Genomic DNA, 111,573 nt, shown 5'->3' on the forward strand with positions numbered 1-111,573 from the left:
GCAATTCCAGGTTGGGTGCAGGCGATACAGTCGAATAGCTATAACCAAGGATCCAGGGATGCAGGACTCCCAGGGTCTCTGTCCAGCTTCACCAGCTCACTACCAAGCCCCTTCTTCCGCCTGTGCCCCAGAGAAGACTGACTCGGACCTGTCTCCTGGGGGAGATATCAATCCTGCTATCAATTCTGGGACAAGGAGGGTGGAGAGGCCCGGCCAGATCTGCCCCAAGTTTCAAACCACCACCCAGTCCTACTGCCAGAAGTCAGTAGCAGAGGGCGGAGAAGACCCAGCCAAAACCACCTGGCAGAGGGACCCTTGGCACAGGATTTTTCAAGGCTCCCACAGTGGGGAAACGGACAGCAGAGAGGACATCGAGACAACCAGACTGGAGGACAGCGGTGAGGGCGACAGCAACCGCATGCCCTCCAGTGAAAGCAGCAGTGGAGGAGCTGAGTTTTAAACCCCGTATTTGGGGACAGGACAAGGAGACGTGGGGGTTGAGGGAGACACTGCCTTGCCGGAGCGCCGTTCCATGGGTGCGGATATTGCAACCAGTGCGCAGGTTCCCATGGTGGGTTAAGAGACAATGATCAGGGACTAGAAGGTGTGTACATATAGAACCTATATACATATAGACACATATTTTTACCAAAAAAAAATCAAAACACTGCCCGGCTTTTGCTGTTTGCCCCCTTGCTTTAACCACTAGGCCCTGGTCCCCCTCCTTGCACTGCGCAGAGCCCAGGAGCCCTGGTCCTTCCCCACAAGCTAGAGGGCAGGAAATGTTGTGTTAAGAGTAAGGGTGAAAAAAGATTCCTACCATAGCCAGAAGGGGTGGGGAGCACTGGGGCCCGGGACTAGACAAATGCACCTGCCTCGTGATTACAGGCCCCAGGGTGGAGAAGAAAAACCACAGGCCACTGATGGGGAAACTGAGGCATACTCTGGTCCTTCAGGGTCTCAGCTGGGGTGTGTGGTCTTTAGCGGGGGGTGTCATGGTGGGGATGTGTCAGGGGCTCACTGACAATCTGTGTGTGCGTGTGGTGTGTACATGTGTGTGGGGGGGGATCAGGAGCAGGATCAGGAGTCCTGGTTTAGCCTCCTCCGGCCTCAACCCCCTGGCGCCCATTCCGGGCTATGAAGACGAATGCGCTAACCACTGAGCCGCCTGCTCCCTGTGCCACATGCCTTTTCAAGCAGTCACACACAGAGGTGAGGTGCCCTGGTGTCACCCCCACGTCCTCACAGCCCTGTAAGTGTCCCTTCCCGCCTGGCTGCCATGTGCACTGGGGTAGTGTCCCGGGGGGCCTGGCTGTCAGGTGCTGCACGGGCGCAGTGAGACGTCAGGGTCCCCTCCCCCCAGATAATTTCTGTCCCTGCCCCAACCCCCCCCAGATTATCAGTTCCTGCCCCAGATATACACCAACCCAGACCATATGTGTCCCTGTCACACACACACACACACACACACACACAGAGCAGCGCACACCAGGTCCGTCTCTCACACACAACACACAGCCATCAGATCATTTCTGTCCTTGCTCCAGACACACACACACACAGAGCAGCGCACATCAGGTCCGTCACACACACACACACACACACACACACACAGAGCAGCGCACATCAGGTCCGTCTCTCACACACACACACACACACACACAGCAACGCACATCAGGTCCGTCACACACACACACACACACGCGCGCGCGCGGAGCCAACAGGTCGCTGCCGCCGCTGCCCAAGCCGCGCAGGCGCACAGCGCGGGTGGCTGCGGCGGAGGCGCGCTGTGGGGCGCGGGGCGACGCGGCGGGCCGGGCCTTCGATAGCTCAGCTGGTAGAGCGGAGGACTGTAGCGGGCACGGAGACATCCTTAGGTCGCTGGTTCGATTCCGGCTCGAAGGACGCCCTTGTTTTTTTTTCCCACTTCCCCCCGATTCTGCGGGGGTGGGACACACGCAGCGTTACTGACCCCCCCACACACATATACACACCGCAGGCACGCACGCACGCACAGATTGTCAGTTAGCCCCCGACACACCCCCGCTAAAGACCACCCCCCCACACACACCCCAGCTGTGACCCACTTGCACACACACACACACCCACATGCACACACCATCGGTGACCCACACACGTACACTCCCCCGGCGGTGACCCACGCACGTAGCCAGTGGACCCCCCCCCGCGCACACACCGGCAGTGACCCGCACACACCCACGCGTACTAGCAGTCATACACACATGCACACACCCAGCAGTGGCAAACACAGACCAGGAGTGACCCCCCCCCACACACACACACACTCCCCCTCCATGACCCCCACACACAGCTAGGAGTCACCCCCTATGCGCACACACACGTTAGTGACCATCCCCACGCACACCCCAGCTGTGACCCACACACACACACACACACACACACACACACAGCCAGTGATCCCCTCCCTGCCACCCCCCCCCCCGGCAGTGACCCCCCCCAGAAGTGACCACACCAGGGCTGCTACCTCTCTGTGTGTGTTTTGCTGTGTATACCAGTGCGTGTTCCTGCGTGTGTCCATGTGTGAGGGCGTATGTGAGGGTTGTCACCTGTGTGTGGGTGAGGGTCAATTTGTGTGATTGTCTCTCTGCACGCGCATTTGTGCGATTGTCTCTGCACACGCATTTGCTCTGCGTGTGTGCGTTCGGCAGGGTGTAACATGTACTGCCCCGTGTGTTAGTTTGTATGGTGCCATCTCTTTCTGTAGGTCTGCACGTGTGTTGCTGTCTCCTGTTTCTCTGTGTGTGTGTGTGTGTGTGTGTGTGTGCATGGTTTTGTGTATGACTATGCCTATGTCAAGGTGTGCACCACTATCTGCATTGCTCTGTGTGCACATGTCTGCATAGTGCCATCTGTGCACATGAATGTACAAGTACCTTGCTGTCTCTTTGTCAGTGTGTGTGTTGTGTAGGTGGGGGGGTGCCCTTTTGTGTGATGCCATCTCTGTCAGTTTACACTGTTTTGCCATTTCTCTGTGTATTGTTGTGTGGTGTTTCTGCCTGTGTGGGTGTCTACTTGCTTAATGCTAACTGCACGTGTTAGGACATGAGTATGTTGCTGCCTTTGGCTGAGTGTCAGTGTGCATGTGTGTGTTGTTGTCTGTAAGCCTATGTGTGCATCACTGTGATCTCATCTTTGGTGGTTTGCCTGTGAGTTGCTGTGTTTGTGTGTGACTGGGTTGCTGCTTCTGCGTGTGTTTGTGCGGTTTCCCACTGCTGTCTCTGTGTTGTGTGTTCTTGTATAGGGTATTGTGTGCATTGGTGACTGAGCGTGTTGCTATCTGTAGGTGCGTGTGTGTCAGTTTGTGACATGCCATCTCTCAGTTTACACATGGGTTGCCATCTCTCTGTGTATCACTGCACATCCCTGTTTCTGTGTGTACATACATGGATGTCTCTGTGTGTGCTACTGCTTCTGTGGGTCACTCTGTGGTGCTCTCTTTGTGCGGATCAGTGTGCAGGTGTTGTCTGTATGTGTCAGTGTTCACATGAACGCTCTTTCATACCTTCACACACATAAATAGAGGCAGTGGCACACCCTGTCATGGCTGCTCTGACACATACAGGGACACAGATCCACGCACACACAAGCTAGGTGACAGTGTGTCACCCTGAGATGGGGCTCATAGACCCCAGAAATTCAGCAATACACACCCGCACTATAACACACTCACATGCAGACATGGGCATACAAACACACAAGGAGGCTCATCAAAACACAGGAATGAACAGACACATGCCCACAAACAGCACACAGTGGAGGGGTATTGGGGTAAGGACATAACAGAGACACAGCAATACACCCATATCTGAGAAAGAGAAAAGCCACACACAACCCAGGGACACACACACACACACAAAATGAGAAACACACATGTGCTTACACAGAAATGCACAGACATGCACACATGCAGAAAACAAGAGACAGAGACACACATACATGTACAGGCTTGCACACGTGCATGAAACGAGACACAGAGACACACATACACAAATAATTTACACGTCTGAGGCACAGAAACACACACGCACAAGGCAGGGGCACAAAGACACAGACAAAATCAGCAACATGCATACACACACTGCAGAAGACACAGGTGGACATGCATACACACTCATACAGAAGCAACACACATGCACACATGCAAGATACTGTCAAAGAGATACAGTAAGAAAAAACAACTGATATACACATGGAAAAGACGGGCAAAATAACTCATGGGCTACACAAGTAATAAAGGCACACATGACAGACACACACAAAGGACACAGAGACGCAAACAGTGCCACAAGCACATACACAACACATACACACAAGAATGAGGCACACACAGACCATGCGCATATGTGAAACCAACATTCCCACACACACACCCACACGCGCACCCTTTTCAGACTCCTTTACATCCTATATTGCAGTATAAAAGAGCTCAGCCCTTCCCTGTTGCCCATGACCTCTACAGACCATCCCCTGGCATCCTCCACCTTCTCACATGAAGGCTCCCCTTCGCCTAGCACTGCAGGAAGATATTTATAGCCCCAAATTACAGGTAGAGAAACTGAGGCACCAGCGATGCAGGAAGTGCTGCACTCACAACTCAGCTCCAGAGATAGCGTTCAAAGTCATCTGGCCCCGACTCCCAGTCTTGTGCCTGGATCACCAGGGAACTCCAGGAAGTAATGCCATGTGGGGCGGGCCATACCCTTACCCCCGGCTGGCATGGCACAAAGATCCAGTGGATCCCCAACCTAGCTTGTGCCCCCAACCAGTGGGCACTATTTGTGGGGAAAGGGGCCCTCTGCTATTTCTCAGCCCTTCCTCCCCACCTCCCTGCCATGTCCCCAGCATGGAGCCTCAGCCATGGAGGTAGGAAGGGCGACGTGTTGCTGGCACTGATTGATGGGTTAGTCCTGAAGGGAACAATGTGGCAGAGCCTGGTACAGGATGTCCCAGCCTCACATTGCTATTTCCCCTCCAGGGCATACCTTGGATTCCTGCTCCATTTCGGTGGTGCTGCACCAGGGAAACAAACAGAGCCACTTCCAGATGGGTGTGTTGCTTTCCTGCCAGTTCTGGGGACCCCTTGCCAAGTTTTCCCCACCCCCCACCCTACCTCCTGCAACCCACAGCCTGTTTGCATTGCTTAACTGCTATCTCCCATATCACGAAAGCCAGGGACAGATCAGAACAGGCAGATGTACTTCCACAGTTCCCCAGTTTGGTATTGGGATACAGGAAACGTATTCCCAGTCAGATCCTACAGGCTGGACTCATTAAACATCTAGTGCTCTTGGAATTGTTCTTAGAGGTTGTAAGCGGGGGCAGTGTAGCGGGGTGGGGGGGCAACATTTTTGGCAGGCGTGCCACAAAGCAGCCTGCTTTCCACAAGCACCCTTCATATCCCCTTCTCCTGCCTGCTCTTTGGCTCTGCCTTATGCTTCCTTCTCTATGCTCCCTGCTGGATTTGCGGCTTTACCTTCTGCTCCCTTCCCCATCTGACACCATCCCCTCCCTGATCTACTACATACCACACACACAGACTGCCCGTGCCATTGTTGGCACCCCTACTGTAGGTTGGCCACCCCTGTCAAGCCCCCTGCCCCTAAATCATCCCCAGCCAACGCCTGCCCAACTTTTTAAGAAACTCCAGTGGAAGAGATCCCACAACTCCCCTAGGCAGCCCGTTCCACTGCCTCACCGCTCTGACATTACTGGCCCTCCAAAGTTGGTCAAAGCATCCTTGCAACAGGTGATATTTTTGGTGGGAAAATGCACCTGATTCATCAACATTTTAAAACCATAATCCCTTTATTACCAGTTTTCTGCACAGAACAACAGGGCAACCCTGACTCCCTGGCTTGATGGGGTCTCAGACAGGATATGGACAAAGCCAAAAGTGCTAATGGAGTTCCTTATTTTGGTCTCAGTGCCCAATAATGCACGCAGTAGTGAGAGATCCTCAAGGTATGTAAATCATTCCAAGTTTCTGCAATGAAGCAATGGGCATGAAGCCATTTGGCTCCTTTACTGTGGCATTTCAGAAGATGCTTGTTTTGCTCCGGGGCCCTTCCCCAGAGGCACTGTCTTACATAAGGAAAGGAAACCTGTCAGATCCTGGTGGAACCGGACTGACCGAGCCTTGTGCCTGCCTCGTGTTGTGTCGCTGAGCTGGCTGTAAAACAAGCCTTTTTTTAGCTTCACTTTCAATAGGACAACATGCCTCACACCCTAGCCACACGTACAGGACACAGGCAGGGGAGATACTAAGATGAAGGTTTCGGCCCAGGTGGTTTTGCTTAACCAGCGGGGAGATCCCCTTCTCCTCAGCTTTGAGTGATTCGGTGTAGTTAGAGGGTCAAGCCCTGTCCCTTGCAGTACTGGCAGGCTGTACCTGCAAGAGCACAGACCTCCAGTGCCAGGATCTGGGCTACACAATTTATGGTGGTGGGGGATTGCTCTCGGGCTCTCCCTCTAGCCTGCTCCTTTGGCCTTTTGGCTAGGGGGAAGCGAGACTAGGGGGATCTGAACTCCATGGCCTCCAGGTCTGGGGCTTCACCCAGGATTTGGGAGTATCTGAAGCCCCAGGCTGATGAGTCTGGGAAGGAGGATACTCGCTGGTGGTAGTTTCATACAGGCTTGAATGACGGAGCAGAGCTCAGTTAACAGCATTCAGAACTGATTTGGCCCAATACATGAAATTTTAAAAAAAACAGGCTAAAAAAAATGCTGCTTAATAATGCCAGCTCCTCAGCTTCAACTGGACCTTTCAATCTGAGGACTTCTATCATTTGATGAGGAAGAAGGGAGGAGCTATTGTGATGGGTAAGTTAAGGGTCAGGTATGGGAATGGAAACCAGGAGTCCTGGCTCTCAGAAATCCCTGCTCTAATCCACCAGACCCCATTCCCCTCCTAGAGCTGGGGACATAACCCAGGAGTCCTGGATGCTACCTCCCACCACAGCTCCACTCAAGCCCACAGGGCCCTATTCCCTTCCCAGAGCTGCAAATACAGCTGGATTCAGAAAGGAAGCAGCCAAGCAGGAGATCCAGCCTGAGGAAACCTCTTTTCCCCACAGGGCAGTTACGGGCTGTTGGCAGCAGCCATGCCAGAGGGATATTTAACATCCCAATTAATTCATGACCTAGCAGTGACAGCAAGAAGAATGCAGCGGAGATTCAAGGCCTCCGTGTCTAGTGAGCTGGTGACGCAGGGCTGGGAATCAGGACATCTCGGGCATTTATACACATACTTTTTCATCCTGCACCATGCTGGAGATCAACCATTTTGAAGCAGACTTGATTAAGCGAGTCTGCTCCACACATGACCTAGCACACACCCCACTGTGCCCCATGCCGTTGTATAAGCGGCGAAATGTGCATTAGCGCGCAGAAAATGGCAGCAGTGCGCTTTTGAACTACGGCAGGCACAGTTCTTTGGGTGAATCCGCTATCTTAAGTTGATCTAATAAAAGATATTGGATTCACCCAAAGACCCTTGTCTGCCTATGTCCTTAGACCAACATGGCTACAACCTACACCCCTTTTGAACTAAAGCACCTTCTATGCGTGTTAGTTCAAAAGTGTGCCGCTGCCGTTTTTTCAGCACTGATGCGCATTTTGCTGCTTATACAACTGCAAGCAATGCAGGGCACTGCAGTGCTTGCATATGTAAAAATGCCTCTTGGGTCTGTACTCAGCTCTGGAAAGGAAGCAGGGTCTAGTGGTTCTGTCAGGACCGTGCCGCACTGACGTTGAGCCTCTCGTGACACAGACCACATCAGTGCCAACATGATGGATCCAGCATATTCAAGTGACAATCAGAGGCCCCCTGTGTCCTAGAGGGATTCCCACATAGAGGGCAGTCTCCCAACATAGCCACTTGCTCTCCTGCAATATGCACATCCCTGGCCGCCCTCAGTCCAGACTTCATGGCCGTATCAATCCAGCCATGGGGCAGAGCTGTGTGCTCCCCAGCAAAGTGGACTCGCCCCTCCCTCTGCCACAGGGCCTGGGCATGTTCTCCCAGCTGAAACGGGTGGAAGAGGGTGAAGGCCCCCATGGAGTATGGGTCCAGCCCCCACTTCTTGACCACCCAGTGGGGGCACAGGCGTCTCAGCTCCTCCACTGGCCGCTGGTGGATGGCAGCCAGGTCCCCCAACACCAGCTCCACAGCTTTCTTTGGGCTAAGAGAGTCAAAGAACTGGGCGTCATCCCCATAGGTCTGTGAGCCCAGAGTCACACCCAGCCCACGGGAGAAGTTGTGGCTGGGGTACGTGGTAATCCGAGAGAGGAGGTCACTGATGGAGGTCCCACCGCAGATCCCCTCCTCCTCCCAGAACTTCTTGGTGCAGGCCAGGCCCACCTTCGTGGCCCCAGTGGAGCGTAGAGAGCGCAGGGCCAAGGTCTTGGCTGGGGACAGGGGAGGGTGGAAGCTGATGAGCCGGGTGGTTTCTGCCGTGGCAGTGACAATGGCATAGTCAGCTGTCAGACTCATGGGAGGGGTGGCGGTGTCCCCGGGGTGGTAGAGTACTTGGACAACATCCTCTTCCCTCTGGATCTGGAGTACAGTGGAGTTCAGGAGCACGACGCCCCCCAGGGCTTGTTGGAAAGCACTGGGCAGCGCATCAAAGCCCCCAGAAATCTCATCAAACCTGGAACGAGCAGGAGAGCACAGGGTAACCCAGTGGTTAGAGAGCCAGTCTGGAGCTGGGGAGACAGATGAAGTTGCCTGCCTGGCCCCCAACCTCCTATCTTCTGCCTACCTCCCACCCACCGGGGCTACAGAGCAAGGTTGTGATTAGGGTTAAGGTACAACTTCATTTCCATGCTCTGCCACAGACTTTCTGTGTGACCCTGGGCAAGTCACTTAGTGCATGTCTACACAGCTCCCCAGGGCCACTTGGAGCATCTACACTGAAAAAAACTTGATCTTAACCCCTGGCTCTGTCCCTGGAAGATGTCTTAGCCCCCAGCTGTTCTCAGAACCAAGGGTAAGCTTCTATTTTGCCCACTGAGCCCCACTCTTATGTCAGGCTGAAGGCACAAACACAGGAAGTCTGATATCGCCTGATTTCTGGTCTTTTGAAATCTTATTTTCTGTGTCCATTGACCATAATCAGAGCTAAGCACAGAAGGAGAGCAAATAATAATCAGAATGCTTCCAGGCTTCAGCCTGCTTGCTACATGTCTCTCCTGTGCTTGGTGCATGCCTGTGGTGGCCCCCAAAACTCGGGTTAGTCAAAGACAACTTACCTTAGCCTCTGAAAACCAGATCCTACTTTGGCTATTAGTGCTGAAGTGTGACCCCACTCCACCCTGCTTGGGCCCTGGAAGATCCATTCATGCAGCTATTTTGGTATGGGGCTATCACCATAAAACCAAGCCACAAAAATGCCAGGGGGAGGATGAAGACCCATCCACATTTTGTACTAACAGTTCTTCAAGGGCTCAAGCAGGGTGGAACAGATTTGCACTCGGGCACCTAATAAGTGGATCAGGATGTGGTCCTCTGTGCCCCAGTCTTCCCATCTGTACGCTACCATTGTTATGCAACTCAGCATGACTACGGAAGCGCTCAGATACTGAGAAAAGCTTGTGACTGCTGGAGGGAGATTTTTTTCCCATGAGTCAGCCTGTCTCATATAAATGTCAGCATTCCTGTCCCCAGCAGCTCACCAGAGTGTCCTTTTAACTGATGACAGCCTTGTCTGCAGAGGCAGGCCAGCCTTTGAGTGTCCAGGCCACAACTAAGATCTGGGCTTACTTCCCAACTGAGTCCTGGTGTGACTGGGCAAGTCACTGAGATTGCTCAGGCGCCCCTGAAAACCCTCCAGCTTCCACTGATGTTGCCGGTTCAGCCCCTCTGGTCCTCTATTCTCTCCCCTCTAATGTGGGGATAATAATCTACCCTTTCCCCACGTGTTGTGTTGATCAGCTGGGGACTGGTCTCGGGAATACATTGGAAAATGAAGTTCTTTTCTCACCTCCTTTCCCGTGTGAACAGAAAAACCTCACGGAGGAATTCTGTGAAGCCGCGGGAAAATCCAGCACCAAGATTCATCAGGTCTCCGATCATCTGTACAGCTGCCCGGCTGAGGTTGCCCTTTTGGATCAGATAGGCCTGCCAAAGAGGGGGAACCTATTCATTTCCTGCAGGATTTGCTTAGCCCAATCTCTTGCCCTCAACTCTGGAAGAGATCTTAAATTAGCGCACCTGAAATTAGCAGTGGAAATAATCCTTTCCCACATTACCTCTAAGCCTGGTTTCTAACACCTAGAAGTTGGCTCGACCCTAGGGTAGAAGGTTTAACCCCCTTTCTAGAATTTCGACGATGAATTATAATAACTCTGGATACTCCTTTTATGATCTATATAAATGTTCCAGTTGCTTTGTGACTCCTGCTACCTTCCACATCACAAACACTTCCTGTGACATTGAGGAAATGAGCTGGGAAAACTAAATTGGCTTTTTATGAATCAATTAGTCTCTGCCCCACCTTCTTCCTGTGGCATTGAGTTTCACAGGTAAACCTCACAGGATGTAAAAAAAATTAAAAAATAACATGCCTTGTTCAGATTTGCCACCTTTAAATTTCACTAGATGCCCTCTGTTCTGAGACAGGCGGCACCAGGTACCAATCCATCTTCTTTGCCTCAACCATAAATTATAGTCTATTATAGACTTTTATCACAACCCCTCTTATTCATCTGCTCTCTCAAGTGAATGATCCCAATCTTTTTCAATCTTCCTTTGAAAAAATGTTTCCAAATCCTCATCTATCTGCATCACTTTTCTCTAGATCTTGCAATAACCTGTATGTTGGTATCACCAAGAGCTGACATCAGGCCCCCGTTGTGCTGAGCGCCGCACAGACATACAGAGAGAGGCAGCTCATTCCCCATCCCTCATCTCCCGCCCCAAGTAAAGGCCCATTGATGTATACGCTCTGAAGACCCCTGGGGAAAAAGCTAGCTACCTCAAGAGAAAAGGAGTCATACTTCTCCAGAACGTGGCTACAGTTGGACTTCTCCAGCACCTGCTCCACCTGGGGAGAGAAAATGGAGACAACTTTTTGAAGAGCAGCTCCAGGAATGATCTGGCGTAGAACAAGCCCCCCTTTCTTTCCTTTTCAGGGGGCACTGGTTTCACCCCAGCCCCAGATTAGGGCCACACTGTCAGGGGGATGGGGAAGGGAGATGGGGCTTTTCTTCTCCAGGAGACATCAGTTCTCATCTAGGCGCAAATGCCTAGGGCACTGGCTGGCTCAGAGTGTGAGGCCTGGGACACATGGCTTTTCTCTTCTGGTGACACCGGCTATGACCTAACCCCAGAGGCAGGAGCTGGCTAAAGTGAATGGGACACAAGGCCTTTCATCTGGTTGGGCTCTGCTCCCAGTCTGGCCTGAGGCTGAACTATTAGGGGTAGGAGGAGACAATCAGGAGGGTGGTTTATCATTATATCAACTCCCTGACCTCTCACCAGCCCCTTCCTACCTTGCTCACTCCCACACACAGCTGATAATATCTCAAGGCTTACATGTTTCAAGGCCTGATAGTAGAGCTCTACAGCTGATTTCCCTCGCTCAGAGGGCCTCACAGCGTAGCCCAGGACGTCTGGGTTCTTCTCCACCTCGCTGGCCCTAGCTCGGACATTGTTTACCAGGTACCAGGCTTTGCCATTCCCATCAGGATATGGGTTTAATTTCAGGCCAAATTGTTTGATGTATTCCCGGACAATCCTGAGTGGGGAAGAAGGAGAAAAGGAGGTAGAACAGATGAAAGAAAGGGAGGGACGGATGAAAAAGAAGGGAAGAGGATGAAGGAGGGAAGAAAAGTGGTCAGACCCCATTCCACCTATTATGTTTCTAAGCAGACTTAGACACCTAAGTGTGATCTTACTCTATCCCCGAAAATCCATTAATGCATCCAACGTGCCATTGTCTTAGCCATACAACTAAGTCACAAAGAGGCAATGAGGAAGAGGAGGAGGAAGAGGACCCATCTACCTTTTGTATTACCAGTTTCAGGGCCTCAGAAAGTGTTGTCAGATAAGAATGCAATTTAGGTGATGGCACCTACTCAGGTGCCTAGGAAGGTAGAACAGGATCTAGCCCAAAGATTTCTAGGTATAACAAACTGGCCAAAAAATAGATGCCGGCTGCACCCGCCTCCTCCAGCAGTTACTATAGGATAACAATCCTCCATTGCTACCACCTGACGGAGTCCTTCCTTCTGCTCAAACAGCAGAGGTCTGTGCTGTTGTTGTAATATTCCCAATTTTGCATGAGCAGAAAGCCATATTACCCACTTCTTCTTGGAAGAGCCTGTTACCTCCCTGGACCAGAACCAGGCTCAGACAAAAAAGGACTGCTTCCAACTCAGGTCTCTCTTCAGTTTCGAAAGGTAGCAGGGAAGGTCCCACTGGGACACGCACACTTCCCTCCCCTGATATTAATCCACTTCTCTGATATACGGCAGAGTCGTGTATGTGTGTGAGAGTGGCTGAACTGAGTAAAACAGGAGGTAAGCCAGGTGTAATCATTTGCCTTGCCTGTGAATGCAACTTGAAAAATGGTCCGGGTCTTTCTTTACCATATCCCCCAAAATCTCAGCCACTGTCCCCACCGCTCTGCCTTGACCCCCTGCATTTATAAATCAGGAATCAAACACCAGCTCAAGGAACAAAGCTCCAGACACTTTGCAGAGCTGATGGGTGCACTATAGCCCAGCTGAGGCTGGGCATCAATGGACACATGATTTTGTCTAGGAGATCTCTGCCTTCTGCAGTGAACAGAGCCACCTGCTGCTACATGTGTGCAGGCAGGGCTTACATCCACGGGAGCAGGACCTGCTTGGAGGACAAAGGCAAACACTGGAATTCGTGGAAGCCAACCTGTTGGTAGATGCGCCACAAATTAGTCCTGCACCCTCCCTACATGCCACTGTGATCCCTCTCCCTTACCTGATCTGCTCTGCTTTTTGCTCCCTGCCCTATCTGCCAGCATGCTGCTTGTCCCCTCCCCAATCTGCCCTGTGCCACATACAGAGGCCACCTGTGCCACTTGTGGCATTCGTTCCACAGGTTTGCCACCCCGGCCTAAGTCATGGCCCAGGGTTATGACTCCTACCTGTGGCTGTAGGGCAAGCGTCGGGGCCCCAGGTTCACATACCAGCCACCTGCTGGATCCCGGTATGTCTCGATCCGGCCTCCCACGCGGCGGTTGGCTTCCAGGATCATCACCTAAGGAGGGCAGCCCAAGCATTACCCTCCATGTGGTGGGAGAGGCACTGGCCCCTCCACCTATGAAGTTTCTTGACGGGTATGAGGATGGGAGGCTATTCCTAATTTCTTTCCACTATCTCCTTCCTTTCATCTTAGGTTTTAGAGCTCAAAACAGATGTTGGATGAGAAGCTGCTAAAGACCAGGGCTTGGATTTTCAAAGGAAAGGTCCCATCTCCTGCTCCTTGTCCCCCCAAGCCCGGGGCCAGACCACAGCTGGTGCCACCTAGATAAGAAAAGCTCCACCTCCCCTTCCCTACCACCCAGCCAGCCACAGTCCTGAGACAGATCAATGCCAAAACCCACAAAAGAAAATGGCCACATACTCCATCCCTGCCCTCCCGAGCCAGCTGCCTCTGCTGCCAATCCCCAGTGCCCCCAGCCTGGCATCTTCCCTTCCCCTCCAAAGCTGAGGGACATCACCTGGTGCCCTGCATCCTGCAGCACCTTCCCAGCAGTCAGCCCGGATATGCCTGCCCCGACAATCACGATCTTCTGTGGCTTAGCTGCCTTGCCTAAGCCCTTCTGGGCGATCTCCAGGAGTTCTTCATATTCTGGGTCCTGAAAGCAGCTCTCCAGGGGGGTGGGTGTGCTCTGGATGGCCGTGAAGGCCGTGACAAACAGGAGCACTAGAGACAGAGAGAGAGAAAGAGAGACACGCACACATACACACATCAGCAGCATCTGCCTGGGGACCTTTCTACTTTCAGATGCCCCAGAGGGAAGGGGGTCACCATCTCTCTAGGGAAATGTTGCGAAACTTGCCCATTGCTCAGCCAATGCATGAGACATTCAGTGAGAAAGTAAAGCACTGTTTTAGCAAGCTGGCCTCGTGACTAAGGCATTGGGCTGGAACCCAGGAGATCTGAATCCAGTACTAGGCTCTGCCACAAGTTCCTTGTGTGACCTGGGGCAAGCTGCTGCATCTCTCAGTGCTCATTTCTCCAGGTTTACAACGTTGTTAACAATCCTCCATTTGTCTGTTTAAGTCAGTGGTTCTCAACCAGAGCTCCATGGCACCCTGGGGTGCCATGAGATCCTTTAAAGGGTGCTGCTGGGTGCAATGTAATAAGCCTGAACACCTACATGTCATTCACAAGCTAAGATCAAAGATGTCAAATAGGAATCCATTACGTCAAAAATATTCTGCCCTGTTGTGGTCTTTCTGAGCTCTTTGCAACAGAAGAATTGCTCTATTATTCTTCTGTAGTCAAGAAATGAGTGAAAAAGTTGGTATTTTCCTTGGGTGCCTTGAGTGTCATGAGAGATGTTTGAGTTTGATGAGGGGTGCCTTGAATTTAAAAGTGTTGAGAACCAGTGATTTAAGCGGGTTGGAGATTTGCCCTGGTCTCAGTTCAAGCAGGGATTGTTTCTCACTGGGCACATCTGCATGAGCAATGAATGTGATTGAATAAACTCCGGCAAGGTTCACACCGGAGTTTATTGCTCCCAGGTGCAGTGTTTCCATGTGTGCCCTAGACTGCAACACATTGACCTGGTTCAGAGCAGCGCTGGCTGGCAAGGGGGCCGCGTGGCAGGGGGTCAGCCTGCCAGCCCGGAGCTGCTCCAACTTGGTTCGTTGTGTTGCGGAGGGGCTGGCTGGGGCACTAGGGTGCTACAGCATGGGGCTAGCAGGCAGGGAGCCCCTGCACTGAAGCACCCTCATGCCCCAGCCAGCCCCCGGTCTCTATCTAAACATGCGCTGTGGTGGAGTAAATAACTCCGCTGTAGGATAGTAGTTGTGCCAGGCAGTACTAGCCTATGGCAGAGTTAATTAGCTTCTCCAGTCTATTAGTGCCACACGTAGAAATGGTGATGCTTTACTGCAGAGCTAATTAGGCAACTCTACAGTAAAATGCACATGTAGATGCCCCCACTTAGTGCCTGTCTCTTCCTGTGTGTTTGTGGGGCACCTGACACAATATGGCACTGAGATGCTCTATCCCTTGTATTTCTTTGGTGCCTCTCGTGCAAATGGATTGTCCTCTCCAAGAGCTCCAGGGTGTCCAGCACCTATAAATCCATAAGTAGTCCAACCAGTAATGATCATCGCAACTCTCTTACAGATCTCCAAGACATCTGGTGAAGCTGAAACGTAAAGAGGAGATGTGACCAACCCAACGCCACACAACAGGGTGGATCTGGGAACACAACCAAGGTGTCCTGACTTCCAGCCCTGTCCTGGCTACCAGGTTTGGCCAGCTACTCATCTGAGGCTGATACTGCTTAAAATCCTGGGCACTGTCCACAAGCAAAGCTTTTGCTTTGGGGAACCAGCTCCATGGGGAACGGGGCCCCTTTCTCCCTGTCCAATTCTTTACTCACCAAACATGGCCACAAGTTCAGTGGGGTCACCTCTTGCTCCAAACTGTGTCACAACTCTCTGCAGGCAGAAATCATGCTGAAATCTAATGGTTTCTCTCTTCACTGCTGGCTTCCCTTTCCTGACTTTGTGCACTCCCACAGCACCATGTGACCGTGCGGAGCTGAAGAGAGCTGAAAATCGAAGCAAAACCATGGGAGAGGTTAAAGATTAAAATGTAAGTTAATGCATCTGGGAAAGGGGCATCTCTGAGGGCAACAGGACCTGTGCTCAGATTGGTTACCCTGGAGGGTGAAGAAGAGCTAGGAGTTACATTAAGGGGGTCTGTGATTGCCCCCCAATGCAAGCATGGGGAGTCACTTTCCCTCTCTGTGTTTCCCTTCTTTCCCTGTGTTGTTCAGGTTGCAAGCTTGCTACACCTCTCTGTGCAGCTTTTGACATGATGGGGCCCTGGCCCTGGCCCTGGCCCTGATCCCAACCCTTTGTGTGGTGCTGAAATGGTTGCAACATTTCCTGGTTTGACTTTCTTGTTAACTTTATTGGCAACAGAGGGCTTCTGGGGAGGCTGGAAAATATATTAAGAACAGAGATGGTGGATTCCACCAGCGCAGCACTTGAAGACATATGCTATCCTGAAGAATGGGGTTGATTTAAAACAAATCAATTTAACTCATCATTTAAATTGATTGAAATCAAATAAATGTTTAAATTAAATCAATTTAAATCGTGATTGAAATCACTGGTCTGGAAGCCTTGATTTAATCATTGTTTCTTTACCAAAAGTGCATTCTTGTTGTTTGGCATCCTCTAGTCATTTAACTTCTTGAAACTGTACTTTTAGAGAGAGGTGAGGGCTTGACTGTGTATACAAACGTGCAGAGAGACGTTTAAGAGGGCTAATCAGGTCTGTTATCTCTCAATCTCCATATACTGTTGATAACATGTTCTCTCTGGAGACATAAACCCACAGTTTGAGAACTGAAACTAAGCATCACAGAGATGCTTAATGGGATCTTCTAGACCAGGAGTTCCCAGTCTGTGCTACGCGGACCACCAGTGGCACACAGACAACCTGCCAGTGGTATGTGTTAACAGATCAATAATTACTTTATATGACAAACATTTGCTGGTGATACTTAAGGCTGTATCATTTTAAACTGGTGGTGCGCAATCTGTCAGAGTTTGGGAACCACTGTTCTAGACTGAGCACTGAGTCCCATTGGGTAGAGTGGTTTTCTTTTATCTTTACTAACCTATAGAAGAGCATCATAAGGTTGGGCCCTTAATACCGTCTGTTGTGACCTGTTTATAAAACATTTCTAAAAAGTTTATATGACTGTATTGTCTCAAATAGTATATAATTAGAAGTTGTAGTCCCTATTCCATGATGATATCTTTGAGCTTTAACATATCTTGAATGAAAATGATGTTTATATAGGTTTATTTTTTTTAAAAAGCATCTTAACAAAAGAATCAAAAATACGATTCAATCAAAAAAATCGGATTTAAATAAAAAAATATGGCTTTTTAATTTTAAAAAAGTCATTCATTTTTATCCACCCTGTTACCCTTTATCATTAACATTTACATTGTTATGGCAGCAGTTCAGAAATGCCCCAGCTGGGATCAGGGCCTGTTGGGCCAGGCACTACATAGACACACAAAAGCGTACATCTGTAAAAGATGGCTTTATTAGCCCCTGTTTTAAATGGCAGAGCAATGACTTGCTCACCTGGAGAGTCACTGACAGAGCTGTGAGCTGTGCCTGCATCTCTTGAGTCTCAATCATAAAGAGGCAGGGCTATGAAATACATTTGTGGATATACATTACCACCCCGAGCTCGCCTTTCCCTTGGTTCTGTAAGGACCCTGATCACTGGTGAAACAGGGCTCAGGCTCTGGGTTAATCATCAACATCCTTGATGGACTGGCCCAGGCTAACATCCTAAGGGATAGCCAGCACGGGTTTGTTGCGGGTAGGTCTTGTTTGACCAACCTTATTTCCTTCTATGACCAGGTGACCTATCACCTGGATGGGGGAGAAGAGATTGATGTCATATATCTTGACTTCAAAAAAGCTTTTGATCTGGTATCCCATGATCACCTCTTGGCCAAACTGCCCAGTTGTGGCCTTGGCTCCACCACGATCCGCTGGCTGGGAAACTGGCTCCGTGGTCGGACCCAGAGGGTTGTGATTGATGGCAGTCACTCATCGTGGTGCCCTGTGACCAATGGGGTCCCTCAAGGCTCTGTCCTGAGACCCATACTGTTCAACATCTTCATTAATGATGTGGACATTGGAGTCAGGAGTGGACTGGCCAAGTTCACCAATGACACCAAACTTTGGGGCAAAGCATCCATGCCAGAAGATAGGCGGGTGATCCAGGCTGACCTGGACAAGCTCAGCAAATGGGCAGACGAGAACCTCATGGTGTTTAACACCAAAAAATGCAAGGTTCTCCACCTTGGGAGGAAAAACCTGCAGCATCCTTATAGGCTCGGCAGTGCTACGTTGGATAGCACTACAGAAGAAAGAGACTTGGGGGTCATCATTGACCACAAGATGAACATAAGCCTGCAATGCGATGCTGCAGCTAATAAAGCGACCAAAACGCTGGCTTGCATCCATAGATGCTTCTCGAGCAAATCCCGGGACGTCATTCTCCCCTTGTACTCGGCCTTGGTGAGGCCGCAGCTGGAGTACTGCGTCCAGTTTTGGGGTCCACAATTCAAAAAGGATGTGGAGAAGCTTGAGAGAGTCCAGAGGAGAGCCATGCGCATGATCAGAGGTCAGGAAAACAGATCTTACGATGACAGGCTGAGAGCCACGGGACTCTTTAGCCTAGAAAAGCGCAGGCACAGGGGTGATCTGATGGCCACCTATAAGTTTATCAGGGGTGACCACCAGGATCTGGGGGACGTCTGTTCACCAGAGCGCCCCAAGGGATGACGAGGTCGAACGGTCACAAACTCCTGCAAGACCGTTTCAGGCTGGACATAAGGAAGAATTTCTTTCCTGTCCGAGCCCCCAAGGTCTGGAACAGCCTGCCAGCGGAGGTGGTTCAAGCACCTACATTGAACACCTTCAAGAGTAAATTGGATGCTTACCTTGCTGGGATCCTTTGACCCCAGCTGACTTCCTGCCCTTTGGGCAGGGGGCTGGACTCGATGATCTCCCGAGGTCCCTTCCAGCCCTGATGTCTAAGAAATCTATGAAACTGGTGCAATATCTGTAGCATCTGAAATACCAGGCAAGGTCACTGCACCAAATGCAACATCCCCCCTGTTCCCAGGGCGACCGGCCATCCTTTTAATGGGGAACAAAATCAGATCAGCTCCCACGTCACTGTGGTACCTCTTGTGAACAATGCCCAATCTTACATCACCCCAGCGCAGAACAGGCAAGGGCATGCCAGGCTCCATCTCTGGTGCCACCAGGTTTTTCATGGGCCAACCCATAACTGATCATGTAAGATACTTGGGGAATTCACAACTGTCACCACGGCAATGGGATGGAGACACAGCTCATCTTTCTCGGCAGAGGCAAGACAAGGAGCACTCTCTCTTACCTGGACGTAGTACAGGGTATCTGACACACAGGCAGCGGAGGGCAGCCACAGTCACACGTGCACAAGCCACAAGCTTCTGAATGAGTCCCTGGGGGCCCTGAGCATCATTGCAGAATGGCCAGAATATTTCAGCTGTGACAATCTCAGGAGAAGATTGTTATTCCTTCTGGGATAACAAACCAGCGAACAATGGCCTGGCACAAGCTGAGTAGGAAGCGGGATTCACTTCATTGAAACCCAAACCCTTAGCAACTACGGCCCCCAGCATGCAATGCTCCATTCTGGCTTCCAGCCAGCTGTTCAGAAACTTCAGATCCCAGCATGCTCCTTTCCCCAGCTCATGCCCCCTTTTTCCCTTCATTGTCAGGTCAGGGCTGGCATCTGCGTAGGAATGACTGGAGACATGGAGTACAGATGGGACCCGGATCTCATAGTAGCTTGTTCTGCAAGACTGGAAATGCCTTCTCCCCGCCCTTCTGTTTTCATGAATGAAAATGTTTGGGTTTTTTTTTAACAAAGGCTTAAAACACAGCAGAGTGCCTGGGGTGCTGTGACACACGGGACAACGGTAACTTCCAGCTGTCAATGTGCCCCTAGTGCAATTTCGCCAGCTGTGGGTTTTTTCCACCCTGGCTCCTAAGCTAACACCTGGGGCAGCTGCCCTGGTTACCCTTCCCTAGTTGCTCTACTGGGCTTTTATAGCTACAAAATACTTAATTCAAGGTTTTTTTTGGCGGGGAGGGACTGAAAATGACTGCCAAACTGGCTGCATTTGCTGCTTCCGGGGTCTTCCTTGGTGAGCGTGGAAGATAAAGTTAGAAGACAAGCTGAGTGGGTATTTGCTTCAAATAGGCCAGGGATGAGGGATCATCATGCCAGGGAGAAGTGGAGGACAGGCACCCTGGGGAAAGCCAGTAGGAATTCATCTGTTTCTTGCTGGGAATGGTTATTCTGTGGAGATGGCATTTATTTTCCTAAAAGAGTGAAGCCACTGCAAGTAGCACTGAGACAACAAGCAAAGCAGAGGCAGCACAGATACAAGATCAAGGCAGAAGGCATTGCCTTAACAAGGGTATTTCTTCCCAGCCCGAGAACAGTGATGACTCCAGCTGGCATTGGTGGCAGAGATGGGCCTGCCTGAAACTTGAACTCCTCAGACCTTGGGTAAACGTGTGAGCAGGGAATGACAGAAAGAAGACTGGTTTTGGTTAACGGTCTCGTTAAGAGCTTACAGCCAGGAGAGGAGGACTAGGGTGCAGGTTATTGCCAAGATACCCTAAAGACCAAGCATCTCCATCTAGCTTTCCCAAGTTTACCCTAAGCTCCTCATTCCCTCATCCTCCCTCTCCAAAGCTCTGTTGGTTTTAAGTCCTTTCAACCATTTTTCACAAGTGGAGAGATACTGTGGTTCAGGAACACCCACACAATGCCAGTTTAGTATTGTGGATAGAGGCTTGAGCTGGCAGGGGCTTTGGTTTCTCTAGGATGAACCCCTTCATAAATTGATACCAATCTCCAACAGTAAGCACATCTGCATGAGATGCTTACTGCACAGTAGCCTAATAATACTGCGCACTAGCATGCTAGGCAAAACTAGTGCTAATGCACTATTGTGCAGTGTTATTAGGCTACTGTGCAGTAAATGTCATTTAAACCCCATGTGCCAGTGCTACAGCACAGTAGAGCAAGTTACTGGGCAGTGATTTAGTATTCATTTGGTATTTAGTCCTAACTGAGTACTGATTTAGTATTAATGCACTATAGTTACTATGCATTAAGTTTAGTACTTGAATAACCATCCCAGTACTAAACTTAACGCACAGTAACTATGACACATTTATGAACATGTAGACGTGCCCAGTGTGTGACATGAAGGTTGCCTCTTTCATGAGGGCTGCAGTCCTGGCCAGTCCAGTGGACATCACCAAGCTGGGTCTGATGACTTCTCTCCCAGGTTTGCCATAAGTGATGGTGCTTTTCCTTTGACTCTAAACCTGCTGAGAGATCTGACTGGGGGGCAACAGGGAGAAGCCCCAAAAGGGAGCACAGGCAGCTACAGAGCAGGAAACAAAGTACACACAAGCAGAAAGCCCAGCATCCAGCCAAGATACTTGTTCTCAGACTCAAAGGAGGACATGGAGGTGGGCTCCTGGACTTAGAGAGTTCTCAGGGGCATTTCCCAGTGACACTGGCTCTTATGTTATGCACACAGCAGCTTTCTGCAGTCTAGGGGCTAGAAAGATGAACCCTTTAGCGGGCCCTAGGCAAACAAACTCTTGGGTTATAAATTTAACACTGTATATTTATATTACTTTTTCCCACTCAATAATTATCATATGTAAAATAAGCACAACTGGGCTCCTTCTTCACTTAGGGCCCTAGGCATGTGCCTAGTTTGCCTGTGCATTAATTGGGCCCTGCCAGGGGCAGAGAAAGCTTCTAGGCAAGCTCCACCTGGATCACAGCTTGGTTTAATTTGGGGGGGGGAGGGAGGGGACTTCATCAGCTGTTGCCACTAGAGGGCTCTGGGTCTCCCTCAAAGAACAGAAGTTGCACTTCCTTTTGCTCTGTATTTCCTCTGCTCGGCCTGCTCGGGGGTTGAGTTTCCTGGGTGAGACGGATGCAGCTGCAATTCCAGAAGCCGGAGCTGCTCCCCCGCTTGTGCCAGGGAGCCCTTCGTTCGAGCCCCTCAGTGCCCAGCCAGGGGGGCTTTCTCTGCTGGCTGGATCCAGCATGCTGAGCTCTGCACGCGCCAGCTCCTGACTCAGACACCCCAGGGGATGGAGAGAGAAAGTGCTGGGGACCAGCAGGGCAGGGGCTGTCTGCACACGGGGCCCTCTGCACCCAACGCTGCTCTGCAGGGGGCTGCGAGACCCAGGGCGGCTCTCCTCATTGACCTGCACAGGATTTATCCCAGGATTGCTGGAGCCTGCTGACTGCAGGGAGGTGAATGGCCCGGGATCTGGACAGCGACCGCAGGGGTAAGGGGTGGGGAAGGGGACACGGAAGCAGAAAGAGGCCGAAAGGGGGTAGTCAGTGGGGAGAGATTCCCAGCTCTCTTCCCTGCAGCTCCCCTGGAGGAACGGGCTGAGTCCTGGAGACACGGTGAAGGGCAGAGGGGGAGAAGTCAGGCCTGGCCCCTGTGGTCCCTGTGTAAGACCTGCCATGGGGATCCCCCAGGAAGGCTCCTTGGACTCTCCCTTTTCTAGCATTTATCTCAAAGATGCAGAAACTTGGAGAATTTATCATTGTTGCAATGGGTTTTGCCTCGGGGCTGGCTGGAGTATGTCCCTAACTTTGTGCTATTAAATTGCATGGCAGGGGAAGAGCTGGACACAGGACCTGCGAGGCAGGCTCAAGGCAGGGTCCACTCAGCTCCACCCCTGACCAGAGGCAGGAATGAGATTACACGCCATTGCCCATGAGGAGCTGGTCTCTCCTCGATCCAGTCAGCAGGCAGCAAAAAGTTTCAGCGCCTTCCCAAAGACTCCCTGATTTCCTTAACCCTTCTGCTTAGAGTGGATTCAAGCCACACAACACTGTAATGAGGCCAACACCTGTGCTTGGTAAGCTAACAGACCCAGCTTCTAGTGCTCCAAGGATGCAAAAAAACTCCTATCCATGCTTACAACCACCATGGGGCAACAGTGATCTGCCTGGTGCTAGCAAAGTTCAAAGCACCTTGTAGTTGCTGTAGGGGAGGGGGAGAAGGCAAAGCCCCACCTGGTACTGGCGTAGGTTGGACATCTCTTGAGTGGAGCTGCAGCTGGTTGAACATTTTCCCCCAACAGAACAGGTTTTACCCCAGTGGAAAAAGCTTTCTGCAGGGATGCATCCAATTCAGCAAATGTTCACAGTGAGGGAAATCAATCCAGTTGGGCCCTCTGCTTTTCTCACTTTGATAGGACTTGAGTTTGGAATGGAGCCTGGTTTATATTGCAGAAACTTCATGTGCCATTACAAAACAAGACGTTACAATGGAATTGTTTTCAGATGATTCAAATCCAAGTCATTTTTCATTCCAAACCTGTTGTTCTGTAGGAAGGGTTGAAGCCATTGCCAGGCAGAAGGTGAAGAAGTCCTGATGTCGCAGGCTCTCCCATGAAACAGGGCTTCTGGTTCCCGTACAGTCGAGGGCCTTATCCTGAGAGCTCCTGGGACTGAAGCAGAGGCAGGTGCGGTGGCAGGTGCTGGTGGCTTTCCATGAATTGTTTGCGCCTGTCACTCGGGAGCAGTAGGGATCCAGCAGGCCCTTCCCAGGGACGCCATGCAGGAGAACTATGAGACACTGATCTCTCTGGGTAAGGATTCACTGTCCTGCCATTTTGGAGTGGAGGGGGGTGGTCTGGAGAGGCTGGACTGGATGGTGAGCTGCTGAGATTTTGGGGGGATGTGGAGGACAGCATGGGAAACCATCCTCTAGCATCCTGAGGTGGAGAGAGAAACACATACACACGCACACACACAGTATTGCACACCTCACACACGCACACACCCTCTAAAGGAGAGAGACACAGCCAAAGTGCTGACCTCTCCAAAGAGTCCTGCAGGGGCCTGTTGGGGCAGATCATATCCCGTTTCCCTCCCGGGGGACTTCACATGCCCCTCTTTGAGGTTCAGCTCCTAAAGACCTCACCCCAGATGGTCCTCCAGGCTCACGTCTACCCTGTGTCTTCAGCACCTTTTCCTTACCATGCTCCTCACTGCCTCACGGTGGCCAACCTCCACCTCACTGGTTTCCAACCAAATGACTCCATCTTCCTTCACAAACTCTTTTTTACCTGTAGCCCTAACAAAGCAGGGGCCTTGATTTGTTGGCAGCTGGTTGTCTAGTTAACTTGGCCATCCCTGAGTGAGGTGTATAGACCCGTCATGGACTGGAATGGTTGTCTGCGCTGTGCTTCCTGCGGGCCATGTCTAGCAGGTCCTTACCTCTGCCTAGGAGCTATCCAAATCAAAACTCTTGCTATTTTTGGGGGTCTTCTCATCAAACCATTTTGGCATGTGCTTTTGGAGCGAGGGCAGCCCAAGAGATTTGGGTGCTAGCCTGGGATGTGAGTGACCTCTTCAGCAGACTCTCTCGGGGAGCTTGGGCAAAACCCTTCATCTTTACACAGCTTAGTTTCCCCATCAGGATGATGGCAGCTTAGTATGGATTTAACACAACACTATTTAGACACATTCAAGATGGTAAGGTGCTCAGGGAACTCATCATAAGCAAATCTGAAACTAATAGGAGAAGTTCCCGGGGGTCGCGTGGGGCCTGGAACTCGCTCGGCCTTGCTGGGCTGGCTGCTTCTTCCCCGCGCTGCCTTCCCAAAGGGAGCCACAGCTGGGCTGGTGGTTGCCCCAGAGAGAAGAAAATCCCAGCCCAGGGTGCATCTAATTGCTGATTCTTCCATTTCTTGTTAGCAGAAGAGATGGCCATCAGCCTGCCACGGATCACAGCGCTGGCTGAGTCCCACCGCAGGGGGCTGGTTTCAGGTAAGTCCTTGGAAATCAGAGATGTTAGGAGGTTTTCCAACAGGCTGCCCATGAGTCAGGGTCGAGGAAGGCACCTTGCCAACTGAAGACACCTCTTGTCGTCAGCTGCCAGCCAAGGTTGGAGACACAGCTCCGGAACAGAGGCACTCCGTGGCTCGGGCAGTTGTAGGTCAGTGTGAGTTTGTACTTAGTCTTGTTTCTTGAGTGGCTTCCCGGGTGAGTAATGGGGGCCTGGGCTGCGTTTCGGCTAGCGCTGCTCTGGTGATCAGATCGTGGGCAGTTCTGGGAGAGGGAACCAGGGCTGCGCAGTCATACCCACCTTCAGCTGCGCTGTGCTCTCTCTGCCGTATCAGCACAGCTGTTGCTGCAGCTGCTGCCTTGGCGCAGGTCTGGGACCCTGGGGTGAATGCTGCTGCTCGTACCCCCACCCCCTGCCTGCTGCACCCCCATGGCTCTGCCCCAGCTCCCCTCACCTGGCCTCAGAGGGATAGAGCTGAGCCAGCAAAAGTCAATACAATCGGGGCTGCCGTATTACGTTCCACTCGGGGAACTGGTTCAATTTATACGAACTTCCTGGTGTTTTCCAAGGTAGCCTTAAATTTCAGAGCTTTGTCTTGGCATCCCTGAGGACTCCCTGAAATGGGACTTTTATCCAGGCGACATCTCTGATCAGGACCTATTCACAAACACCATGTCTTGACTCTGACTAGCCACAATTGATTTCAGGGCTGCTTTTGGAGCCCTCTGGAACGCCCAAGAACGTGCCCTAGATGCATCTTCCTGCAAGCCTAGCATGGGCACTATTCTGCAAAAAAAATAAATTAAAAATCCTGCTAAGCACAGGGAAGGTCTGAAGCTGAGATTTCCAAACACTCCAGCACGTCCTGCACTAAGCTACACCACGCAAAAACCCGTGAGTGTGCATCTGCAGGGATGACAATCCCAAAAGTGAGTTGAGGGAAGGGGGCTCAGCTCATGCTCTTTTGGCCATGCTGTTGCCACTACTGTGGCCCCTTTACTGCAGACACAGGGCAAGCCTCATGGTTCCCATCCCAAGCAGGTCCTCCCCTCACTAACAGTTCCTCTTGTCACTCATCTGCCGCACTCCACCTCTGGGGAGACCCCTGGGGTGGGAGGCCTTGCAGGTCAGGTGTGGCGTCTCACAGATGGGACACCTGAGAGTTTCCTGATGCAACATCTCCCCTGGCTGGTCCTCTGTGCCTTCTACAAAATCACTTGGATAAGCCCCAGCTAGTCTCAGCTGTCTTTCTGACCTTCTTGGGCTTTAACCAGGCTTCTTCACGCCTACTTATAGCCTACTCCTCTAGCCTAGCCCTATCGGATCAGCACTCCACTAGCCTCTATTGCTGAAACCCTTCTGTCCCTGACTTCTGAGGCCTTGCCTTTATACCCGTCTAAGGAGCATGGCCTTGGCCTGTTCGCCTTCCTCTTAAAGGGTGCTTCCCCTTTTTCCTCATAAAGGGGCCTAGAGGGGTGCCCTGATGCATTTGTGTGTCTATGAGCAGGGTGTAAGCTGGGTCATCCAATGAGCATGGTAGAGTTGGGAATCATAGACCATGTGCTGGAGTAAGTCCATATCTCTCGCTGCGGGTCCATGTAGTGTCTGGCTCAGCGGGGCCCAGATCTCAGTCCGATATTACTTTAATAGGGATAATAATAATTTCTGCCCAATAAAAAGCCCATTGCTCCCTGACCCTCCTCTTTTTTTTTTTTTTTGTTCCACCGGCAGGATTTCCAATTTCTAAGCCTGACCTGCTCTCCTGGATGGACCGGGGGGATGAGCCGTGGGTCCCAGACCTCCAGGCCTCTGAAGGCACAGAGATCCCAAGAGATGCCAGCCCAGGTAATCGAGCAACAAAGCCAATTACAGAATGATTCAGGATTGGAATATTAGGCGGCAAACTGTTTGGGGCAGGGAATGTCTCTCACCATGTGTCCGCGCAGCACCCGACACAGCAGGGCCCTGATCTCACTTGTCCCTGTAGGTTCCACTGAACGGCACCCCCAGTGCAGAGAATGAGCGCGATCTCTTCTACCCCACTGGGCTCGGCGTCTGTCAGGCCCCTGTCTCATGACTGTCGCCTGCCTTCTTTCCCCCAGCAGGCAATGGGTCAGCAAGTGAGAACGAGGAGGAGGAGGAAGCGGGGGAAGCACTACAGGGAGCCTCTGGGAAAGCAGAACCCAGGGAGACATCCACAGAGGATGAAGGGGAGGAAACCCCCAGCCTCGAGCCAGAGGCGAAGGCACAGAGCCCTGTGGGGGAGACTCTGGCCACATCCCCTCCCCAGCCCGGGGGTCCCAGGGCACCGGGGCCTGAGAAGCCCTTCCGCTGTACAGAGTGCGGGAAGACCTTCAGCCAGCGCTCAAACCTGATCCGGCACCAGCGCCTGCACGCCAGCGACCGCCCCCACCGCTGCCCTGACTGTGACAAGAGCTTCAGTGACCCGGCTGGCCTGGCCAAGCACCAGAAGGCACACGCGGCCGGGAAGCCCTTCCAGTGCGGGGACTGTGGCAAGGGCTTCAACTGGAGCTCGCACCTGGAGCGGCACCGGCGCATCCACACCGGGGAGCGCCCCTACACCTGCGCAGACTGCGGCAAGGGCTTCAGCGTCAGCTCCCACCTGGAGCGGCACCGGCGCGTGCACACGGGTGAGCGCCCCTACAAGTGTGAGGAGTGTGGCAAGCGCTTCACAGTCAGCTCCACGCTGGCCCAGCACCGCCGCACACACGCCAGCGACCGGCCCCACCGCTGCCAGGACTGCGGCAAGGCCTTCAGCCTGGGCGCCACCCTTCTTGCCCACCAGCGCAAGCACCGGGGCGAGAAGCCCTTCCCCTGCCCTGACTGCGGGAAGAGCTTCAGCTTTGTCTCCCACCTGGAGCGGCACCGGCGCGTGCACACGGGGGAGCGCCCGTTCCAGTGCGCCGACTGCGGCAAGGCCTTCAGCCGCAGCTCCCACCTCTACCGGCACCGGCGCGTGCACACGGGCGAGAAGCCCCGGCAGTGCCTCGACTGTGGCAAGAGCTTCCACCTCAGCGCTACGGGGCAGCTCCGTGCAGGCCGGGATCCCAACAAGTGTGCCGAGTGTGGGCGCCGCCGTCCCCCGCCACCTCCACCGCCTCCCCCGCCCCTGCCACCGCCAGCTGAGCACGACCCAGTGCCACCGCCTGCGCTGGTTCCAGGCTGCGTGGACAAGCCACACAAGTGTGCGGAGTGTGGGAAGGGCTTTGGGCAGAGTGCGTCATTGGTGAAGCACCAGCGCACGCACACGGGGGAGCGCCCCTTCCAATGCGGGCAGTGCGGCAAGTGCTTCGGCTGGTGCTCGGCGCTCATCAAGCACCGGCGCATCCACACGGGTGAGCGCCCCTATGCCTGCGCTGACTGCGGCCGGGCTTTCAGTGTCAGCTCCCACTTGGACCGGCACCAGCGCACGCATGCTGGTGACCGCCCCCACCGCTGCCCCCAGTGTGGCAAGGGGTTCAGTGACCCTGCTGGCCTGGCCAAGCACCAGAAGGCGCACACAGCCGGGAAGCCCTTCCAGTGCGGGGACTGTGGCAAAGGCTTTGCCTGGAGCTCGCATCTGGAGCGGCACCGGCGTGTGCATACAGGTGAGAAGCCTTACACCTGCACGGACTGTGGCAAGGGCTTCAGCGTCAGTTCCCATCTGGAGCGGCACCGGCGCGTGCACACTGGGGAGAAGCCCTACAAGTGTGAGGAGTGTGGCAGGGCCTTCGCAGTCAGCTCAACGCTGGCCCAGCATTGCCGCACCCATGCCAGCGGCCGCCCCCACCGCTGCCAGGACTGTGGCAAGCGCTTCGGCGCCCTGGCCCAGCTCGTGGCCCACCAGCGGGCACACCGGGGCGAGAAGCCCTACCCCTGTGCCGTGTGTGGCAAGAGCTTTGGCTTCGTATCCCACCTGGAACGGCACCGGCGCGTACACACCGGGGAGAAGCCCTACAAGTGCCCCGACTGCGGCAAGGCCTTCAGCCGCAGCTCCCACTGCAACCGCCACCAGCGTGCCCACGCTGCTGCCACCGACCGGCCCCTGAAAGGAGGAGGAGGGTCCGAGCTGGGGAAAGGTCCTGCTCCCTCGGACTCTGCCAAGTCCCCGCGGGACCCGGCCCCTGCCACAGAGTCCTCCCTGCCCCTCCTGCCCACCTGGTGGGGGGGAGACGGGGAGAGGAGGAACAGCCAGCCCCCCGCCTGGCCAGAGGACACCATGCCGTATGCCGGGCCTATCCCCCACGCCAGTGGTGGGCTCCGGGGATGGGGCATGAAGGCTTTCCTCCCACCAGATGTGCCGCCTACCCCATGGCGGCTGGGAGAGGGCAGCTCGGCCTGGGCCTCTGCACTGCCCCAGGAGGCCTGGCCCCAGCCACCCCCGACCTCTTAATCTGCCCCCTACTCCTACCCAGAGCTGTGTGCTGAGGTCTAACAGCATTGACGGTCCCTGACCTTGAGCCTGGCCAGTCCAGCTGCTCTCCAGGGCGAGGACAGGTGGCAGGAGCTCTTGCTCCCATCAGCCTGCCTGGGAAGTCATCTAGCCACAGGGGCCGGCGCCTATCTTGCCATCCCCATCCCCAGTCCTGCTCCGGCTACCCAAGCGGCTTGGTTGCTCCAGGGAGCCCCACCTTTCATGCAGAAGGGAGCTGGGAAGGGGGTGGATGAGAGAGCCCCTGGGAGTGAGACTCAGATGTGTGGAGAGGGTGGGGGAGCATCCGTGTGGTGTGGAGCAGAAGGGAAGAAACCTGGGTGCCCGCTGGCTCAAGGGGAGGACAGGGCTTGGGGAAGCCCATGTCGGGGGATGAGCGGAGAGGAAGGATGGGAACAACTGCTGCTTCCTACTGGGCATCGGTGGAGAGTAGGCAACTGATGCCGGCACCAGTGTCTGAGCACTGCGCATCCGTAACACCTCCTTCCTCGTCAGCTGTCAGAGGTGTCACATGTATACCGCTGCCCTGGTGTCAGACTGGTATCTTTGCCCATTGGCCCCTTCCTCCTGGTATCACCCATGCTGTCTCCCTGGTCTGGTGTTTGTAGTGTCCTGTTCTATCATCTCCACCGCTCCCCAGCGGCTGTCACGTGGATACCCTTCCCCATCAATCTCCCTTTCCCCCAGCGCCACATTTTCACTCTTCACCGTTAACTCCATTGACACCATTCAGCAAGTTATTATCAAAGTCACTAAGTAAGGGGGACATTTCAGAGGAGACTCCAGGACTTTTTCTGGCACTGACATAGTCCAATCATGGAGGAAAATGCTTAAACAGGGTGGGAGTGGAAAGAAATTAAGACCTCAGTCCCTCCAGTAGCATGGGAACATAAGATTGAAGCGATTTTGGGATACAGACAAATTTGCACCTAGGGGGTGAGAACTCTTAACTCACTGCATGTATGAGAGGAGATCCTGGGGGTGGAAGCAGTCATTGCATCTGATGAATAGGCCGTTGCCTACAAAATGTTATGCCTCTCTGCACAAGTTAGTCTCTAAGGTGCCTCCCTTGCCCATCTTCTGCCTGGAGGTGGACTGTAGATTCCTCTGCTGCTTAACGGACTATACATAAAGAACAGGGGAGGGAAGGAAGGATCCCCACATTTTTAGAAGAGAGATAACAGACTCTGTTGCCTCCAGGGTCTAGGACAAGTGTAGGACCAGAAGAGAAGCCTGGCTTACCCACCACCACCCAGCCCCATGTCCTGCCCAAGGACAGAGACCCTGCCTGTCACACTCACGCGCAGCCTGCTCATGGCAGGATCCCTCCCAAAGAGATAAGAAGCCTTAACTGAGCTCAAAGACACAACCCCTGCTTGGGCCTGTGATAAAGCAACGGTGGTCTGTAGCCAGAACTGGCGTGATCCATTTCCAGTGAAAACAGATTGGGATTACCTGGGGACAGGCCATTGGTTTTTCTTACTGGATTTGAGCGTGTGCATGGGTGTGCATTTTCTCTCTCCAATTGCCTTTCCTCTTAACTTCCCTAGGCTGCTGCTCTGCAAGGTGACAGGACTCTTGAGTAGCAGAAGGCTGTGATGTTTCCCCTCCCACCCCTTTAAATCCAGCACCTGGGGTGGGCACAGCGGTTCTTTATTTTAATTTGTACATTTCATGAGCTGTAATAAAGTAGCGCTTTCGATTCACAACCTGTCCAAGTCTGGAGTCCTCTTTTCTGAGAAAACACTAGCCAACAGAGGCCACAGATGCAAGGGACCAGTCAAAACCTTTCATAGAATCACAGAAAATGAAGGTTTGGACGGGACCTCAGGAGTCCACCCCCCTGCTCAAAGCACTTGAGCTTTGAATTCAAATTTTATTTCATTTGAATTTGAGAATGAGAAATGTTTGATCCAGAAACAAGCATCTCCTTACTCCTGCCCAGACAATACTGCCCTTCTGTTATCATTCAGCCTTGGAGATCAGATGTCTTGAGGTTTAACTCTTCCACAGGAAGAACTGAGGTCAGACTCGAGCTGTTTTGTTAGCTTGAATGCACAGCATAACAATCAGTTTGACTCACCGGGGTGTTTCCCCACAGATTTTTTTTTTTTAATTACTCCATGTGTATTCTTCAAATCCTTTTGGTTTTAATGGTTGCCAATACTGTAATAGAAAAAAGCAGCCCCAAGTCAGGTCTTAGAACACAGGACTGGGAGGGGCCTCCTGGCTCATCAAGTCCAGCCCGTGTAGGCATTACCCAAAGAAACCCCCAGATCCCCATTTCAAACCCTCACAAACAACTACAAGGCACAGGACCCAAAACACCAGAGCAGCTCACTGCCCTGCCCTCCTGGCGAGAGGATGCATCTGCAGCCTGTCGATGGGTGGCACATGGGGCTACTGGGCTGGGGTGCTAACATGCAATCACAGTTGTGAGCACACACTCCGTCAATCTGTGTCCACGTGGGAGTGTGCCCAGGCAAGTTTCTGCATGCCCATGTACACTGGACATGGGCCAGTGTGTGCACATGCATGTCTGCTGGCACGTGCAAATTGTTTACAGGCACGGACCTTCCTGGGGGATCGCTTTGGCATGTGCTAGACTAGAGCTAGACTGTCCTCAGTGGTGGCAGAACAAGGAGCAATGGTCTCAAGCTGCAGCAAGAGAAGCTTAGGTTAGATATTAGAAGAAACTTTCTCATTAGGAGACTACTACAGAAATGGAACAGGTTACCCAAAACGGTTGTGGACTTTCCATCCTTGGAGGTTCTTACGACCTGAGTGGACAAAGCCCTGGCTGGGATGATCTAGCTGGGAATGGTCCTGCTTTGAGCAGGGGTTGGACTAGATGTGACCTCCTGAGGTCCCTTCCAGCCCTCATTTTCCATGATTCTAAGTTTGCAGGCACCTTTTCTGGGCTGTGAGTCTGTGTGTGGCAGCATATGTGGCTAATGTATACGTGTATGGTTGGTGGGCACTGGTGGACAGGTATGCACGTGAACTTCACATGTCCTTGTGCTGGGGATGAGGTGAGGCAGCTGGTGGGTTAGTGGGGACCTTTTGCAGGTGGTCACTCATTGCTGTCTCTGCTAATACCTCCTTTCTTCCCTCCCGTGTCCCATGGAACCGTCATTGCTGGATCTAGAAAGACAAGCCAAGAAGTGCTGGGAGGAGTGGGAGCTGGAGTGGGAGTAGGAGCTGCAGTGAAGGAGGCTTAGGCTAGGTAGGTGGAAGAGGAAGAAGAGAAGATGGAGGGCTCATCACCAGGCCCACGCAGCCATGGGCAGGATGGTAACACGTTTGCATGGGGACAGGGAGTGGTTTGAAGCACAGAACAGCTACGGGATGTGGGGAGCATCCCCAGCATTGGCAGGAAGGGACAGTTGAAGTCAAGCAGAGTCCTGATTGGCTTAAATTGCCTCATTTGGCAACCAGAGAAACCGCAACTTGGACCACCGGTAGGAGCCACTTGTAGCCTGACCCATGGAGGCTTCCTCCTGTTCCTAACACTTCTCCTGCTTTCCTTTGTCTTGCAGAGAAAGGAGGCAGCTGGACCCATCGTTCAAAGCTGGACCATCCACATCTGGCAGGACAAGATTTCCCCACATTTTTACTAATAACTGTGTATGTTAAAATTCAACCAGGCTCAGGGCATCACGGGGGACACTGGCTTCGGTAGTACTTAAGTTGTAGAACAGATCATAGAGGGAGAGTGATCAATGATATAGGAGTAAAGAGAATCTGGGACAAACCACATCAGGGTTAGTCCAAGAGAAAACATGTCCTTGTGATATTCTTCCATGACAAGAGAGCTGACTTCTTAGAGGAGTGCAAGGCTACGGGAATAAAACCATAGTGGCTTTGAAATTGTTTTAGCTGGTATTTTAAAAGACCCAAATTTAAAAGTTCTTAACTGGGGCAAACAGACAAAGCAAACAAAACCGAGAGCAGACAGGATTAGTGTGAGCAACTACATCAAATGCAGAGAGGGAGGAGGAAGGATAGAGGGCAATCAATGTTAATATTAATTCATCTTTTAAGGTCTCTGGGGAGCAGTGGAAATGCCCATCCGTCTGTCACCCTGTATCTGTCCATCAAGGCTGAGAGTATGCAGGAACTGGATGGCCAATTACCACTCATTTTCGGTGGTCCTTAAAAAAAATTAATCCCAGTGTGCTGCCTTATCTTTTTTCCTTGGATGATCTTTTACCAGGGTTTTTTAACTCATCCTGTTTTAGAGGGCTTTTGCCCTCATCCTTGAGGAGACCCTTCCATGATCTGCAAGGCCCCTTCCAGCCCCTAACTTCTATGGATCTAAAGCACAGTTTCCATCTGACCATGACAAATATTTGTTACTAGCTAATTGCCCATCATAAAGGACAGATTTCAAAGGGGTGACTACATGGCCGGCCCCAAAGGGTGGCCCTGCCCCTGCCCATTCTGTTGTCCCTCACTGCCAAGCCACAGCCCTACCCCCAGCCCTGCTGCTGCCCCTTACTCCCAACCCATTGACCCCAGTCCTACCTGTGCCCCTCACTCACCAAACTGCAGTACCCTGCCCCCCTGGGCCCTGATGGTGGCCTTCACTCCTGACCCACAGCCCCCTAGTGCTGCTAGTGCCCCCCGCATTCCCAACCCACAGTCCCCTGTCCCCACCCCAGTGCCCCTCACCCCCAACCCACAGGCCCCCAGCCCTGCTGCTGCCTCTCACTCCCAACCCACTGACCACAGCCCTACCTGTGCCCCTCACTCACCAAACTGCAGTACCCTGGATGCTTATCTTGCTGTGATCCTGTGACCCTACCTGACTCCTGCCCCTGGGGCAGGGGGCTGGACCCGATGATGTCACGAGGTCCCTTCCAGCCCTAATGTCTATGAAATCTAGTAAATCTACCCTTCCCCTCTAGGCCATGATGGTGCCCCTCACTCCCCACCTGAAGCCCTGGCACCCCTTGCCTTGTGATGAGCAGGGGGAGGCGATCAGAGGGAGCAGGGAGCACCTCATGGGTCTCTGTGTGCCTCCATAGCTGGCAGGCAGGCAGGTCTGTGTGTGCTCCCTGCTGCTTCTAATCAGCCTCCCCCTGCTCCCACCAGCAGAGCAAAGGAAAATCCCAGACATTTGATCAAATTTAAATAAACCCTCCCGGATGGAAATCAGAGGGCTCAAAAAGAGGACACGTCCAGGGAAACCCAGACGTATGGAAACTATCTCAGTGGCACATGCACACTTGATCAAAAGTATTACAGACAGACACGCAGACAGACAGACTAAACCCTTTATTAAGATGCTTATAGCCAAGAAATTGGCCCAATATCTGACTCATTCTATCGTGTTGTTTCTAAATCCTGTTTTTCTTCCTATTTGTGATACAAACCAGACCCTGCAAGTCCAAATGAAGCTTTTATGTCTTTGCAAATGTTTCAGAAATTCTCCTATATGTATCAAGATAAGAGGTTTCCGGGGGGGGGTTCTGCTTCCCCCCCCCGGGCTGGATACAAAAGACTAGAAAGGGTCAGATTCCCAGCTGGCACAAGTTTATGTCATGGCACTGAAGTCACTGGGGCCAACTCTTCAGCTGGTGCAACTCCCCAAGTTTCCATTAATGGCGATGATTCACACCCCCCGCCAAAAAACCCACCCTATTGTTGAATTGCATTTTGAGAAGTCAAACCAGCAGCTCACATGGGATAAGGTCCATTTTACTTCCCAGCATAAATGTCACGTACCAGAAACGCAAAGCAGATGCCACAGGACAGCTCTGGCTTCTGGTGACCAGTGTGATGTTTAGTCTTGCCATCTTCTACCAAAATCACTCTGTGTCCTCAATTTAATCTCACCCCAGACTCAGCACTGTTTCTGTGGACATACTCCTCAAGACCTCTCCTCCTGCTGCTTCTGCTTGTCTCTCGCCTCAGGATGTCACTGACCTATTCCAAGAGCAAACCGACAAGAACACGGCCAGTTGCACAAAATATAACACGGGCCAGTTGTGCACAATGTAACGGGTATGCTTTATGCTGCATGCAGCACACGGAGCTGCTCTGCCTGTCAGGGTTAGAGAAGATTCTCACTTCTGTCCCCGCAGCAGCCCTTCAGCCAGGCCCAAGGAGGCAGCAGTCGGGACGAGAAGCCTAGTGAAATTTTTAAAAAATAATAAACTGGGCAGCGCGGAGCCCGCGGCTCTGAGCAGAGCCCAACCCACGTGATCTGGGTGCTGCGGCAGGGTGGATCTGACAGGATCGCAATTTGGGGGCCATACTGACCAGACCCCAGCCCTGCCAGGGCTTAAATATAAAATGACCGTATTGGAAGCTCAAAATTATCCTGTTTGCTGGGGGGGGGGGGGGAATCAGACACCGAAATATCTGCCAACAAGCACGCAGGAAAGTCGTCTTCTCACTTGCTAGTGCTCGCTGCGCCAGCGAATGGGCGAGATTTGGGTCAAAGCAGGTGAAGCATTTCTCTGAGGCGAGCCGTCATCAAAGGCGCACCCACCCAGCCACCCTGAACGCGGCCACGACGCCTTGGGACTCACGTGGGCCGCACCAATGCGTTGCCGCTAAACGTGACGCCCGACGGCGGGTGGAGGGCGGGGCACGGCCCCCGCCGCGCCCTCCAGGAGCCAAGCGGAGCGGGGGCCACAGCTCCGGGGAGCGGCAGCGCGGCTCGGCCAATGGGGTGGGGGCAACCAGGTAAGTGGGCGGAGCCACATGGGGGCGGGGCGGGGCGGATCTGATTGCAAACGGCGGGTTGATTCGGCGGCGTCCGCTTCGGCGCTGCAGAGGGCGCGGGCGGGCGGGATGGCGGCGCGCGGCCCGGCTGAGGAGGCGGCCGTGGCCGGGATAGCCGCGCTGGGGCTGGCGAGTAGGGGAGAGATGCGGGTCCCAGGTACTGGAGCCAGTTGCTTTGGGTGTGTTTGGATCGCAGGGTGGGTGGCAGTTGTGGAGACGGAGGAGCAGGCTGAAGATGAAAGACCTACGGGGGCCTTCCTCTGCCCAGTGTGGATTAAACTCTCCTTCATTCACTTCTGTCTCAGTGACCCAGAGGTGCCTGCCTGGCTTCTGTCCAGCCTCAAGGAAAGAGGGATAGTTCAAGTCTTATTATTCATTGTAGGGAAAAAATACTGTACTTGCCATGGGTCCACTCAGGTCTTAACTGCTTATTTCTCTGGGCTTAACTGTTCCTTGCGTTCTGCCCCTGTGAGTGTGGTCCTACTCCTCCTATTGCATGATGGCATATTTGTATTTATTCCACCCTGCTCAAGTCCCTGGAAAGCAGTTGGCACCAAAGGTAGATGCATGAATGATGTGTCCCCCTGGTGGCTGGAGGGGCACAGCGGTGCTGCTGGTGGCAGTAAGTGGGGAGCTCCTGCAGACACTGCCAGCGCTGTTGGCGGCAGGGGGAGCGGGGAGCACCAGCCAGGGGTTGGGGACCACCTGCAAATGCCAGTGGTGGCAGCTAGCAGCAATTGCTGACAGCTTGCAGATGGTACTGGTGGGGTGGTGGCAAGCAGTGACTGCCTTCAGGGGTGCACTGCCATGCTCAGGGGGTGCATGTGCACCTGTATGGACCCCCTACATGTTACCAATGGGTAGATGGGCCCTTGAACTTGCTGTACCTTGTGACTGCTTTAAGAGCGATATGGTGTGCTAGAGAAGTAGGCATCTTAATGTCTGCAGGGCTTTACATGTGGTGGAATAAGATCACAGGTGCCAGATGAGTAGAGGAGAGTCTGGCCCTTTATTTGATTTCTGCTTTATTGCTTGGTTCTGGGTGCTGCGGTTCTGGGTGCTGTTTTCTTGGCCAGACGCTCAAAATACAGGCATACCTCGGAGATGTTGCGGGTTTGGTTCCAGACCACCGCAATAAAGCGAATATCTCAATAAAGCGAGTCGCATGAATTTTTTGGTTTCCCAGTGCATATAAAAGTTATGTTTACACTATACTGTAGTCTATTAAGTGTGCAATAGCATTATGTCTAAAAAACCAATGTACATACCTTAATTAAAAAATACTTTATTGCTAAAAAATACTAACCATCATCTGAGCCTTCAGCGAGTCGTAAACTTTTTGCTGGTGGCGGGTCTTGCCTCTCTGTTGATGGCTGCTGACTGATCAGGGTGGTGGTTGCTGAAGGTTGGGGTGGCTGTAGCAATTTCTCAAAATAAGACAACAATGAAGTTTGCCACATCGATTGACTCTTCCTTTCACGAAAGATCTCTCTGTAGCATGCGATGCTGTTTGATAGCATTTTACCCACAGTAGAACTTCTTTCAAAATTGGAGTCAGTCCTCTCAAACCCTGCCGCTGCTTCATCAACTGAGTTTATGTAATATTCTAAATCCTTTGTTGTCATTTCAACAATGTTCACAGCATCTTCACCAGGAGTAGATTCCATCTCAAGAAACCACTTTCTTTGCTTATCCATAAGAAGCAACTCCTCATCCGTTAAAGTTTTATCATGAGATTGCACCAATTCAGTCACATCTTCAGGCTCCACTTCTAATTCTAGTTCTCTTGCTATTTCCACCACATCTGCAGTTACTTCCTCCACTGAAGTCTTGAACCCCTCAAAGTCATCCATGAGGGTTGGAATCAACTTCTTTCAAACTCCTGTTAATGTTGATATTTTGACCTCCTCCCATGAATCACGAATGGCGATGGAAAAATGGCGCCGATAGACTTGCTCGACACAGGGTTGCCACAAACCTTCAATTTGTAAAGAACGCAATATCTGTGAAGCGCAATAAAGCGAAGCGCAATAAAACGAGGTATGCCTGTATTACAGTGGGTTCTTGCATTGGTTTCAGTTGAGAAAAATCCCACATTTCTGGAGGCTAGGACTTTTCAACACTTGAAAATTAATTTTGGATTGAGTCGGGCTTTCAAGGGCAATAAGCCCAGTGGCCCCCACCCCAAAAAACAAAGTTTTGTTCATGTTCAGCTCTCATCCTGAACAGAGTGATTGAAGGGTAGGGGTGGCATGAATCTCTTCAGGGCAGGATTTTGTACTGGACAGAACTGACTGGAACTCGAGTGGGTTTCTTTTCCTAGCTCTCTGTCACATCCCAGCTGTATGGCATTAGACAGAACATTTCAACCCTTTAATCAAGTCCTTTATCTCAATTTCCTCAGTCCAGAAAATGGGAGCATGTGTATGATAATGACCTCTCTGAAGATGCCCTGTTGGCAGATGTACAGGAGGTAAGCAGTCAGACCAGAAGAGCGGCTGTTTGGTTTTTGAAGAGCTTTTTTCAGATCTTGCTTTGTGACAGGCTTAGTGGACAGAGGCTTGCATAACTGGTCTGGCTGCAGATGTATCAGCTGTTGAATAGCTTTTCTTTTGTTTCCTGTTTTGCTTTTGTAGAAATATCTACACCTGCCTGGGATAATACAGTAATCTTTCAGATTCTACCCATCCAATCTTAAAAACATGTTTTGTGGGAATTTAGTAGAAATTCCTTGTGTAAAAAATGAGTTGTTGCTGTAGTCTGATAACACTGAAGGTGTTGGATGCTCAGTGGTTGATCATCAGCAAGGGTCCTGCAGCTCTTTGGTCACAGGTGACTCTTGCCCTCTAGTAGTCACCCTTTACTAAATGTTTGAGTGCTTTAGGAAGCTTCCATTAGCTGGTATGATGTTCAGTAACTTTTTTGGTTTGGGCTTCTGATCTATATAAATTGCATCTAGTTGGGTTTTCAGCAGCAGGTCAGTCCACTAAAGATGATGAGAAATCCAAGAGCAAGGAAGAACTGGCCCAAGCGAGCACCCCTGCTGCCCTGCAGGCAGAAGAGGCTTCTGCTTCCAAGACTGCTCAGAAGGATGCAAGCCAGGAACTGATCATATCGTCAGTAGGTGAGCAGAGAAAATGGGAATTCCACTTTTCTAAAGGAAGAGAAGTGGAAGTAACTTATTCCATCTAATGAAAAGAACAGTTACCTGCCTTCCGTGTAGCTCTGAACACAGATTGTTGGGTGCTTCACAAGCAGAGAAGATAGCTTTTTCCCCAAATATCTTACAGTTTGTCAGCAAAATGAGATGTGGTTCACACAATTTAGCATAGAGGATTGTAACTTTAGGAAGTCACAAACTGTGGACCCCTGTCTCCCCTTCCCTGCTCCTATTATCTGTCCAAGCTGAGGAGCAAAGAGAAAGGTAGGGGGTCCTTTTTCCCCCGGTGAAAACTTGGTGGTAAGATACTCGAGGCCTTGTGAACACAATCTCATGGACTTCCAGCGGAGCTAATACTTGAAGGTCATCAGGTGCCTTTTCAAAAGTCTACCCTTAAATACGTTCAGCTAGACTCTTTTTGGGGATGGAAGGAAACAGTCTTCCCTAGGTGTGATATCACTTTTTTTTTTTTTTCTTTTCCATGGTTAATAAGATTTCAGTGCTGATGTCTGTGTGTGTGAAAGTCTGTCAAACTTGTTTCTGCCCAAAACTGGGATTTTTAAGTGAAGCTTTATGTAAAAAGTGTTTGGCATTTTTTTGGAGAGCTAAACCTTGATATGAAAACACTCCTTGGAGCCTGTGCGTTACATTTCCTTCATGTAGTCTCTTTCCTCTCAGAGCCTACCTGCCTAGGAAAATGTTTCTATGTCCTTTTTATAGTCAGGGGATATTGTTAAATTATAGGAGTGCATGTGAGGTACCGTGGGAGGTGCAGCTGAGTTGTAAGGAGAATGGGCGTAAGAAGGAAAAACTACCTGCAGCACCCTAGAAGCACCATGACTGTACTTTTGATTGCAAACTATTGACTTTGTGACCAATTTCATCAGGGGTTGATTGGGATGGGGGAGGGAGAATCAAAGGAGGGTGGTAGATGCCTTGGGCAGAACATGCTTTGTTGTGACATTGTCTCTAGGAAGAAGGGGAATTTGCCTTTGAAACACACATTTCTTCCTGTTGCTCAGAAGCCATCTTGAAGAACCAGGATGTGATGAAGACTCTGATGGCAGAGCTGATGAACAGCATGAAGGCCATGGAGGAGAAAGTCGTCCACTTGGAGCAGGAAATGAGTCTGGTCACTCGGCTCACCCAGGAGCTCAGTGAAGTAGGAGATGATGACTGGGCTTGAGGATGTTTAGTTGGGCACAAAACTAACAGCCCTGACCCTTGTGCCTGAGTCCTGATGGCCTTTCATAACTATAACATGCCTTGGCTGTTTCCCGTAAATATTTCTAACTTCTGTTTGTATGTTGGAGAGCTTGTCAGAAGGACCTAGGGAGAAGGCAGTCGCTTACTGCACCTTCAGAGTGTGAGGCTTTTTATTATTCTTTTTTCAGAAGCACTTATATTAATAGACTAAATTATTCTTTCCTTAGTTGTATTAAAGTTTCAGAATACAAATGTCTTTGTCCCCTGCACCAGTATATTTAAAGGGGTTTTTTTGGCAATTGCATTTCAGTCAGTTGTTGCTCTCTTTCTTTCTTATCCCCCTCCCCTATCTGTCAGTATATCTGAAAGGATTCCCTGGCACATCTCTTCTCAAAGCAAAGCTTATTAATATAGGACCTGAGGCTGGAAAAGCCTTTGTATTTACTGATATCAACATCTTGAAACTGATCTGCTCCTTGACTTGCTTACTGTCTCTCTGTACAAATATTTGGGTATATATTGGAGATACAGTAGGCTGTGCTGAAGCAGTACTCTTTCCCTCCCTCCCCCCACCCCCGTGCTCTTCTGACATGTTTGTAACTAATATAGGAGACCATACTCTTTTGCCTTAAAGGATACTACTTATTGAGGTGTGTTCAACTTCTGTCCAGTAAAGGTGCCTACAGGTGAATAACTGCAAAAAGCGCAGGCCAACAATGGTTCACAGTTAGCTGCCTTCATTTTTAATACTTTAAGGCTCCAAAAAGGAAACCATTTGAAATCCACTTTCTTCAGAATAAGAAGAAGAATGTATTGTTTTGAAATGAACAGTTCTTTCATTTTGCCACTGCACAAAAAGTGAATTCAAGGACACTGACACACGGTATTGTAATCTACACCTGTTGCATCTCCATTGTTTTAGGACTTAATCTAGTAGAAGACTTCAGTGCAAGTGCTACAGTTTGAGTTGAGGTGATCCAGAAAGCCCTTGTCTAGCTGTCAGCAAACCTTGGTAACCCCAAACTTCACTAGACACCTCAGTTTGACTTCCAAGTTCCCCTTGCTCCTAGACTACTGCATATGGCCAGAACTGCCTCACCATGTGTGGCTTGGCCCCTGTGCTCTACTTTATTAGATTCAGATTTGTCCCCCAAAGCTTTTCCCCAGGTAGCTTGAGAGGCTTAATCCAAAGGGTGTTCCAAGAGTAAGCCTAGTTCAGACTGGATCAATGCCCCCTTCTCCTGCGGATGGGTTAGCTTAAACTTTCTCCTGTGGTGGATTTCAGATGTACATCTGCTTCCTCTTAATGGCTTGCCTTATCCACGAGCCCTATAGGTTATGCTGAGTGCGAACAGCTTCCGTGTCCTATTAGTTTGTGCCACTAGGCAACAAAGAATTCAAGGTTCATTGAGCAGTGCAGAGCAAGCAGGAGAGAGGCCGACTGGAGCCTTGTGGTCTGAGCGCTCACCTTGAGAGGGGTGGAGGGAGAGAGGTCTGAGTTCTGTTCTGGTCTTGTACTGTAACCATTTACTGTGAAATATCCCATGCTTTCCCCCTGCAATCAGCATAAGGACTTCATGCTGAGTTGTTTTTTTGTTGTTGTACATAAGAAGGAAGGTTTACAGCAGTATCTCCAAGTTGGCACCCCGTTATCTGAAGTTGAAGCATGTTCAACTGCCTGTCATGGAGCACCTTGTGATCTGTTACTAGCAGGAGCCTGAGTGGCAGCCAGTTAGGCAAAGCGGCTTGATTGGGGAGCAGGGCCCAGCTGTGCTGTATAAAAGCTGAGCCCTGAACTGCAAAGAGGCAGCAGTTTGCTGCTGCAGCCAAAGGAACAGCACTCAGCTGAGCTGCCGCTCATGGAATACATCCCTTTCAGGTAAGAGCTGGGGCTATGGGGAAGGAAGAGGCCCCATGTTTCTGGGCATGACAAAAAAAACACACCTTGCTGGGGACAGATGGCCTGGTGGGGCTGTCCATGGCAGGACAGTCCCCCAGAAATGCCCAACCAGTTACTGCCTGAGTGAAAGGTGAGTATGGGGTGCCTGTTAACCCCAGCCCCACATCCCTGGTGGGTGAGATTGAGTCTGGGCTCCCACTGCTCACCAAGAGTACTGAGGCAGGGCCCAGGTCGGTGGAGGGACCTGTGCCCAGACTGTGGTGGAGGTCTGAGGCTGTATATAGGAGCTGGTGTGAAGTTGGAAGGGGGTTGGGCCCTGAGCCTTGGGGAGCTATTAAGGAAGCTCCTAGGGCCAGGGATAAAGGATTGCCCAGGGAGGGCTTGGGGGACAGGGCTTGGAGCCCTGATCCCAGAGGTGGGCTTGGAGCTGAGAGAGAACCCAGAGTGAGGGTGCTGGGACCATGAGCTCAGATGGGGAAGGTTGGAGTCATATACATAGGCCCTTGTCATCAGGGCAGTTAAATTGGCAACCTTTACATTGGCAGCCTCCTCGCCTGATTTAACATCTGATCATTAGTAACATCAAGGCAAGGCTGGCACTAAGACAAGTGGATGGGCCTACATTTAGACTGGCCACAGGATGCCTGTCTGTTACACAGCCCTCTCTGATTTTTACAATTTGGGAATAAAAAAAAAGCATTGATACAAATACCCATAAACTGATAATGTGAATCTCTGTGGATTTCAAGTTGGCAGAGAGTATTGCCAAGTTGGCAGACTTTGTAGCTTAAGGGTAGACTGGGTAGTTGGAGAATTTTCAACCTTTATTGTTCATTGTCTTGCTGCCTCTGATTGCTTGATGTGAACTTCCATCCTAGGTGAGAAAAATTGGTTTAGCAGTTAATGTATTAGACAGCACACCTAAATCACACCTTTGACTGGCATGATCTAGCCAAGCGATTCTCAACTTGGGTGCCTTGAGAGCCTTTCAGGAGTCTTGTGGGGTACCATGTGACATTAGCGCTGTTTGGTGTACAAACTAACTTGCAAGACAAACCCAGAGACTTCCATAAGGAATCCATAGTGTCAAACACATTCTGACCTGCTGTAGTCTTTCTGAGTTCGTTGTAACAGTATTGCTCTATTTTTGGGGGGAAAAAAAATCAAGTGACAACTAAGAGCTGGCATTTGCAGGTGTCTTGAGTCTAATAAGGTTGAGAACCCCTGAACTAGTATGTGCCTCAGTTTTCCCTCCCTGTTTCTTACTAGTGTAAGACAAAATCCCTCAATGAATGAGACCCTTCAACATTTAAGCAGTAAACTGGAGGTAAGTACATAGCCAGTGTGGATAAGGGGTTTTTTTTGTAGTAAGTGCTTCATAAGAACCAATTCCTGAGGATTCCTGTGCTCCATCAAAGATTGGCATCGCCCAAATTTGGGTCTCATGGCAATATTTACATATCTGAGAAGCAGAAGGTGAGTTTTGGGGCAGGTGAGGAAGCTATTTTGGCCATATGTGTATACCAGGCTTATAAATAAACACAATTAAAAATACAGCTTAGACTTGGAATCCAGTTAACTAAATACCTCACATTGCATTGACTTTAATCATCTTTGGCTTAATGCCACATTTATGTTATGGGCCTGATTTTTGGAGATGTATATTGATGGTAGTAGATCTGTGCAAATAACTAGGTGTTGTTTCGTATCCCGCCCTGGCTCCTTTCCTTCCCAATATCAAAACCTTGGCCTGACCCAAAATCAAAATATTTACAATTTTTTTTCCAGCAAGCTGGGGGGGAAAAGAGTTTCATAGTTTCTAGGGTCGGAAGGGACCTGAGCAGATCATCGAGTCCGACCCCCTGCCATGGCAGGAAAGAGTACTGGGGTCAAACGACCCCAGCAAGGTGTACATCTAACCTCCTCTTAAAGACCCTCAGGGTAGGAGCCACCACCACTTTTCTTGGATTGAACAAAAATATTATTGACGTTTTACTGAACATTTTTTTTTCCTTATGATTATTATAAAATTAAAGGTTAAAACAAATATCACTCCAAAAATGAAAAGTACTTTGTTTAAAAATATCTAAATGACATGTTTCAAATGAAGCTTATTTCCTACCTATGGGGACTTTTTACCATTTTGTACCATCTATTCTTTTCCCAGAGCCTGACGAAGGGACTTTGATCCCAAAAGCTTGCAGAAAAGGACAATTTTCTTGCAATTTTCCAGTTGGTCTAACAAAAGGTATCATTTTGGAACCAAGAGTTCTAGTTTTTTATACATCTTGAATGATATGTTTTGATTTTTCAGAATTTTTTTTGTGGGGGGGGGGAGGGGTAATGGAAACAACCTGGCAAGTTCATCCTGTATCTGAAAATTGTTTTTAAGCAACATTGGGGGATGGACCCAATTGATCTTGCAAGGTACCTTCCAACCCTAATGTCTGTGTGTCTGCACTTTTTCAGCTCAAATGTTAATCTGGTTTTAAAAGAATAGCACTTAGTGGGACTTTTAAAAGCACCCAAGAAGGTTCTGTGTCAATATGAAAACTGAAATCAGAGTGCTTTAATAAGCATCTAACCACATGAAGTGCTTTAGAAAAGTCTTTTACAAAGCTCTGGAAATAGAAGCCTAAATATTATTTAAAAAAGCAGGCCCTAATGACTGGTTTTGCATGCATGGATTGTTTTTCACATGTGGATAACTTTTAGAGCAATGAGGCCCTGGTTTGTAACTAGGCCCTTAAGCAATTGCACAATGCATGTATAATAATAGTATTTCCAAGGTGCCCTTGCTCGTATCATTTTGTGTTCCCACAGTACCATATGTAGAGACATGGACCTACTGGCTGCTGAATGGAAACAGGCCAAAAGGGCCTCCACCAAAGTTTTTATTTTACGGACGTTCCACATTTGAAGACTTTTACATCTAGTTTGGATCAGTCTTTCTGTAGAAGATGTTCAGATTGATATGAACCGTGGTGGTTTTTTGCTTTCCTCTGTAATGGAGGGATTGTTGGGGCAGCCCTTTACCTGGGATACCTCTAGTCTAGGTATATGAACAACCTTTTAGTGCAGTTCCTGCTGGTATGGCATGTGGTGCCCTCAGCCACGTTGAAGTCAGACATGTACTAGGTTAACCAAGTCACACTTTTTCAGGCCTATGCTTTTTTGTAGCTGATTAGAGTGTGAATAAATCCTGGCTACCATCTGTGTTGGGAGTGGTCTTCTATTCCCCCCTCAAGGCAGCAAAGGGACTGATCTAGCTAGGTGGCCAGACCTCAGATAAGGGGAATGAGAAGAGGAAACAGCCTGTGGCAGGTCCTCAGGGACTTGTAGTTGCAGGACTGGTTGGGAACACTTAAGGCATGGACACATGACGACACGGTGATGTAATCCTGTCTTTACGCCAGCATAAACAAGGGGCGGTTGTACAGCATATAGCTTGTGGCCCAGGATCTAGTGTAATCTACTTGAATCTGCTTTAGAATTGCCCCAAGGGGGAAAATGTGGTAGAATTGCCATAGTGGAAGCACTATGTATCTGCAGTTCTCCCAGTGTAGGTGTTGGTTATAAGCAAATGGGTACTTTGTGGCTGAAAGCTTGTCTAACATGCCTCCCAGCTACACACTTGAGGCAACAGAAGATGTCACTGAACAAATCTTACTTCTCTGGATCCTCATGTAATATTCTGGATCCTCATGTAATATATACAGGGGTACAAGACGGCCATAAATCACACCAATGTGAATCTGTCTCATTCATGGCCACGCTATGCTGCCCAGGACATTCCTCCAGCCACAAGTCTGTGCTCGGAGGAGATGGAGAACCTCCAGGTTCAGTACTGGTGGGAGTAGTCCTGAGAGGGGTAGTGGACTTAATTCTCAACCAGCCTTTACCTGACACTGGGGTGAGATGCGGGGGCTGCTTGGCTCTTCTGGCTGGGGCCTACAGCGCACAGCACAGTCACGAGGAGTCACCAAGCATGGCTGCTTCTCCTCTGCCTTCAGCTGTACTAGACCACAATTAGCTGGAGGTGGCCTGCTACTGCCTCCTGCCCCAGGCCACGTGGTAGAGTGGATATGCTGGATGGTACCAACACACTGTTTCTTGGAGTCCCCACATAAGCTCCACAATGGGCAGGGTGGGCTAAGCTAAGCTGCACCTTTCCCACCTGTGTGGGTGGGGTGCTGGCAAGGCTCCTCTTGCCCATGGCTCCCAAGAGCTGTCCCCGAAGCTCCTCTCACAGGGGGCAGTGGTAGGAGTGCTTGTCCATGCAGGTGTGCCAGTATTGGGCCTGGTGGGTGCGGCAGGCAAAGGTCTTCCTGCAGTGGGGCAGGCACAGGGATGCTGCCTGGTGTGGGTGCCCTGGTGCTTGGCTGGGTCAGAGTGGATGCCCGTGCTGGCTGCAGTCAGGGCAGGTGTCGGTTTATTCCTTGGAGTGCATGCACTGGTTGCCAGCACCTCTGAGCTTGCCTGGGAGCTCCATGTGCACTGGGGGCAGTGGTATGGGCACCAGAGGAGACTGGTGCCACCTTAGGGGGGCATGTGCCCCCCCCCAATCAGTCCTGCCAACTGGGGGGGTACCCATGTGGCTGATCCTGCCAACTGGCAAGGGCTGATCACTGCAGCTGCTTCCAGGAGTGGCTGCAGTGATCGGCTGGCCCTTGCAGGGCGGGCACCAGTGCTCCCTCCTGCCCATCAGCTAAGTGGTAAGCATGGCCTGTCAGGGGGTGCATGTGCACCCCCTACATGTTGCTACTGATGGGCAGCCCCCAGTGTGGGCCATGTGGTGCTGGCCTAAGTGCCCTGGCTGGGTTAAGTACTGTCTGCAGCCAGGGCAGGTATAGGGGCACTTGCCTGCTTGGTTCTCTGGTGGGTGCTGAGGGCCAAGCAACAGGCGATGGCTTCCCTATACTCAAGGCCTGGGTAGCACTTCTCCCACTGTCCAGGGGTCCTCAGCAAAGCTTTCCCTGTACACAGTGCCTTCCTCCCTTATACCAGGGCCCTTGGGCAGAGGGGACATCTGTAAACCTCCCCCTTGGGAAGCAGGTCTGTCCCCTCTCCCCTGGCAAGCATGTGGGCTGTCATGCCCCTGGCTGGCTTCTGCTAATGTTATTTTCCAACCAATGAGTTTTTTTCATCCTATACCAGAGGTAGTAGGTGAAATTTGTCTGGTGATGGACTCTCCATGCAGGAGAGGGAGGGAGCTGGGAAAGGGAGAAATAAACAAGGCGAACCTCTAGGTTAAAGCCAGATCTCCCTTTGGGCTATAACAGGTCCAGGTTGGTTCTAAACAAGCCAGCAGCATCCTTAGCACAGGGAAGGGGTCTGAGGCAGTGATTTCTACCCCCCCCCCTCCCAGAACCATGTTAAGAGCTGGTCACCATGGCTGAAAGCTGATCAGGCTGTCGTGCCCACACTGGGCAGCCCATCGGGTGTACTGATCACTATGGATTAAGAAGGGAGCTCAGATGGGGCAGGAGCCAGCTTCCGCTACAGGCAAATGAAGGTGGAGCCCCTTATACAGGCACTGCTGTAGCATGGCCTGGGCAGAGGTGGAGGGAGCCAGCTTGGTGGGGGTGCCTGCAGACAGGTTAATCCCATGACTCAGGCAGGCTGGGACTGGGGGAGAGAGGTGCTGTGAAAGTGGGGAGAGCCAGGCTTCAGTGTCAGGCAGTGCTTCTGCCCCCTTGATCTCTGCGGTTCTGGTTTTACACGAGAGCCAGGCTCTGGACTTTGCCAGGCACTGTGCGCAGAGTGGGCACCCAAGCAGCTCTGATCACAGGCAACCCCCACCCCTCCCCCCAGCTTGGGGAAATGCCCCCTGCTTGTTTTGCTGGGACCCGATCCCATGATCCAGGCCCAGGAAAACTCCCCCTCCCACCTGGGGCAGCCAGATCCCAGGGCTCCCCACTTGCAGGCTCTTGGGCTTCACCATCAGAGGCAGGAGCTAAGCAGGCAGAAACCACGAGTCCCTCATCTTCTCTGAAGGGACCCCAGCCGCCCCACCCCACAGTGTAGAACAGCTGCGGTGGTGGTCCAGGGACAGGGGGAGCATAGAGAAGTAGGGCTGGAAGGGACCTCCCTGCTTACCAGGCCTCTAGTGGCAAGTCACAGCTGTGCAGGTAGTTTCTGGACTAGAGGTAAGACTGCTTCACATGCCAAGCTATGGCTAAGCTGATCAACATTTGCATTGCTCACAGTGGAAGGTGTACCAAGGCCCTAAGAGGGGGGTTAATAGGGTCTTTGGTGGGTTTGGTCCTGTGGGCAGGGACCAGGTCTGTGCTGGGATATAGTGACAAGGCATGTCTCTAACCAAGTCCGCATGTCTGTGTGGAAAGGCAGCTTGCAGGGAGCTGGGTTGTGACTTGGGCTGAAAACATCCCAAATCACCCTTTTTGCTTGCAAAATGCTGCACAGCCAGCAGTGAGGAGCCGGCCCTGCAGCCTCTCCCTGCATTCCACTCATGTGGGGCTTTTGGTCCGCTGATATGTCCTCCACAGGAGGTTTATATTGAGCAGATTCTTTTTGGGATTGGGTGGTGGAACCGGAGCGTGCTCCATCCACTCCATGCATTGACCTGGTATCACAGTGCTTCCAGGACCGGTGCAAAAAAAAAAAAAAAAAATGTCCTTGCTGCTAGCTCAGGCTGAGAAGGAGCTGGGGAGCAGTTTTTATAGTACACCCCTTTGTTAATGCTTATTCCCAGGAGCAGCCCAGAGCACAAGGCCCTGGTGAGCTGTGTGAGGCAGGGGAAGCGAGTCGGAGCACACAGGATCTCCCGCTGCTGCCCTGTGAGGAGTGGGAATCTCCTGAAGTGGGGGAGCAGCCAAACCAACTTGGGCTTTTACATGAGCGGACCCCTGCTGTGGACTTGGCAGGAGAGGCCACACAGGGCCCATGCTTCAAGGGCAAGCGGCTTGCTGTGCTGAATCCCTTGAATTCCAGCTAGCCCGGATACAGGCAGCCCGTGGGGACAGGGAACAACCCAAACAAGGAGAGCTCCATCGCATTGCACTAACCCACCAGGAGAGACGGTCTCTGCCCCAACTGAGATCCAGAAGTCCATTGTGCCCAGCACAGCATGGGGACATAACCAAGAATTTTGTCATGGACCCGTACAATCATTCTTGTTGCAGAGGCAAGATACATGGCAATGGGCACTAAGTACCAGAGTGGGCCATCACCGAGGTCTCTGACTCTGTGCCCTCAAGGCAGGCTTCTGAGTCCTTTTACTTGGAGTTAGGACATAAGGCAGGTGAGTACTTGCTCCAGTGCAACTTTCATTGGCTTTGTGCACCAGTGCGAGTTATATTACTGGTGCAGTTATACCAAAACATCTCATTCAGTGTGCTATTATTACTGTGCCTAACCATTGCATGTTGGGGAACACATAATAGCTTGTTCACCTAGAGCAAACAAATATCCCAGGTTTGGATGTGGACAGATGACCCCCAATACTGCTGAAACAAGGTATAATTTCCTCCCTGATTCTTTCAAGTAATCCTCCATCAGATCAAGTAACCCAAACCCAGGTTAGAGGGTGCATCTTCTGTCCTCTCCTACATGCTGGTGTTAAAGTTATGTCCTGATCTATTTAAAATAAATTTTTCCTACTATTTAAGTTGGTCTAATAAAAGATATGAGATTCACCTCAAGAACTTTGCCTATCTGCCACCAAAGGTACCCATCTGCCTCTCTTAACTCCCCCTAAATATTTGGCCCATATAAGTCAACAATCTCCTCCTCCGAAGAGTTTATCACCTAGAAGGCAAGGCAAGACAGATGGATGAAGCAAATGACTATAGTAAGCAGGGGCTCAGAGAGAGAAATCAAGTCAGTTGTGCTCAGTTTTAGCCAGCTAGTAGCAGTGATTGTAGTGACAGACTGCAGCACCCTGGCTGTATCACAGCAGAGGTGAGCCTTGGGAAGGGAAAGCAGCAGTGGCTTAATGGTCCATTAGATTCATACAAAATAGGGGGAGGGTTTTTGCAAGAAAAGTCTATTTTGTCAAGAAAAAACATCTATCAAAAATAATTTTTTTTCACATAATTGTAACCAGCGCTGCTCTCGGGATCTGTTTATATTGGCTCTCTATCTCTCTTCATGTCTACTGATCTACTATTGCCATATCCATCTGTCCTTCTCTACATATGCAGTTCTTTTCTTCCCCTAGCCGTTTATCCATCTGTCTCTCACACTTAATGCTTTATCTATTTCTATATCTGTCTGTTTATCCAGCTGTAAATCTATTGATCTGTCCAGCCCAGTCTTCATCAATCTGTCCATCTTCACCGAATTTGTAGGCAACCGTAGACCCTCTGAATCCAAGCGTACGTGTAAGAAGCCTAGTCAGGTGCCTGCTGAATCTGCTTGTGGCTGACAAACCCAGTTTAAGAGTGATGCAACTTGTTACAAGTTTCACAGATGCATGTGTTGTCTGAGTTGGAGGCCAACTTTACAGCATGCTGTGTTCTTCTTTCTCATTTTGCTTCCATCCTCGAGATCAAAGCTGCTTTCTACTGAGCTGCGCCCAGTGCCAGATGTTCCCTCCAGATTGGAAGTGGTTCTGCACACTCTTCCCAGCTTTCTACATTGGTGTTGAACTCCATATCATTTTTGCACATATTATGGTACAATCATAGAAGATGAACCCCACTTTCTATTCCACAGCCATCCTGAATCTTGCTGTATAAAATGTTTTTAGGGGTATGGTCTCCTCCCATTCTCCTGACAGAGCTGAACCATCACAACCTGCTGTTCTTGATGGTGGTTTCTAAGTGTGTCAGTCCTGTGCACTCCAGCACTGGCATTTTGTCTTCCCACTTCATTTTCAGGATCTTGCACAGGAAACTCGTGGAAGCTGTAAACTTCTGATGTGCCTAGCACATGCACTCCACGTTTCTGAACCATACAGCAGGGACAGCAGCATGCAAGTCTCATAGATTCACATCTTAACAACAAATTTTCAATTAAAGTAATTCCGTGCACGTTTCTGTAACAACCCTAAATTCCTAGCTGCTTTTCCAATTCTGTTAGTTCAGTCTGAAGATCAAGATTCCTGGTGATCCCAGAACCCAAGTAGCAAATCTGTTGATGCCGCCGCCAAGAGATTTACCCTCCAGAGTGATGTCAGGCAGTGGTTCTTCCACCCCTTGGTGCATGATCACAGTTGTCTTGAGACTAATTGTCAGCCCAAAGCTCTTGCATGTGGCAGAAAATCTGCTCAAGAGATTTTGCAGGAAAGATTCACTGTGGGCACCAAGGCGGTGTCATCTGCAAACAGGAAATCTCAGAACCAGCTCATTCACCCTGGGTTTTGCTCTGAACTTTGTGATGTCAAAGTCTCTATCTCATCTTCACTTGAATACTCACTGACTATGTTTTGATCTCTCCAAGTCCCTTATCTAACTGTGTCTCCACCCCTATATCCGTCTGCCTGTCTATTCATACATACCTCACTATCTCTTGCACATCAAGAAGAAGGCCAATGTGGTGCCGATCTTCAAGAAAGGGAGGAGAGTGGATCCGGCTAACTACAGGCCCATTAGCCTGACTTCTATCCTGGGGAAGATCTTAGAAAAGTTTATTAAGGAGGCCATCCTTGATGGACTGGCCCAGGCTAACATCCTAAGGGATAGCCAGCATGGGTTTGTTGCGGGTAGGTCTTATTTGACCAATCTCATTTCCTTCTATGACCGGGTGACCTATCACCTGGACGAGGGAGAAGAGATTGATGTCATATATCTTGACTTCAAAAAAGCTTTTGATCTGGTATTCCATGATCACCTCTTGGCCAAACTGGCCAGTTGTGGCCTTGGCTCCACCATGATCCACTGGCTGGGAAATTGGCTCTGTGGTCAGACCCAGAGGGTTGTGATTGATGGCAGTCACTCATCGTGGTGCCCTGTGACCAGTGGGGTCCCTCAAGGCTCTGTCCTGAGACCCATACTGTTCAACATCTTCATTAACAATGTGGATACTGGAGTCAGGAGTGGACTGGCCAAGTTCACCGATGACACCAAACTTTGGGGCAAAGCATCCACGCCAGAAGATAGGCAGGTGATCCTGGCTGACCTGGACAAGCTCAGCAAATGGGCAGACGAGAACCTGATGGTGTTTAACACCAAAAAATGCAAGGTTCTCCACCTTGGGAGGAAAAACCTGCAGCATCCTTATAGGCTCGGCAGCGCTACGTTGGATAGCACTACAGAAGAAAGAGACTTGGGGGTCATCATTGACCACAAGATGAACATGAGCCTGCAATGCGATGCTGCAGCTAATAAAGCGACCAAAACGCTGGCTTGCATCCATAGATGCTTCTCGAGCAAATCCCGGGACGTCATTCTCCCCTTGTACTCGGCCTTGGTGAGGCCGCAGCTGGAGTACTGCGTCCAGTTTTGGGCTCCACAATTCAAAAAGGATGTGGAGAAGCTTGAGAGAGTCCAGAGGAGAGCCACGCACATGATCAGAGGTCAGGAAAACAGATCTTACGATGACAGGCTGACAGACATGGGACTCTTTAGCCTGGAAAAGCGCAGGCTCAGGGGTGATCTGATGGCCACCTATAAGTTTATCAGGGGTGACCACCAGGATCTGGGGGACGTCTGTTCACCAGAGCGCCCCAAGGGATGACTAGGTCGAACGGTCACAAACTCCTGCAAGACCGCTTTAGGCTGGACAGAAGGAAGAATTTCTTTCCTGTCCGAGCCCCCAAGGTCTGGAACAGTCTGCCAGCGGAGGTGGTTGAAGCACCTACATTGAACACCTTCAAGAGTAAATTGGATGCTTATCTTGCTGGGATCCTATGACCCCAGCTGACTTCCTGCCCTTTGGGCAGGGGGCTGGACTCGATGATCTCCCGAGGTCCCTTCCAGCCCTGATGTCTATGAAATCTATGAAATCAGGCCTGCACTAATCCATATGTAATTTATCATCTGTCACCCCACACCCCTGCTGGCTCCCCTCCCCTTTCATTTCTTAGATGGGACATTTCCATCGCCCCCAGGACAGCCTGTGGCTGAACCTTTCTCGCCAGGCAGACCCCACATGTCCTCAGATGGTGGAGCCCATGCCAGCTGGGCTGCGGAGAGGGTGAGGCTGCACGTCCCTGCAGTCACCCACTGCCAACAGCTGGGTGGTAGGAGGGACCTCCTGTCCTGCAGTTGGCATCTGGGAGGTGTTCCCATGATGTCTGCTGCTGCTGCTGCATGAGTGGATGCAAACCACCTTCCACAGAAGAGATTTAAAGAAAAGGAGGAGACGCTTGGGGTGCTGGCAGGGGGAAGCTGTGCCTGTGGGAGAAGGGGGCTTCCCACTAGAGGGCTCTGGTTCTCTTTCAGGAAGGCAAGAGGCTGTCTCTGCCTTTCTCCCAGCCCAAGCATTTCCTGTGCTTAGCCTATCCGGGGAATGAACTTCCCAGGTTAGACAGTGCCCGCTCCTGCATCCAGGACCACCAGGGAGCTGCTGGGAGAGACCTTCATCAGTGCCCCTCCATGCCCAGCCCAGGGGGGATTTTCTCCAGGGACTGCATCCCCGGGCTGTGCAGCACCAGCTCCTGAGCCGGAGACTCCAGGTGATGGAGACAAACTGTGCTGGGGACCAGCAGGGCAGGAGCTGTCTGCACACAGGAGCCCCGTGCACCCAGGGTGCTGCGAGACCCGGAGCTGCTGCCCTCATGGGCACGCACAAGGTTTCCCCCCCCTGGTTGCCCAGGCAGGAGTTAGTCCAGCTGTGGGAGAGCAACTGCTCCCAGGGACTGAGCAGAGAGCAAGTGCTGGAGCCAAGGGGGAAGGGAGGAGAAGAAAAGGGGCAGGCGATGGGGAAAAAGGTCCCTTGCTCCTAGCCTTGCCCAGCTCTGTCCCCTGCAGCCACTTTGGTGACATTCCTGGGGGCATAGTGAGGGGTCAAGGGGAAAAAAGCCCCTGCAGTGGTTTGTACTGGGGGGGCTTGCTGCTCTCAAGGGCAATGTCACCTCTCTGCACCCTTGTTTGGCTTAGTTCTGGCCCTTTTCTAGCATATGGCCCAGAGATGCTGCGACTGGGAGGAGGAGGTACCAGGGCAGCCTTGGGGAAACTGCCCAGGTGCTCTCCCAGCATGGCTAGGCACGGGGGAACCTGGGCGTGACATGGGCTGAAGCCACCCTCTGAGACCTCTCCAACCCTCCTTCTTGCAGTTTCCCTCCAGACCATCTTATCCTTCCAGGTGACAAAGTTCTCAGCCTAGGGTGTGCAAATCTTTCTAGGACTCAGTTCCTCTGAAGCCAGAGTTTTAAGAAGAAGACAAAATACCTCATGGCAGGGGCTGAAACATTCCTGTGGGTGGGATGTGGGTCAAAAATCAGCCCCAGGGCTTAATTCCTTTTAGAAAGGGAGCTGAACCAGGGTGTGTAAGAGCTTTCCCCAGCCCTTTTCCAAGCGGCAGTTAAGGGGCCAGGGCCACTGCTCAGAGTCCCTTTGCTCCACTGTAAGGATGGGGCAGGAGCTGCAGGCATTGAGTTGGGATTTGTTGTTGCAGGTATCTTTGAGGAGACAGCAGAGAGCATTTTCCATGGAGCACTGGGTGTTTCTGGACCCTCGGCAGAAGGCACTGTACAGAGATGTCATGCAAGAGAGCTATGAGACCCTGATGTCACTCAGTAAGGAACTGCCTTCCTTCGGGAACTGAGAGGTCCCCGGTATAATGCAGCTGTACAGCACCCTGCCCGGTCTGACTTACGGCAGCCCCAAGGCTGCCCTAAGTTATGCTTTGCTATTCACCTCTCTGGGCTCTGCAAAGCAGGGAATAACTGGTACAATGATGTGAAACTTGCAGTCAGAATGAGGGCAAGACCCCTTCTGAAGCCATCTGGAGATGTGACTTGGGTGAAAATTTCCATTTCAAACTGTTAGGTCAAATCACGCAGATTCAAGATGAGCAGATATTTTACACAAGTTCACATGGATTATGCCAATTTTTTTTTGGTTGCGGGTGGCCCTTAAAACAAAAAAACTCAGAACCATTGTAATTGTTTTGAAATGGTGTTTTGATTTTTCCATGATGTTTCATTTTGAAAACAGCTACAATTTTATTTTTTTTTACAAAAGGTTAAAAGATGGAGAGAAACAAAAAACAAAATGCTTGCTTTGACAGCTTTTGGATTCATGAAATTACTTTTCTTGGATTTCTCGGTTCACCAAAAATTTTGGGGGAAAATTGTTTCAGGTTGAGTCAAAATTTGTTTTTTGAACTGCCAGGAAATAAAAACAGCTGTCATTTTCTCAGTTCTTGTCCTAAAAGCATACTGAATAGATTTAGGATAAGTATTTCATTTTGTATGTCCTGTGAGGAAACAGTTTTATGTCATTGCATTGGAAAAAACGGTATTTTAGAAAAGGCGGAGATTGTTTTACTGGAAATGTCCATTTTGGTGAAACCACATTTTCCAGTGGACAACATTGACCAGCTCTGACAATGAAAGCCTATGGGCTAAATTCTGGTTCCCTTCTTGTGCCTAAATGGCTTGTATGTAGCCATACCACCACAGCATTTGGTGCCTAAACATACTGGGATTTCATTTCTCTGGTTGTGAAATAGAATCACCTTACGTGTGCAACTTCTGTCTCCCACCTTAACTAATTGTTAAGGCACCTGCTGAGGAATTAAGAGACCCAGATTCTCAGCCCCACCCCTGCCCCAGTGCCTAAAGGGACTCTGAATCTGAATTTGCTGCTTCCTAGAACAGTAAGCTAACCCCCATCCATGAAAGAAATGATTAGTACTGTTTCCCTGAAATCAGGCAGTCTGGGGACTTTCATTAGAGCTGCTTTTGGAGCAGCTCTAATTAAAGCAATCCCCCCTGCTTCCCAAAGCTCATGTATAAATGCCCTTGGAGACTGATTGGTTCAGAGAGGCATGAGTTTTTGTAGGCAGCTACATTTTGTGAAGGAGGTTGTCACCTATGAAAGCTTATGCCTCTCTAAATCAGTTAGTCTCCAGGGATGTATGTACACTTACTAACTTTCAGACCACAGGCAATTGGTTAGGGAGATGTGGGGCGGGGGGCACATGCCCCCCTGAGATTGGCCCCCCACTCAGTATCTCTCAGGACAGGGCAGTATTTTTGCCATGTGGGCTGGCAATGTGTTGGGGGGAGGCACTAAGCCATGGCACAAGTATAGGAGTGGATATGGGGCTTTTGGTCTGCCACTGGGCATGCCCACAAATTGTGCCCCTCCCCAGACTTAGGAGGCACCAGTCACCCCTGTTTCAGACAATTAAGCTGACTTAACTTTTTAAAGTTAACTTAACTGTCAGAGTGTATATGGAGCAGAGGCGACTTAAATGCGGTGCAAGATTAGTTAAGTCGACTTAGCTCACAAAATGACTGCCACCATGTCAAAGACCTGTACATGTGTACGCTCCCATGTGGCTTAACTAAATCAACTTAGTTAAGTCATCTTATTAAGTCAGCTTAGTATGCGTGTATGCACCCCAGGGTGCCACGCTACTAGGCTATGGGCTAGGCACTACCTAGGCTCTTCAGCCCTCATCTGTGTGAGTCTGTATAAGGGACAGTCTCTTGCTCCCTGGGCAAATGCCTTGGCTAAAAGGTGAGAGAGTCCTTCTCCTCTGTCTAGGAGTGGGTTTTACCTGACTAAAGCCTGGGGACTTTCCTATCTTTACACAAATACCTGCTTGGCTCTGTTTCTCTGAGCAGCTGGAGCACAGGTCCCCTTGAATTCTCCCTTCGTAGGCTAATATGGGTGATACTGAATTGCAAGCTGTAGGTGTCAAAACTGCAGTTACACAGCTATGTACAGGCAGTTTAGGACCACAAAGGGAATTGGGATTTAGCCCTGTATTGCCATCTGTGTGAACAGAGGAGCAGAGATAAGGTACACCTTCAGTCATGCCTAGTGGTGAGCACGCTGTGCAGATTTAAGTGGAATAGGCATCCTGGCATGGCCTGCTTTACGAGTGCATCGGTATTTGACTTGTATGTAGTGTTTGCAAAGGTTTGGTATGTAGGGTTTGGGGAGGTGGTGGGGGTGGGGGTGGGGCTGCTTTTTTGGCATTTTGTTTCCTAGGTTTTTTGGTGGTGTTATTTAAGGAAAAGCTGGTGCATTTGAAGGCTGCCACGGGCCATGGGCTTGCAAACAAGCTATAACAGGACTTGAAATGTGGGTACACTTAAGCAGATGTCACAGGGAGTCAGTGAGAGATCATACTTATTTCTCTATCCCTAGCTGTAATCCCTAGCTGTTGTAGCCAGTAGAAGGAGATGTATTCACTCATTAAACTAGAACCACTAGGGAGAGATATGGGAGGTGGGATGTCCAGGGTATGGGGATGGAGAGGGAAGCTTGATGAGGCAGAAGGGCTGCGGGACTGTAGGGCAATAAGGCTCTGTAAGAAAAGGAAAGATCACTCTGAATGGAAAGCAGCAGGAAACAGAGTTGTAAGGACTGGGCCAAATGCTGGACACACCCTCATCTCTCTCCTGTTTTATATTTCCTGCACATGGGCAGAGTACCCCATCTCTAAACCAGATGTCATCTCTCGGCTAGAGCAAGGGGAAGGAATGTGTGTCTCGGATCTCCAGGACTCTGGGGAAAAGGAGACCCCAGGAGGAACCAGCCCAGGTGAGGAAACCACTTAAACCATCTCAGGAATCATCCAGGAGCAAAACCCCAAGCACTCATGACCTCAGGTCTTCCTACCCATCCTGCCTGACCCAGCACAGACCTCCCTCTGGCTTCTAAGATGGGCAAGAGGGCCTGGGGTTCAGCTCCGATTTTGCAGACTGATAGATTTATAAAGCCAAATGATAGCCTCCAGTCACCTAACCTGAGCTGTGGATGCAGACAAGTAGGACTGTTGTAGTAACAGTAGGAGTTTTAGAGCGGGAACCAAAGTGACCAGCATCTGCTGGGTGGAAGGGCAGGAGGAGGGGATAAGGTCACTTGGGCTAGGGCACCACTTAGGCAAGGCCAGCCTTGTAGCTAGGTGCATCTTTTGGGCGACAAGGTCAGTAAAGCGTTTTAACATCAGTGAAAAATGGCTAGTATTTAATCAGGTGTCTGCTTTGCGGATCTTATTGCCACCACCCAGGGGTCTTTACCAGTTTGTTTCTCTCCAGTGTCCCCTCTGCCTTCCTGTAGGCCAAGGGATGACTCACGTCTTGATTCTTCCCTTACTGCAGAGACAGCAAGCGAGGATGAGGTGGAAGATCTGGGGCAGGGAGGTTGCCAACAGATGGACCAATGTGGAATATTGGTGGGGAAAGAAGAGAGAAATGCTGTGCCAAAGCCGCATGGGGGAAGGCCTCGCAGGCCAGAGGGGAGCCCTTTGGGGAAGAAAGGTGACCAGGCAGCTCCATGGAATGGCAGCCTCAAGAGGCTGAGAGCTGGAGCAGCCACAGGGAAGGACCATGGTGCGGAGAGGCCTGAAGTGGGGCTGAACAAAGCTGGTGAGGAGCTTTGCCTCTGCCCTGAATGTGGGGAGAACTTCAAGGACAGGGCCGCTCTGGGCACGCACCAGGTGTCCCACATGAAGCAGAAGCCCGGGCCGGGTGGCCGCCTCCCAGTGCCCGGCGGCAAGCGCTACCGCTGCCCAGAGTGTGGGGAGCGCTTCCGCGTGGGCTCCCACCTGGCCACCCACCTGCGCCAGCACACGGGGGAGAAGCCCTTCCGCTGTGCCGACTGCGGGAAGGGCTTCGACTGGGGCTCGCACTATGCCCGGCACCGGCGCCTGCACACAGGTGAGCGGCCCTTCCAGTGCGCCGACTGTGGGAAGTGCTTCGGCCGCTCCTCCCATCTGTACCGGCATCAGCGTGCCCACGCTGGTGGCCAGCCCCTGGAGTGCCCGCACTGCAGCAAGGCTTTCAACAGCAGTGCCTTCTTCTGCAAGCACCTGCGTGCCCATGCTGCCCCACCACCCTCCCACTGCTGCCCCGACTGCGGGGAGAGCTTCCTGCGCAGCGCAGCGCTGGCACGGCACCGCCGGGCCCATCGGGGCGAGAAGCCCTTCCGCTGTGGGGACTGCGGCAAGGGCTTCGCCTGGAGCTCACACCTGGAGCGGCATCGGCGCGTGCACACGGGGGAGCGCCCCCACACCTGCCTGGACTGCGGGGAGGCCTTCAGCCAGAGTGCCCACCTGGCAAAGCACCGGCGCGTGCACAAGAGCAAGCACCTCCAAGTCTGCAGGGACTGCGGGAGGGGCTTCAGTGACGTGGCAGCCCTGACCAAGCATCAGGCAGCCCACGCCAAGGGAAGGGGGCGCCAGGTGGGCACGAGGCGTGTGGGGCTGCAGCCAGCCACAGCAGAGACACCCCAGCCATGCCCGGACTGTGGGGAGAACGCTGCCCAGGGCACAGTACTGGCCCAGCCCCAGAGGAGCCATGTGAGGGGACAGCGTGGCCACAAGGCAGACTCAGCCCAAGGGCAGCCCCCAAAGGAGAGCTTTGCTCTGAGCCCCACCCTGACCCGGCACCAGCGCAGCCAGGCAGGGTATCAGCCTGAGGGGGGCCCAGGTGCCAAACCAGACAGCCCTCCTGAGGGGAGCCCCCCCCAACCCTGCCCCAGCCGCAGGAAGAGCTCCCCTCGACGTGCTCAGCTGGAGCAGCGCCAACACTGGTGCACAGGAGAGACTGCCAAGTCCTGCCCTGAGTGCGGACAGGAGTTCAGGCAGGGTGCAGAGCTGGCACGGCACCGAAGGAGCCACCAGGGTGAGGAGCCCTTCCGCTGTGGGGACTGTGGCAAGGGTTTCGCCTGGAGCTCACACCTGCAGCGACACCGGCACGTGCACGCCGGCGAGCGTCCCCACACCTGTGCGGACTGCGTGGAGACCTTCAGCCAGAGTGCCCACCTCAACAAGCACCGGGCAGCCCACACCAAGGGGAGGAGGTCCCGGGTGAGTGCTGGGCAGGTGGGGGCCCAGCCAGCTGCAGCAGAGACACCCCAGCTGTGCCCAGACCACTGGGAGAGTGCTGCCCAGGGTGCGGGGCCGGCCCAGCCCCAGGGTAACCATAAGAAAGCCTCCCAGGGCAGGGCCTGCAAGAAGCGGTTTGGGCGCAGTCAGCAACAGCAGAGCCAGCCGGAGCAGGCACCCATCCCTCAAGGGGCTGACTAATGGAGTGGGGGCCTCTGCCAAAGGAGGACACCGGAGAACCCATGGAGGGAAGGGAACCTCACGGGCTTCCAGTGTGAGCTCTGCCCATGACGGCAGCCTGCACCGGGCCAGGGAGCCTGGTCCACAGAGAGGGAGAAGCTGGGTGGGGAGTGGGCGAGGGAACCAAAGATTCAGCGATGAAGGAGCTGCCACGTTTTCTACCTCACATCTACCTCCCCCAGCACACACACACATGCGCACACACACACACACACACTTTCCTTCCCTCTATCCAGCAGGACTCAGGGCCATTTCCTCTTATTGGTAGGAGTTATTCCCAGCATAGGTAGGGAAAGGTGTCATTTCTGTCCCTTGGGAACCAGCGGAAGCAGAAGCAACCCTGCAAGCGAAGGAGAGGAGGGGTTGTGCGAGCTCATGGGACTTGCTGCTGTAGGAGAGGCAGCTCTGAGGGAGCACTTCCTTCTGGGCACAGGAGAATCCATCTGAGCACTAAGATTCATTAATTCCCAGACATCCTGTTTATACTGTGCCCCTACTGGCCCCATTGCCCTGTTTATACTCTTTCCCATTTAGCCCAAGTGCTCCATTTATACCCCCCATAGTACTGTAGCATTCCCTGTTGGCCCCAGTGTCCCATTATAAATGGTCCCCAGTAGTCTGAAGGCCCCAGTAGAGCTGCTTCCATAAACTGAGTGCATATTTGAATTGCTGACTCAGGATGTTTCAAAACAGGGGGACACCTAGAGCTCAGACACAGTAGTCTTGCGGCCCAGGTGGCTGAGATCACTTAGCTCATTGCATGGTTTGAAAGGAAGCGGGTATCTCGGGCACCAGGTGCAGTCTGAAGGTCACTGTGGCAGGGAAGAAAAAAGGGAGGTGGCCTTCAGTCCTGAGAGGACAATCCTGAGCCATGCTGAGAAAGATGGCATGGAAGTGGCACTGCTCGGCAAGAGCCGTGAACCAAGACCCTTTGCTGCTGGACACCCATTGCCCATCATTGCTTTGATGTGTCCTTTGCCTGTGAGGCCGCCTGCCATCAGGGCAGGGGTGAGTGTCTCTCACAGGAAGAACAAAGCAGGAACCCAAGGGTATTACCAAATCCAGTCCCCTGGCAGCCCCCATCTCAGGCAGGTGTTGATCCTGACTACTAACACTAGAAGTTACATTGCTGAGGTTTATTTTCTCCTGGTATTTGCTTTGTCCTCCGTTAGGGAGCAGCCTGGTTTACCATAACACAGGAGCCCAAGGGAGGCAGGACCTGGGACCAGTGAGTGACTCTGAGCAAATCACTCCCTATAGAGTCACAGAGCCAGAGAGGACCTCAGGGGGTATCTGGTCCAACCCCTTGCACAACTGCAAGACTGCCAGTCCTAAACTATCCCTGGCCATTGCTCATCCAGCCTCTAGAAAACTTGCAGTGAACGAGATGCCACCACTTCCCTGGGCAGTCTGTTCCACTGCTTCACTGTTCTAACAGTGAAGTTTTCCCCAAGGTCTCAATCTGCCATGCTGCAGTTTTATCCTATTGCTTTGCACCCTCATCCCTGTGGCAAGGGAGAATGGTTGCTCTCTCCCATACAGCAGCCCTTATATTAAATATTTACAAACTGCTATTGTGTCCCCACCTTGATCGTCTTATCTCCAAGCTAAGTCTGCCCGGTTCTTGCCTTCCATCCCCTTTATCATTCTGATTGCCTGTCTCTGGACCCTCTCTAACTTCTCCACCTCCTTAAAACATGGACTCTAGCTGAGGCCTAGCCAGTGCAATGGAGCACCTTCTTGGTGCCTCTTCCTCTTTGCCACTCTTTTTAAATTTAGACTGCCAGCTCTTTGGGGCTGGCTTCGCGAGTCTGTGCAACCAATCCTTGTCTCAGTCCTAACAGCGCAACTATCCCTTTTCTTTTCAGGGGGCCTGAGCCTTGATAAGTGGATAGGCTTAGAATTAGCTGCCAGGTGTTCTCCACCATCACTTTCTAACAGATCCAAGGACTCTCCTTGTCCATGAAGAAAAGTTTGGTTAATGCTGGGGGACAGTGTAGCAAGCAGTTCTAATTGTTGGGTTGGGTTGGGTTGGGTTTTTTTAATGCAGTGTATTAAGGTTTCCTGCTGGTTAGTTTTATCTTTTTTTGTTTTTTAATTTCAGTACATAGCCACTGTTATATTGATCTCATATAGTTTCATAGTTTCTAGGGTCGGAAGGGACCTGATTAGATCATCTAGTCTGACCCCCTGCCATGGTGGGAAACAATACTGGGGTCAAACAACCCCAGCAAGATGTTCATCCAACCTCCTCTTAAAAACCCCCAGGGTAGGAGCCAGGACCACCTCTCTCGGAAGTTGGTTCCAGATCCTAGCTGCCCTGACTGTGAAGTAGCGCTTCCTGATATCTAGCCTAAACCTGCCCTCTGCCAGCTTGTGACCGTTATTCCTGGTCACTCCTGGCGCTGCTCAGGGGAACAGTGACTCCCCCAATGCCTGCTGATCCCCCCTGACTAGTTTATAACAGGCCACAAGATCCCCCCTCAGCCTTCTCTTGTGGAGGCTGAACAGGTTCAGGTCCCGTAGCCTCTCCTCATAGGGCCTGCCCTGCTGTCCCCTGATCATGCGAGTGGCCTCCTCTGGACCCTCTCCATGCTGTCCACGTCCCTCTTGAAGCGTGGCGCCCAGAACTGGACGCAGTACTCCAGTTGCAGCCTGACCAGTGCCGCATAGAGGGGGAGGATCACCTCTTTGGACCTGCTCGAGATGCATCTGTGGATGCATGCCCAGGTGCAGTTGGCCTTCCTGACTGCCTCCCCACACTGCCGGCCCATGTTCATCTTGGAGTCAATTATGACTCCAAGATCCTTTTCCGCCTCCGTGCTGACAAGAGGGGAGTTCCCCAACCTGTAGGTATGGTGCCGGTTGTTCCTCCCCAGGTGCAGCACCTTGCACTTGTCTGTGTTGAATCCCGTCCTATTCTCATCCGCCCACCCTTGTAACCTGTCTAGGTCTGATTGTAGCCTTGTTGCTTCCTTCCAGTGTGCCCACATCCCCCCACATCTTAGTGTCATCAGCAAATTTGAACAGGGTGCTTTTTACCCCCTCGTCCAAATCACTGATGAAGATGCTGAACAGTGCGGGCCCGAGGACCGAGCCCTGGGGAACCCCACTGCCCACGTCTTCCAGGTTGGGAAGGACCCATCCACTACCACCCTCTGGGTGCAGCCCTCCAGCCAGTTGACGACCCAATTGACTGTGTGGGTGTCGACACCGCTGTCCCCCAGTTTCTTAATGAGAACGGGGTGAGAGACAGTGTTGAATGCTTTCCGGAAGTCCAGGAAGACTATATCCACTGCTGCCCCTGCATCTAATGATCTGGTGATCTGATCATAGAAGGCCACCAGGTTGGTCTGACAGGACCTGCCACTGATGAACCCGTGTTGGTTGCCCCTAAGCATGCAGTCCCCTGCTGGCCCCTCCTGGATGTGTGCCAGCATAATTTTCTCAAACAGCTTGCCTAGGATCGCGGTAAGACTGACTGGCCTATAGTTTCCTGGGTCCTCCTTCCTCCCCTTTTTGAAGATGGGAACCACGTTGGCCCTCTTCCAGTCCTCTGGGACCACACCAGAGCACCACGAGTGCTCGTAGAGCCGTGCCAGGGGTCCCGCCATGACCTCAACCAATTCCTTAAGGACTCTAGGGTGGAGATCATCTGGGCCGGCTGACTTGAACATGCCCAGCCCTTCCAGAAGCCCCCTAACTAGTTCCACACTAACCTTTGGCCCAGGTGTGCCTGCCCTGAGGCCCGAGGGGGGCCCAGCAGGGAGGTGGCTGTTCTGGTCCCTACTTAGGAAGACAGAGGCAAAGAAATCGTTAAACATGTTAGCTTTGTCGTCTGGTGTGATTAAATCACACTAGGTTGAGGGGCAGTCCTATGTCTGTGCCCTACAGTTGTTCAAGAGGTTCATGGGGCTCCTCTCAGGCAGTGCCAAGGTGGCAGAAGCAGGGCTGCCCTCCCTCTGTGGCTAGCACAACTCCTGCAAGACCTCTTGCTGGAATGGTACCTTTCTTGTCCTGTCCAGAGAATCATAGAAAATGAGGGTTGGAAGAGACCTCGAGTCCAATCCCCAAGCATCTTTGTCAAGGACTATCTTAGGCTGTTAAGATATGCAAAGGATTCATCTAGGGCACCTGCACTGGCTGGGAATTGAATGCAAGTCTCCTGCATGGAAGGCAGGAATTCTACTATTGAACCACCAATGCTGCAGGAACCATGTCTTTGCACTGAGAGGTTTGTGCCTGCCCCCAACTTGTGCCAGAGCCCTGCAGGGGGACCTGGTATCTGCCAGCCTTGGACCCACAACCCCTGGGGACCACCTTGTCCTCAATGGGAGTACAGGCAGTCCTCAGACTTACGACACAATTGATTCCGAAAACCTCATCTTAAGTCAAAGCATTGTAACTCAGAACTGATTTTCCCATAGGAAACAATGTTATAAACGGGAATTGGTTCCTGAACCACAGCCCGATACCCTATTTCCACCAAAAATAACCCAGAATTTTGTACTCAGTCAATTGCAGTAATATAGCGGCATTCATGTATTTATATTGTAAATAACAATCATACTGATTTGGAAGGACTTCTTTGAGGTGACTTTGCTGGATTTTTTGAAGAGCTCTTGGCTGACATCTTCTCAGGAGTTGTGGCTGCTGGTTTTTCAGGGTCTTGTCTGCTTCCTTAAAGAAAGTGTCCAAGGAGGTTTGGACAGATGATCTCCAGGGAGATGGGCGATGCAGCAAGCTTGTTCACTGGCATGGCATGGCATTGGATCAAGCGTTGTACAGTTGCTACTGACATCAGAAAGCTGAAACAAGGTGTCAATTTATAAGCATTGTAAGTGCAAAACGTTGTAAGTCAAGGACTGCCTGTATTCCTTGTGGTCCTTGCCAGGCCAACAGAGCGGAGTTACAGAGCTAGGGCAGGAAAGAAGGCATGGTGCAGGCAGAGCTGAAGTGGCAGCCACTCTCCCAATACTGATTGCAGAGCCGGTGGCGACACGTAGGAAGTGCACGTGCACCCCCTGAGAGGGTCGGTGCAGCCCCTGTCAGGCTGCACTCCCTTTTCATGCAAAGGGCAGAGGGGCGCATGAGCGCTGGATGTAGGCCAGGAGCTTTGGGAAGCAGCGCGGCTACTCACCGGTTGGTAAGTTTTGCTGTGGGGGGACCCCTCACCCTGGTCTGTGGGATTGGCTGTGGGGGACCCCTCCCCAGTTGCTGGCTGGTCACTGGGGGGGGGGCATGTGCCCCCCCCCCGACTAAGGCAGCACCAGTTGCCCATGGTCAGAGGCCCAGCCCAAATACCCCAGAGTGAGGGGAGAAGAAAGGGGGCACTGCCCTCCCTGGGGCATGGCAGGGAAGGAGGCACACACTAACACTGACATGTCTCCCTGCTCAGAAAGTTTTAATCGCACAAGTGTGCACAGGCAGCCTCTGCCCAACATCACTTTGCACAAAGGAGGCTGCTCAGGCCCACATAGCCCTCCGGAGACTATTGGACACCCACCGGTAGTCAGCCATCTGCCTGCCTGCTTACCTGCCTATGTGAGGTGACCCTTTGGATGCACAGAGTTTGTTTGTCTAGGGTGCTTCCCCCCAGCACCCACCCACATTGGTTCTGGCTGCCCCCCCAGAGAGACGTTGCCCAGCAGACAGGCACTGGCCAGGCAGCCCTCTTACAGGGGCCTGCTGGCAGCCTCTCCACTGCTGGTGAGGCAGATGATAGAGATGGAGGAAGACAACCCAGCTCCAGAAAGGTACAGGGTGTGCTACAATGGCCGTGTTCCCTGCCCCAGCTTCGCCCCTGGGAGCTTTTTTTTTTTTTTTTTTTTTTTTTTAATATTAAAAACATTTTATTAGAAAAAGCTGTCACTATGAAACACATTAAGAAAAACTACAAGTAAACAAAACGCACCTGAGGTTTCACAAAGTTAATACAAACTCACTTTTACAAAATTTCCTAACATTCACAGAAGGAATAAAATCACTTGTGAATTCCTGAAAACCCATTTAGAAATCATTTAACTTGTTTCTTATAGAATTGCAAGTTCCCTGACCCACTCTTGGAGCCCCTTATCCATTTTATCAGAGGGGAAAAAACAAAAACAGCCACTATTAAACACATTGTGGAACCAGAATCCCACCTTATTACATAATATTCCCATATTCAATGTCGCAATCGACCTGCTGAAGGCCCCCCCCCACCCTTGCTGGCAAATATGCTGTCCCTTAAACTATCCTATGCCTACGCGGGGCTGAAACAACCCTCTGAAGTCCAGCCCTTCCCAGGGCGTTGTATCCCCTCCTTGCGTTCTCTGCTTTCCTCTTCCTCTATAGAAATACAACTCATGCATCGCTAATTGCAGACACTCTACCGTTGAAAAGCACGAGCCCTTTAGTGCTAGGAGGGAACGCACTTTCCAAATTGCTACTTTAATACATGTGACAAGCACCCTCACACCCCATGACCCATCCGTCCCCTCTGTCAAACCATAGAGCACGTTTTCACTCGTGATCCCCGTTGCCTTCCCTGTCTCCTTCAAAAAAACCCCTGCCCTCCCCCACACCTTCTGTGCATAAAAACAACCCCACAAAACGTGCGCCACGGACTCAGGTTCGTCACAAAGTTCTCTTGGGCACTTGGGGGACCGTGTGAGTCCCCATCGATATAGTACTTGTCGCACTGGCAGTGCGTTTCTCACGGCCCTCCAGGCCAGCTCCTCGTGCTCCCCTTTCCATTCCTTCCCCACCAACCCTCTCCACACCCTGCTGACCTTGTCCGTGCTCAACTCCCCGACATCAGCCATTCTCTGCTTCCCCCTGAGGAACTTGAGGACTTTCCTGGCATCCGCCAGGCCTTCCATCCCTAACCCTGCCAAGCCTTCCCTGGCCACAAAGGATCCAAGGCGTGCGTAAGGGAGTGACATCCGCCAAGCCCACGCCCCCCGCCACCCGCTCCCAAACAGTCCCAGCCTCTGTAGGAGCCTTCCCCCCCAGAAAACGCAACGGTTAGAAACCGGTCCCGCTGCGCCCCTCGCTTCCCTCACGACCATCTTCAGAAAGTGCACATAAACAAAAACCTCTATATTCGGGAGAGCCCATCCCCCCAAGCCCTCTTCCTTATATAACTCTGTCCTGGCCACCTTCTCTGTCTTCCCCCCCCAAAAGAAGAGGCATAATGCCCGCTGGACCCGCCGGGCCTGTAGCCAGGACGGGGGGTACGCCATCGCCGTGTACAGGATCTTTGGCAACAGGCACTGTTTGATCACTTGCACCTTTCCCCTTGCGGATAAATGCCGGGTGCTCCACAACCCCACCGTCTGCTTGACTCTCGTCTCTAACACTTCCCAAGCCCGCTTCCCTTTTCCATGGGTATCCATCCACACGCCCAGGATTTTCAGTTCCTCCCTTTCCACCCTCAATCCAAATTTCCCCAAATCCCCCCAGTTCCCAACCGCCAGGACTACGCTCTTGTCTGTGTTCACTCTGGCTCCAGATACCTCCCCAAACTCCGTAGCGTGCTTCACCACTCTTTCTAAGGACACCTCGTCCCTCACCACGCATGTCACGTCGTCCATGTACAGGAGGACTTTTAATTCCCCGCCCCTCGGCACTCGAACCCCGCTGATCTCCCTATCGCTTCTAATTCGTTGTGCCAGCGGCTTAGAGCTATTCATGGTGGTATGACCTAGCACCTGGGGAGCTGACTGGGGAGGTTCTTCTTAAGACACTTTCCTACCCCTCCTTCGAGAGTGACTGCCCGGGGCTGAGCTACAACAGCAGGTCAATGCAATGGGGACCCTCTCTCCTCATTTCTGCATCTCTTGGGGCCTTCCTAACCTCTTCTTTGTGTCATGGACCATCACCCTCTTCCACCCTGTGAAGTGGCATCTCAGGGCACAGGACTTTCTGGTGCAATAGGAGACCACACTGTGTAACCAGATGTGTTGGGAGGGAGGGCTTGCCTCTTTTTGAAGTTGAGCTCTGGAAAATCCTTTTTCAGTTCCAGCTGGACCATAGAGAGCTGTCACTACTTGATTTAGTTTGTCTTTAAAGTGCCGTCTCTACCCAGCCTTATACTGATAGGATCAGTTTGTCCCCCTGTAATTTAATGTCAGAACGGGACATTCTTCTGCAGTGCTTAAAAGGGGCACTGGCCTCTGTTCCTTCCTCTCCCTACCTACTGGCTTCCTTCCACATCAATGATTTGTCCCAAAAAGCTTCTCTGTAGCCAGCTTTCCTCACTCTGTCTTAATGGAGGCAACCATCATATGCATTCTTGTCACAGATCCAGTTTGAAAGGCTGTGTTCCAGTTATGTTACCGGCAGCACTGCAGGGTGCTCCATATTCTGCCTGCAAAAGTGCTAGTGAACTGGCAGAGTCATGCACCAGTAAATTAATCTCCCCCTTCTCATCAGCAATGCTCCCTCAAACAGGGATGCAGTTGGGTAAGTCCGATGTCTCCAGAGTTGTCTAGTCACTGCCAATCTTGTTGCCTAGTAGGGTTAATTATTTCCAGACTGACTCAGTTCACCAGATGCTGACTGGAAAGTCAATACAATCCAGGCAGGTGCAACCAGTGCAATATCTCAGGGAAGTGTCTGCATTCAGCAGGTGCCATGACTCTCACCAGGCCAGGGAGAGGGCAACCCTTCTAGGCACTGGCTGCAGAACTGGCCCTGGAAATAGTGTCTGGCTGGGGATCAGGCATCTTGCAGGAGCTGGGCAGGAAAACTGGGAGACAAACCAGACACACTGCTTGGGCCTAATTGATTTGTTCCTGGAGCCATAGTGGCAGGGGAGTGCTGTGGGGGAGATGGGTAACGGGGAAAGAAGCATGTTCAAAGGAAGATAAAAGAACAGGGTGAATGGCTGGCTTTGGCCTTACTGCTGCACCAGTGACAGTGGGGTCTGCCCGTCACAGACGCGCTGCAAGAGAACATGGTCTGCCAACTCGGATGGAGCAGCGCCCCTTGTACCCCCATGGAGCTACACTCCATTTGCACCAGCTGGGGCCTTTCACCCCTCACTCTCTGACTTATGTGAGAGCTCCCACACAGCTCTGTCCAAGCCCTAGGAAAGAGGGCAGGCAATTCCCCATTGTTTCTACTGGACCTAAAGCTGCCCTATCCGCAGACAAGATGACTGTCTTGGGTGATGTCAGGATTAAGAGTGGCCAGATGTGGGGCCAGGAGAGACTAGAGGGGTTGGGACAGGGGTGGAGCCGGGATTTGTGGGGGGGGTGCAGCCTCCTCCCTCTGCCTCCCCCCCAGCAGGGCAGACCAGGGGGTCCGTTCCCCTGAGCATGCAAGAGGGGATATTCGTTTGAGCAGCGAGGGGAAGGAGTGGGGCAATACTGACCATCTTTGAGACTTTCAGACCTGGCTGCTGTTCCAGCAGCATGGCCAGAAAGGGGGGGGTACACAGGTGCCCCACAGACCCCCTTCTGGATCTGCCCCTGGGTTGGGACAAAGAGGGGCTCAGTGGGTTTTGGAAGGATCCCTTTGCCCACTCCTGCCAAACTCCCCTCTTCCCCCTGAGGCTCAGTGCTGCTTTTGCGTAAGTTGTTTGTCTGATTGGGTCATAGTGCAGCTGCCAGAGTGCCAAGCAGAAACCACAGAGGCTTCTGTTGCTAAAGCAATTTGGAAAAAACCCTGAGCCCAGATCAGAAGATTTTGGGAAAGCTGTTTACCATGTGTAACTTGTGTTGTAAATAGAAGCCGTGTTTTTATGGAACCCCCCAGTGTTTACAGGGAAATATAATCAGGGCTCCCGAGTAAATGAAAATACACTGAACAGCCAGTCACTAGGTAAAAAGCAATGAAAGATTGACTTTATATTTCTAGTGCCTAAACCAGGAGGGACAATTTCATCATATGAATATCTACGATTGGAAACAGGCCATGTCCAGGTGAGCCCACGCGTGCCTCGTGTAGCATCTCAAAGCAGTTTGAGACACCTCAGGAGGCACACTGGGAACAATAGGACATGGGGGTATCTTGGAAGCATGTGGCACCCCGGTCTAGCTGCTGGTGCCCGGGCCGCATTCCCTGGGCCACCGCTCAGCACAGACAGGAAGCCCAGTGCCCATATAGGCTGCCGTTCATGGCAGCTGCAATCATGTTCTCAGCAGCAGTTAAAAAGCACCCATCACACAGGTGTGGGCAGCTTGTGCCAGTAATCAAGTCTCTGCCGTGAATCCAGAGGTTGAGATGGCCAGGAAAGGGGCACCCTGACACTGAGGAAGAGCCAGTCTTCAGAGACCAAGCTGCTCTTCATGGGCATCTTCATGCTGGTGTCAGAGGAAAACAGTGACTTGAGGCTGGAGACAACCACTGCTGAAGCAGCGGGGCTCCAGGATGTGGTGGCATTTGTCCTGTAGAGGACACCAACACTGATATGGCCACAGGTCAAGGAACTGGCGGGCTCAGGGGGTGGGGAATAGGGCCTTTACCACCTAGTGTTGGCACCAGCTAGAGAATCCAGGCCAGGGAACTGGCTGGGGACAGGGACCTTTACCCTTCTGGCATGCTGGCTCCAGCCCCAGCTCCCTAGCGTCTGGAAGTTGTTCCTGCCACAGACATGAGCGAGCAGATCTCAGCCCAGCCCCGAGCAGGGTAGACATCTTCATCACCCTCCTCCCCAGCAGTGCCCACCCCCCGTGCTGGCAGCCTCTGCCGGGTGCACGGGACTGCAGTCATTCCCGGCTGTGCCTGGTATCACAGATTATCTTGAAACCATTGTCCTGACTCCAGGCTGTTTGAGACCCTTTGCCTTACCCTGCCCTTCCTCACTGTCCGTAGTGCACCTGGGGCAGGAGTGGGTAGTGCACAGGGGTTGGTTTTCTCTAGGTTTCAGAGAGAGATGAGCATTTGATCCAGGGGTGAGAGCGAGCCAAGACATCAGGGAAGAATCAAGAAAACATTTTCCAGAATGTATCTTTTAGGTGAAACCTGAGAAGACGATGAGAAGTTTACTCAGCTCATTAATGCAGCAGTTCACTGCTATGGGAGTGCAGGAAAAAAGTGTTCCCCTTGTGTGTGCAGGCAGGGCACGCTGCCGGGGGGCGGGCCCTGCTCTCCTCACTGCTGCAGGTCACCTCTGACTCAGCCTAGATCTGTGGAGTGGGTTGCATTAACTCTTCCCATGGGTCCAGCAGGGCTTGCTCTGGCTGGGGCTGGGCTGGGAGACCTGCAAGGGAACCCATCAGTGTGACACGCTCTTCTCACCGTCCCCTCTGACCGCATGGCTGCAGTGAAGGATGCTCTGCTGCAGGTTTCCCTGTTTTCCAGGGGACACTGAACCAAGGCCCAGGACCCCAGGGGTCTGGCCTGAATCCCAGCACACCTCATTTAGTGCTAGCTACCCCGAGTTCCCTTCCCAGTGTGTGTCATTTCCAGTCTCCACGAGACTCACCTAAACTGCTACCCACCACCTCTCCCATAGAAGAGCTGTATTTCATCCTTTCTCTCCCCGATCTTTCTGGACCCCTTGCCCCGATCACAGCTTCGACTCCACTCACCTTCCAGCAGTCCCCTCCTCAGAGCTCATGGAGCTGTCTCTGCTTGTCCGCCGGGGACTGGGTATCTGCGTGGTCAGGCTGGGAGAGGAAGCATGGGGACACTGTGACATGCAATAAGACCTGGGTAACCCATGGTCAGGCTGAAGTTTGTGGCTGGCTCCTAACAGGGGGGCTCTGAAGACCCCAGAGGAAGGCACAGATGCAGCTGGACTGGAGCCTGAAAGACATCTCCTGGAGGCCACTGCCTGCCATGTCCCTGGGGTAGGAATGACGGGTTCAGGGCTTTTCCTCTCTAAGGGGCACCTGCTCTGATTGAGCCATCCCCAGGGCAAGATGCCCCTTGGATCAGGGCTGAGGCATAGAGCACTGACCTTTCTCCTATAGGATCCCCAGGCCTGATCCGGGCCCAGGTCACAGGGAGTGGCTGAGGAAGGGACATGGGGCTTTTCCCCGTTAGGGACTGCCAGCTCTGATCAGACCCAGGACCCAAGGAAGCAGCAGGTTGTGGGGAGACCTGGGTCCCGCCCCTTTTGGGATGCTGCCTCCCATCCAGCCCATGGACTGTATGACTGACTGGCTGAGGGTGGGGAGACAAGGGACCCTGTTGCTTGAGGGCTGCTGTACAGCTTTATTCACCTCAGGGGCTTGACTCCCACGTAGGAGTGATGACAGGAAGCTGCAGTGCCGGGCAGGCCACACGTCCCTGGCTTGGGTCTCCTCTGTGCTGATGTAGAGGAACGTCTGCTGCGTGGCAGTGAAGGGGGGCCACTGCTCCCCACTGCCGTCTGCCCCCGTCGGGTTCCTGCAGGGGAGATTCAGCACACCTCCATTGCAGATGAGGTCAGAGGGCCTTAAACACCTCTGCTGGCAATGCCGTGCACCTTGCAGCTTAAACCCCACAGAAGAGGCAGCAACCTGGCAGCAAAAATGGTGACCAAATGCCCGGCACTGCCTTTTCACGGTTCCAGTAGCACCAGTTATTGTGTGATCAACAAGCGTGGGTCCTTCTTGGGCGGGAAAGTCTTAGTTTCCAACAGAAATACTTGTTCCTGGGGTCCAGGTGGATGACCTTGACTTTTTACTGTTGAGCCCCATGCCATCACTACTACCCTGATCCCCACTACTACCCTGATATGTTGATGCTGCCCTGCATGGAGAATGCCTCTTCACTTATCTGATTGGCAGATTTTTATCCCCACTCATCTACAGTTGAGCCACGGTCAATAGGGAACGCATGAAACAAGATCAGCCCCAGGAGCAATCCCTGAGGAACACCACTGAAGACCTCCCTGTAGGCTGGTATCATTAGGGGGGGCGTGACAAGGAATCAGAGATGCTCTGTTTGCCAGGGCGCCTCTTGGGATAACAAGGCACAATGGTCACAAACTGACAGAAAGCAGATTTAGGCTAGACATCAGGAAAATCTGCCACCCCGACCGCCTAGCCCGGGAGGTCTGCTACTTCCCAGGGCCTGCATCCGCGACATAGCAGAGAGGATCCTTATCCATGTGGGCACAAATGACACGGCTCGGACCACTCCCAGCTGGGTCATGAGAGACTACAGGGCTCTGGGAGCAGGGCTTAAGGGGTTGGGGGTGCAGGTGGTCTTTTCCTCACTCCTCCCAGTTGTGGGTCATGGGCTGAGGAGGGAGAGACAGGTCAAGGTAGTCAACCAAAGACTGCGGCACTGGTGTCATTGTGAAGACTTTGGCTTCCACGATCACAGTCCATTCTTTGGTGAGAGAGGCGGTGGTCTGCTGGTAAGGGACGGCCTCCGCCTCACTTTGCTGGAGAGGAGGCTCTTCTCAGCCAGGCTGGCTGACCTGCTTGACTGGGCTTTAAACTAAACCTGCCGGGGGATGCAGGGGGGAGTACCGCCACTGCAAGCCCACTGGGCAACCTTTGTAAATTCAGCAGGCTAAGGCACTCAAGGGAACCCACCCCCACCCCTGCCCCAGCCCCGAAACGATCTGTGGAGAAGGCAAGGGCCCCCAATTTGATACTTGCCTTCCCGTACGCCAATGCCAGGAGCTTGGGAAATAAACAGAAGAGTACTGGGGTCAAACGACCCCGGCAAGGTGATTGTCTAGCCTTGTCTTAAAGACCCCCAGGGTAGGAGCCTGCACCACTTTGCTTGGATATTGGTGCCAGATCCTAGCTGCCCTGACCGTGAAGTTGCACCTTCTGATGTCTAGCCTAAATCTACCCTCTGCCAGCTTGTGACTGTTATTCCTGGTCACTCCTGGCGGTGCTCAGGGGAACAGGGACTCCCCCAGTGTCTGCTGGTCCCCCCTGACTAGTTTGTAACAGGCCACTAGATCCCCCCTCAGCTTCTCTTGTGGAGGCTGAACAGGTTCAGGTCCTGTAGCCTCTCCTCATAGGGCCTGCCCTGCTGTCCCCTGACCCTGCGAGTGGCCTCCTCTGGACCCTCTCCATGTTGTCCACATCCCTCTTGAAGTGCGGCGCCCAGAACTGGATGCAGTACTCTGGCTGCGGCCTGACCAGTGCCGTATAGAGGGGGAGGATCACCTCCTTGGCCCTGCTTGAGATGCATCTGTGGATGCAGGACAAGGTGCGGTTGGCCTTCCTAACTGCGTCCCCACACTGCCGGCCCATGTTCATTTTGACCTCAGTGATGACTCCAAGATCCTATTTTGCCTCTGCACTGACAAGAAGGGAGTTCCCCAGCCTGTAGGTATGGTGCTGGCTCTTCCTCCCCAGGTGTATCACTTTGCACTTGTCTGTGTTGAATCCCATTCTATTCACATCCGCCCACCCCTGTAACCTGACTAGGTCTGATTGCAGCCTATTCCTCCCTTCTAGCATGCCCACATTCCCCCACATCTTAGCATCATCTGTAAATTTGAACAGGGTGCTTTTTACCCCCTCATCCAAGTCACTGATGAAGGTGTTGAACGGTGTGGGCCCGAGGACCGAGCCCTGGGGGACCCCACTGCCCACATCCCTCCAGGTCGAAAATGACCCGTCCACCACAGCTCTCTGGGTGCGGCCCTCCAGCCAGTTGGCGACCCATTTGACTGTGTGGGTGTCGACACCACAGTCCCCCAGTTTCTTAATGAGAACGGGGTGAGAGACAGTGTCGAAGGCCTTCCAAAAGTCCAGGAAGACTCTGTCCACTGCTACCCCTGCATCTAAGGATTTGGTGATCTGGTCGTAGAAGGCCACCAGGTTGGTCTGACAGGACCTGCCTCTAATGAACCCATGTTGGTTGCCCCTAAGCATAATCTCCCCTGCTGGCCCCTCGTGGTCATGTGCCAGGATAATTCTCTCAAAAAGCTTCCCCAGGATCGAGGTAAGACGAACTGGCCTATAGTTTCCTGGGTCCATCTTCCTCCCTTTTTTGAAGATGGGAATCACATTGGCCTCTTCCAGTCCTCTGGCACCACACCAGAGCACCACAAGTGCTCGTACAGCCGTGCCAGGGGTCCTGCCATGACCTCTGCTAGTTCCCTCAGCACTCGGGGGTGGAGATTGTCCGGACCAGCTGATTTAAATACATCCCGTCCTTCCAGAAGTTCCCTGACTAGATCCTCACTGACCCTTGGCCTGGGTGCGCCTCCCCTGGGGCCTACAGGGGGACTGATCTGGTCCCTGCTCAGGAAAACAGAGGCAAAGAAGTCGTTAAATAGGTTAGCTTTGTCATCTGGCCTTGGCTGATGGCTGGAAAATTGGCTCCAAAGTCAGACCCAGAGAGTAGCAGTCGATGGTAGTGAACCATTATGGCACTCCATGACCAGTGGTGTCCAGCAAAGGCTCTGCCCTTGGACTGGTTCTCTTTAACATCTTTATCAGCGATGTGGACATTGGTGTCAGAAGCGCACTGAATAAGTTCTCCGATGACACGAAACTTTGGGGCATAGCATCCACACCTGAGGACAGATCCAGGCTGACTTGGATAAACTTAGTAAGTGGGAGGATACAAACCTGATGATATTCAATACCAATAAATTTAAGGTTCTCCACCTTGGAAAAAACCCCTGCAGCATGCTCATAGGCTTGGCAGTGCTACGCCTGCTAGCACCACTGCTGAAAGAGACTTGGGGGTCATGATTGTCCACAATATGAACATGAGCCACCAACGCAATGTCACAGCTGGTAAAGCTAGCCAATCTCTGGCTTGCATCCATAGATGCTTCTCAAATAAATCTCAGGATGCCATCCTCCTGCTGTAGTTGGCTCTGGTGAGGCTGCAGCTGGAGTACTGCATCCAATTCTGGGCTCCGCAATTCAAAAAGGATGTTGAGAAGCTTGAGAGAGTCCAGAGGAGAGCCACGCGCATGATCAGAGGACAAGAAAATGGGCCTTATGAAGACAGGCTGAGAGCCATAGGACTCTTCAGTCTGGAAAAGCGCAGACCCAGGGGGGACCTGGTGGCTGCCTATAAGTACATAAGGGGTGTGCATCAGAATCTGGGAGAACATCTGTTCACCAGAGCGCCCCAAGGGATAACAAGGACCAGTGGTCATAAACTCCCCCAAGACCGTTTCAGGCTGGACATAAGAAAACATTTCTTTACTGTCGGAGTCCCCAAGACCTGAAACAGACTCCCTCCAGAAGTGGTTTACTCTGGACTCTTTCAAGAAACCTTTGGATGCTTATCTTGCTGGGATCCTTTGACCCTAGCTGACTTCCTGCCCCTGGGTCAGGGGGCTGAACTTGATGATCTTTGAGGTCCCTTCCAGCCCTAATGTCTATGAATGTATAAAAACTTCTTCCTGGTAAAGGTGGCCAGAATTTGGAATGGGCTTCCTTAGGGGTGCTCCCCTAAGGGTGACCTTGGGGGTCTGTTAGAGAAGGCTGGAGAGGCATCTGGCTGGGGTCATCTGATCCCAGTACTCCTTCCTGCCCAGGGCAGGGGGTCAGACTTGATGATCTGTTGAGGTCCCTTCTGACCTGACCAACTATGAATCTATGAATCTATAAGGGAAGACTGAGGGTGGATATAGTAACAACCTTCAGCCACCTGAAGGGTAGTTCCAAAGAGGATGGAGCTGGACTGTTCTCAGTGGTGGCCAATGGCAAAATGCAGTGCAATGGTCTCAAGTTGCAGCAAGCAAAGTTTAGGTTAAAGAGGAGGAAAAACTCTCTTACTAGAAGGGTAATAAAGCACTGGAACAAGCTACCCAGAGGGGTGGTGGACTCTCCATCCTTGGAGGTTTTTAAAACCTGGGTGGACAAAGTCTTGGCTGGGATGATCTAGCTGGGGCTAGTCCTGCTTTAACCAGGGGGTTCGACTAGATGTGTCCTCCTGAGGTCCCTTCCATCCCTCATTTTCTATGATTCAAAGACAGACAGGGACCTTACTAGAAGGTGGCATCTTAATGTGGGGACAGGCCACTCACTGGCTGGCTGCTCAGTGTTTGGGCCCAATGCAGATTACCAAGTGCCCCGGTTCCCAGGATGCTGCGTGAGACGGAGGAAGTGACCAGGGAGTTCCTTTTTGACCTTAAATATTTTCTGCATTCTTTCTGCCTTGAGTTGGCAGTGGATACCGATCCAGGCTGGGGACTGGAGGGGAAAAGTGCTGGCAGCTGTCTTGCTGACCAGTCCCACCTGGGTGCCCTGCACTCCTCACTATGGCAGGACCTTTCCCCTTGGGCCATGCCAGTGAGGCTGAGCTAGGGGCCTCCCTCAGGAATGATGATGGCCATTTCCCTGGGCAGAACCTAGTCAAGTCACCAGGAGTAAAGACGCGTGGAAGTTTCCCATTGCCCCTGCTGGACCTGACACTGCATGACCTGCAGGCATGATGGCTGTGCTGGGTTCAGGGAGGCAAACACAGGGCCAGGAAAGGGCAGGGGGCTGGGGCAAGGATGATCTCAGTGGGGTTTGAGAGAGTTCACTTACCCACTCCTGGCAAACTCTGCCCAGTAGCGCATCAGTCTCCGTCTCAGCTCTCCTTCAGCCTTGGTGTAACTCTGGTTGGCTCCAGTTGTAGCTGCCAGGGTGCCAAGCACAAAGGGTGTTTCAGAGGCATGTACTACCCCAGTCCACTCTGGCAATGGCAAGCCAGTGGTGCGGTGGGTAAAGTAATAAGCATACACAGGGCTCCGGGCCTCTGCCGCTGATCTGGCTGCCTCAGCTACAGGGCATGAGAAGTAATAGTCACCAGCCATGTGATCCATGGCCCATCGGTGCTGCTCCGCACCCTGCCCCTCCTGGCTGTACCGCTGTGCAATGGCCCTCACAGTCGCTTCTGGTGCCCCGGGGACGGTCTTCCTCACCACCTGCAGCAGCTCCTCCCAGCCAATCTCACTGGCATTTCCCAGGTTGAAGGGGAAGTCATTCAAATACAAAAATATGGATCCTTCATTGACAGTAAAACCCGCCAGGATGGGCATAGACTGCATGTATCCAGCCTCCAGAAGCTTCTGAGGTGCATCTGGGAGGAATTCCCCATCTGCAGTGGGCACGAAGAAGAAATCTAGCAGTGCTGGGTCTCTCACAACAGAGACCTGCCTCTGGATGATCTCCTCCGCCTCCTTTCCCTGAAGGCAGCTCACCAGGGCAGTGTCATCTCCACCAGGGCAGCCCAGCAGCTGGCCAAGGGTCCGGCTTCTCTGCTTTGCCTCCTCTGGGGCCACCCAAGCCCAGCCTGCAGTAGCAGCTCCGCTCTGCATCACAGCCCGGGTGAAGAGGGTCTGGCTGACTGGCGAGAGGAGGTGGAAGTCAACTGAGGCGCCTCCGGCACTTGCACCAAAGAGGGTCAAGCGATCAGGGTCCCCACCAAAGGCGGCTGCATTATCCCGCAGCCAGCGCAGTGCCAGCTGCTGGTCCCATAGGCCGGTGTTCCCTGGGGCAGCTGGTGGCAGAGACAGGAAGCCCAGAGCCCCCAGCCGGTAGTTCATGGAGGCCACGATCACGTTCTCAGTAGCAGCTAAGAAGCGCCCATCGTATATAGGCAGGGAGGCTGCACCACCGACAAAGCCCCCACCGTGGATCCAGATGAGGACGGGGACTGGGGCAGATGGCTGGGGATAGGGAACCCAGACATTGAGGAAGAGGCAGTCCTCAGAAAATGGTCCACTGGGCATCCACACTTCCATACCAGGGTAAGTCTTAAACATAAGCTGGTGGCAACAGTTGTTGAAGCTGATGGTCTCAAGGACATCCGTCCAGGGCTGGTGGGGAAGGGGCTTCTGGAAACGCAAGGCCCCCATGGGGGGCTTAGCATAGGGGATGCCCAGGAAGGCCGTCACAGTGCTTGAGCCGTCCACGAGACGCTTGCCCCGGATAGGGCCACTGGTGGTGTTCACCACGGTGCCATCACTGTCAGAGGGGGAGCCGGGGCCCAGCAAGGAGAAGGAGAAACAGGCAGCCTAATACAGGGAGGGCGTCCAGCATGACGGCAGCTGGAAGGGAAAGTAGTCAGAGGTTGTGGAGTGGAGCCAGGGGCTCAGCTCCTATATCCCCTTAGCTGGAGGGGATGATTGGTTCAGGGGTGGGCTTTCCTCTCTGGTAGTGACACCTCCGAGCCAGCCCTTTCCCTTCCTTGGCCCCCTGTAGCAACTACTTTGCCCTCACAGTCAGGGACCTGCTGTCCCACCTACGCTTCAGACCTTTCACCCTTTGTCCCCAGTGTGCCTGCCAAACCTTATTCATGATGGGGCAGACTCTGGACTGTGACAGCCTTGGCCACAAGCCTCTCTGCTGTGAGGCTGAGGCATCAACAGGACCCATACACAAGAGACGCAACCCGATGGACCCTGTGGTGTCCTCCCCGTGCCATCTGCCCAGACCCTACTCCCCTCCCAGAGCTGGAGATACAACCCTGGTGGCCCAGGTCTCAGCCTTACCTCCTCCAGCCTCCTAGACTCCTTTCCCCCCATGTCTTGTGCAAGGGAGGAAAATCAGCAGGCTGCCTGGGTGGGGAGTGCTGCCATTTCCAGAACTTGCTACCTCTCTTTATCACCCCCTAACCCTCTCCCGTCCTGGTGGGACCCCAGACAGCCCAGACCCACCTCTTTTGGCAGCAGCAGGGTCGTGGCTTTGTGGATTTTGGTGTCCCGCAGCTCAACCAACAGCTCAGCCCTCAGATACTCTGAGTAACAGCTAGGAAACAGCCCCTGCAGGTATATAGGTCTTTAAATCAGTAACTCTGGTGAGCCAGGTAGGTACAGGGACGGGGCGGGACTGATCTGGTGATCATGAGTCAAAGTCCCAAAGACTCAGTCTGGGAAACAGTGGTGGTTGGGAAGTGGCTTTTTCCTGCCTTCCATGTAACATCTGGAAGCGGGTATGCAGCCTAGCGGGTGGAGCAGCAAAGCAGGACTCCTGGGTTCTCTACCCAGATTAGCAGGGACATGGTTTTACGGATGGTACCAGCCTCTGGGGGCCAGGACGCCTAGAGTGAACAGATTTTTTTCTTTGTCAGAACAAGCTGATTCAGCACAAGAGTCTTGCTGCCCAAAGCTTTTGTATACATCCACAAAGAGGGTTCCTCAAAACAGACTGGGATTTCAATGGGGGGAACAAGAGAAAAGGGAAATGGAGGAATGAGGGCTGCCAGGGGATGTTCACCAACCAGGAAGCAATCCCCATCCAAATCAGAGCTGGCACCTGGATGTGGGTATCCCATAACCCTTCGAGCCCCTGCCTCCGGGTGTCTTTCTGCTTGTTGGGTGTCTCTAGTTCCAGGCTTTGCGATACATTCCCAGGTATCTCAGTTCTGTTCTGGTGATAAGTGATGATACTGTTACGAAGGCTCAGCATTGCCTTCTCTGTTCTCTGTGTCCTCTCAGCAATTTCCCCAGCTGCTCCTGCTCACATGCACCTTTTCTGCACAGCAGCACGTGAACAAGACCAGGCCTGCCCCTCCGGAGCAAACAGAAGTGAATGCAGGGAGGGTGAGGTTAGGGTTTGAATGTGGGATGCTCTGAGTAGGATCTGCATTCAGGAATCAGTAGCAAATGTGGTGCTTTTTTTGCCTCTGCAGGTCATGGTGCTGCTTCTCCCTCACCTCTGTGGGTTGGGCCCATCCTGTAGGATAATCAGTGAGGGGTGCTAAGAGCAGTTGTGTTCACCCTGGTTGGGTCTGGTTGTAGTTAGGATGGGAGACTTGAGTACATCACAGAGCAGGATGGGTGCTGTCTCTCTCCTGACTCCCTGCATCCCGTCTGCCTCTGAGTCTTGGTCCTGCTGCACTGCCAGCTGGGCGGGGGGTGGGGGCGGCATCATCTTAGCCCCCTCTCCCCGACAAAAATTAAAGTCGGTGCCTGTGACTGCACAGGGGCTGTGTCACCCTCATTTTGGGTCCCTTTTGGCAGCACCTCCTACTGCTGGGGAGGAAGTGGGGGGGAAGCACTGCAGAAGTTGACCCCTGGGTGGTGCTGGAACCAAAGGTTCTCTAAATCAGTGCTTCTCACCTTGTTTTGTACCAGGACCCATCTGTAAACATTGATGGCCAGCCCTGACCCAGTGCCCCTCACTCCTGACCTGCTACCCCTGCCCCCATAGGGCAGCAAGGGCCCAAGCAGCACTTTGCAGGTTGGAGCGCTGCCAGCCTGCCAGGGAAAAGCCACAGTTTCCCATGCTTTTTCTCCTTTAAAGGAGAATCCATTTTTAAAGTTTCTCCATGACGCTTTCATATGTTCTTGCTACATGCTTTTGGGTCTCCACCCACCGGTTGAGCAACACTGCTTTAGGCAGCAGGGTGGCCTCAGGCCCACAGTGCCCCAGCAGGGAGGCGAGGAGCAGCGTCTTTAGCCTAGCGAGGTGGCTTTGCTTTAGCTGTGCCCTGAATGCAAACCTGGTTGGCAAAAGACTGTACTTCCTAGTTGCTTCCTGGTTGGCAAACACTGTACTTACTAGCAGAGCCGGGTGCCGAGCAGGTGCAGTAGCGGGGCTGTGCCTTGCTTTCGGACTGGACCCTGCTGCAGGAGCCTCTGGGGATTTTTTAAAGTCTTGAAAAGAGATGAGAATCCCCTGTCCCTCCCCCCTGTACATCCTCTTCCCCCTGCTGCTGCTGCTGCTGCTGCTGCTGTCTTGGGTCAGGGGAGCTTCAGCTTCAAACTTTGCCAGTGTGGGAGGTTGGAGGCTGCAAGCGGGGGGGTGGATAAAGGTATACTGGGGCTCTGGACAAACACAAAATTGAAGGTCCCATCCCCCTCCCCACCCCAGAACTGGACTCCAGAGCAGGGAGGGGCCCCCTCTCCTCCTGGTGCTGCCACTGCCGAGGGTGGGGCAGGCTCCCTGCCCCTGGGGAGGCTGGCTGGATCCAGCTGGGCTGAAGGTAGGGTGGCACATGCTGGTCTCTCCTCCTTGCTCCGCGTCCCTGAAACCTGCGGTTTCCCAAGGGAACCCAGGCATCCAGAGGTCCCTGACTGGCAGGGGTCCCTGTACCTGACCCCTGCTGCCCCATGTGTTATTCTGCCAATGCTCATGCCCCTTGTCCTGGATCTGCATCTGCCTGTTAATATCATGAGCCCTAAATCGTCATCGGGGCCCAAAGGCAATGCTGCACTGTGGATACGGAGAAGTAGGAGGATGGGATTCCTGCCCCTGCTTTGCACCTCCCAGCTTTGTAACCCCCAAAGAACATGACAACTCAGCCAAAAATGCTGCTACTGCAGGCATGAGTGAGATCTTAGCAACCCATTTCCTTCCTGCTGTATGTCCCGCGTTGATCCACAGGGAAAACCGTGGTGTGCAAAGAGTGGTAAGAAGGTTTCAGATTTGGGATTTGAGAAGCTAAAGCAGGGGAACTTCACCCCACCCTCCATGAGCAATGGTTTCAGGCTGTCCTTAAACTCAGGCAGGGATTGCTGTGTTGCTTACACTGAGATCAAAGCTGGGGTTTTCTTTTTCTCCGGGTGGGCAAGAACCTTAGTTTTGTTTTGGATGTGCACTGAGATTCTGGACCAGAGCAGAAATCCTGGTCTCCTTCTCCCACCCCACATACACCTTCCTCTTCTTTCTTCATGATGATTTCATTTTGTGAATTTCCAGACAGATCATAAATGAACCTCTGGCCTCAGCACGGAGGATATGGTGCAAGGTGAGAATAGGCTGACACCAATTGCTATCTTGAGAAAGAAGAATGAGCTAGAGAGGCATGGGGTGATGACCGAAGGCCTGGCCACCAGCATTTCCCGGGTCCTGGAGCTGGTGGTGGGTTCAAGCAGGACATCCAGTGCACTGGTTATCTGGGAATATCCAGCTTGTTGTCCAGGCTGATGGTTGCTGGCTAGAGTTCAGAGCAGGAGCTCCCAATGTCACAGTGCTGGTGTGGTATGAGCAGCACAAGAAGGAGGTTAAAGTCTTCAACACCTGAAGAGGAGAGATATGAATGCAATGGATGTCCCTCCACATGTCAGTCCTTCCCCAAATAAATGCCTCTGGTGCCTACATATTGCAGTCTGTTTCTTGGAGGTTTCATAGACATTAGGGCTGGAAGGGACCTTGGGAGATCATCGAGTCCAGCCCCCTGCCCAAAGGGCAGGAAGTCAGCTGGGGTCATAGGATCCCAGCAAGGTAAGCATCCAATTTACTCTTGAAGGTGTTCAATGTAGGTGCTTCAACCACCTCCGATGGCAGGCTGCTCCAGACCTTGGGGGCTCGGACAGTAAAGAAATTCTTCCTTATGTCCAGCATGAAGCGGTCTTGCAGGAGTTTGTGACCGTTCGACCTCGTCATCCCTTGGGGCGCTCTGGTGAACAAACGTCCCCCAGATCCTGGTGGTCACCCCTGATAAACTTATAGGTGGCCATCAGATCACCCCTGTGCCTGCGCTTTTCTAGGCTAAAGAGCTCCATGGCTCTCAGCCTGTCATCATAAGATCTGTTTTCCTGACCTCTGATCATGCGCGTGGCTCTCCTCTGGACTCTCTCAAGCTTCTCCACATCCTTTTTGAATTGTGGAGCCCAAAACTGGACGCAGTACTCCAGCTGCGGCCTCACCAAGGCCGAGTACAAGGGGAGAATGACGTCCCGGGATTTGCTCGAGAAGCATCTATGGATGCAAGCCAGCGTTTTGGTCGCTTTATTAGCTGCAGCATCGCATTGCAGGCTTATGTTCATCTTGCGGTCAATGATGACCCCCAAGTCTCTTTCTTCTGTAGTGCTAACCAACATAGCACTGCCGAGCCTATAAGGATGCTGCAGGTTTTTCCTCCCAAGGTGGAGAACCTTGCATTTTTCGGTGTTAAACACCATCAGGTTCTCGTCTGCCCACTTGCTAATGGCTTGCTTCTCCTACTTGTGTGCCATAAGGGACAGTCCCCCGACTCTGCGGCCTCAGAGGCGCAAGTTGGTGCCTGGCTGTGTGCCTGTGCACTTGGCTCCAGGATTTTGTTGTTTTTGGTTTTTTTGCAACACGACACATGGAGGCTACCACGGTCCCCTGAACCAAACGGAGTAGTGGCTAGGGTCCGGGGCGGAAAGTTAGGGCCTGGGCATGCCTCGCCATGGATCAGATTTAAGCCCTTGCTTCAATCGGAGTACTCGAAGTGTGTGTGAGGAAGGGGAAGTTGTGGGTGCCAGAATGGGTTTTTTTGGTCATTTTTGACTCCGGAGTGTGTGAGAGTATTGAGGCCCAAGCAGCAAAAAGCCATCAGACCTGGAGCCTTCCTTGCAGCTCCTGAGCTGTGTATCATGCTGGCTGGGGAAAGGGGGATGTTGGTGGCTGCCTATGGCAGGCTCTTGCAGGGCACAGGCCCCTCTGTGAATGGGTTGAATTTTTAAATTTTTTTTTAAATGTGGGCCTGAGGACAGGTGGGTAATTCTATGGATGTGACTGCGGTGAAGAAAAAGGCAGTGTGGGAGAAAGCATGCCGTTAGGCATAAGAGAGAGAGGAGCTTGTGGTACCCAATAGCAGACCGATGCCATAAAATAATAACAGTCATGGTTCCTTTAAAAGTAAAATTGCAGAGACCTGACCCACTCATCACCTGTGTATCTCCAAGCTAAGAAAGCCAGAGGAAGAGGTGGAGCCGGTGTAACTAGAGAAGGCAAGGCAACTACATATACGTTTCAACTGAACTAGCAACTAAAGAAGACAAAAGACTAAATATACATTTCAAGCAAACGCTGGAAAATGTGCATTGAATACAGGAAAGAGGTTCTGTATTGGGCATCCACACGTCTCAAAACAGGTATCCAGTATCTAGGTGTTACAAATGTCTCAGTCATTCAGTGTAGGTATGGTATTTTGTAAATAGACCATCACCAGCTATTGCAAATTTGCCTTGTTGATAAATACCCAAAGAAAGGTCTGGTAACCAATGCCTGTAAGTATCCTGTTTGGCCGCTCAAGGCCCATCACATTTAATTGACCTGTAACTTCAGGGGCTGAGAGAAACACAAGTCTCCACACCTAGACAAATCCAAAAACAGGAGCCAGGCTATTTAACAACTGTAATATGATGAGATCACCCTTTTCCTCCTTGCTTTTTTCGGACTTTGGTTAACCAACTATGAAGAAGGAATGCTTTGGAACTATACAATTAAAACAGTATAAAGCAAAACAGAACTGCCAGCAAGGTGTGCAGCCCAGGAAGGATCAAGAAGCCATACTGCACCCAGCTTGACCAGCAAAGTATCCTGCTCAGTGAAGAATGCAAGATTGCACAAGCTTCCCTGCCTGCATTGGTAAGAAAACACTGTTGCAGTTAAGCATGTACCAGGAGTTCTGCAATAGCTCATTTGATACTGGGAAAGAGTCTTTTTTTGTCATTTAGTTTGATAGACTGTTGGTAGTTATTAAAGCAAGCCTTCCTGCTATTAGTCAACTCAGTGTTGTGTCAATTCTTAAAGCACCCGTTTTTAAAACCAATTTTTAAATGCAATAGTGGTAGCATCAGTTGTTCCCCGAGCTGCAGCAATTAATCCTGACACCACTCCCCCACTGCCAAATTTCTTCCCCCATGGGGAGTCCTGTGTGCTAAGTGACATGGGCCTGCCTGCCAGACCATGCTGGTGTGCAGGGTGGACCTGTGGCCAGATCTGGCACACGGTGTTCCTCCACAGCAGGATCCAACACACAGGGCCAGGCCAGAGTACTGGACTGCACCCATGAACCACCCCTGCATGGTGATGCCATGCTGGATCTGGCTTGCCGACTGACCCTGTGTCACTCCCCCAGCCTACAGGCCCAGATGGTAGAGCACCACTGGTTAAAATGAATCCAGCGAAAAGGGAATCAGACGAAAAGTGAATAGCTTAAAATGGCAGAGCCTGGAACATAACCCGGTGCCCTGTGTCCTCCCCTGCCTTCTAGGCCAGGTACAGGAAAGATACAGCCAGAAGTGCTGGCTTTGTACTTCTACCCCTGCTGTGCCCACCACAATGGGACTGACCTGTCATGGACACACAGGAGGGGATCTGGGCATACGGACTCTAAGAGCGGGTACCTGATTTACATCAGTGCAGCCCAGTGGAACCTGTCTGACACCACCTGGAAATTTGGTCTGAAAGAGCCACAGCAAATTCACCACAGTGGGGATCTGGCCCCCTGATGCCAAATGCCAACCCTACCCCAGTTCCCCACCCGGCTCTGTCACTCCTAGCCTGACACTCAGCACCAGTTCCTATGCAGTAGCCGGGCAAGCCACACTGACCATCCGACCGGCTGCTCCCAGTACTGGACCGTCCCATTCCCATCCGCATACACATTCATCTTTCTGTGCCCCTCCCCAGAGACGAAGGTCAGATCGGCGCCCCCGCACGTCACCACCAGCCGAGCGTCCTGCAGCAGGCACTCCAGCTCCCCGGAGACCTCGTGCACTGCCCGCTCCAGGCAGTGCCTCACCAGCTCCGGGGCCCCACGGGTGATGAGGTCCTCCTGGACACTCAGCAGGCTGGTGAGATTGAGGGGGAACTGTCTGAGCTTCAGCCTGGACACATAGGCCTCAGTGCTGTTGACTTGAACGTTGTACTCCGCCTTGCCAGCGATCCAGGCCACCTCGATGTGGACCTGCCCCTTCCCAGACTGGAAAACCTGGGCTGTCCCATTACAGTGCAGCATCAGCCGGGCGTTGCGCTGCACCACGAGCGGCTCCCGGCCGAACTCGCGCAGCGCCACGTCCAGGCAGTCCCGCACAGCCCCCGGGCGCTGGGCCTGGCTCCGGGCTCTCAGCAGGCTCCCGACGCTCAGCTCCTGGGGACGGGGCGGCTCTGGCTGCCTGCAGGGTGCGGTCTGCCCACAGCGCTCGATGCCCATTGTGCCCTGGTGCCTATACAGGCTTGAGAAGAACCACATCCCACAGAGCAGAGCCAGCGTGACGATCAGGAGAGTGCGAAACAGAAACAACACACGAGGTGAGGGCTTGCTCTTCCTGACAGAGCATTGCCAACTGAGAGGAGCCAGGCCTCGGACCCACGTCAGTGCTGCAAGCACCTGGCAACAGGATGCCCAGGCCTCCGTGACTCTCCCGAAGACTCCTGCGTGCTTCTTGTTGTAGGAGTGTCCACAGGGACCACCCTCCTGGCCAGGCACCAGCAGGGACTCTGACAGGCTCCCATCGTCCTTCATCCTGGCAAGGGCTGGGAGACAAGACAGGGAGCAAGGAGTGTGGGGTGACAACGAACCGGGGCACCCACACGCTCCTCCCCAAGCTCCCACGCCTAACCTGCCGCACTCTCCTCCCGCCTCCAAGCTTATATCTGCCACCTGGGTAGTGCAGAGGTCGCGGGTGTTTCTCTGGGGGTCGGCTGGACACCGAATCCAGAAGTGCAGGGCAGGCCCCCTGCTACAGCAGAGCGCAGGCAGGCAGGCACCTGCGCCCAGGCTCCCGGCAAACACCCCAGCGCTTACCAGGTCTAGTGGCCCTGCAATGCGCCCGGGGGAGAGTCGCCAGGAGTCCCAACCCGCAGCGCTAGCTCACTGCGCTTACTTCCCCTTCCCCAGAGCCCAGCTCCATCCTCTAATGGCTGTTTGGTCTCTGCAGCGCTGCACGCCCGGCCTGTCGCTGGCACCGACAACAGCTGCGCTCTGCTGTGGCTGGAGGCTGGGAGGGAGGCATGGGCAGAGCAGAGAGGGGAGGGCAGCCGGCTGGGGGGCTCTGGCAGGGTGAGGGGCCGCTACTTACCCCTGCCTCTGCCCAGGGCCTGCGTGTGGGGCTGCCTGGACCTCTGATCTGTGCAGCTGCGTCACCAGAGCAGGACCTGGCCCCCGATGGGCATCCTTCTCCGAAACAGAAACACACCCAGAAGGGGAGGGACTCCAGGCTGTTCGGTTTCTGTTCTCCGTTTTTTGCCGTGGGCGGGGGGGCAGAGCCCTTTGGCAGCAAGTGAGCTAAGGCTGAAGGCAGGGAGCTGGCCATGCTCCCTTACTGTGCTGAAGCTGCTGCCCTTCCCGAATCTGCTCCCAGCTTCACCCAGGGGCTGAGGGCAGCAAATCTGAGGCCTGAACTGGGCAAGAGGGAGGGAGAAAGAAACAGAACAGAAGAGGTCTGCAGGCTCGGGCCCAGCTGCCTGCAGGTAAGTCTGCTGGGGAGGAGCACTCCCAGAGAGGCGGGCATGGAGGGGCACTAGGGTGGGTTTTGGGAGACGCCCACCCTAGTGGGTGGGACAGTCCCACAATGGTAACCTCAAGGCTCGGTCCCGGGTTGCATGACTGTGGGACAGCATTTGTCCTGGATTCGCAGCATCATGCAGGAATAGGGAAACGACAGGTTCCCCCTTGCAGGAGGGCAGTGCTCCAGCCTGCAAGGGGCTTCTTGAGACTGCCGGGAGCAGGACGCAAGAGGCCCCGTGCATGTGCATTTTGCAGCCCCCCCCCCCCCAGGGCCCGCTGCAAAAATAAGTCGGCACCTGTGACTGCGCTGGGGCAGCCCCATCCACAGCACCGACTGCTACTGCTGGGAGACACAGAAGCTGCCCCCGGGTGGTGCTGCCGTCAAAGGACCTCTCAATCAGTGCTTCTCAACTTTTTTGTACCAGGGCCCATTTGTAAAGATTGATGGCCAGTCCCGACCCAGTGCCCCTCACTCCTGACCTGCTCCTCCCTGCCCCGAGGCCCCAGAGCCCCCATGTTGTGTTTTGGATGAACCTGAGGGTTTTTTTGGATGTGAACTGAGATTCTGGACCACAGCAGACATCCTGTTTCCCCCACCCCATAAACGCCTTCCTCTTCTTGCTTCATGCTGTTTCATTTTGTGGGTCCAAACAGGTGCTCTGAGACTTCCCAGACAGATCACAAACAACCCCCTGGCCTCAGCATGGAGGACACAGTGCAGTGCAATAATGAGCTGAGGCCAATTGATGTCCTGGCAAAGAAGAATGAGCTAGAGAGGAATGGGATGATGACCGAAGGCCTGGCCATCACCATTTGCCAGGCCCTGGAGCTGGTGGTGGACTTCAGGCAGGACATCAAAACGTACCGTTACTTACACAATATTCAGCTTGTTGTCCAGGCCGATGGGTGCTGGCTAGAGTTCAAAGCAGGAGCTGCCAATGTCACAGTGCTGGTGTGGTATGACCAGAACAAGAAGGAAGCTAAAGTCTCCACCCCGTTTTGGAAAGAGAAGTGAATGTAATGGATGTCCCCCGACGTCTCAGTCCCCCCCCAAACGAATGCCTCTGATTCCTCCAAACTGCAATCTGCTTCTTGGTGGTGTTTAGTCATGGGGCTCCCTGTAGCACAACCCCCTCCCCCAGCACCATGCCCTGGCATTGAGGTCAGCACTGCTGGTGAGGGGAGAGGGCTCTCTACTGAGCGCCACTCATCTTCACGCACAGCACCCTCTCATATTGCACAGGGGCGCTGGTGTGAGCACCCCGCGTCTGATACCTCCAGCCCATTCCCTGCTGCACGGCACTCCCTAGCATCAGCTTGAGAAACATGTGAGCTATCACAGAATGTGTGGGGATGCATCCCGACCCACTCACACATCTTGCTGTAATTTAAACTTCTGTTCTACATCAGGCCTTAGTCTGTGCTCATCACCATTGTATTTGAGCACCATCCACTTGCGCATTAAGCCACATTAGCCGTGGAGTCTTTGTTCTCCCAGAAGCTTCCCAGAGAGGGCTGGGTCTGGGTTCGGCTCTTTCCCTGTTTCCTACTCAGATTAGCCTGTAATTACATCAGAGCAGGCATATTGAAGGGAAGGAGAAAAGGCACACTGCTTCTGGATAAACTCTCCTCTGATGGTTTCTGTCTCCTAGGCTCTGGAGGGTCTTACGGCAGGCTGCCAAAGAGCATTTATAGACCAGTCCCCATCCAAGTGGGGAGGGCAGAAGTAAGGAATGGTAAAGAGGGCTGGGCGAAATAAGTCTGGGAGAAACCCAGTGGTACCCTGATCACTAGACCCTGCTCTTTCTTAGAAATGAGGATTAACCCCAGGAGTGAGGAAGCAGCCCTGCAAGGGCTAGGGACCAAGGGGCTGATGCCCAAGTGGAGGGGCTGGAAGTAAGGGGTTGATCCCTGAGCAGGTGAGTGGAATTAGAGTAAGACCCATGAGGCATGGGGGTGGCTATGGGGGAGGCTGGAAGCCATGATTAGTGCCTCTACGGTGATTAGGGCCAAATTGGTGTCCATAAGCCTAGCCTAGTGCCAGCATGGCATGAGTGGTGCCAGAAGGGCCAACAAAATAGTTGTTATTAGTGAACTGAAGGTGTGGTGGTGAATAGGACCAAGGTCCAGTTGAGTAAGTTAAGTGATGCTAATGGCAGCAGCACCAGGACCACTCCTGGATTTGGGGACAGCCTCCCAACCTAATAACATTTCCATCCAGACGTGACATGAAAAACAATGAGGGGATACACCAAGGAGCTGGAGTGGGGCAGGATTGGTGCAGCCACCAGAAGCCTGTTCCTATCACAGTGCCCCCAAAATGATCCTAGGCCTTGAAGGAGCTGCCTGGGAAAAGGTTGAAGAGTCATGCATGCGTCTCCTGGGAGGTAACCGGATTGCGAGTTGTGAGTGACTCATCGCAGGCAGCAGAACAGCGGGTTGTAAATGCCGGGTTAATCGTACGGAGGAAGAATCGATAGCAGGCGGTTCTGGGCAGACGAGCTGCTGCTGGCCACCAGCCACTGCTGTGGGATGGGGCGAGCGCCGGACCAGTGGAACGGGCTGCCCAAGGCAGCAGGACAGGCCGCATCTCCACACATCCTCGGCTCCAGCCTGCCTAGACAGTGCTTGTGTGAGGCAGGCCTGCACCCTCTGGACTCAGCTGGCCAGGAGCGCCGAGGTCAGACAACACGGCTGGCACACTGTGCATTACAGGCCTTAAAAACGTTCACTCTCGTTCATGAACCCGTAACTCCTGCCTTGGGGATTTTCCCCCTTCTTTCCCCTCCCGTTGGGCATATTTTATTCCCATTCCTCCCCTCACATTTCTCCCCAAAAGGCCCTGGGTGGAGCAAGGAGCGGATTCCCAAAACAAAAATGGGCAGTGGCTTCAGCATGGCCAGCCGCCTCCTTCCAGCCCTGGCTGGGTTGCAGCAAAAGGGCCGAGCCCCCAACACACCTGCCGCGGCTCCCCTCCCCTGCGCCTGCGTCTGCCTGAGATTCAAAACCCGAGACCTAAGCAGAGCAGGGAACAGGACTGGTTCTTCCCACCGGCTCCCAGTCAGTGTGACGAGCTGCGAGCAGGGCACCCCTGGGAATCCCGACCGTGCTCCTCTGGGGTGCAGCAGCCCGGGGGTGGCCTTTCGGAAAAGCCACAAGGCACGGATCACCCAGCACTGATACGCAGCTCCCTCGGGTGGGCAGAGCAGCCGAGTAAGAGCCACACAGTGATCCTGGAGTAATCCAGAGCCCTTCCCCAAACTACTCCCCCCTCCAGCTGGGTCTCCCAACAGGGGTCACTGCACAGACCAAGGCTGTCTTAGACTCCAGGGTTTCCTGGGGCTTCCAGGCAACAACAGACTCATCCCTCCCACGGCTTGGGGAAATGCACTGAGTGACATGGGCATTAGCGGTGGGGGGATTAGGGGAGAGGGACTGGAGTAACTGGCCCTTGGATTGGATGGAGCAGACACCAGCTCTCACAGCCGAGGGCCAAGAGCACAGTCGGCAGGAACTATGGCAATCCCCCGCTGCACTGCACGGGGGTCTGGAGAGATGGCCCGGGTGGCCGTAGAGCAGGGTTGGGCCCAGACAGCCATACATGCAGCCCAAGAAAAGGGTCAAAGCTGAGGGGCATGCATTAGACATACTGGGTCACGATCCCTCACCCCACTAGGGCCCCCCTCTTAACTCTGCCTGTGCCCCCTTGATGACACCAAAACTCATGCTAAGCTGGGGCCTACTCACAAAAGTTAAAATAAAAAATGCTGATGCTGACTGCACCGAGCAAGAGGACGCAAGTTCATGGCTAGGCCATCTGAGAAGACATGATGAGGTATCCCTTCCAGCTTATCTTCTATATTCGTGATGATTTCCAGCTGGCTCCTGGTTGTCTGCTATGTAACCGTGTGAAATGTCTGTCCTTGACTGATTAGTATGGTAACTCTTGCTTTTGAAATTAGCTTGTGTTTATGTGCAAGAAGAGACATTCTCCATATGTAATAGGTGTCTCCTCCTGATTTAGTTCTGGTTTTGTGATTCACCTTGTTTTCCAAGGACACTTGTGTTTTTCCTGGTTGTGAATCACTTTCTTGAGATGGCCCAAACTGGATAACCCCAGGTCCTTGGGAAAGGTAATTCATTCAAACTGGGACTTTTTGAGAACCAGTCATGAGCAGTCTGATTACCAGGATTGTCCTGTCAATTGCTGCTTGGGACTTTCTCTCGATTTACACAACTCCAAGGATGCTTGGAAGATGCTGGACTAAGGGTATAAGAAAGCGGTGAGACCTCTAGCAGGGCGCGAGAGTGAGACATCTCCCTGACACGGGCTGCTCCTGCGCCCTGCGTGCTCAAGAAGTTGAAGAGAAACAGACCGCCTCTTTGGTGAGAAATCATCACCTTGTAGCTAATTATTGGGCTTTGATTTGGCTTGGACTCACTTGACTTGACTCTGAATACTTGTAGTAATGAAAACCTTTCTGTCACTCAGCAAATAAGGTGTCTTGTCTCTCCCTAGGCTAGTCCTGAATCCTCGGTTTTCAGGGTTAACGCCCCCTCCCACCCCACTCCTGTCTCCGTGGCTGGTCTGGAGCAACACAGACAAAACAGGAGTGACAGCAGGGAGCTCCTGGTTTCTCTCCCCAGCTTGGAGAGGGAGAGGAGGGGAGGGGAACCTAATGGGTTAGACACCAAAGTGGGAATGCCTGGCTTCTACCCCAGGTCAGGAGTAGAGCAGGGAGCAAATGCAGCTCCCCTGTGTCAGGATGGCCGAGTGGTCCAAGGCGCCACACTTAAGGCTTTGTCTTCCCCTCTTCTGGGTATTCTGGTCTCTGTATGGAGGTGTGGGTTCAAATCCCACTTCTGGCATTCCTTTTTAGGGCTTTAAACTAGGCTCATGAGGAAATGGGGAAGCAGAGGATAAGGAGAACCTAGGATCAGTGAGCCACAAGCAGTGCACTGGATCAGCTGGTAAGCACTAAGGGGCCCAATAGACATCAGGACAGGGGGGTACCAAGGGCACCCATTGGGGGGCTTATCTGTCTCTACACTAATGGTAGGAGCATGGGGACCAAGCAGGAGGAGCTTGCACTCCTGCTTGCAAGCAACAGCTTGGACCTGGATGGACCAACTGAAACCCTGTGGGACCGTACTCATGAGTGGGCGGTAGACACTGAGGGTCACAGGTTGTGCAGACAGGATAAAGAGGGGATAAAAGGTGGGGAGGGGTGTTGCTCTCTATGTTAAAGAACAATATACATCCTCTATAATCAAGATGGGATCGGAGGAGGGCCAAACTGAGGTACTGTGGGTCAGGATACAAGGGGGTCAGGGGGAAAGGGACTTGGTAGTGGGGGTCTACTATAGACTGCCACACCAGGAGGATGAGCTAGACCTGCAGTTCTCCAGACAGGTCTCAGAGATCGTACGTCAAGAGATACAGCTGTCGTGGGTGACCTAAACTACCCTAGTATGTGCCGGGAGGAGCAGTCGGCCAAATCTAACCGTTCACATAGGTTCTTAACCTGCATACAGGACCTCCACCTAACGCAGGAGGTATGCGATCCTACTAGGAGAAACGCCTCTCTGGACTTGGTGTTAGCTACAGGGGATGACCTGGTGGGGGGTCTGCAGGTACCAGGTAACCTAGGGGATAGCGACCATTGATCGATTGAATTCACTGTCTGGTGAAGGGTGGGTAAACTAACCAGCAGGGCTGAAGTGCTAGACTTCAGAAAGACTAACTTCAGTGTGCTCAGGAGATTAGTTAGTGAGGCGTTAAAGTTCAAGAGCATTGGTGAAATGGGGGTCCAGGAAGGGTGGTCATTCCTCAAGGGAGTGAACCTATGGGCACAGGAGGAGACAAACCCATTGCACATAATAGGGGCCAAAGGGGCCAAGAAGCCTTCCTGGCTAAACAGGGTAGTCCAGGAAAGCCTAAGGGCAAAGAAAGAGGTATACAGGCTATGGAAACAGGGGGTAGCTACCAAGGAGGAATATACCTCCCTGGCTCACACTTGCAGGGCATCGGTCGGGAAGGACAAAGCAGGATTAGAACTTAGGGTGGTGACAAAAATTAAGGACAAAGTCCTTCTTCAGGTATACAGGGAGCAAAAAGGGAGTCACAGGGTGGCATAGGGCCCCTACAGGACAAACTAGGGCAATTGGTGACAGAGAGGGGGGTCAAAGCTGAGCTCTTCAATCAGTTCTTTGCGTCTGTATTCCTAGCCACAGACCAAGACAAATCTCCCAACTGGATCATAGATAGACACAGGAGAGACACCAGGCCACCAACTGTTAGTGCAGACTTAGTGAAGGGGCACTTGGAGGGGATGGATGTCCTTCATCCAAGGGTGCTGAAGGAATTGGCCAGTGTCATAGCAGAGCCACTGGCACGGCTGTTCGAGCACTCAGGGTGCTCGGGTCAGGTCCCAGAGGACTGGAAAAGGGCCAATGTGGTCCCTATTTTCAAGAAGGGGAGGAGGGACAAACCAGGAAACTATAGGCCTGTTAGTCTCACCTCTATGCTTGGGAAAACTGTGGAAAAAATCATGAAGGACCACATTTGTGGGAGCCCAGCAGGGGAAATAATGCTGAAAGGAAATCAGCATGAATTCATTGCAGGTTGATCCTGCCTGACTAACCTGGTTTCTTTTTATGACTAGGTCACAAAATGCCTAGACACAGAAGTCGAGGTCAATGTCATCTACCTCGGCTTTACGAAGCCCTTTGATACGGTATCTCATTCCGTTCTCGTAAATCAAGTGACAGGCTGTGATGCAGATGATTACATGGTCTGGTGGGGGGGCAAATTAGCTTAGGGGTCGCACCCAGAGAGTGGTGGTGGACGGGTCGGTATCAGCCTGCAAAGAGGTGGGCAGTGGAGTCTTGCAAGGCTGGGTCCTTGGACTGGTGCTATTCAATGTCTTCATCAGTGACTTGGATGAAGGTGCGGAGAGCACCCTATCCAAGTTTGCAGCTGATACCAATATATGGGGCAAAGTCAACACACCAGAGGGTAGGGAATGGATCCAGACTGATCTGGACAGGTTAGAAAAATGGGCAGAATGAAGTAGGATGCAGTTCAACAAGGACAAGTACAAAGTGCTGCACCTGGGCAAAAAAAACCACCAACACACTTCCAGGCTGGGGCACGACCTGCTCAGCAGCACAGGAGCGGAAAGGGATCTTGGAGTCATAGTTGACTCCACGATGAACTTGAGTTGTCAATGTGATGGAGTGATTAACAAGGCTAACCGCACTTTATCGTGCATTAGCAGATGCGTGACAAACAGGTCCAGGGAGGTGAAGCTTCCCCACTATGCGGCACTGGTCAGGCTGCAGCTGGAGTACTGCCTCCAGTTTTGGGCACCGCACTTCAAGAGGGATGCGGAGAATCTTGAGAGGGTCCAGAGGAGGCCACTCGTATGGTCAGAGGCCGGCAGGCAAGGCCCTACGAGGACAGACTGAGGGACCTGGATCTCTTCAGCCTTTGCAAGAGAAGGCTGAGAGGTGATCTTGTGGCTGCCTATAAATTCATCATGAGAGGGCATCCGGGAATAGGAGATGCTCTATTTACTAGGGCACCCCCTGGAGTAACTAGGAACAATGGCCACAAATTGACAGAGAGCAGATTTAGGTTGGACTTTAGAAATAACTTCTTCACAGTAAGGTTTGCCAGAATCTGGAATGGGCTCCCAAGGGAGGTGGTGCTCTGCCCTACCCTGGGGGTCTTCAAGAGGAGACTGGACAAGCACCTGACTGGGGTTATCTGACCCGAGCGCTCTTTCCTGCCCAGGGCAGGGGTGTGGACTCAATGTCCTAGTGAGGTCCCTTCTGACCCTAACATCTATGAATCTATGAGTCACCTCTATCCACACTCGTCGATCCCCTTCTTCCCTCCTAGCTCTCACTTGAATGAAGGATGACAAGAGTCTGTCTGAGCTCTTGCTGGTGCCCAGACAGGAGGGTGGCCCCTGTAGAAGTCCCTACATGGAGAAATCCCTGTTCCAGGACACAGGAGTACTTTGAGCTGGCACTGGGAGATAAGAGTATCCCAGCACCGCCCCCATGGTACAGAGCTGGTGATGGAAGCTCCCTGCCAGTGGCAGCAGGGGCCCATTGTAGGGCCCCAGAAAGTGGAAGCAATTTGCTGCCATTAGCAGCACATCTGTTCTTGCTTCCCTGCTTGTGTAGACACCTACCCAGGAGTGTTAACTTGCAAGTAGTTTACTCACAAGTAAACTGATCCCAGATCAAACGCATGTGTAAATGGCTGCATCTACATATGTGGTGGACTGCACAGTCGCTACTGCGCAGTCATTTAGTAATGACTGCGCAGTAACCAGCATCACTGAACAGTACCATCACCACACAGTTTTTTTTCCCAATGCTGCTGTGCAGTAGCAATGAGCTACTTCGGGGCACCAGATTCTGGGATGCAGGCTCCAGTCTCTGCGCTCTGCTCTGGCCACAGCAGTCACCACTTCTCGGGGGTGGCAGCTGGGTCTCAGGCAATGCTGGGGCTGGGGGGGAGGGCAGGGGGATGTGGGCCCTGGCCCTGGTCCTGTAGCCCTGGCTGTTGTGGTGGCCCTGCTGCAGGGGGGTGGCAGGTGGCTGTGGGTTGCTAGTGAGGGGCACCAGTAGGGCTGGGGGGGCAACGGGGTGGGGAGTGAGGTGCACCAGAAGGAGTGGGGGAGCTGCAGGTTGGCAGTGAGGGGCCATGCTGTGGAAATGGGGTCATATTAGGGAAATGGGGTCATAAATGGGGACATGCTCAGCAAAAGCTTAGGAAGCACTGCACTAGCACTAGCAGACACCATCTTTGCACAGCGGAGGCAAACAAGCCCAGGCCTGGTCCTCCAGAGCAAACCGACCTTAGTGGAAGGCAATTCCAAGCACAACCCTGCCCTCCTCAGTGCTCCATAGGTAGGGGGCTGCTTAAATCGCAGCAAGGAAAACCAATTTTCATAGCTTGGTCATGGCACAAAAAGCCAATTTCACCAGCACTTTCCAGCAGTCCTGCCCCTTGCTGCTGATTGGCAGAGAGGTTTTAGCATTGCATTTACTGAAACATTTTCACATCACTAACTGATGCTTTCATTTAATTTCCATCAGCGGTTCTCAACTTTTTAGTACTGGGACCCATTTGTAAATATTATGAGCCAGTCCTGACCCAATACCCCTCACTCCTAGCCTGCTGCCCACTGCCCCCAGGCCCCACTCCCCCAGTGTGTGGGGCAGGGGGTGGATGTGTGGGGCAGCGGTGGGTGTGTTGGGTATGGGGGGCCCCAAGCAGCCCCTCGCTGGCTGGATCTCTTCCAGGCTGCAAGGGAAAAGCCATGGTTTCCCACGGTTTTTGCCTTCGAAGGAGAATCCATTTTTAAAGTTTGTTTGCGGCCCTTTCATATATTCTTGTGACCCACCTTTGGATTGTGACCCATGGGTTAAGAAGCACTGGTGTACATACATCACTATCAAACAGTGACTCGATCACATGATCTATGGCTGCAGTGACTTGCATTGTCTTTGTATTGTGGTAAGCATTGGGACATTTTAAAACAGTGTATTATATGAATAATGGGGAGGGAGGTTAATTTTGTGGGAAATTGTGGCCAATTAACTATTTTCTGGTAACTGTGGACAACGCTATGTTTTTCGGTTTCTCCAAAAAACATGAAACCACGAATTAAGTAGACCTCTACCCATGGGCCCACACACATACCTCCTAGGGAGTGCCTGGGGCACTGCTAGTAACATTCAGATGGGACACCCAGCTCTGGCTGCTGCACATGCCCCACAGCTGCAAAGTGAAACCCCTCCTCTGCAACAATCCCCTGCTTCCAGCCTCAAGCTTGGGGCACCCCGCTGCCACCATGCCACCAGAAGCACAGCCAGTGACACTGCCCCACCCATGCACTGTTGAGCCTGGAGCACTGCGGCATCATGTTCTGCCTCTGCTTCTGTTAATACAGCCCAGCCTGCTACTGACATTTTTGCAATAAAAACACAGTATTGGCCCCTATTCAGTTTATGGAGTACAGGAACCCACAGGACTTTCACTGAAGTAGTGCAGCCTCAGCAGTTGTTCCCCACCTATGCTTGTGCATGCCATTGCTCCATCCAAATTGCATTTGCATCTATCCTTTCTGAATTTCATTCTATTAATTTTGGATCATTCCTCTAGTTTAGCAAGATCATTCTGAATTCTAATCCTACTCTCCAAAGTATCTGCAGCTCTCCCCGGCTTGGTGCCATCTACAAATCTGTTAAGCGTGCACTCAGTCCTATCCAGCCATCCAAGTCATTGATGACTACTCTTTGAGGTCAATGATCCAACCAATTAAGTATCCATCTTACAGGTATTTCATCCAGACCAGGGGTTGGCAATGGTTTCATGGGGGACCGGGGGTGAGGAGGTGCTGTCTTGGGTTGAAGATTGGCTAGCACTAGGATCTAGTCATTGCCACTGCTTTCTCTACTACCCAGCCGTGGTCCAGCATAGGCAAGGCACATAGCATCCTGGCTGGGGTGCAGTGAGGTTGAATGTGGTGCAAGGAAAGCCCCCCTGCCACCAAGTACCACTGAAGCCCCCCACTCTTGGGGCTGAATCTGTCAGTGCATGGGCTGGAGTAAGGGGTAGCTTGCCAACCCTTGATTTAGACTGTATTTCCTTAGCTTCCCAAAGAGACTGCCATGGGGGATGGTGTCAAAAGACCTGCTGTAGTCAAGGTATATCACATTCAATGCTCTCCCTCCTTTCACAGAGCTTGTCACATCTTCATAGAAGGAAGTCAGGTAAGTCATGCATGATATGGTCTTGATGATGAGTCTGTGTTGGCTCTTCCTGATAACCTTGTTCTTCCCAAGATGCTTTGAGGTAAAAGCCTTGAACACCTGTTCCACGACCTTACCAAACTGACTGGTCTGCAATCCCCTAGAATGATCTTCTTGAAAGCTGGGCACCAGATTTGCCCTTTTCCAGTCATCTGGGACCTCAGCTAACCTCCACAATTTCTCAAAGATATAGCCAATGGCCCTGCAATTATTTCATCCAGTTCCTTGGATACTCTAGGATGCATTGCATCCAGCTCTTCTGACTTAAAAAAATCCAGCAGGTAATCGCTAACCTGTTCTTCCACTACGTTGGGCTGCTTCTCTCCTCCCTTATCCTTGCTGCCAACTGTACTTGTCTTGTGGTAGCTGACTTTATTCATGAAGAGTGAAATAAAAAAGGTATTAAGTACTTTGGCCTTCTCTGCAACATCCAAGATTAGACTGCCCTCTGCTGTCAATAAGGGACCTACATTTTTATTGGTCTCCCTGTTATTGCTGACGTACCTGCAGAATGTTTTGGGGGTTTTTTGCTTTTTACATTCCTAGCCACTTGCATCTTAGGTCATGGCTTGGCCTTCCTGATTTCCTTCCTGCATGCCCACGTTTCAATTTATTGAAGAGTTCAGTGTTTAACCAGGTCAGTCTCTTGCCATACTTCCAGTCCTTCCTTCAGACTGGGATAGTCTGCTGTTGCACCCCTAATGCAGCTAACTTAAGGTACAACCAGATCTTTTAAACTCAGCTTCCCTTCAGACTTGCCCCCGAGGAGGTCCTGCCACTCACTCCTCTGAGTTTGTTTTCAGAAAAAGTCTGCTTTTCTGAAGCCCAGTGTTTTTATTCTGCTGCTCTGCTTTCTTCCTTCCCTTTGGATACTGATCACTATCATTACGTGATCAGCGTCCCCCAAGTTATCTTCCACCTTCACAAGCCCAAGCAATTCCTCCCTGTTTGTGAACAGCAAATATAGATGAGCTTCCCTCCTTGTTGGCCCAGGGATTTTGAAGGGGTAAAAAATGATTGGAGGACTTGGGATTCCCTTTCTGCACCAGTCAGGCCCCAGAGACTCCCCCCCATGTCCCAATTGGCCCCTTGGGTCACTTGGAGGGGGATAAAAGGGGCAGCATGGGCTGACTTGGGGGAGAGATCAGTGAGGGACACCAAGGAAGGAGCTTCACAGAGCTGGCAAGAGCTGAGTCAGGAGCAGTGCCCCAGAAGAGCCCAAAGGAGTGGGACCTGCAGGCAGCAGTGGGACCCTCAGCAGTGCGGTGTGTGGCCGGCAGGAGAGGCTCCCCCCTGGGCTCCAGGATCCCCAAAGAGAGGCTGTGGCCAGCAAGAGGCTCCCCCGCTCCAGCCAGGATCTGAGCAGTGACCTGAGGGGCTCCCGGCTCTGTGTCCAGCTCCTCCAATCAGAGGCCAGGCAGCTCCATGTGAGGCCAGGCTCTGGGATGGTCAAGACCCCTAGCAGGGTAAAGCACTACTGTTAGTGGTAGCTGTGTGACAACATTCCTGTCTACCATGTAACTGATCTGGGTTCAAGTCCCAGCTGTGGTGACTTGGGGTGAGTGAGATAACAAGAAGCAAATCTTCTGGTAGTGGAAAGGGGCCACTATGTTTTCTCCCCTTCCAGGTACCAAGGCCCTATGTTTCCTTGACATCTTGCATTTTGTGCCTTTTTACATTTCACCAACCCATACTGTTTGTTCTGCTCTTTGAGTTTTATATTTTGTTAACCCTGTTTTTTGTCAATGATTTTAAGTGTCTAACCTTTGTTGAATCCTGCCCTGTTGGGGGGTGTTTTAGTGTCCACTATACCCTCTGATTTATGCCTGTTATGTTCCCAGTATTAAAAGGTATATGGTTAAATCTCCCTTGGTGGTCTGGCTCTGCTGTATAGGGGGAGGAGAGTCCCTACACCTCCCACAGTGCTTGTGCACCTGCTTTGATCCCTTCAGTTGGAGAGGTGGTGCCTCTTGGAGTACCGCCCAGGTAACATTGGCTTCTCTAGGATCTGTATCAAAAATTAACTCCTGTGCACTGCTGTGTCACCCTCCCAACAGATGTTATGGAAATTCAAGTTCCCCATGAGCACCACATCCTGTAATATGGATACTTCCATAAGATCTATGATTCTCAGCTAGGATGCCAGGGCATGCTGTGGTGCCTTGAAATCCTTTTAACATAATGTTAGCACTGTTAGGTGTGCAAACATGATTCACCAGAGATAAACCCAGAGATTTCAAATAGGAATTCATAGTGTTAAAAGCATTCTGACCTGTTGTGATCTTTCCAAGTAGTCAAAAAAAAAAAGAGTGAAAACTAAGAGGTGGAATTTGTTGAGAGGTGTCTTGGGTCTATCGAGGCATGCCTCCAGTCTGAAAAGGTTGAGTACCACTGCATTAGATGTTTGCAAAAATCCCCATCCACTTCCTCCTCCTGGTTTGGTGGCCTGTAGCAACCAACCTGTCCCAGTGACCGAATCAGAGCTTAGACCCTCCAGAAAGCAAAGGCCCAGAACTTTGATCCATGATCTACTTTGATCCATGATCCAGCCTTGCCCTGGGAATGAATCAGAGCTGGCAGCCTCTAGAAAGGAAAGTCCTTGAACTCTAGTCCTTCTTCCCCAGGGACAGCAAGCAGTGTCCTCCTAGAGACAGAGGTGTCCCCAGCTCCTACCCGGACACTGCGCTGCCTTCCCCTGGGGCCTCCAGAGCCCCCTTCATAAGGGCAGCTCCAACCTCCAGCCCCACCTAGGTTACTCAGTCTTTGTTACACATGACAGTGATTCTGCCTTTCCTCTTCCAGTCCCACAACACAGATATATAGACCCAGCTGGCCAGACAGAGACAACTCAATGAGCTCGGAGGAGGGGATTCCTGGACAGTGAGTAGGGTGGAAGCTGTAACTTGGGCAGGAGGCTCAAAAGGACCAGGGAGAGAAAGGAAGTAGGCAGTGAAAGTATGAAGTGCTGCTCTCTTGAGGAGGGATCTTGGTTGCTTTGTGTTAATTTAGGACGAAGTAAAGGAGAGTCCTGTAGAGGCTGGAAAGGAGTGGGGGGAGGGGGGATCTCTTTCATGCATGGAGGGAGGGGATCTCTTGGGAGGTTGACTTGAATGTTGGGGTTCAGCCTGGGTCCTGTGTTCTCTGGCAAGTCGGGAAACCAGCAGCAGAGCTCTTTCCCTGCAGCCAGGCAGTGAATGCAGTCGAAGCCAACTGCCAGGAGACAGCACCCAGGACTGGTTCCCCTGAGGGTTTCCCATCCCCTCCCAGATCAACCCCTGCCGGTTCTGCAAGCACAGGATTTAATGAGGAGCAAGGGAACAGGTCCAGGCGGGGCCAACCTGCAACAGTGAGAACAGATCCCTGGCCATCCCCCAGCAGGGACCCTGCCTGCACTTGTGCAGAAGGGCTTTTCCCTAAGTACCTGCTGCTTCATTAGGGAGGATTTTGCTAATGAACCCATGGGACACCAGAGAATTAATCCTCCCTTGTTGCCTTCCCCCCAGACTCAGTAAAGTAAATCCACTCTGCAGGCATCTGATGTCAGGTGGAGGCTTGAGAGTTTTATTAACAACTCCTGTGCTGCAAAAGAAAAAGTGTGTGTGTGTTGCTGAAGGGTTGGGGGAAGTAATGGGGGTGATATGTGACATCCCAGAGGAGCAAGAGTACAGAGGAGCAGGAAAATGGAGTGCACAGACCAGGGGTCTTGGACAGGAATAGGACCTGGGACAGAGCCAGCCTGCAGATAATGCCATTTCTGGGAAAAGTGGGAGTTGTCAGAACAGGGTGTTCACATTGGATCAGACGATAAGCGGGTTCCTTCAAACAGCCAAGAGGGCGAGCAATCACCTCATCTCACCCCAACAACAAAGAGCCTGGGGGCTGGGCACTCCCCTAGAACATGTGGTCCTGGCTGAAGGCCCAGCTTTCATGCATAGAGAGGATTTGAAGCTGGGTAGCCTGAATTTCAAAGGAGAGTACCTGTCACCAACCTATTGGCTCATGCCATGTGTGTCTGTGCACACATGCATGTGTGTGTGAGTGTGCATGCGCATATGTGTGATTATGCAGCCTGGCCTGGGGGCCACACAGGAAGTTTTTATGAGTTGTTGTGGGCCAGAACAGCACCCTTCCCCTGCCCACCCCTACCAACAACTCACCAAAACTCCCTATGTGGGATGAGGCTGTGGGTGGGGAGTGGTGTTCAGGAGCAGGACAGATGGTCAAGGCCAGGATCATGGGGCGGGGTTGCAGGGCAGTAACAGTGTGGGGCTGGTGCCTGGACCTGCGTCCAGGGCAGAGCCACGATCCATCCCTGCACACCTCTGCCCTGTGTGCGGTGTGTGGGCGTGTGTGCACGTGTTGGGGGAGAGGAGTGCTGCCTGGGTGCTAGGTTCTGGGAGCTGCCGGAGGGAGAGGGGGAAGAGAGGGTAGGGTGCGCATGCAGCAGAGCTCACCTGGGCAGTGCAGCCCACAGCTGCCCCCGTGGTACTCCATATGGGGCTGAGCCCTGCCCGCTCCTGTCCAGGGCAGCCCATACCTCACTCCAGCCCACAGCCACCAGCCCTGCCCCTGCCAGCATGCACAGCCCACTGCAAGGCTGCTCCCAGCATGACTGCATCCACTCAGGTGCTGCTCAGCTCCCCTTGTCTCCAGCGGTGGTGTCTCCAGCGGTGGTTCCTCCACCTGCCCCTATTGCATTTTTCTGGGCAGGGAGGAAGCCTCAGCCCGGTGGCTCCTGCTGCAGCATGTGGGGCTCAGGCTCCAGATCCTGGCTGCCTTCCTCCCACTCCACCCACCCAGTGTGATGAGCAGCCACCTGTGAGCAGCCAAGTGGGTGAAAGGTAGCCAGGAGCTGGAGCTGAGTCCTATGTGTTGCAGCAGGAGCCACCTGGTTGAGACTTCCTCCCTGCCCAGAACAGTGCAGAAGGGGCAGGAGCAGGAAGGAGGAGCTGCCGCTGGAGGCAAAGGGAGCTGAGCAGCCCCCGGCAGCTACAGCCACACTGGGAGCAGTCTTACTGCCAAGCTGTGTGCACTGGCCCTGACGGGAGCCAGCCAGTGTGGACCGGAGTGCAGCATGAGCTGCCCCAGGGCTCAGCCCCAAGGGGAAAGCTGCAGGGCAACTGCAGGCCAAGTACAATCAACTGACAGGTGCCCACACACAGGATGGATCCAGTCAGTTGGTGGGCTGGATCTGATCCATGGGCCGTATTTTGCCCACCCCAGGTAGAGCCACCTGCACTCTAACTGCCTGCTCTCCCACTTCAGTTGCTTCAGCCCCTCTGGGTACCAGGGGGATCTGTGCTGCTCCAGCAGTGGGTCTGGATGCCCAGGTGCCACAGCGTCTGTGGCTGAACTCAGCTATTCCACAATTTAAGCAGAACATTGACAGAGCCGTAGTCAAGATCAGTAGGGCTCTGCCTCACAGACATAGACAGCACATAGGGGAGGGATGGGGGGGCATGTGCCCCCCCCCCCGAGATTGGCTGCCGCCAAAGCTACTACTGGCTTCTGTGGGGTGTCGCCACTCACACCTGCCCCCTACCCCTTGCCACCAGCATGCCTGGCAGCATCTGCAGGAGGTCTCTGCTCGCTGCTCGCACCTGCTGACACTGATGCTGGTGGCTATGCGTGGTCCCCGCTTGCTGCTCACTGCTATGGTGCCCCCCCAGTCTCAGGAAGCAACAGTCGTTCATGCCCACAGAGGTCTGGAATCTCACCAGCTCCGTGTGTCTCCTGGATCAGACCACTTTAATTGGTCCACCACCCTGATGGGAGCATTGGGGGACAGGTATGTGGCCTTTAGAAGGTAGGGCTGACCACAACAGGCATCTTAATGACACTCCCAATGATCAGAATTCCTCTTTCCAGACAAGGACAATCATTAGGTGCAATCTGAGCCCCATCTTGTGTGCTGGCCCAGTTAGTATGTGGTATAGCAAGCACCACGGTTGTCACTGCAGCCAAGGACCTTCCACTCCAGCACTGAAGAGGCAGACTTGGCATGTGTGTTGAAATCACCCAAGACAGTGAATCTGGGGGTCCTCACAGAAGTTTTTGGCATAAGATTCAGTTGTGATGAATAGGCACCACCACCACCAAAAATCTTTGCGGGCTTACAGATTAGGCTCTCCAGAAACTGACACCTCAGACCCCTGCTGCCATCCCTGAAACCACTTTTCTTCCAGACCTGGGGGCAGAACCCAAGAGTCCTGATTGCTGCCCTGCTTCTCCAACTGCTGGGAGACGCATCCCTTCTTGCAGGTACACTACAGAGGGCAGGGAAAAGCCATTTCCAAACCCATGCTGTTGCCCAGGTTGGGCCTCTGGGTCCTGACTCATGTCTTATGATCCACTGGGCCAGTCCCTGCCCCTCCCCTTGCCTATATGTCACACCAAGCCCTGCACTCAGGATATATAACCTCAGGGGCTTCCACCTGGCTATTACTTTTAGCATCATATGGGTTTGGTCTGCTTAGCTTCTCCCGCTCACTTGTGGGCTGAGCTGTGAGAAGGTCAGAGCTGTCAGGCTGCAACTGTGTGGAGCAGAATGGAAGTGAGTCTGTGCAGCCAGGGGTTCCATTGGCTCCAAGGCAGGATGGGGTAAGAAGGAAAGGCATGCCATATAGGAAGGGCTGCAAATAGAAGTGCTCCTCACCTAAGGAGCACTTGCCCTCCTGCAAATTCTCCCACCCTGTACAATGAGATATGGAGATGGAGGGCTACTCCATCAGAGCACAGGGGAGGCTGGGAGCTGGGACACCTGGGCTCTAACCCCAAAACTTGGAGAGGATGGCAGCAGGGAGCAGGGCCACTCTACACAGCCACAAAGCAGAGCTTTCTCCACATCAGCACAGAGCTACCCTGGGTCACGAACCCATCACCTGCCTGTCACTGCAGCTTTCTGAAGTCACTGCTCACAAAGGAGCAGGGAACTCTTCAGGTGATTATTAAGCAGGGGAAAGCACAGCAGCCCTTGAGAAACAGAGCCCAGCATCCTGCTCTTGACCCCCTGCCCCAAGTCAGCTGGTTCCACCGATCTGCTCTTTCTTCCTTCTCTTTGGATACTGATCGCTATCATTATGTGATCCGCTCCCCCCATGTTGCCTTCCACCTTCACAATGCCAAGCAATTCCTCCGTGTTTGTGAACAGCAAATATAGATGGGCTTCCCTCCTTGTTGGCTTTTCTAGTATCTGTATCAAAAAGTATCTTCTGTGCACTGCTGTGTTTCCCTCCCAGCAGATGTTATGGAAATTCAAGTTCCCCATGAGCACCAGATCCTGCAATTTGGATACTTTCATCAGATCAGTGATTCTCAACTAGGATGCCAGGACCTGCTGTGGTGCCTTGAAATCCTTCCAAGGGTGCCACACAATGTTAGCACTGTTCGGTGTGCAAGCATGATTCACAAGATAAACCAGTTATGGTGATGTGTAGGGGGTGCACGGGGGTGCTCGTGCACCCCCTGAGAGCACTGGTGCACCCCCTGACCAGCCACGCTTCCTGCTTAGGTGATGGGCAGGGGGGGCAGGTAAGGGTGCCGGTGCTCCCCCTGTGAGCACCAGCCGGGGAGTGGGAGCATCGGATGTAGCACTGCAGCTACTTCAAGTAGCACCATGGCCGCTTCCTGGTTGGTGAGTTTTGCCCCAGGGGGACGTCCCCGCCGGTTGCTGACTGGTTGCTGGGGGGGCATGTACCCCTCTGATTAAGGTGGCATCAGTTGCCCATGCAGTAAACCCAGAGATTTCAAATAGGAATTCATAGTGTTAAAAGCATTCTGATCTGTTGTGATCTTTTCAAGTTCTTTGCAACAAAAGAGTTCACTTATTATTTTTCTGTAGTCAAAAAAAGAGTGAAAACTAAGAGGTGAAATTTTGGAAAGCAGCGGATCAAAACCAGAACCTCTTAAAGGAAAATAATCCATGTCTTTATCACTGAAGCCTCATTGCCCTTAGCCATGCTCAAACTGAGTGGGGAAAGGCCAGTGTCCCATTTCCCAGCCCCCTAAGCCTGGTAGTTCCCTGTCCCACCTGCTCTGAGACTCCTACCTTGGGACAGCTTGTCTCATGCCTGTGTTTCATCCTCCGGCAAAACCCTACAGAACTTCTCAGGGGCAGAGGAACATGAGGAGAACTGAGCCCCACAGAAGACCTGATGGCCTTCAGCATCAAAAGCCAAGCGGCCTTCTCCCATCGGAGTTGACTTGGTTCTACCAACTGCTAGAAGAAGCCATAATCACATTTACTCAATCTTTGCTTCACTGTCTTACAGCACACTTCCCTGCAATATGTGATGCAACTTCTAGAGGAACAGTGTCTAGACAGTGCACTGGGGAGGTTGGCCATGGTAAACAAGGGTGACTATGCTGGACTATGAGCTGCATGGGAGTCTGCTCATGTCTCTAGATCTTCTCTTTAATAAACATAGTCTGTCTTTAATGATAATGATACTTTATAAGCACAATCAGGACCTCACTGCCATGAGTTTTCTCTCCACGTTGTGGCAGATGTCTTTTACCTCAAATAGGCGTTGGTCCAATACAGGATGATGGTCCCCATTTTTTCAGAAGAAGAACCTGAGGCACGGGAGAAGGAAGTGACAGGTTTAAACTCACACAGGAAGTCTGTGGCAGACCAGAGCAAAGAGCCCAGATTCCTTGTCCAGAAGGGCTGCTACCTGGAGATGTGCTGTCACCAGACAGAAGACAGTGGGTTCAGCACAGGGGCCACTGGTGAAATTCTCCAGCCTGTGTCACACAGGAGTTCAGAGTAGATGGTCTAGTGGCTCCTCTGGCCTTAGTGAGTCCCTTAGTCCAGAGTCCATTAACTGCTCCCCACATGCAACCTGACAATGTCTGTGTCCAGCCTCTGTGCCACCTTGTGATCAGGACTAGTCAGGATGGAGCCATACAGCCACCCTGGTGTTTGGGGAAGTCCCAGCAGGTGGAGTAGACATTACATGGGAAAGCTTTCAAAGGCAGGTGTTCTCTGGCAGCAACAATGCCCTAAGCTTGCAGAGAAACACAACTGCTACCAAAACCAGGCTGAAGAGAGACTGGAGCGCCATCTGCGTAGCAGAGATCTGGAGATGGCTGCCTGGTAGGTGCTCATCAAGGGGTAGTATGTGTAACCCACGTGTGGGTGAAGCAGAGGAAGAGAAGAAGAGCAGGGAAAGATGGCATAAGAGGAGGACTACAGGGGCTGGTAATTGCACAAGGAGATGTTGGAGCAGCAGGTGATATTGATTGCAGCTAGGGATCAGTGACGTCCTCACCAGCCCACACCAATGGTCATTATTTATGGTGAAGCATCCCTGAAAATGGTATTTGATCTTGTCTCCTGCAAGAGAGAAAAGAGCTAAGCAGTGAGGGCACAAAGCTTCCGGAAGGAGGGGCCCCCGGGCAGGTGGGTGGGGGAGAGGGATGGAGGGAGGTGTCCTCCACTCCCTGCCTGGTTACTGACCATGTCCCAGCAGGAAGATGGCTGGATCAAGGGGGAACCCCAGGTATGGTGGAAAAGGGGCCCCCTCAGGTACAGATGAACGGCCCAACTTAGCTGGCTGGCTGAGCCGGGCCACTCTCTGTACCGCTGTAACTTTGGATCTTTCCTGGGCACAAAGCTTACGTGGGCAGGGGAGGGGGATGGGAGGGAGGCATAGGTGGGGGAGAGAATCCATTAATTTTATAAATCCTCAATTCTTTGGGCCCCCACGCCACCTGTAGTATATGTCCTCTCCCCTCCTCTCCTCAGGCTGGGGGGGCCTTTCTACTATTATTTAGTTATTTAAAATCTTCCTTCCTTCCGCAAGTCAGAGAAGAAACTCAAGGAGACAGAAACCTCAAGGAGAAAGAGTGGTAGGTGTGTGTCAGACTTGTACCCCAGTCTGAATTTGCTGCTACGTGGCCAGTAACCAGGTGGACGGCAAGAAGACTATATGAAGCGAGCCTGCAGAACTTGTGCAAATTGAGCTGGTGCTCGGGCCAAAGCCAGTGAAAAAGCCTCAGCTTCTGCCACTGCAGTGGTCAAAGCTAACCAGGAGGAGGGCGAGAGGTGTAAGGCAGCGAGCAAGTAGGGCAAAGAGCCGACCACCTGGACCGCGGGGGTCTTGTCCAGGCTGTCGCAAATCAGAGGAGAAACTCAAGCCTCAGCTTCTGCCACCGCAGAGCTCAGCTGGCTTTGTGGCCAGCAAAGATTCCAATGTTGTAAGGGTGCAAGGGAGAGGTGTAAGGAATAGAGACGTTTAAGGCACAGGGCAAGTGCTGATGCTTGGACCAAAGCCAGTGAAGAAGCCTCAGACTCTGCCACTGCAGTGCCTAGCTAACCAGGTGGAGGGTGAGAAGACTAGATATTAAAGGCAGGGAGGGCTTTTCCCAGCAAGAAGCTTTCCTCCAGTCAAAAGACATATACTGTAACTTAATCCTAATTTGCTGGGACATGGCCGGTAACCAGGTGGAGGGCTAGAATAATCTGAAATGGATCTGCAGAATAAAGGGACCTAGGGAATAGCTTGAACCAGGAGGTGGGTCTCCCCATCCCTGCTGTCGAAATCTCTTTAGAAGGGGTCTTGTCTGAGGCAGGTGTGAGCGGGAGTGAAGGCGGCAGCACCCTGGGCTTTTCCCCTTGGCCCTGGATACCCACAGTAAGCCACTGGTGCAGGGTCTTGGGCAAATTAGCTCCCCCCCCGCACAGCTGATCCCACATGCCGCGGCAGCAGTGGCTGAGGAGGGGAGTTGGTGAGCATCTGGATGTGAGGCCAGCAGCAGTGCTGAGGTGACGCCCCATCTGCTCCGCACGTCTCTGTGGGCCCCCCAAAGTGCTGTGCCCAGGGTGGTCGCTTGTATTTGCACCCTCCTAAGGACAATCCTGCCACCTTCGGGGCACAGACAATTGTCAGGTGTCACTTAGCAAAGGTAGCATGTAACACCTCACCATGTCCTCTTCTGAGTTGCACATTGCAGAGGTGCAGGTGGGCAACCAATAGCACTGAAAGCTTCACTGCGCCCCACTTGATCAGCCTGGAGTCTTCTTGAACCCATGGATTTGCATTTCTGTGCCTTCCAGGGGCAAGTGTCATGACTGGGATGCGTCCTTCTCTGCCCCCACTGTGCTGTCGTCCCTCACCCGCCTCAAACCTCCCTCGATACAGTGAACACGCACCCCGACCTCTGCTCCCCCAATTTATAGTGTTTGAGTGGGGCAACCCCTCCCACTGGCAGCCTCATTTTGGTGTGGAAAAAAACCTAGACAGTCTGACGCCAGCCTGGAAAAGAGCGCGAAAGCAGAAAAGTTTGCAAAGTCCCTGGGTTTGTGCGCAAGCAAAGCATATCTTTAAACATACCCCACCCCAACAGCCTCGCTTTGGTGTTCCAAAACAAAGGAGACAGTGCCTGGCACCTGGCTGGAAAAGAGCGCAAAAATAATCTTGAAAAAGCTCATTTTCAAAGTTTCCATCTAGGGAAAATGCAAGGAAGGGTCATGAAGGGTGAGCCAAAGAGCCGGGGAAGGTGTGAGCCCCTATGGGTGACCTTGCAAAGTGGTGGCTTGCAAAAAAGCAAGCCAGGCTGCTGGGGGGGGGGCGTGACACACCAGCCTTTGCAAAATGCTTGTTTGCAGGCCAGCACTTGTGTGTTGTGAGCCACCCAGGCAGCCCCCCTGTTTACCTCTGGAGCCCCCCTGTGTACCTGTGCAAGAGAGATTGCCAACCCCTCCCCGCCCCGGCTCCATGCAGCAAGTGGCAGGAAAAACAAACAGAGACATGAACCCAAACAATGAACTACGTCCACCTTCCCAACCAAGCAGTGTAAGGGTGGGCATGGAGGCAGACACGGGAAGCCTGAAAACCATGAGGTTTTATTGTTTGCAACACACTATTATAAGCAGTTACTTGTGCTTCTTTGCCTTCAACCCATCATGACCCTGAACCGCCCCATCTCCCTGAAATGCAGTGACACCCTCCTGGCCCTGCTCGCAGTTATACAGCCCTCCTGTGACCCCACTGAGTTAGGGGGAACAGGCTTCGCTGTAATTGTCCACTTGTCTCGCACACAGGCAAGATGGGTGGACTTTTTTTTTTTTTGACTTTTCCCTTTTGGGTGCGGTATCTGTTTATTTAGGTACTTCTGCACACTCTGAAAGGCATCATTGAAGGTGCCCGGTGACCTCTGTAATTCAACACGGGACTTGTCAACCATGTCTTTCAAATGCTGTGTGGTATCTTGCACTTGCTTGAGGATGACATCCTCCTTACGCCGTGACTCACGGAGTTCGTCCTGCCAGACATCTGCGCGTTCTGCTGAGGACTCTGCCAAAACCTCGCGCGCGCCTTCGCGGGACTGTTTCTGCTTGCTGTGAAAATCTCCGCAATGCTCTGCTGTAGTGTGAGTGGGGCGCCGTTCCAGGTGGCCATGGGTTGTGGTGGCTGATAAACAAAGAAAAAAGCA

At 52.4% G+C, this 111,573-nt stretch overlaps 5 protein-coding genes and 2 non-coding genes across 24 annotated transcripts; 4 read left to right on the top strand and 3 right to left on the bottom strand.

Annotated features, from left to right (window-relative positions):
* Positions 1-1,819: 1,819 nt before the first annotated feature.
* Positions 1,820-1,905, top strand: TRNAY-GUA (transfer RNA tyrosine (anticodon GUA)). The gene is given in 2 exon segments: positions 1,820-1,856; positions 1,870-1,905. It is a non-coding gene; the product is annotated as a tRNA-Tyr (tRNA).
* Positions 1,906-5,834: 3,929 nt separating this feature from the next.
* Positions 5,835-19,448, bottom strand: LOC149852801 (L-amino-acid oxidase-like). Of its 3 annotated transcripts, none has more exons than XM_090029748.1 (8): positions 19,212-19,448; positions 15,645-15,815; positions 13,743-15,407; positions 13,167-13,279; positions 11,576-11,777; positions 11,016-11,084; positions 10,023-10,159; positions 5,835-8,690 (listed from the first exon to the last, which is right to left on the bottom strand). In XM_090029748.1, the coding sequence occupies exons 3-8, from the start codon at positions 14,001-14,003 to the stop codon at positions 7,817-7,819; spliced, it is 1,656 nt and encodes a 551-aa protein (XP_089885874.1). In that variant the 5' UTR covers positions 14,004-15,407; positions 15,645-15,815; positions 19,212-19,448; the 3' UTR covers positions 5,835-7,816. The 3 variants fall into 3 exon arrangements, with proteins under 3 accessions (XP_089885874.1, XP_089885876.1, XP_089885873.1); XM_090029750.1 differs by having other exon boundaries at positions 13,743-13,948; positions 19,212-19,365; XM_090029747.1 differs by lacking the exon at positions 19,212-19,448 and having other exon boundaries at positions 13,743-13,948; positions 15,645-15,837.
* Positions 19,449-21,777: 2,329 nt separating this feature from the next.
* LOC149852802 (uncharacterized) lies at positions 21,778-30,860 on the top strand. Of its 7 annotated transcripts, none has more exons than XM_090029701.1 (6): positions 21,778-22,192; positions 22,533-22,777; positions 23,253-23,512; positions 24,624-24,695; positions 26,446-26,559; positions 26,817-30,860. In XM_090029701.1, the coding sequence occupies exons 3-6, from the start codon at positions 23,479-23,481 to the stop codon at positions 29,105-29,107; spliced, it is 2,511 nt and encodes an 836-aa protein (XP_089885827.1). In that variant the 5' UTR covers positions 21,778-22,192; positions 22,533-22,777; positions 23,253-23,478; the 3' UTR covers positions 29,108-30,860. The 7 variants fall into 7 exon arrangements, with proteins under 7 accessions (XP_089885827.1, XP_089885828.1, XP_089885826.1 ...); XM_090029702.1 differs by having other exon boundaries at positions 21,778-22,157; XM_090029700.1 differs by lacking the exon at positions 22,533-22,777.
* Positions 30,861-35,566: 4,706 nt separating this feature from the next.
* LOC149852803 (uncharacterized) lies at positions 35,567-64,689 on the top strand. 9 transcript variants are annotated; one of them, XM_090029730.1, is made up of 8 exons: positions 35,882-36,038; positions 37,692-37,921; positions 38,853-39,005; positions 40,064-44,395; positions 49,293-49,411; positions 54,670-54,790; positions 57,663-57,776; positions 58,337-64,689. In XM_090029730.1, the coding sequence occupies exons 6-8, from the start codon at positions 54,703-54,705 to the stop codon at positions 60,262-60,264; spliced, it is 2,130 nt and encodes a 709-aa protein (XP_089885856.1). In that variant the 5' UTR covers positions 35,882-36,038; positions 37,692-37,921; positions 38,853-39,005; positions 40,064-44,395; positions 49,293-49,411; positions 54,670-54,702; the 3' UTR covers positions 60,265-64,689. The 9 variants fall into 9 exon arrangements, with proteins under 9 accessions (XP_089885857.1, XP_089885855.1, XP_089885856.1 ...); XM_090029731.1 differs by lacking the exons at positions 35,882-36,038; positions 37,692-37,921 and adding an exon at positions 35,567-35,842; XM_090029729.1 differs by lacking the exons at positions 35,882-36,038; positions 37,692-37,921 and adding an exon at positions 35,567-35,842 and having other exon boundaries at positions 38,856-39,005.
* Positions 64,690-64,821: 132 nt separating this feature from the next.
* LOC149852804 (acetylcholinesterase-like) lies at positions 64,822-79,966 on the bottom strand. Its single transcript, XM_090029758.1, has 5 exons — positions 79,808-79,966; positions 77,694-79,198; positions 72,462-72,627; positions 71,826-71,903; positions 64,822-65,111 (listed from the first exon to the last, which is right to left on the bottom strand). The coding sequence occupies exons 2-4, from the start codon at positions 79,004-79,006 to the stop codon at positions 71,844-71,846; spliced, it is 1,539 nt and encodes a 512-aa protein (XP_089885884.1). The 5' UTR covers positions 79,007-79,198; positions 79,808-79,966; the 3' UTR covers positions 64,822-65,111; positions 71,826-71,843.
* A 4,889-nt stretch (positions 79,967-84,855) lies between these two features.
* On the bottom strand, positions 84,856-88,011 carry LOC149852805 (uncharacterized). Of its 2 annotated transcripts, none has more exons than XM_090029819.1 (2): positions 87,872-88,011; positions 84,856-87,326 (listed from the first exon to the last, which is right to left on the bottom strand). In XM_090029819.1, exon 2 carries the CDS (start codon positions 87,313-87,315, stop codon positions 86,359-86,361), a length of 957 nt encoding a protein of 318 aa, XP_089885945.1. In that variant the 5' UTR covers positions 87,316-87,326; positions 87,872-88,011; the 3' UTR covers positions 84,856-86,358. The 2 variants fall into 2 exon arrangements, with proteins under 2 accessions (XP_089885945.1, XP_089885946.1); XM_090029820.1 differs by lacking the exon at positions 87,872-88,011 and adding an exon at positions 87,598-87,861.
* Positions 88,012-93,059: 5,048 nt separating this feature from the next.
* Positions 93,060-93,168, top strand: TRNAL-UAA (transfer RNA leucine (anticodon UAA)). Its single transcript has 2 exons — positions 93,060-93,097; positions 93,132-93,168. It is a non-coding gene; the product is annotated as a tRNA-Leu (tRNA).
* The last annotated feature ends 18,405 nt before the right edge of the window (positions 93,169-111,573 follow it).

Source organism: Crocodylus siamensis, chromosome 15 (assembly GCF_052110815.1).
Source record: "Crocodylus siamensis isolate JL-2025a chromosome 15, ASM5211081v1, whole genome shotgun sequence".
Taxonomy (NCBI): Eukaryota; Metazoa; Chordata; order Crocodylia; family Crocodylidae; genus Crocodylus; species Crocodylus siamensis.

Bases quoted from the DNA above. Each gene is read 5' to 3' on its own strand.
- LOC149852805 (XM_090029819.1), bottom strand. From the start codon at position 87,315: ATGAAGGACGATGGGAGCCTGTCAGAGTCCCTGCTGGTGCCTGGCCAG.
- LOC149852802 (XM_090029701.1), top strand. From the start codon at position 23,479: ATGCAGGAGAACTATGAGACACTGATCTCTCTGG. The intron at 23,513-24,623 runs GTAAGGATTCAC...ATTTCTTGTTAG, and splicing joins TGAGACACTGATCTCTCTGG to CAGAAGAGATGGCCATCAGC. The intron at 24,696-26,445 runs GTAAGTCCTTGG...TTCCACCGGCAG, and splicing joins CCGCAGGGGGCTGGTTTCAG to GATTTCCAATTTCTAAGCCT.
- LOC149852801 (XM_090029747.1), bottom strand. From the start codon at position 15,837: ATGGTTTTGCTTCGATTTTCAGCTCTCTTCAGCTCCGCACGGTCACAT. The intron at 13,949-15,644 runs GTGAGTAAAGAA...CTCTGTCTCTAG, and splicing joins TGAACTTGTGGCCATGTTTG to TGCTCCTGTTTGTCACGGCC. The intron at 11,778-13,166 runs GTAGGAGTCATA...TTCCCCACTCAG, and splicing joins CGCTTGCCCTACAGCCACAG to GATTGTCCGGGAATACATCA.
- LOC149852804 (XM_090029758.1), bottom strand. From the start codon at position 79,006: ATGGGGGCCTTGCGTTTCCAGAAGCCCCTTCCCCACCAGCCCTGGACG. The intron at 72,628-77,693 runs GTAAGTGAACTC...TCTCCCCTGCAG, and splicing joins GCAGAGTTTGCCAGGAGTGG to GAACCCGACGGGGGCAGACG. The intron at 71,904-72,461 runs GTGAATAAAGCT...TTCCTCTCCCAG, and splicing joins GTGGGAGTCAAGCCCCTGAG to CCTGACCACGCAGATACCCA.
- LOC149852803 (XM_090029726.1), top strand. From the start codon at position 57,416: ATGTATTCACTCATTAAACTAGAACCACTAGGGAGAGATATGGGAGGT. The intron at 57,777-58,336 runs GTGAGGAAACCA...CCCTTACTGCAG, and splicing joins CCCAGGAGGAACCAGCCCAG to AGACAGCAAGCGAGGATGAG.